At 41.6% G+C, this 144,179-nt stretch overlaps 4 protein-coding genes and 1 long non-coding RNA gene across 15 annotated transcripts; 2 read left to right on the top strand and 3 right to left on the bottom strand.

Annotated features, from left to right (window-relative positions):
• Nucleotides 1–2,578: 2,578 nt before the first annotated feature.
• On the bottom strand, nucleotides 2,579–4,490 carry OR5B21 (olfactory receptor family 5 subfamily B member 21). The gene is made up of 2 exons (XM_008273279.5): nucleotides 3,598–4,490; nucleotides 2,579–2,681 (listed from the first exon to the last, which is right to left on the bottom strand). The coding sequence occupies exons 1-2, from the start codon at nucleotides 4,488–4,490 to the stop codon at nucleotides 2,579–2,581; spliced, it is 996 nt and encodes a 331-aa protein (XP_008271501.2).
• Nucleotides 4,491–29,002: 24,512 nt separating this feature from the next.
• On the bottom strand, nucleotides 29,003–72,745 carry LPXN (leupaxin). Of its 4 annotated transcripts, none has more exons than XM_070069356.2 (9): nucleotides 72,722–72,745; nucleotides 63,342–63,499; nucleotides 56,948–56,994; nucleotides 50,784–50,883; nucleotides 45,638–45,805; nucleotides 44,156–44,329; nucleotides 43,948–44,029; nucleotides 30,130–30,278; nucleotides 29,003–29,804 (listed from the first exon to the last, which is right to left on the bottom strand). In XM_070069356.2, the coding sequence occupies exons 2-9, from the start codon at nucleotides 63,375–63,377 to the stop codon at nucleotides 29,535–29,537; spliced, it is 1,026 nt and encodes a 341-aa protein (XP_069925457.1). In that variant the 5' UTR covers nucleotides 63,378–63,499; nucleotides 72,722–72,745; the 3' UTR covers nucleotides 29,003–29,534.
• ZFP91 (ZFP91 zinc finger protein, atypical E3 ubiquitin ligase) lies at nucleotides 72,744–104,136 on the top strand. Of its 8 annotated transcripts, none has more exons than XM_089308705.1 (11): nucleotides 72,744–73,147; nucleotides 78,931–78,959; nucleotides 93,687–93,899; nucleotides 94,701–94,737; nucleotides 95,313–95,417; nucleotides 95,965–96,099; nucleotides 96,862–96,912; nucleotides 97,639–97,717; nucleotides 98,336–98,450; nucleotides 100,042–100,141; nucleotides 100,439–104,136. In XM_089308705.1, the coding sequence occupies exons 5-11, from the start codon at nucleotides 95,344–95,346 to the stop codon at nucleotides 100,947–100,949; spliced, it is 1,065 nt and encodes a 354-aa protein (XP_089164831.1). In that variant the 5' UTR covers nucleotides 72,744–73,147; nucleotides 78,931–78,959; nucleotides 93,687–93,899; nucleotides 94,701–94,737; nucleotides 95,313–95,343; the 3' UTR covers nucleotides 100,950–104,136. The 8 variants fall into 8 exon arrangements, with proteins under 8 accessions (XP_089164831.1, XP_089164840.1, XP_051710250.2 ...); XM_089308714.1 differs by having other exon boundaries at nucleotides 72,756–73,147; nucleotides 95,316–95,417; XM_051854290.3 differs by lacking the exon at nucleotides 72,744–73,147 and adding an exon at nucleotides 73,321–73,901 and having other exon boundaries at nucleotides 95,316–95,417.
• A 1,567-nt stretch (nucleotides 104,137–105,703) lies between these two features.
• On the top strand, nucleotides 105,704–107,345 carry CNTF (ciliary neurotrophic factor). Its single transcript, NM_001082283.1, is given in 2 exon segments — nucleotides 105,704–105,817; nucleotides 106,860–107,345. Coding segments are annotated over 2 exon segments (600 nt in total).
• A 16,363-nt stretch (nucleotides 107,346–123,708) lies between these two features.
• LOC149128304 (uncharacterized) lies at nucleotides 123,709–127,429 on the bottom strand. Its single transcript, XR_016216881.1, has 2 exons — nucleotides 124,911–127,429; nucleotides 123,709–123,946 (listed from the first exon to the last, which is right to left on the bottom strand). It is a non-coding gene; the product is annotated as an uncharacterized LOC149128304 (long non-coding RNA).
• Between the last annotated feature and the right edge of the window lie 16,750 nt (nucleotides 127,430–144,179).

Below are 144,179 nucleotides of genomic sequence, written 5' to 3'. Positions count from 1 at the left end.
GAAGCACAAAAACCTCTCTCAAGATGAGGAAATGGTCAAAATATGAAGATGTCTTTGATATACCCAGAACCTTATCAAATGTAAGCTGCGAAAAAGTGCCAAGCAAAATTTAATTCTGTGTTTGAGTTTGAGCAAGTTAAATTGTAGAAATGAGGCTTTTTCAATTGTAAAATGAGAGGGTTGATTCAGATGATTGTAAAGGGTTCTTTGAAGGTCAGATACTAGGATTCTGTAACTCCATCTCCAATCATCAAGGATTCCTATTATTTTTATTTTTCACCCCCTCTACATAAAACTAACTAAATTATCTAATGCACACAAGGTGCTTAACTGTGTAGAAAAAATCAATTATAGTCTTTTTTCAAAGGAATATTCTATTCTGATATAAATAACTGCCCTGACTTGTGTGTGTGTATATTTTGTTTTGATGTTACAGATAGGAGGTTTCCCTGTGCAGGCCTTGCTCACCACGTCTCTCTTTCATCAGACCATTCCTGCAGAGAAAGGGTGGATGTTGTTAATAACCAAATGAGCATTCAGCCTCTATTTGACAGGTTTCCCACGTGGAAGTGAAAAGCTCCCCACAGGAATGTGTACCCTGCAAACTGACATCATGTGGCGACAAGACGTCTCCTCCCAAGTGGCTTCTGAGAATGAACACTCATAAAATGGATCCTTGAAATGCGTCTGCTTGAGGACTGGGAGCTTGGAAGTTAAACAAAAGATCAAAACAAAGGCTTGGCTTCAGGTGGTGGAGAGAGAAGAAGGGAGCTAAGGAGCCAAAGCAGAAAGGACAGCCGAGAGCTGATGCAGGAGTCCCAGCAGAATCAAGCACTCGTTCATTATGATGGACATGCTCACACACTCGATTCCACGTTAGCGTCATGGGTTATCCCATACGTGGCCTCAGAGACATTAAATGACCTTCTGGAAGTCACACAACTCATAAGAGGAGTAAGAATAGTCACCCTGGGACCAGCACTGTGACGTAGTAAGCCTCAGCCTGTGGTGCCAGCATCCCATATGGGTGCCAGTTCATGTCCTGGCTGCTCCTATTCCAATTCAGCTCTGTGTGTATGGCCTGGGAACGCAGTGGAGGATGGCCCAAGTGCTTGGGCCCCTATACTCACATGGGCGACCCAGAAGAAGCTCCTGGCTCCTGGCTTCGGATCAGCCCAGCTCCAGCCTTTGAGGCCATTTGGGGAGTGAACCAGCCGATAGAAGACCTTTCTCTCTGCCTCTCCTTCTTTATCTGTAACTCTACCTCTCAAATAAATAAAAAAATAAAATATATTCACACACTTCTGATACTAGAACTAAATATACTCTTTTATACCCATTTGCAATCAAATGTCACACCTTTTTGAGGTGAGTACAACAGAAAATAAAAATTCATAGGCATTAGTCCTTTAACTCTTGGAAGATCCACACTTTCTCCCTAAACTGGTGTATAGAGACATTAACAAAAAAACACCAAGAAACCTGCCACACTACCTACTGAAACAGTTACAATATATCAGCTCTGAACTTGAGTTTTTCAAAGGGACCTAATAATTTAGTGCTGAGAAAGGTCTATCTTGGGACGAGCATTAAAAAGGGGTTGGAGGGGGAGGAAAAAAAGAAAGGGAGAAGAAAGGAAAGAAGAAGTAGAGAAAGAGAGGCAAGAAGAGGAATAAAAGTCAATTCTATCAGGTAGGGGGAAAGGTGAGTTAAAACTGAAAAGCATTCCACTTGGAAAGTAGATTCCCGGGCTAATCTCCAAATCTGGAGACCCTTCAGCCCCGTAACTCCTGTTAAGTCACCAGAAGGGTTCCTTGTGCAATACAGCCCAACAACTGAAGGCGATTTTTCCATGGATGTGGCTGAATAAGACTCCTTGCTAAAAGAGGGAAGCAGGAGGGTGGATGAGTTAGGTGTAGCTCTCCAGGCCTCAGATGCTTCTGGTTTGGGGAGGCGAAGGAGCTGCATGCCAGACAAAGCTTTTCCCACGCTTTGGTCTCCTGTTCTAGAACTCCCTCTTTGCTTCTTTCTCCAGACCTAGGAGAGTACTTCAGACAGCCCATGGAAATGTGTTCTATGAAAAAATTATGCATGAATTTCAAAAAGTTTTGCACAGCATTAAGCTTATATTTTAATTCCATTTTTCCAAAAACTGTTTGAGATACCCTCATGAGATTTACCTTCATCAGGTATAAGCTTCCCTGTGCATTATGATGTCTGATCATCTCAAAAATATTTTGCCTTTCTAAATTACATGATTTAGCCAACTAAGATTTGTGAGTTTCACATTTAAAATAAAATTGATATGGTTACTTTGAGGATTTGCTTGTTATCTTGAAATCATGAGTTAAGTAGCAGTTTAGGTTAATTGTAGCTGTAAACACCATCAAAAAGTTGATATGTGAAAAGCAAAATTAATCACCACTCCTTTCCCACACACACACAATTGCGCATACCATCTAGCACATGAAATGAGACCTTAAAGTGGACTAGCACTGTGCGTCATTGTGCCATTCCCTATTTTAAGAAGTAAATTTCCATGCTGATTTTTTATTCTGGAACATCTAACCACCAAACATCAGAATGCAGTGGGGACCCAGAAGTGAGCTGAATTATTGAAAAAGTAAAAGCAAAACAGGCCCAGAAAGCTATTATGTGCATTCATAATAGATTTACCAAATTTAAGGGTGCTGAGAAATGCATTTATTTAATTTGGAAGACAAAAATCTCTTAATAGCCCTTGGAAATTTGTGGGATTTTTTTCCTCCAAATCTTCTGAAAGCTTTGTTAATTAAATTAGACAGAAGCCAGAAGCACAGAGCAGAATACAGACTCTCTAAAGAAAGGTATGTTAATTCAAGTTCAGGTTTAAGCGCTTCATCTCATACACTTCTATGTACAAGAAAGCTTATTATTTTTTACTAAACATATCCTTACATATTCGTATGAGGAGTGGAGAATACAAAGGTGTCTGCCAAGTGAATGAGAGTAGGAACATGGGTAGGGATGGGAGGATAGGACATTGAAAAGATTTGATCTCAAATCACCCAACTCTTGGTCAAGTCCCCTGTCCTTCAAATTACAACCTTTTCTGAAACATTATTAAAAGTGTTGAAACATTCTTTGTTAGAAATTTTAGCTTTCAAACTCATGAACCAAAGAAATGAAAAAAACATAATACTGTGCATTTCAGTTGATAAATCTTATAAATAAGGATGTGATCCTTTCACCAAATTCAATGGCAAATGGAAATTTCTTACAATTGAAAATAAAAAGACAGAAATTCAACACATTCAGTTGTGTGCTGTGGTCTTCTGCTTTAAACCACATCAAGAAATGAATGCACGAAGAGTTTAAATGTGCTATGCTGTTCGCTAAACGTAAGATCATCTTCCTGAGATATTTCCCAGTGTTGCTCCCTACAACTTCTCCTAGTGGCAGAAATAACCACTGTTGTTGGGGAAGAACTGAAATTTGCAAAACCTCAAAGTCATGAATGCATTTAGATCTGAGAGAAGGTTTATGCCTCAGCTGCCTGCCGACTTCCTACACACACTTAGAGACTGGGGGCAAAGTTTGTTCAGTAATTTCCAGAGAGCGTTTTTCACTTCTTTGTTCCTGAGACTGTAGATCAAAGGGTTTAGCATGGGAATCACCACAGTGTAAAACACAGATGCTATTTTGTCTGTGTCCATAGACTGGCCAGAGCTGGGCTGCAAGTACATGAAGATGATCGTGCCGTAAAAGATGGAGACCGCAGTGAGGTGGGAAGCGCAAGTGGAGAATGCTTTCTTCCGCCCTTCAGCAGAACGCATTTTTTGGATGGCGATGTATATGAAGAAGTAAGAGGTAAGAATGACCAGGAGTGTGAAAAAGACATTGAAGCCCACCACAGAGAAGACAACCAACTTGCTGATGTGTGTGTTGGAGCATGAGAGAGCCAAGAGAGGTGGAATGTCACAGAAAAAATGATTAATCTCATTAGAACCACAAAAGGAAAGTCTGAAGGTGTCTGCTGCATGGATAGAGGCATTGAGGAAGCCACAGACATAGGAGCCAATAGTCAGGAGGGCACACACACTTGCTGTCATGGTGGTGGTGTAGTGAAGAGGCTTACATACTGCTGCATGGCGGTCGTAGGCCATGGAAGCCAAGAGGTAGCACTCTACAGTGGCAAAACCCACAAAGAAGAAGAACTGAGCCGCACAACCATTGTAGGAGATGACCTTGTTCCCTGATTGCAATGCAGCCACCATCTTGGGAGCTACAGCTGAGGAATAACCCAGATCCACAAAAGAGAGGTTACTGAGGAAGAAGTACATTGGAGTGTGGAGATGGGAGTCTGAGTGGATGATCATCATCATCCCCCCATTCCCAACCAGAGTGATGAGGTAGATGAACAAAAATATCAGGAGGAGAGGAACCTGAAGATTGGGGTCATCTGTTAATCCCAAGAGGATGAACTCTGTCACTTCTGTGCTATTCTCCATTGAGGTCAACTGTAGGTTAGCCTGATGATTAAAGAAAATGAGTTAATAAAACTCAAATGAAAGAGGGGATGATGGGATAATAAAAATAGAAACCTTATATATATATATAATATATATATAAAGCATGATACGTAAGACACACATGAGACCTTTCAACTGTATAATAGAATTTAATCTTAAGAGATATGAGCTATTACGCCTATTTTACAGATGAGAAATTTAGTGCTCAGGGAGCTTAATTTTTTTAACTTTTATTTAATAAATATAATATATAATAAATATATATAATAAATATAAATAATATAATAATAAATATAAATATAAATTTCCAAAGTACAGCTTATGGATTACAATGGCTTTTCCCCCCCATACCTTCCCTCCCACCCGCAATACTCCCATCTCCGTTCCCTCTTCCATTCCATCCACTTCAAGATTCATTTTCAATTATCTTTATATACAGAAGATCAACTTAGTATATATTAAGCAAAGATTTCAACAGTTTGCACCCACACAGAAACATAAAGTGTAAAATACTGTTTGAGTACCTGTTACAGCATTAATTCACCTTGAACAACACATTAAGGACAGAGATCCTGTGGAAGGTCTCTCCTCCCTTCAGAGAAAGGTACCTCCTTTGATGGCCCGTTCTTTCTACTGGGATCTCACTCACAGAGATCTTTCATTTAGGGTTTTTTTTTTTGTTTGGTTGGTTGTTTTTTTTTTTTTTTCAGAGTGTCTTGGCTTTTCATGCCTATAATACTCTCATGGGCTCTTCAGCCAGATCTGAATGCCTTAAGGACTGATTCTGAGGCTAGAGTGCTTTTTAGGATATCCGCCATTCTATGAGTCTGCTGTGTATCCCGCTTCCCATGTTGGATTGTTCTCTCTGGGAACTTAGTTTTGAGCAACAGAATCTAATTAGTAGGCATCAAAATCAAAGTTCACCCATTTATATTTCTGAATCTAAAGTACACTTATTCAGAGCTTAAATTCTTCATGTTTACATCATATAAACACCTGTTGTGATGCAGATATTATATTACTGATTCAATTTTTAAAAATCAAAAAGACTTTGAAGTAAAAACTTACATCCATAATTTCTTATCTTTTTCATTCCACACCCAGTAGTACAACCTCACTAGAGACTTCCTGAAATTTTCTACGCACATATAACTAAATAGGATTAATTATAGAAATCAAAATAGTTTACTATTGTTCAATAGGTTTTACTTACATTGAACTTATTTAATTCTTATACCAACACTTTGGGACTGATTCTATTATTTTCCTCATTTTACACAAGAGAAACTGATAAAATGGCAAAACTGCACTTCTTCATTTCCAGCGCTTTACCTTTACATACAATGCTCCACGTTCCTTACACTAGGGGATTCCTAATGGGCTGCATATTTTACACATAGTCTTTTTCTGGCTATAATCAAATCCTAAATTTGAGTAGCATGGAAAGCTATAATTATAATATAATAGTAATGAAATAACAATGGACCAGATTCACATGACCGGTAAGTACAGGAAGTGATATTAAAGCCCTAGTCTATTTGATAATAAATCCAGAGTTCTTGAACATAATGTTTAATGTCTTTAGGAGTTTATCATTTAATAGGAGTTCACCCAAAATGGAGTATTGTATATATAAATATAAACATACATTTAATATAGAAGCATAAATTTTATACATATACTCAAATATATTTAATTCTTATACATGAATGTATATAAGTGTGCCAATAAGAAGTCTTTGTGGTTGATCCTGTTCACAACTAACACCTCCCTTTTCTATACTTTCAAAGCTCTTGGATCTTGCTTGCTTATCACAAAGTTGGTTGGGCAACCATCCAGCTCCTAATCTAGCTCTAAGCCCCTTGGGGCACTGACTGTTTGTACCTCCTCTGGCCTGCCCTGACCCCTTGTGCATATGAATAAATATTTGGTTGATTGAATAGAACACTAATAGCTACATATTTAAATATTTTTCCATGCTATTTAGTTCTACCACAAACAGCCTATTGTTCTCTTGTCTAGCTGCAGTCCAAACTTCCTGCTATAATATTAGCTTAGACGTGTGGTATGAAAAATATTTGGAGGTAACAATGAGCTTGGAGATAGCCAGGTCTGAAGAAAGGCTTGTGTCCTAATTTTAGAGCCCATTCTCCCCCTACCCCACTTGGTGTTTTTCCTCAGCCTGAGGTGTTCACAGTCTTTCCCAGTCCCTGGTAGCAGAGAAGGCTCAGAAGAAGGAAGAGAGGAAATTGTGATAAGAGGAGGGAATGGGAAAACAAGGCCAAAAACTCTTCAGTTCTGCTTGACCTTAGCTTACCTTGGAGAGCCATAGTGTTGACCCAATTGGCGAGAATTCCTTTTTTATAACACAAAAAGGAGACAGCTGGGCTTGCCCTATTTGGCTGGCCATTACTCACACAGGTGGTGTGACTGGTTTTGCAAAAACTGGCTCAGTCCATTTGAGACACGCTGTTGGACAGGAGCATGATAATACTCCAATCCACAGTTTCCAGTTTTTCACCTTAATAAGAAAAGCTCCAGTGAGTACTCTTCCAGATGTCTGCTCATGCCTCTTTTTCCCTTAGAGTGAATTCCTAGAAGCTTCTATTTCTCAGCCTTTTTCTACTTGCTCATTGATTTCCATCCAGTAATCAACTCATTAGCTTTCTGATCAGCAGCACTCCGCATTACATTTATCCAGACATTTGTGGTTTTTTTCCTTTTGACTTTTGACATGTCAAAACTGAGTAGATGCAGTATCTCGTAAACTGTGATAGGCAGTGTCCTTATCTTACATATTAGGAAGCTGATGTATGCAATGCCCTTCGAGATTGGACAACTGCTTAACTGTAAAATCTGTGCAGGCCTCCAAGGCAGATCCCCCAGCTTCCACACAAATGAGGTTGGGGGCTGGACAGCCTTTGTTGCAAGGAAGCTCCCCTATGTCTTGTAAGATATCCAGCAGTTTCCCTTGCCTCTACCCACTAGATTCAGAAACCCAACTTTCCATCAATTTGTGACAACCAAAAATGTATCCAGATTTTGTCAAATGTCTCAAATGTTGCCCAAGGGTAACATTCCTCCAGGCTGAAAACCACTACTATGGAGTTCATAAAAGAAAAGGAAAACCATGGGTCTAGAGTTTATAAAACTTTTTTTCATGCACATCTTCATTTAATAATTGTATGATTTGACAGGTAGATTATATAGCAATATATATATGATAAAAAACTAAGGTTTGGTGAGATGAAGTGACTGGTTCAAGGTCCAGCACACTTATCAAAACTCCTACATTGCAGGGAGTTCAGGAAGGGATAACAGCTTGCAAGGACCATGGTCCATTGACTAAGAAAATTTTAACTCTCCCATTGCGTCAACCAATCTCATTTTCCTAACATGGGGGGATAAAGAGGAAAAAAAACTGGAGAAATTCCAAGAATTAAATGCATCTGACTTAGGACAGATTGAGAATTCTTTACCGAAACATCTTCTCAAATGCTCATTTGATCTTGTTTTGTTAATTCTGGCCACCCAAGCATATTCCGTCAAACTCTAGGTCCCATTTCTAGAAGCTATTACATGTTCCCCACATGGAACTGCCCAAACTGTTATCTTCATCCATCAGCAGGTAATACTCAAGGTATTTGTATATTTTCCCTGATCTGTGGTAAATAATAGAGTACCAAAAATGTAATGTATAGGAGTGAAATTGACATTTTGAGATTTGATGATTGTTTACAGACCTTGTCTCTACTGTTGAGGAACAGAAGTTTTGTTTTCTTATATTGTTGAACCCTTTACTTAGTGTAGGGTTAATCTTATCAGTATAAAGTAAACTGAAAATAGATTATTGTAAAAATTAAGACAGGAAATAGGAGAGGACGAAAGTGGGAAGTAACATTATGTTCCTAAATCTGTATATATGAAATACATGAAATTTGTAAACCTTAAATTTAAAAAGAAGAAAAATACTCAAGGTACTTTCCATGTTCTCCTGATGAGCAGCCTTTTTCTCATACAATGCAGTCAGAGTTAATAAATGGATTGATTCAGAGCAACAAGAATTCTGGAACCAGTGCAAAGAGATAAGCTTTGCTGGCTGGTGCCACAGCTCACTTGGCTAATCCTCCGCCTGCGGCGCCGGCACCCTGGGTTCTAGCCCCAGTTGGGGCGCCGGATTCTGTCCCGGTTGCTCCTCTTCCAGGCCAGCTCTCTACTGTGGCCTGGGAAGGCAGTGGAGGATGGCCCAAGTGCTTGGGCCCTGCACCTGCAAGGGAGACCAGGAGAAGCACCTGGCTCCTGGCTTCAGATTGGCACAGCGTGCTGGCTGTAGCGGCCATTTGGAGGGTGAACCAAGGGAAGGAAGACCTTTCTCTCTGTCTTTCTCTCTCTCTCTCACTGTCCAACTCTGCCTGTCAAAAGAGAGAGAGAGAGAGAGAGAGAGAGAGAGAGAGAGAGAGAGAGAGAGAGATAGGCTTTGCTTACATCGCACAATCCCTAAAGGATTGTGAAGCCTAGATCTAAATCTTACCACACTGCTGTGTCTACCCCCACCCAAGTCCTGCAAAACTAAGCTTTTGTACATGGGTCTTAAACAAATATCAGTAGGAGCCTTGAAAGGGAAATTTTTTTTTAATATTTAAGGAAAGTAATATGTATTGAAAACAGAAAAAAGCATTAAAATCTAGGGACTGTTATTGTTATCAAGGGAGAAGAAAGAGCCTAAGCTATCAAGATGGCCTGGAAATGAAGAGTTTCATAACATTTGCTTCTAAAGGGGTTTCAAGAGTCAGCCCAGCCATCCCAGCCCATTTGAAGAGCTGCAAAGAAGACTTTCAATAGAATGACAGTTGGACTGTATTCTATGAAGGAAGATACAAGGTCTATTTTGTCTGTCACTATTTTGTGCATCATTACCCACTGCCTAGGTTAGTGGCAGACACATAATAGACTCAAACATTTGTTAAGTGAATGAGTGAGTTAAAATCCCAGAAGTTGATTTAGAATAACAGCTTTAATGCAGCCTTGCTTTGGGACTGCATACAAACCAATTCCTCTCTGAAAAACAGGACAAAGTAATAGAAAATACAGGAAAAGCCAGGCTCTATGTAGTCTGGGGTCGATGCTCAATACAAACTGATTTATCTATTTCTTTAGATTGTGAGATAATTGCATCACTTTGTTTCCCAGTTTGTATTAACACAGTTGGTAGCAATATTCCATCCAGCAATGATTGTGTTAATATCTCCTTAAGTAAAGATGAGTTAACATTATCAATGGGAATCATTTTTGGTCTCTATTCTCATGAGATATGGCAGAGGAGTTTGGGAAAAATGGAATTAACAGCCTTTTCGTAAACCCACTGCTGGGCTCCCTTCTCCTAGACAAACAGTACTTCTACCTACAGTGTGAAGAATGCAGCTTTAAAACAAGGATTGGGGCCAGTGCTGTGGCGTAGCGGGTAAAGTTGCCACCTGCAGTACCAGCATCCTATATGAGTGCCGGTTCAAGTCCCGGCTGCTCCACTTCTTATCCAGCTCTGCTATGGCCTGGGAATTCAATAGGAGACCCAAGTGGGAGACCCAGAAGGAACGCCTGGCTCCTGGCTTCAGATTGGCCCAGCTCCAGCCACTGCAGCCATTTGGGGCGTGAACAAGTGGATGGAAGACCTCTTTCTCTCTCTCTCTCTCTCTCTCTCTCTCTGCCTCTTTGTAACTCTCTGCCTTTCACATAAATAAATAAATCTTTTTAAAATAAATAAATAAAACAAGGATCAAGAGAAACATACCTATGTCCTTGGGAATTGGGAGATCTCAATTCAAAAATATCTTCCACTACCAGACTTTGAAGTCTGTAAAGAAAAGAAAAGCTGTTTGGTCTCTGAGGACACTAAATTTCAAATAATAAAAGGCTATGTGAGAGATGTGTGAAGACAGTTCAGCTGCTGTTGCAGTTTGCATGAGACCCTACGTGAATCATATCAAACTGTGTGAGAGTCTGAGATTAGCCAGAGGCTGGTGCCCATGTTTGTTAGGGTCCTCTAGAGGGAGGTTCCCTAAGGTCTCAACTGCAATCCAGGTTCAGCAACACGCAAACAAGCAATCAAAAGTCTTCCCTGAGGGAACTGAAACATTACTGTGATGTGAAGGAACCTGAAAGATCCCTGACTGGCCAAAGGAGAGCCCTGGTTCTTCTAGTCACAGGCTAGGATTATTGATGAGCAAATTTCGCAAAATACGTTTTCCTTCAAAGGTGCCTGGGGGGTCTAGCCACTCCACACTCAACCCGTGGAAGACGGCCTGTCCTGTGAGTTGGCCCTTTCTCTCTAAGACTAAATGGGGAGAAATTTTAAACATGCCAGATTATGGACCACAGACTTTATCCGAACCCATTTTGCCTAAACCTGTCTCTGACTGCAGAACTCCAAGTTCCAAAGACCTCTGAATCAGAACACTTCCTGGAATGTTTTTCCCAGTGAAGTTGTTTGTAAATGAGTTTTAACATGGAACTTAGAAGAAGTAAAGCATTCTGTTTCATCCTCCACTGAGTTAATATATGTTGAATGAGCTTGATGTTTCTTGCCTTTGTGATCTGTGTGTGTTGTTTCTGTTAATGTCCCCACAACTCTTATGAGAAATTCTCTTTCCAATTTTACAGATGTGAAAACTTCAATATATAATGGGTATACCTAGACCTTTTCTAATATTATTCTCCAATAAACGAAACAGGGGTCTGTGGAAAACACCTAATTTTAGGACTGGAAATGGGAATATATCAGACAAGTTTGGAGCATTTGGTGGTTCTAGAAAGTAAACAAATGCTCAAATCTGTCTGATCTAAAGTCTATGTGCTTGTTCTTGTGCTCCTCTTGGGAACCAAGGTAGGAAAGCCAAAATGCTCTCCAAACCGAGGAGACGCTGTTTCTGCAGGGTTCGTGCCAATGTGTGTTCCAGCACAGTCGGTTGCAAAAGTGAAGCTTATTTAAAACTATTTTTTTTCCTCTCGTGAAAATGCTGTCGTGGAAAATTCCCTGTTAGAATAAATTTAAATTTTTTGATGAAGAAGAAATAAGAAGTAGCCATGCTAGTGAAAACCAGTGATATGAGCCCAAAGATATTTTTGAACTAGTCTTGGAATTTTTAGCATCCAATCACCTGACTTGTATGTCCTACTCCAAACACTTGGCTTTCCTCCTTGCTGTTTTATTTGATAACTACAGGAAGTGTGGGGAGCAAACCGGACTAGACTGAGTTACTGGAATTAAGACTTATTCTATGCATCTGCTCTCCCACTGTGGGGAGCAAACCGGACTAGACTGAGTTACTGGAATTAAGACTTATTCTATGCATCTGCTCTCCCACAATATGGCGCTGGGAGAGAAGTAAACAGCTTCCGCACAGCTGCCTCCAGTTCAACCAATAAACTGTAGGACTTGCTACTGATTGGAGGAGAGCAGCGTACTCGGCGTGTGGGCAGCCGAGTTGGGATTGGCGGAGGAGGACTATAAAGGAGGAGAGAGACGGCATTCACCAGGAACATCTATGGGGAACATCTAAGGGAACCCGTGCAGCCCCCGAGAAAGCCGGCCGGCGGTGTGCCGCTCCCCTGCGGAAGTGGGGAATGTGGCCAGGGGGAACTGCCCTTCCACGGAGGTGGAAGGGATAGTAGCCAACCCGGGAAGAACCAGCAGCAAACCCGGGGAGGGCCGAGCAGACGAAAGAACAACGCAGGGTCCTGTGTCGTTCCTCCACGAAGAGGGGGAGCGACAGGAAGCAAAGAAACGAGAGAGAGAGAGAGAGGGAGAGAGAGAGAGAGAGAGAGGAGAAAATTGAAGAGACGAAGAAAAGGACAAAGAGCAGAAGGGAAGAGAATTAGAAGGAGACGAAGATGAGGAGAAAAGAGGAAATTTCACCTATAGAGTCAATGTAGCCCAAACATCTGGCCTATAAAATAGTTCAGTATTCTCTCCCATAAGGACTTGATATCCTAAAAATTTAAACAGCCTAAACTGAAGACTATTAATATCACAAGTGGTCCTGGATTCTGGCCAGGGTGAGGCCTAGGATCTGCCACTTACTGAATGGAAAATAGAAAACTCAGGTAATTATTAATCTCTGAATCTCATCATCCTCATGACACTGAATATCTCCTCTTCTTTTCTCTCCCAACACTCTTAATTGCAGGAAAAACACTGACTGCGCTGGCTCCTTCACAATATAGCTTCCTCACAAGCTTGATTTGACTCTTCACTTCCAAATAGACATAAAAGATGGGAAAGGAGTCAATTTTTACATCTGGAGTAGTTGAAGGCCAGAGCCCAGGCTGTGCCCATCTATCTATCTTTGAGTTAATTCTGCCACCTTGAGGCCACTTGAAGTTTTTTAGTCAATGTGATATTCCCAGCCATAAGACTGGAAAATTGAGGATTTGTCTTCCTTGTGGCATTGACTAGCAATGCCATTTCTCACAGGACAGAAATGCTGAGAAAGTATAGGAAAAATCAGGAAGTTACCAGTCTATCTAAAAATTTAATTTCGTGGCCAAATTTTGTGTTGGGACTCTTGTGGCATTAGATACCAGCTAGGTGGTAAGGAACACAAGGCTCCACAGCCCAGAGGTGACAATTACAGTCCTAGAGCCTGATGCATGGGTTCAAATTCCAGCTCTCCCACCCAGTGCCTGGAAGATTCATACAAGACACTAAACTTCTCCAGTACTCTATTTCTTATTATGAGTCACTGAGAGAATTCATAAAGTTAATAGATGTATTTAAAATACTAAACCTGGTGCAATTGTTTTGTTAAAGGCTAAACTGACACCCAAAGAGGTGATGTAATCTTCCCAACAACACACAGCTGATTAGTGGCACAACAGAAACCCGTAGTTCTAAGACCCCTCACTGAGTTCTATCCATCGATTTCTCCGGAATTTCCAGAGTATCTGTTGCCTGAGCCCCACTCAGCTGTCTGCACTCTTGTCGTCGGCACCTTCATCTCCCACACAAAAGTCAAGGCCGTCTAATGTTAGCTTCACTTAAACCTCTCCATCCAAATCCTCTTCTGGATTCCTATCTCAGAACGTCCCCCTCTTCTTTTTGAAAGGTACTCCCCCTCCTCCCTTGGCAACACAGATCCCATCTCTTAACAGCAGTCAGTTCCTGTACATGCCACCCTAATTTAAGCTCTCCTATCTCATTTGTCCAAAACCGTGCTTCAGTGACCCATCCCTTCCCCTGAAAAAGTCTCAAGATTATTTTTCCAGCCCTAAAACACCCTTTTGCCATACCAGTATCCTCCATTCTCATCTCGAAAATGATAGCAGAGGTCCATACCATCTCCCATTCTCTCCTCAAATCATTGAGTCATGGCTTCACCTATTTCCACTCCATATTGTTGAAACAATATTCTTAAGGGGCACTCCACATCTGTGAAGGTCCAGTTTCACAGATGGACACATGAATGTGGTTAGTCACAACTCCGTGTTAGAAACACCCCACACTTGGTGTTTAAGACCCTGTGGTTGTCATCTTCAAATTCTAAAACATTCCCTTTTTGGAATTATATTTTTGCAGTCACCATTGTTGCCTGGAGCTGCCCGTGCCGGCCATGGTCAACTCCACAATGTCCCTTGACATCACTGTCAGTAGCCAGGCTTTGGACTGTGTCTCCTCTGAGCTATTTGCAGAAAAAGCCCTGAATACAGAGGAAGGCTTTCCTGCTCTGACACAGAAGAGAAAGGACTTGGTTTTAAGGGTTTCTGCTTTCACAGAACTATTCCAGGATTTATAAGCCAGAGTGGTGGCTTCACAGACCATAATGGCACTGGCAACAAGAATATTTACAAAGATAAATTTGATGAAAAGAACTTCATCCTGAAGCACACAGGTTCTAGTAACTTGTCCATGGCAAATGCTGGAAACAACACAATGAGTTCCCAGTTTTCCATCTGTATTGAATAGTTGGATGGCAAGCATGTGGTCTTTGGCAAAGCGAGAAAGGGCAGGAGTATTGTAGAAGCTCTGGAGCACTTGAGTCTGAGAATGACAAGACTAGGAAGAAGATCACCACTGCTAACTGTGAACAACTCTGATACGTCTAGCTTGTGGTCTATCTTAACCACAAGACCATTTTTCCTGCCATTCAAGAGAGCATTTTTCCATCCCCTCTGCGTTTGATACCCCATAATCTTCGTTTTCTCAATTGAGCTCTTTGGGTTCCATGTTTTCTTTATTCCCCTCCAAGTCTAGCTGGGTTGCAGAGTTTAAGTTATTCTTAGGAAATAAAAACTAAATACTCCCCCAAAATAAGTAGACTCTAAGGAGACAATGTATTATTCACAGAAAGCTTTGAGCCTCAGCTCACGCATGTTCATACATACTGTTCCTCCTAGTCTTTCCTCAATTCACCACATTCAAAGTCATTGACAAATGCTTGTCATCTAGAATATAATGTCCAACCTCTCTAGCCTGACATTCAAAGCAGTCTAATCCCAAAAGTCTTTCCAGTGTTTATTTCACTTTATAATCCCTATGTATCTTAGTCTCTATTCACACAGATCCAAAGTACCTAAACCAAAATGTTTGGCACACAGCAGACTCTCAGTACACGAGCTCTTTTCCACCTACCACACCGTGAATGTGTTTCCCTTTTGCCTTACTTCATGCTGCTTCCTCAGATTGCAGGTTAGGTCTTTCATTTGTAGGTTCAAATTAGAGCCACCTCCATGGTGATGATATGAAAACATATATATGTCCGATTTACAATGTTTTTCCAAATCGTCTGTTATTACTTAGTTTTGTTCATGTCTTCTTTTGCCTCCCCACCCAGCTTCTCCCATCCTCTTGCTCATATGCATTACATTCCCTGATCTCTGCTTCCAGGGAAGTCATCATCCTGTATAGACAAACTTGGTTTAGGGACCCATCCTAGGCTGCAAATCCTTTGAGGACAGATATAATGCCTTACTCATCTTGGGCTTTCTCCTGGAACCTAGCACAAGCCTTGGACCTGATAAATTATACAAATTTCAACTGCTTCTCTATTTAACAGATTAGGCACAGAAATGTCCATTGAAAAACTCACATCAGGGAATTGATCTGTCCTTGACTCACCAAGCTCACTTTCTAATCACCAGCCACAGAAATAAAATAGCACTATTGGGGCCAGCATCATGGCGTACTGGGTTGAGATGCCGGCATCCCATGTGGGCACTGTTCGGTTCCCAGTTGCTCCATTTACAATCCAGCTCCCTGCTAATGGCCTGGGAAGAGCATCAAAGAATGGCCCAAGTGTTTGGGCCCTTGCCACTCATGTGGGAGACCTGGAGGAAGCTCCTGGCTCTGACCTGGCCAAGCACCAGCTGTTGTGGCCATCTAGGGAGTAGGCCAGCAGATGGAGGATCTCTCTCTCTCTCTCTCTCTCTCTCTCCCCCTTGTCTCTCTCTCCCCCCTTCTCTCTGTGTAACTCAGACTTTCAAATGAATAAGTTAAAAAAATAAAATTACTCTCCATACTTCTGATTAGGAACAAAAATGAAGAATCATTGGTTTGTCAACTGGTAAACTTTGCGGCTATTTATTGGTGAAAAACAACAAGGGACCATTTAAATTGGTGCCTTGTAACATAGCTCTGCCCCCACTTTTGAAAAGTGGACCGTATCCACTCACTATACTCACAGCATGTTAGAATTTATACATGCATAGAAAATGGACTATCCTTGTTCCTAAGCAAAACAGTTTCATCACTGCTCCTGCCTCCATCAGACCTGCCCCCTTTAGAATCTGTTTGAGTTCCTTCATCTTAAATCTCTTCCATCTGCAATATCTCCATTTCTGTGAATTCTGTCCTCTCTGATCACTTCCCAAAACACTACTCAATCTGATCATCCTTGGAGCTACCCTCCTAATTCACTTTTCATTTCCACAAACCATTCCCAAAGAGAGGTTCATGTCATTGGAGTGAAGGAGCAAATGACTTACAAAGATCTCAATGATATTGATGAGGTAACAGAACTCATAAATAGTGTAATGTAAGTGGTGGATCAGGGACAGAAACCCACCCCTGAGGTCAAGACTCACATTGGAAAGCCTCCCCTGCCTTTCTTTTTGTTAAAAAAAAAGATTTAGATTTATTTTATTTATTTGAAAGACACAGTTATAGAGAGAGGTAGAGACAAAGAGAGAAGTCATCCATCTGCTGGTTCACTCCCCAAATGACCGCAATGGCCAAAGCTGGGCCGATCCAAAACCAGGAGCCAGGAGTTTCTTCCGGGTCTCCCATGTGGGTGCAGGGGTCCAAGGACTTGGGCCATCTTCTACTGCTTTCCTAGGCCTTAGCAGAGAGCTGGATTGAAAGTGGAGCAGTCAAGATTCGAACTGGTGCCCATATGGGATGCTGGAGCTTCAGGCTGGGGCTTTAACCCACTGTGCCACAGTGCCAGCCCTCCCCCGCCTTTCAACAGCAACTCAAATGTATCAATTCCAAATGGGCCACATGCAAAAAGAAAAAAATTCCCTTTGGTAGAGTTGGGATTGGCTTACAGAGTGCCACCACCTTGCTGTGGAGTTCTATCCTTGTTGCTGAATTTAAGTAATATTTAAGTAAATTTTAAGTAATTTAAGTGACTATTTAGATTTTCTTAGGATTTTCCCCTGGATTGTGACTAGATAAATGACAGGCAATGAAAATCTTGCCATTTGAACATTTCTGAACTCCTTCCCCAAGGCTATGCTTCTTTGACCTGCGTTACATCTTTTCTATCTGTGGGATGCAGCTAACCATGGATTTCCTGTACTGTGAAAATCATTCACTCCTGAGCATTACTTTGCCAATATAGTGCTGCAAAGGAAGATTATGAGTTCAAACTCAAACACTTCTCTTAATCTCTCAGCATTTTCAATTCCACCCACTTTCATCCTGAGCCCTAAAAAAGATTTCTAAAATCATAAAAAAAAAAAAATAAGACCTTGCTAAGGTTTTACAGTTTCCATAGAAATGCTGGAGATGGATGCTGTGTTGACTTCTTCATGTATCTCTTGGACTATTTTGCAAATGCCTTTTACATATGATACTTGGTTTGCAAAGCTCTCTCTCTTTTATTATCTCAGCTAATCCTCTTGGCAAACCCATGTGGTAAGTATTATTACTCATGCTTACCATATTATGAAACTGAAGTTTGAAGAAGATAAACGGCTTAACCAAGGTTCACACAGTTTGTAAGAATTAGAATCAACATTTAAACTTGATTTTGTCTGAAGCCAAGGCTGCTATTCTTGACATAGACCCCAAGTAGCACAGCCTGCAGCAGATCACTTAACTGCCCTAGCACCCAAGCTTATCCCTTGAAAATTCACCTCATGGAGCATACTCCCTAGAGGAGCTTTATAATATTGATTCAGATACTAAGATATAGCCTCCCAGGCAAGGAATTAGCAAACTGGTCCTGACTCTAGTTTTATCACCAAATTGAGTGACTTTGTTCTATTCACATGATTAGTTACTTTTCTCTCTCTCACAAATGGAAATAATAACCCTTGCCCATTCTCTCCCTTCATCAATCACTTCTGCCATCATTACCCCTATATAAAATACATTAAGCATCCTAAAATTGGAATATTATAAAGTTTTGCAAGTGAATGGCTTACCACACTTTCAAAGTACTGTGGTTACTAGTAACTGGAAGACCTTTGCAATGATTTTATTCTTTGAGGGTCACACCTCCATAGTTTCCTTCTACAGATGCTATCAGTTTCCTATCCATATCTGTTGGCACTCACTGTTAGGTGAACATTGATGCTTTCTATTGGACATGCCTATGACTTAGAAGAGGGGATTTTTTAGCCATAGAAACACATTCAGCTTGCATACAGAAGTAGGGCTGCAGAGTGGGGGTGTTGATGCTCTTTGTGCTCTTCAACAAATCCCAGAAGTCTTCAACAGTGTTGAGCCCTAAACTCCCATAGCTGTTATCTGTCCATTTAATTAGCTTCCTTACCTTTGCTATTCTACCTCCTCACTCTCCTACCTATATATCCAGAGATCATCTTCTAAATAGACTATTGTACAAGTCCTAGCCTCAGGGTCCATTTCTAGGATAATCCAAACTAAGAGACATTCCAGGATAATCCACAGCTGCCACGCTGGTTATGCAGAGGGAGTGAGTGACAGGCCTGACCCTCCTCCCCACTTTTCTTTTCCTCACAGAGTATGTGCTATATGTCTATTATGGATGGAAATTTGGCTCCCCAAACTGATGCAAATGTTTAAACCTCAGAGTCTTATGTTAATATGCAATGGATTAAGAGTGGAGAATTGATCTAATTATGGCATACACGAGATGACCTGAAAACCTCCCTTTCAGACCAAACAAGGGAAAAGAAAGCTTTAAAGTTAGGACATAGCTTCCTAATGGGCATTGTCTACCTCAGAGAAACCACTACCAGTACATACCTGTGACTATAGACTTCTAGTTTAGGCCCCCAAAGATTAGAGATGGGACTGAGCACTCCTTGACTTGCATCCTCGAGTCTGCTTTAACAAAAACCAGGAGGAAAAGAAAGCTAGGCATCAGAAGCAGCGTAAAGACAGGTGGCAGACCTATTAAAGGCTGCTCTGTACAGTGATCTGCCCTCAAGGAGACCAACAGGCCAGTCCACTGCAATGGCTTTCAATGTGGTAAGCCTGGGCTTCAGCAGAAGTCAGCTTATGAAGAGCCCTGGCAGCTCCGCCAGCCAAGAGTTGGATCCCTGGAAATGGAACTGCCCTGGAGTCAAAGGACACCCAGGTCAGAGCCACAGATCTTGCTGGCTCTAAGCTGAAAAGCCCTTCACTCAGTCCAGCTTCCAAAGTGACCACTGCAACTGAGGAAATGGCCAAGTAGGGTCAGTAACATTGCAGGCAGAACTGTAAATTTCCAGTTAGAGATTCCATCCCCCCCTTTGCCTGGCCAGCTGTCCTCCCAGACCAGCTAGGTAATGGAAGTCCACAAGGTTCTTCCCAAGGAGGTTCACACCTCCCTTAGGATGTATCCCATGTGAATAGATAGGTCTGGGCCTCATAACTGACAAGGTCTTAAACCCCACCATATTATTATCAAGCCCCTCTGTCAGTTTCTATTTGCCTCTCAATCAGAAAACTTAGTTGTGGCTTAGATAGCACCTTTCTTAGGTCCTCTAATAATGACTCCATCCTTTGTTCCACACCCTGTCTAGCCCACTTGGGGCCTCATTCCTTTGTAATCACAGCTTCTACTCTTACATCAATGGCCCTACTCCCAACCTGTGTGTATTAATGGTCCTTTTCCCCACTTAATGTTGTATGATTGTTCAGAATTTCTCTACAGACAAACCCCTCTACCTGCAAAAGTTGAGTGGCCTTTCTCCCGGTCTTGGCTGGGATTAGCTTTAAACCACGTCCATCAAACTGTCCCCACAAGGGTCCAGAGACCCCCTCATTTCCTCTCCTCTATGAAATGCTCTCATTACTTGGTTAATGCCACTCTTAGGGTCATTGGTTGCTATTCTCACCCTGTCTTTTAAACTACCATGTTTACTTAAGTGTTTACAGGAGTTGATAATGGAATGAACTAAGGCTTTCAGCAACCAGGCATTCAACCAAATGCTGCTACAGGGGTATACTCGGCTCCCCACCCAGGAGACAGCAGCTTGAGACATCGCCCCATGCCAGCGAAGAATACCTCGTCATCCCATGTCAGCAGGAATAGCTCTAAAAACAGATCAGCATCCCTCTACCCCTCCTGGACTTTTGGAACTAATGTAATCCCATACAACTCCTGCTCTATAAAAAACAAAAGGGGGGAATGTTAGTAAAATGGTGCAGTCTTATCTATGACACAATCTACACCCTGACACCATCCCAGAATCTAGCCCCCACCACCATTGCTGGAAGCCAGGTGGCCACATGGCCCAACCACCGGCAAAAGCCCCACCCCCATCCTAATGGGATTCGCTGCTGCTACTTCCATGTCTGCTCCCCCCCCCCACCAAGTTTTAAAAGGATCATTCCTGAACACGTGGCTCTTTCTCTTTCTCTGAACTCTTTCTCTGTCTCCATCTCTCTCTCTCTTATGCTCTTCTTCTTCCTCTTTTCCTTCTTCACCCCTTCCCTCCAGTCTGTTGGGTTTCCCCCACTAAACTCTTAAAAAAAAAAAAAAAAAAAAAAAGAGGTGGCCTGGTGGGAAGTTGTTGGGAGCTTGAGCTCAAAAGGAAAGGTAGTATTCCTGATAAGGTTGGTTATAGAAGCCAAACTTGCTTCCCTGCATCTATCTTGGGTCCTCTGCACCTGTTCAACCACTGCCAACCTCCTCCAGATACTAGACTAACGGGGCTTCCTGACCTTGCTCTATGAACCTCTGACTGTAAGCCACAACAAACCTTTTCCTTCTCAGCAATCTCTTCTCAGGGTTTTAATTAAAGTAACAGAAAGCTGACTAATACTGTCACTCTTGGTTTTCCCATGTCGCCTGCTTTGCTGAAAGCTCTAGAACTTCACCTTGCCCAACTCATAAGCTCCCTTATGTATCCTGTAACTTTCTCCCCACTGGCTTTTCACTCGATCTTAGCCAAAAGGCTGAGAAGCGATGCCAACTTTTCCTCTCTTCCAAAATTTTCGGATTATCTTCGGAAAGACTTCCTCTAAGCTCCTCATTTCTATTTTTGATCTCCCAATATTTCTTTACTCATGTGTGAAAATAAAAGAGCATTTCCAGAGAGGGAAAATCATATTTTCCAAGGGCTGTTGAACATAATGAAAATCATCACCCTCAACCTCCAAAGCACAGAAAACTGATCTCTGAGATAGATTTTCCTCAGAATCATGATAAATGTCTTCTTTCTCTTTCTCAGTCTCTTGTAAACCTATTTTCTTTAACAAGCAACTTTCAAGGATATTATGAACCAAATATGTGCCTCTCCAAACTATATTGAAGCCCTAACCCCCAGTGTGGCTGTATTTGGTATAAGGAAGAAAATACATTTAAATGAAGTCATAAGGGTGGGGCCATGAACTGATAAAATTAAGGTCATTAGAGGAAGAGACACCAGACAGGACTTTTTTCCTTCCCCCTTCTCCCTCCCAGGTGAGGAAAGAGAAGGAGAGGACACATAAAGAAGGAAGCTGTATGCACGTTAAGAAGAGAGCCCTCTCCAGAAACTGACCTTGCTGGAGCTTGATCTGGGACTTCTGATCTCCAGGTCGGGGAGAAAATAAATTTCCATTATTCAAGACACCCAGTCCATAGTATTTTGTTGTGGCAGCCAAGCAAATTAAGGCAGGATAAATGCAAATCTATTTTGCATAGAATATTCTAAATTTTCTTTCTTTTTTCATTTGCAACCAAGATATCAATATTTTTACAGTTATTTTTCACTACAAACACATGGCATTGCAAACATATTGAATATTTAATACTTTTCAATGCGTGAGAACTATTCAAAGCAATATGAATAGCATAATTTCCATTCATTTTTGAATCTTAGAGGATATAGGCACTCTAATACCCCTTTTATTTTCCTGTAGATTACTACACACACACACACACACACACACACTACTCATTTCACTGGTGAATTGGACAGGAACAAGAAATTAGTATTTTAAATATATGAGCTATCCACAGGATACCTTCATCTTAAAATACAAACTATTCCACTGCTCTCTAATATAAAAATCATAGGTGAATGATGAAATTTATTTTTTCTATTAGTTTTTCATGATGACATGCAATGTATATTCTGTGCCAACAATGATTTTATTCATTTGTGCACTTACTCTTTGACTTAGAAAGATGACATACCACACTATAGTGCCTAGGTTATACACAGCTCCAGTTTCTGACTCCAGCTTCCTGACAACATGGATCCTTGAAGGCAGCAATCATGGCTCAAGTAAGCAGGTTCCTGCCACCCATGTGGGAGACCTGGATTGAGCTCCCAGCCCCCAGCTTCAGCCTCCCTGCCACTGTGAACATCTGGGGAGTGAAACAGCTGATAAGAGTAGTGTCTCTCTTTCTCTTCCCCTCCCACTCCCCACTATTTTGCTTCTCAAATTTGTTTCTATTTATTTGACAGAGACGGAGATATAAAAAAGAAACAGAAAAATAGACAGAGATCTTCCATCTACTGGTTCATTCTTTGGCAGGCCTGCAGCAATTAGGGCTGAACCTGTATGTAACTCAATCCAGATCTCTACTGTGGTGGCAGAGACCCAAGAACTTGAATCAACACTCACTTCATCCCAGGGTGCACATTAGCAGGAAGCTGGAAGTGGTAATGGAGCCAGGACTCAAACTCAGACTCCCCAATATGGGATATGGGTTTCACAAACAATATTTTAACCACTGCACCAAGCGTCCACCTATACATTTTGTGTTCTATCAATTAATCTGTGACAGATTCCCAACTCATATAAGTTTAAACAAAAAGGAGAATTTATTTGCTCTTGTAATTCTCCATTTTAGGATTAACATGCTGATTTGGTAGAATTAAGCAGCTCAAAAATAGAAAAGATAGCCTTTTCCATTACTCAGTTCTACTTAATGTGTTGGCTTCTTTCTCAGGAAGACTGGCCCTGAGTGATGACAAAGATATATCTCAGCAGGCATGGGTTTATATTGTTTTCACAACTGGAATTCCAACAAATGAGAATGTTTCTTTCCAGTAAATCCAGAGAGGTCCTAGGGAGCAATGTCATTGACTTTGCCAGGATCACAAATCTACCCTTGACCTGATCACCTTAGTTCAGAAGAATGAATATGTTATTGGTCAGACCTAAGACATCATCAGCCCTTCCTAAACACACAGACCAAGAATGGTAGATAAAGTTCCTGGTGGAGAAAGTAGACTGGGGCAGAGGTAGCAAATGGAAATGGGGGAGCTGAGAAATAAATGCCCCCTATATTTCACCAATTGTATTCACTTTAAAAAAAAAGATTTATTTATTTATTTGAAAGTCTAAGTTACACAGAGAGAGAAGGAGAGGCAGAGAGCGAGATCTTCCATCCACTGGTTCACTCCTCAATTGCCCACAACAGCCGGAGCTGCGCCAATCTGAAGCCAGGAGCCAGGAGATTCTTCCGGCTCTCCTGCACAGATGCAGGGGCCCAAGGACTTGGACCATCCTCTACTGCTTTCCCAGGCCATAGCAGAAAGCTGGTTGGAAGTGGAGCAGCTGGGACTGGAACTGGCGCCCACATGGGATGCTGGCACTGCAGACGGCGGCTTTATTTGCTACGCTACAGCACCAGCCCCATCCAGTCACTTGATTAACGTGGCATATTACAGTACAAAGGTATTGAAATCCAAAGTAAAACAGCACACCAAGTTAAAATTTAAAGGAAGTAAAGTCATCTTTGATTTCTTGGTCTGTTCATTCCCATCTATAGAGGTATGTCCATCAGTACCTGTGACTTGAGATATATCTCACTGGAATTGGAGTAGTAAAAAATGGTATCCCCAAATACATAATACGTGAAAATGTAGTGATTTCCAAAATTGAAGAGAAGATGGACTGCTCTTACAAAGATGCCAAGAAGTCTATGCAACTGTCCATAGTCAATGGTCTGTGAACTTAAATTCAGAAAATATCACCCACAAAAAAATTAATTTAGGCACTGTGCATTCATCATTATCCAGAGGGGGAGGAGCCTCCTGTAAATACAGTCTCCTTTCTTTCACAGTAGATTTGAGGCCCTGTTGATTTCCAGCAAAATTATAAGTTGGCCCTAAGAGCAACCCAAGCACCAGCTCTCATCTGAGATTTGTTTCTTTTTTAATCCCATGGACCCCAGTAAACTCAATTTATCATTTGAGCTCTGGGATTCCAGCTCTTAGTGCAGCCCAGATGCCAAGTTCTACCTAGTAACAAGTTTTATATATCAACTGAAATATAAAACTAAAAAAGCATATATATATTTATAAAACTGAAAAAGCAACTTCTTCCCCCAGCCAAGATACCGTGAAGGTTATTATAAGACGAGGTCTCTTACTGAGGACCTGTTATGCTTAAGACACTTGCATCTAAGAGAATTCACCTTATTTCTTACAGTGGAGAACTCCTTTCTCACACTCCCAAACTAAAGCTGCTTTTGATGCTTGATGCTAAGCTCTTAGGGAAGACCAGTCCCTCTGCCACACCTCACCATGACACCATCATTCCTGGCTCTTCTCTATTTTGAATTCTCTGACATTCTCAGACATATTCCTCTGACGCAAGTAGGCAATACCTACTTGTTTACTCTCTGAATTACTTTGAAACTCAAACTATATAACATTCTCACTTTGGAACACATGAATTTGAAATTCCCTCTTATCAACACCCACATTTTTTGGTGCTCACTCTTCCACAGACCTCTGGGGTTGTTACCAGAGGAAAATGAAGTCTTGCCTCTAAATCTGTGAATGCTGTAGTTTAAAAATCACCGATGACCATGTGACTTCACGATTTGGGCTGCCTACAGCTGGAGAAGAGGCACTCTTTCTCCCCCTACTGGTCATGAAAACAGGCGCATTTGGCTGGCAGCCCTCTCAATCACCATAAAATGAGTACATGATAGAACTTGCATGGAAAAACAATTTTGTGTTTATCAAACTATCATGTAGGATGACTCTGTATTTCTCCTAAAAAATAATTATCAAGACTAGTTGAGTGATTTCTTTTTAAGAATAAAGTTGCCAATCTATGGCATATTCCTTCATACAGAGTTATGCTCATTGGCAGAACCACTCTATGCTTTGAGATGTGTTTTATTTTTAAAAAACCTAGAAGTTGCACAGAACCAAAAGGAAACAGATGAGCGGTCACTTTGAGTAACTGAATTTCTGGAATTTTACAGAAAAGGGTAACTTTTACTTGTGAGTGGTTTCCTTGCTGCTAAAACACTGGTCCAAAGGGCAGCATATCTCTCTCTCTCTCTCCCTCCCTCCCTCTTTTTCTCCATCTCCCATCCCTCCTTGGCAGTATCTCTCTCTCTACTTAAAAATGTCTTATTTACTTATTTGAAATAGAGATAGAATGAGAGAAAGAGAAAGATATCAATCTTCTATCTACTGATTCATCCCCTAAATGGCCACAAAAGCCTGGGCTGAGCCAAGCTGAAGCCAAGTGCCAAGAACTCCATCATCTGGATCTCTCCCACATGAATGGCAGGGACTCAAGTATTTGATACATCACCTGCTGCTTCCCAGTCTCCTTAGTAAGGAGCTGGATCAGAAGTGGAGAAATTGGGACTTGAACCAGCCCTCTGATATGAGATATGGGCATCCCAAGCAGTGGTGTGACTCATTCTGTTGCAACGCACTCCAGTGTCTTTCTTAATTTTTAAAAAAATGTTCAATCTCTAGAATAGAAAATAAAATTTAAATAAAATCACTAACTTTTAGTGCATACATTCAGGGGGTAAAATGTGATAATACTGTGTTTTTTCCATTTAGTTAAACATTACTTTTTTCTTATTAACACATAATAATGGCACCCAGAACTTATTCCTTCAATCTAATTGTATTTTGGTATCCATTATCCAACCTCTCTTATTCCCCCACCTTCTCAGTCTCCAGTCTCTGCATTAAGGTCAACGTTTTATTTATTTATTTTATTTTTCTTTCTAAGATTTATTTATTTGAAAGGCACAGTTACAGAAAGAGGGAGAGACAGAGAGACAATCTTTGACCTGCTGGCTCATTTCCCAAATGGCTGCAAAGACTAGGGCCAAAACCAAGAGCTTGGAACTCTATCCAGGTCTCCCATGGAGACGCAGATGTCCAAAGTCTTGGGCCATCCTCTGCTGGTTTCCCAGGCTTGTTAGAAGGGAGCTAGATCAGAACTGGCACATGCAGGACTCAAATCAGATATAGGATGCTGGCATCACATGCCTAACCCACTGCTTCACAACACTGGCTGCTACTTTTATTTTTAAGAATTATGTTATTTATTTGAAATGTAGAGTGACAGAAAGAAAGACAGGGAGAGAGACTGAGAGAAAAACAGATCTTCCATCTGCTGGTTCACTCCCCAAATGGTTGCAACTTCTGGCCTAAGCTAGAAGTCTAGAACTCCATCTGGGCCTCCACATGGGTTGCAAGGGCCCCAGCACTTGACCCCTCTTTTACTGCTTTTTGAGGAGTGTTAGCAGAGAGCTGGACTGTTCCTAAAGTGGTGAATTGGTGCTTATATGGGATGCCAGCATCACAGGTGGCAGCATAACTCACCACATCACAACAGCAGCTCCCAGCTCAGCTATATGGTTACTTCCACACGTGACACAGTATGAGAGTGTCAATGTATTTGTCTTTTTGTATCTGAGTTATTTCACTTAACATAATACCCTCCAGTTTCATTCATTGTCAGTTTATGATCCCTTTTATGGCCTAATAGTATTTCATTTTGTAATATTCCACATATTCTTTATCCATTCACCTCTTAATGGTTGATATGGATCTTAGCTATTGTGAATGATGCAGCAATAAACAGGAGGGCACTGGTATCTCTTTGATATGTTGATATCACTTCCTTGGTATATATATCCAGAAGTGGGATAGCTGGATCATACAGTTGTATTTCTAGTTTTTCACAGGACTTCCATACTGTCCTCCATAATGGCTGGACTAATTTACATTCCCACCAACTGTGCATCAGAATTTCTTTTTCTCCACATCCTTGCCAGCATTTGTTATTTTCTGTCTTTTTAGTACTAGCAATTCTAAGAGGGGAGACAAGCTATCTTATGGTGTTTTTGACTTATATTTCCCTGATGGCTGATGATATTGAGCATTTTTAAATAAATTTATTGTCCTTTTGAATTTCTTCTTTTGAAATTTCTTGTCCAGTTTTATCTCTTGTCCATTTTTGAGTCTCTTGTTTGCAGTTTGCTGGGGTTTTTTTTTTTTTTTTGGGGGGGGGGAGGGGTTTCTTTTAACTTTTGAATATGAATTTTTTGTCAGATGAATAGCTTGAAAAACATTTTTTTCCATTCTGTAAGTTTTCTCACTACCTCTTTTTGAATAAATAAAACCACTAACGTTCAGATCTTAATGAACTTGCTTTTCTCTGATATTCTTAAATATTTAGATTCTACTTAAATCTCAAAATAGCTAATACTTAAAAATAATTTTAAAAAAAGTTTTAGCATCTGCACATTTCTTTTTATAAACACCAAGTTTACTTTGTCAAATTGCCAAGGCAACTATGAACACTGTCATATTAACACCTGCACATGACATCACAGAGTGAAGACCCTGTAAAAAGGATGTTTAGAAGTTGAATGTGTATTTTGCTTAGTCTGGTAGTCTCAGCTAGCCAAACAGGATAGAAGGCCAGATGGCTCTATTTCTGTGTGGCCTTCCACATTTCTTATACACATTTGGAGTTCCTATTTTACAGATTTAACTGTTACTACTTCCTTTTAACTTTCTAAGACCCTTTAACACCCCTCCCAAAAAAGAATATAGATATCATAAAGCTAGGCAAGAATCATTTAATCTATTGCTGTTCTCTAAATACTATTACCATGCTGATCTAAATGAAGATGACCAATTTGATGCTACTTCAAAATGTTCATAGAATTAAAAGATAAGTTTATGTTGGTGAAAAAATATTTTGAAAGCTGTGCATAAAAGGAGTCTTGAAATGTTCATGGAGAATGCATCCTATGAAAAAAATTTGGTATGATTTCACAATATTTTTGCACCAAAATAAACTTATCTTCTAATCCTATTTTTCTATGACTTTTTGAACTCTATTCATATTTTTAAAAACATCTCAAACCAAGGAGTTTTTGTCAGGAACTTATTACAGAATAAAGATTCTAAAACACTGGTTTTTTGTTGTTGTTGTTGTTGTAACAAGTAATCACACAGCTATTTTAAGACTGTGGTAAGAAACATACAAGTACAGATTTTACTAATATCTTCTCGGGGAAGGATGACTGCGAAGCTTTTATTAACAAACTGATAGGACATGAGAAAGGCAAATTTCTTAAGAATCTGGAAGCTTTCCTCTAAATTTACTTATAATATTTTGGTAGGAAAAAAATAATTAAGAGGAAATTGTTCTTTGGGTCTTGGCTTTGCCAGCATCCCTTATGGTAATGGGTTTGATTCCTGGCTGCTCCACTTCTGATCTAGCTCCTTGCTCATGGCCTGAGAAAGCAGAGGAAGATGAACCCTACACCCATGTGGGAGACCCTGGTTCCTGGCTTTGGATCAGCCCAGCTCTGGCCACTGCGGCCATTTGGGGAGTGAACTAGTGGATGGAAGATTCTCTTCGTCTCTGTCTTTTTGTTTGTAACTCTGCCTCTCAAATAAATAATCTTAAAAAGAAGTTAATGAATAGGAGTCCTTCCTTTTAATTACTTCTGATATTTTAAAATGCTTATTGTATGGAAGGAAACAAGAAGTAGGATACAAATTTAATTCACAAAGTTTACAGTATATAACATGTGAAGCAGCAAGTTTATCTACCAAACAAGTATGACAATGAGTCATTAAAATCACAAGACATTTTATTTATCAAGGATGTAATTAAAATTAAAAGTCACTTCCTCTTGAAAAAGAGAAATGCACTGAAGGAAGAAGGGGAGAGTTTAAGAGTGGTTTCATGATTCCTGACAGCAAGGATAAAATCATAGCAGTGAACATGGAACAGTGAACCACAGGGGAAAATGGGGGAAGCTGGAAAGAGGCAGTTACGTGGAGGGATATCATCAAGGTGAAAAGGGAGAAACCTAAGAAAACCAGTAGTGAAAGAAATCGCACAAGTGAAAACATGTCTTATGGGGAACTGATAGCAGGGTCTAAATCCAATCACTTGATTAAAAAAAAAAAAAAAAAAAGACTAGAAGCCTAAAACTTAAGATTAGAAGCCTGTTCCTGTAACAACTACCAGTTCCCTTAGCTGCTCACCACCTTTACTCTCTCTATAAAATTATCAAGCCACAGGTCAGTAACAATTTATCCATTCCTTCCTCTTGCTTTAAATTTTAAAGGGGATCAGAAGAGGCTGTGGATCAACTGAGACTACAGTGAGAAGAGCTTGTTGAAGCAAGGCTGGCAATAGGTCTTGTCATTCTGCTCCCTGAAGACGCCCTTTGACAACTGTGTCAGGCAGAAAGCACACACAAAGTGCTCAGGATGGAACTTGTGCCCCATGGCGCTGATGCAGCGGCCCGTGATGGGCTGCCCACACCCATGGCAGAGGGTTCCTCGGCGCTGATGGTAGTGGAGCTCACAGAACGGACGGCCTTCCAGTTCAAAGAAGGAACCGGTAGAAAAACTGCTGAAGCAGTCCTGTGGGGATGGGGTGGTGGAAAGAAATAACACAGATGTTAGGAAGTAAATCATCGGCAGAGTCAAATTTTCAGACTTGACATTACTGCCAGCTGCATGCATTTCATGTGTGTCCTTGACAAATGGAGGCTAGATTGCCCTCTTACAAAACAGACCAGCAAATGCCCACATGGATGCTGTCTCTTGTTTCTCCATTAGGAAGCCCACATCAGTTCCTCATCCAGCGCTCTGAACCCTTTTACTAGTTGCAGTTCTTCGTTTCAGAGAGGAGAACCCTCGCCTTTCCCTAAACCAAAGGATAAGTGAGTATACAGACTATACAGACCCCACACACAAAGCACTCCGGGTGCCAGACAGTGTTCATGGCTGAAAGGTAGTTTTCCAACACCGGGCGGTTGCAGCCACCACACTTGGGTGAGAACATGGCTAAGAAATCCTTTCGGCAATATGGCTTCTTGTCCTTCTCATGAAAGCCTGGAGAGACAAAATCAAGGATGCACTTTTACGGTCTGAGCCCTAAAGCTATGGTAGAGGATGGAGAGGCACCAATGACCTACACTCTCCTAAACTCAGTGACTTCACACTCACAATTGGGTAAATTAGATTCCTATCTCAACAAATTGTTGTAAAAAAGAAATGAGGCAATGCAGGTATAGTGCTTTAGCACTGCGCCTGGTTCACAGTAAGCATTTAGTAAGTTAACAACTATTCTTCTTCAATGTGTTTGTACTAAGTATTCCCTTGGCCGTGGACATTCCTGCTCCAGGTCTTTTTTTTTTTTTAACTTTTATTTAGTAGATGTAAATTTCCAAAGTACAGTTTATGGATTATAATGGCTTCCCCCCCCATAACTTCCCTCCCACCTGCAACCCTCCCATTTCCCGCTCCCTGTCCCAATCCATTCACATCAAGATTCATTTTCAATTATCTTTATATACAGAAGATCAATTTAGTACATATTAAGTAAATATTTCATCAGTTTGCCCCCACACAGCACACAAAGTGCCAAATACTGTGTGAGCACTAGTCATATCATTAATTCAAATTGAACTACACATTAAGGACAGAGATCCTACATGGGGAGTAAGTGCACAGTCACTCCTGTTGTTGACTTAACAAATTGACACTCTTGTTTAAGGCGTCAGCAATCTTCCCAGGCTCCAGTCATGAGTTGCCAAGGCCATGGAAGCCCCCTAAGCTCACCATCTTTGATCTTATTTCGACAAGGCCATAGTCAAAGTGGAAGTTCTCTCCTCCCTTCAGAGAAAGGTACCTCCTTCTCTGATGGCTCGTTCTTTCTACTGGGATCTCACTCACAGAGATCTTTCATTTAGGTCCTCTTCCCCCCCCCCCCCCGAGTGTCTTGGCTTTCCATGCCTACAATACTCTCATGGGCTCTTCAGCCAGATCCGAATGCCTTAAGGGCTGATTCCAAGGCCAGAGTGCTGTTTAGAACAACTGCCATTCTATGAGTCTGCTGTGTATCCTGCTTCCCATGTTGGATCGTTCTCTCCTTTTTAATTCTATCAGTTAGTATTATCAGACACTAGTCTTGTTTATGTGATCCCTTTGACTCGTAGACCTATCGTTAAGGTCTATTGTGACCTGAAATTGATAACTTGGACTAGTGAGGTGGCATTGGTACATGCCACCTTGATGGGATTGAACTGGAATCCCCTGGCACATTTCTAACTCCACTACTGGGGGCAAGTCAGCTTGAGCATGTCCCAAATTATATATCCCCTCCCTCTCTTATTCCCACTCTTATATTTAACAGAAATCACTTTTCAGTTAACTTTAAACACCTAAGAATAATTGTGTGTTAATTACATAGCTCAACCAATGGTATTAAGTAGAACAAAAACAATACTAAAAAGGATAAAGTATTAAATTGTACATCAATGGTCAGGACAAGCCTCTTCCTGTGATTCAGGAATCAGCTCAAATATCATCCTATCCGAAAGACACCTCTTCAGTCCCTTTTTATATTTCTTTTTTTTCATTGTCTCTGTAGTGATTAACATCTGAAATCATCATTATGGTTTGTCTATCTTCACTGGAAGATTAGCAAGAGAAACTACCTACTGTTGACCTTGTCACCATTATATCCCCAGTATTTAAAACAGCATCTTAAAAAAAGAGCTGATTATTTAATAAAGTATTATTAAATAATATTTTACAAATAGATGCAAGATCTAATTGTCATAATAAAAGCCATGCAACTACTTGAATTATAAATGGATAGATTCTTCTTTAATATGGAAATGGAAAAACCACAGTAAATATGGCTCAAGTTTCAAAAGCAGACTAAAGATTAGTAAGTCTAGATGCATAAAAATACGTGAACGGCTTATTAATGTTGAAAAAACACTGAAAGCAAAGTTAAAGACAGAACAATCTGAAGAAAATATTTGTTAATTATACCCTAGAGAAACACAGCTAATACAAAGAACGCCTATTATATGTATTGCTTCAACCATCTTTGTATAAAATTCAAGTGAAAAAATTAAAATGGAAAAAAATCCTTGAAAATTGAATTAAGTTGAAATAAATGAATTGTATAAGAAATTAACAACATCGCTAAAGAAACAATTCATTTAATTGACTTTAAAACATAGTATTTTGGGGCTGGCGCTGTGACATGGCAGGTAAAGCCACTGCCTGCATTGCTGGCATCCCATATGGGCACTGGTTCTAGTCTTGGCTGCTCCACTTCCAATCCAGCTCTCTGCCATGGCCTGGGAAAGCAATAGAAGATGGCCCAAATCCCTGGGCTCCTGTACCCATGTGAGAAGACCTGGAGGAAGCTTCTGGCTCCTGGCTTCAAATCAGCACAGCTCTTGCTATTGCAGCCAATTGGGGAGTGAACCAGCAGATAGAAGACCTCTCTCTCTCTCTCTTCCTCTCCTCTCTCCGTGTAACTCTAAGTTCCAAATAAATAAATAAATCTTTATAAATAAAAAAAAACACAGTATTTTGACTATTTATATTCCTAAAGGATTCTAAAGGCAATAAATACTAATAAATTATTCTATTTTAATTTTAAACTATTTTCATGAATACTAGAAATCTGAAGAGTAGATTTTTGATGTTCTTACCACACACACACACACACACACACACTAAAGGTAACCATACCAGAGGGTGGTTATGTTTCTTTGACCATAGTAACTATTTCACTAGGATGAATATATCAAAACATTATTTATCCTTAAGATAATACAATAAGGGGCAGGCATTTGGTGGTCTAGTGATTAAGATGTCACTTAGGATGCCCACATCCATATCAGAGTGCTTAAGTTGGATTTGCAGCTCTAGCTCTCTATTCCAGCTTCTTGCTATTGTGTACTCTAAAAGGAAGCAGGTGATGGCTCAAGTACTTGGGTCCCTGCTACCCATGTAGGAGACCTGGTCTGGTTCTTGGTTCCTGGCCCTGGCCCAGGCCCTCAGATATTGCAAGCATTTAGGGAGTGCATTAGCAAGTGGGAATTCTTTTTCTCTCTCTCTGTCTCTCTGCCTCTAAAAAAAATAAAATTTTAAAAGCATATACATAGAAAATAAAGGTTATTTCCAACATTCATATGCTTTTTTGAAATTATTATAGGTAGACTGTAAAATAAAGTAAATATAAATCATAGTAATGCCTTTGGAAAGCAAGATTTCTAGTGTAAAAACAGACACAAGTATAAAAAAAATCAGACAAATTTTTAAAAACTATAATAAAACTTACATAAAATGAGAAAGACCAGTATAAACATATGATTTACTCTTCTCTTTTAAAAAGAAAAAAAAATGGATTCTAAGCCCTGCCCACTGAAAGCTGGAAGTAATGACATTCCAGAAATAACTAATACTCCTCTTACCCACATTGTGCCTTCTAAATATTCTCACTGAAACAGTGTTTTGGAAAAATTGATGAATCCAAATGTGATGCACAGTTGATGAGATTGACACATCTTGGTGTACCAATAAAAAAAAAAAAAAGAAATCACGGATAATTGAAGTCACATCAAAAGGATATAGTAACCTACTTGAAGGGTCGACCTCAGACTTCAGATAAAGCAACCAGAGCATTAAAAATAAACCTACTGCAGTGATCAAAAAAATGTCAGCTAAATATAGTTTCAGGAGTTCATAAGGATTTTCCAAAAATAAAAACCCAGCCTTCACTGGGCATTATTAACAAATCCATTCATTACATTATAAGGAAAGAGGCCATTTACTCCACATTTCTTTTTTTTTTTTTTTTTTAAGATTTATTTATTTGTTTGAAAGGCAGTTAAAGAAAGCCAAAGGCTGAGAGAGATAGAAACATCTTCCATCCACTGGTTCACTCCCTAGATGGCCACAACAGCTGGAGCTGCACCGATTTGAAGCTAGGAGCCAGGAACTTCTTCCAGGTCTCCCACATGGGTGCAGAGGCCCAAAGACTTGGGCCATCTTCTACTGCTTTCCCAGGCCATAGCAAAGAGCCGGATTGAAAGCAGAGCAGCTGGGACTTGAACCAGCACCTACATAGGATGCCAGCACTTCAGGCAGCGGCTTTATCTGCTACACCACAGCGCTGGCCCCTACCCCACCTTTCTTATACGAAATGTATTTCAAGATAACCGAATAGCTGATGATAAAAAGTTAGTTTTCTAGAATCACAGCTAATAAATATAGAAGTAATATAAAACACAACACTTTCTTACCTAGAACTTTGGGCTTACGCAATGATCATTGGCAGGGTACTTAAGAATGGAGAGATCAGGCTGGCACTGGTTGATCTTAGCATCAATAAAAATTTTTGATGTGATTCAATAAGTATGAAATGGCACCCACCACCTATAACCTACTCTTGTCCCTACATGCCCCAAACTGAACCTAAACCTAATCAAGAATCTAAGTCTAAACTAACAATTTACAGAAAACATAGGAAAAGTGGCATAGGAGTGAATAAAGCAAATAAGTTGAATTGTAACATGAGGAACCAGCTAATCAAATCAGGAATATAGCTAATCCTCCACCTGCAGCGCCAGCACCCCGGGTTCCAGTCCCGGTCAGGGTGCCAGATTCTGTCCCAGTTGCTCCTCCTCCAGTCCAGCTCTCTGCTGTGGCCTGGGAAGGCAGTGGAGGATGGCCCAAGTGCTTGGGCCCTGCACACGCATGGGAGATCAGGAGGAAGCACCTGGCTCCTGGCTTCGGATCGGCGCAGCATGCCGACCATAGCGGCCATTTGGGGGGTGAACCAACAGAAGGAAGACCTTTCTCTCTGATTGTCTAACTCTGCCTGTCAAAAAAAAAAAAAAATAGAATATGGGATTTTTTTTTAGAAACGGCTTTTAGTTTCCTAACAAATCAATGGTATACAAAGGTGGTGAAGACAAGACTGCTAACAGAATTTTTAAAATTTGAGACACAAAGCAGCCAAATGCAATGCATAGATTTTGCTTAGAACCTGGTTCAAGAAACCAAGTAAAAATTGCATTTTTTTAGAAATTTGAATATGAGTTTTAAGTAATGTGTTCATTTTCTATGCATGAATGTGATTTTTAAAGTCCTTGTCAGTTAAAGATAATGTATGTTCAAATATTTAATCACAAGATGAAATGATTTCTATGATTTGCCTTTAAACATCCCAGTAAGAAAAAAGGTAGATGGATGAATATGTGGGTGTTAAAAGAAAAAGTCAGTTTGGCAAAACACTAACACTTACTGAATAGAGCTAAGGAAGTGCTATTGCATTTTAAATTCTCTGTAATTAAAAAGTTTTTAAAAAGTAGTTTATTGAAGTATAAGCACTTTTTCTTCAACATATGAAATTTTTATCATTAGACACATATTAGAAAATTTCTGGCTTGGGTCTTACTGAGCTCACATCCAGATAATGGATTTGCACTGAGGCTGAGAAAATCATAGGGGTTATTTTCTAAACCTTTTAAAATAAGTCCATTTTACAAATTCTCAAACAGCTCAAGAAGAAATATTTTAATAGTGCTATATTGATATGATTAATAAGTCATGAAAACAATGAAGCTCTAATTTTTCCTAATTAGTAGTATAATTTAAAATTATAGTTTATATAATTTATAATTTTTTAAGTAATTAAAAAACTGTTAAATAAATCCAATGCTGGAAAATACAGAGTGATTCACGTACTTATATATGCCTAAAACAAAGACAAAGACAACTGTTATTTTACCTTTAGAAATTTGATGATATATATCAGGAATTTTAAAAAGATTCAGACATTTAAATGAGAATTAATCCATACAAATAATTCAAAAAAGAAAACATTATTTTTAAAGATATTCATTGTAGTACTGCTAAAATACCAGAAAGATTTTAAATATGCTACTGTGAACACATTTAGTTGTTTCCAATATTTGGAACCATAAATAATGCTTCACTGAACATCTTCAGGTATATAACATTTTATCTTTTATGATTTGTTTACATAAAACCTTATGGAATAATTGAACTGTTAAAATTATTATAAAACTATGAAACAGCATAAAAATGCTTTAAAAACAATTTTAGGCACTTTATAACATATGTATGGAGAAATGTGAAAAATATAGTACATTTACTGTAAAATACTGCTTTTGGTTAACAGAAATATGTTCTAAGTGAAGTTTCCTGCAGGGACTTTTTATTGTCTTTACATTAAAAAAGAAAAACGTAATAAGCTGATGTGTCTTCAAATAACACACTTGAGTGGTATTTCTATGCTTCCTTAGTTACTCAGACAGCTTAGTCCTCCACATAACTCAGGGGTCTGCTTAAGAGAAGAACTGACTTCACTATCCTATCGCAAACAACATCTCATCACTCTCTCTCTTAACACAGAGTTAAGTCAGTGGTTAGTTGGCTAATTTGATTAATGTATGTTCCTCCCACTAGTATATATTTACTATGAGGGCAGGAACTTCCTTTTTTTCTGTTATAGTGATATCCCTGGTACCTGATCCATACACAGTAGTTGTTCCATGAATGTGGACAATGTTATGATATTACAGTTGAGACCCTAAGCTCCAGAAGTATGTTGTACCTCAGGGTCTCACTTTAGCACTGACTAGAATATGCATAAGCAAGTGAAATGTACTTATCTGCGCAGAGTATTCCTTAGTAATTACCTAGAATTTAGGCTGCCTAAAATGTACAATATTGTCTGCAATCCCATTTATGGGGCACCTGCCTTGTACAGGTTACACTGAGTGCTCTACCCACAGTCCAAAATTGAAGTGAGATTCTTCACAGCGATCCCCTAAAATGGGTTTTAACCCCGTTTTACAAGTGAGAAAACGAGAGCTCAGAGAAGTTACACATTACTAACTTGAAAGTAAAGGAGCTGAGACTCAAATTTATGCCTAATTTCAAAGTCTAACTTAAATGCCACATCTCTACCTTAGGTGCATCCTGACCTGGACCACTCTGTGGGCACTGATGGTATCAGCTGAGCTGAAATACCATAGTCCAATTGTTTCATAAATAGGAGAGCTCTGTCTGTGCTCCACTGAAACAGCACATAAAGCGTAAACAGTGGACGGTGAAGCGGCCTATCCCAGGAACATTATCTCTGAAATCGACTTTGACAGTGGCATCCAGATGACGAACATGCAGGAGTAGCCAAGGGTTGGGATCCAAATCACGCAGCTGCAGTTTTCACAAGACCTCTTGTCACTCTTTGACATATCTTTGTTCAACTATGCTTTCATTGCAAAGTAGACAATTTAGCACAATTCTGAGGCCTATGTATCTAAAATTAAAACTATACATTTTCTTGCTTCCCAATGTTCTTTCTCTACACATTCCAGGCACAGAGGAGCTCACTATACTTCTACTGACTTTATCAAAGGATCTCTAGAGTCTGCTCAAGGCAAACTGAGTGCAGGAAGCTCTGCCGTTTAAGAAAACAAACACTCACATCTATATTTCTTGCTTTTGTGCGGCACAGTATTTCTCAAACCTTAACATACATCACTCACCTGAGAACCAGTTAAAATGCAGATTATTGGGTCCCCCCTCCCAGAATTTTTGATTCAGTGGGTCAGGGACTAGACCTAGGATTTTGCACATTGTAACAAGTCCCCATGTGATGCTGATGCTCCGTGAAGCAAATGACATCAAACTGAGCTACGTATAAACAGGTATTACTTGAGAAAACTGTAAGACACACTAGCTAACCGAGGATTGACCCTCATCTAAGCATTTGCAGGGCAGCTAGTCTCAAGAGTGGGACAGGAAGGAACTAACAGCCTCTGTTTCAACTTGGGTGAGTCTCAGGAGAGGAATCAAAGGCAATCAGCCAAACCTACTGTGATACCTGTGCATTTAGTGGTCTAATAAATGGAGAAACTTTCAGCACATACTTTTGCTGAGGCTCTCTCTGGGGCCAATTATCTCTGGAGGATGAATGAGAAACTGTGACAATTAAAAGTGTCACACAGAAAAGGAGGGTGTTTAGACTCTGGTGAGGCTGTCAGTCACAGGGGAAATTAGGGAGCACTTGCATGGCCTGGATAATGAACAATTAAAAAGGAGACAGGGAGGCAGGAGGACCTTGTCCCTGGAGGAGGATGACAAGACCCAATGTGCTTAGAGCTTTGAGCCTTAAAGAAGAATTATCTGAACTGAAGAAAAAAATGCAGATGAATTTAATTTCCCAGGAGGCTTGCTGGTTAAGCTGTCATTATAGAAACTCTGTGTGTGACTATGTGACTTAGGGTAAGGCAGGATGCCACCTAATTAATAGCCTGACAATATGGTATAAGATTCATTTAGCAAAATCCAGGTATAAAAATGGAAATATAACCTAAGAGGAACTTCCGATTAATATATGGCCCCCTTTTTTCCCAAAAGTCTCCATTTATAAATATTTTAAGTGTAGTTTCATGTTTCTATAAAGACATAAATGACCCTATTGGTCATGTATGCTTATGAGAGACCCAACTCAAGAACAACGAGAACTAAGTACTTTCATGGTACTTTCATGCCATCCTATGGATTGGGTACTTTTCATTTTCATCTAACATTTCTCTACGTGAAATGTGTATGTATCCCATGGTTCTCCTGTCAGGCAACTTCCACATCATCATCATCATCCAGGGGTAGTGTTCACTTGCTGACTGTTGTTTTTTTTTTTAAGATTTTTTATTTATTTGAGAGGTAGAGTTACAGACAATGAGAGGGAGAGACAGAGAGAAAGGTCTTCCATCTGCTGGTTCACTCCCCAAATGGCCACAGCGATCAGAGCTGCACTGATCTGAATCCAGGAGCCAGGAGCTTCTTCCAGGTCTCCTACATGAGTGCAGGGGCCCAAGGACTTGGGCCATCCTCTACTCTTTTCCCAGGCCACAGCAGAGAGCTGGATGGGAAGAGGAGCAGCTGGGACTAGAACCAGCGCCCATATGGGATGCTGACACCACAAGCGGAGGATTAACCTACTGTGCCACAGCGCCCATCCCTTGCTGATTGTTCTACTGAACTCACTCTCAGCCTTCTATGGCTACCAGTACAATATAAATTTACTGTGACATATTTTAATATGATTTAAATTAAGTCTCAATGAAAAATGCTGTTTAACTAAAGTTCAATCTCGAAGTAAAATAACAAACAACTTGTGGAAAGCGTTGAACAAGCTCCAGTGAACAAGCAAATTACTGCAAAGTACTTTGCCAATGACCATGTCAGTGCTTCTGTATTGGGTCTACTGTGAAATAAAGTGTAGCATGTTGGCATCAAGTAAAGAAATACAGCAGCAGAAGACAAGTGGAGTCTTGATCAAAGGACAGTTGTGATGTTGTAGAGAAAACAGAGAATCTGCAGACATGAGACCTGAGTATAAATCCCTGCTCTTTGACGTTATAGTTGTACAACTTTAAGAAAACTATTTTATCTCCTAGAAGTTCACTGTTTTCGTCTATAACCGGTAAAATATAGAATAAAGTTGCTGGGGCCGGTGCTGTGGTGTAGTGGGCTAAGCCTCTGCCTGCAGCACCAGCATCCCATATGGGGGCTGGTTTGCGTTCCAGCTGTTCCTCTTCCAATCCATCTCTCTGCGATGGCCTGGGAAAGCAGTAGAAGATGGCCCAAGTCCTTGGGCCCCTGGAACCACATGGGAGACCCAGAAGAAGCTCCTGGCTCCTGGCTTTGGATCAGCGTAGCTCTAGTGGTTGCAACCATCTGGGGAGTGAACCAGCGGATAGAAAGCCTCTCTCTCTCTGCCTTTGCCTCTCTGTAACTCTTTCAAATAAATAAATAAATCTTTAAAAAATCAATAAAATTGCTCTCATAGGTTGTAGTGGGGATCAAATGAATAATAGCTATCAATGTACATAATACCATACGTAATACTTAGGAGAATCTCTCTACAAAGGCCTGAACACATAGAATTATCCCACACTCCCCGCCTGTGACAACACTAAGACAACAGTTAAGAAAGAAAATTATAAAGATTCATAAGGAAATAGAGAAAAGGAAGGGGCAGGCACTGTGGCGTAGCAGGTAAAGCCGCTGCCTGCAGCACTGGCATCCCATATGGGCACCTGTTCGACTCCTAGCTACTCTACTTCCAACCCAGCTCTCTGCTATGGTCTAGGAAAGCAATAGAAGATGGCCCAAGCCCTTGGGCCCCTACACCTGCATGGGAGACCTAGAGGAAGCTCCTGGCTTTGGATCAGCTCAACTCTGGCCATTGTGGCCATTTGGAAAGTGAACCAGTGGATGGAAGACCTCTCTCTCTGGCTCTGCCTCTCTCTAGTTCTGCCTTTCAAACAAATAAATAAATCACTAACCAAAAAAATTTAAAAAGAAAAGAGAAAAAGAAAAAGCAAAATGGAAAAGAGATGTAACCAGATGAAGCAACAACAAGTTTTTCAAAACTTTAAAGGTGGCAACTAGGTCGACATAAGTAAGAAAATTGAAACCCATATCTCTACAGGTGGAAGATACCAACAAACATCAAGCCACCCTGAGCTCTCTAACATCAGAGGGGCTTAGAGACTGAACATGGAAGATACTCCTCAGGACTAGAAGTGGGATTGGTTCAAAGTCTGAAACACCATTAGAAATCAGATGTCCCACTAAACCATAGATGTAGTGATTATTTCTGAAAATATCGAGCCAGAGAATCTCAGGGATCAGCACTTGTGGGGATCATGAAGAATGAAGTCAAGTTCTCTGTTGAAAAGTGGGAATTAAGTAAAAACTGAAATGCTGAACAATGAAAATCTCATTCCTCAATCCTTCCCCCACCCCTACCCTGATCCTTTTTTTTTTTTTTTCAACTCTGAATGTTGGCAGAGAGAACACGAGATACAGCTGAAAATTAACTGCGATCCCATTGACTGTGAGGGAAGAGTACACACATTTCCTATGATCCTTAACTAAAAATTCAAGTGAAAAAGATGATCTGGAACATTTCAATCATTTCTAAGTGATCACCAGAAGGGGCTGAGGAAAATCCCATGAAGACAAGCTTATCTGAAGAACATATCCTCAAAGGAATAACAGGATGAGGAAAGAAAGCCAGCCAGGACACAAAGAGAAATCAAGAGTTTGCTACTGGATTTATACATAATCCACAAAAGCATCCAAGACTGTTTAACAACAGTCAGGCCTAGAGGTTACAAAACCAATTTAACAGAAGTACTACACACATTAGAACTTCCCTGCCCTCCATTCTCTTCTCCTTCTACCCTGACAGGACACTTCAGCCCTGAAGGAATTCACGTCAAGATAAGCAACAGGACTGAGGATGGTAAAATGCCAAAGGCAGGTTAAGAGAGGTGAAAGGTCATACGCCTTTGCTGGTCTCCTGCAACTTGAAGGCCCCACCAGGGAGAGGCAGTTGCTGTCACTTTTAAACAGTTGAAAGTTTTATCTATTAATAGATTGAATCACCCAAGAACTAAGTTTTTGCATTTTGTGTCTTAAATTTTATGTTTAGAAGTATTTATTAAGAGTAATCAGAAAATACCTGAGATTGTTGAAGTTTTTATCTAGGAAAAAGGAGAAAACTTTCCTTACTGGACTGAGTGGTTGGTTTATGCCATGCATATTTTACCCCATAAAATATGTAAGTAGTACACAAATTAATCAAAATTTTAAATAATAAAATGATTTAAAACATATAAAATAACAGGAAAAAGCAATATAAGGAAGTTTTCTAATCCCATGCATGAGTCATATTTGTTCAAAAGAAACATGAAATCAGGGGGAAAATTAAGACAATTCAGAAAATAAAAGGAAAAAAGCTTATAAAAGGGGAAAAACAGGTCACATAGAAAAGATCAAGGAAAAGAATAAAATGTTAATAAATATTCTCAACCATGGAATCTGGAAGAGAGTGAAGCAATGTCTTCAGAATTATGAGCAAAAAATAGTTTACATCCAGAATTCTACAGCTAGGCAACTTAGGGGCAAAAACAGATGAAAAGGAATTTTAGATATTCATTGTTTTCAAAAACATTACCTACTATTCATTGTTTCTTATAAAGCTGCTAGAGGACATGATACACAAAAATAAGGTGGAAACATGTGGAAACCACATGTTATCCAGGAAACAGAAGATCCAAAGAGGAAAGTAGTAAAATGAATTCTCAGGGATACCAGGGTAGAATGACTGATACTTAGCAGAAAGAAACCATTTTAGGTTGGAACAAGAGGCTAGAAATCTCCTAGAGGTAGGTACTACAGTGGAAAAAAATGGAACTGACTTCCAGAGGTGGTTGAAAATTGTGAGAAGGATTTCAAATTTCTATCAGATAAATTAGTGATAAGTAGAAGAAAAACTAACCTAATGAGAAAGAGATTCAAATGTTAACTCTAGAAAAAAAAAGAGTTATACAAAAAAAAAGACACCATGATAATAACATTAATCATAAGTATGCTTCCATGTCAGTCACTAGGCTAAATATAATACTGATGTTATCTCATAATAACCATGTAAGATAGGCACTTTTATTAGACTTTTATTGTTACTGATGAGAAAAGTGAGATATAGAGAAGCTGAATGCCTTGACCAAGATCATATACATCATAAATAACATAGCCCAGATTTGAACCAAGAAGTCTGACTCCAAAATCCATGCTCCACTGTAATCAGTTTGCTACATGGCTTAACAACATTTGTGTGACTGTCAGCATATACACACTGAACACTGTTTTATAATTATGGAATAAGACTTAGTCACTCCAGGAGCAGGCATTCAGTCTAGCACTTAAGACACTTGCACCCCATAGTTGGAGTGCTTGGGTTTAATTCCTGTCTCTAACTCTGATCTTCAGTTCCCTGCTAACGAAGATCCTAGGAGGCAACAGAGACAGCACAAGAAATTGGGTTCCTGGAGACAGCGTTGTGACATAGCATGTAAAGCCACCTCCTGCAACACTAGCATCCCATATAGGCACTAGTTTGTGTCTGGCTGCCCACTTCCAATCCAGCTTCCTGCTAATGGCCTGAGAAAAATAGCAAAAAATGATCCAAGTAGGCCCCAGCTACCCACACGAGAGACCTAGAAGAAACTCCTGGCTTAGGCCTGGTCCAGCCCAGCTGTTGTAGGCATCTGGGGAATGAAACAGATAGATGGAATCTCTCTCTCTCTCTCTTTCTCTCTCTCTCTCTCCCCCATCCCTCTATAACTCTGACTTTTAAGCAAATAAATAAATCTTTAAAAAAAAAATTCCCCAAGAATAAGTCTGGTATGAGTGGAGCAGCAATAACATTTCTTGATCTCAATTTTCCTGGAAGAAAATGAATATATAGTGGTTAAAATGGGAGAAAATATTAGTATATAGTATTATAAGTTGTTATTTAAAACATACAAGCAAATAACAAAAAAATACTACTAAAAGAACTTGGAGAGGAAAACTGGATTTGGGGATAAGGAAGGGAAAAGCAGCGTACTATTCTTTTTAAATATTGACCTTGAAGTAATACTTGAGCTTTAAACTTTGTATTTCTTTGATTACAGTATCAATTTAAACACAAATTATAAAAGTTGGAAAAAGGTAGGGAGGGGTGCTATCCAGGACTGAAGAGAACACTTAGAAGGCAGGAAGCAGGACTCTCACATCAGTCAGGCAGCAGGCCACAAAGAAAAGCACTGCGGAGCACATCATTACCCCGTGGGGTTTGGGATGAAGCCTGGGGCCATACCTTCTGTACCAAACACCTCTCCACAGTGAGAGCAGAAGAAGTGCTCCGGGTGCCAGGTCTGGTTCATTGCTGTCAGCACTTTCTGGAAAAGGAACACGGAGGGAGATATGAGAGTGCTGCAGAGTTGTAAAACATGACCCTGGCTATAAATGAGTGGTGAAAAGCTACAGGAAGGCTTGAGATGTAGGTGGGGGGAATTTATACTTACATCCAGGATGGGAGCTGCACAGTAGGCACAGCGTGGTGAGAAAAGGTGGTGGTAGTCCTTGGGGCAGTAGGCCAAGCCGCTCCGCTCGAAGAAGGGACTGGAGCCAATCTCTTCCTTGCAGTGAGTGCAGATGAAGTGCTCCGGATGCCAGGACTGCCCCAGAGCATGGATCACCTGGGGGATGGCAAACAGCCTGACCTGGGAGCGCAGCTGAGTGCTCTAGGTTTACAGGCCACAAGACTATAGAGGGCATTGTGTTCCATGTAAACCCCACTGTGGTCCACTGTCTGAGCTCTGTGGATAGTAAGACTAGCTATTTTCCTAATGATAACTCTGATGGAAACTTGGAAATGTCCCATACCACTTTACTGCCCCAGAGGGTGATAGAAACACAAGACACAGTGATGACAGGCTAAAGAGAATGGAAAGGATGTGGGGAGCAACTGGGAGCAACTTGGACTAGACTAAGTTACTCGAATTAAGACTTATTCTATGCATCTGCTCTCCCACAATATGGCGCTGAGAAGGGAGAAACAGCTTCTACACAGCTGCCTCCAGTTCAACCAATAAACTGTAGGACCTGCTCCTGATTGGAGGAGAGCAGCGTACTTGGCGTGTGGGCAGCTGAGTTGGGATTGGTGGAAGAGGACTATAAAGGAGGAGAGAGACAACGTGCACCGGGAACATCTATCTGAAGGAACACCTGTGCAGCCCCCGAGAGAGCCGGCCGGTGGTGTGCCACTCCCCCGCGGAAGTGGGGAAAGTGGCAGGGGGAACCGCCCTTCCACGGAGGTGGGAGGGACGGTAGCCAACCCGGGAAGAACCAGCAGCAAACCCGGGGAGGGCCGAGCAGACAAAAGAACAGCGCAGGGTCCTGTGTCGTTCCTCCACGAAGACGGGGAGCGACAAAGGACCCTAGGATGAGGAAAAGTCCAAGTGACAGTTTTGATTCCCTTGTCCGAACACCTCACCTCACTCTCCTATTAGGGTCAGGTCTCAATGCCCTTTCTCTTGGCTATGGAAAGGATGAGGCAGAGTGGGAGTCTGAGGCTGAACTCAGCTGGAATTTGTCATCTATCAATTTACACTGGGTATGTGTGAATAGAGGAAGCAAGCAATGAGAAAGGTCACACGGTAAAGGCAGTGCAGAAAAACGGTTCAGGGGTTCAGTCTCTCCTGGTTTCAACTCTTACACCATGTCTTCCTAAACCTTGAACATGTCAGCAAACATCTCCAGTCCCTCAGTTTTCTTATTTATATAGAAGAAACAAAAATAGTCATTTTCTTAGGCTAATGTGATGATTAAATGAGGGAACTCATGTAAAGCACTTAGCTCATTGCCCACAGCACTGTAAGCGGTCACTATTAACAATCATTAAAATGCCTTAGAGAAATAAGGAGAAAGAGCAATCTTGGGGGAAGGCGGAAGACACAAACACACAGGCACAGAGGCTGTAGGGCCAACATCTTGGCCCCTCCCACCTTCCCAACAATGGGTTTCTGGCAGGAAGCACAGTGGCCCTTGGGCACTGTCGGGATCCCAAGGTTCTGCAACTCCTGCTCCAAGCCCCCAAGCATTGAGTCCAGGGACGCCTTGTGGTCCAGATTCTCCGATACGGGTTTCTTGCCAGCATCTGCTTTCACTGACACCTGGTACAAGGAAAGAACCATGAAGAGAATCAGCCTCCACACACTTTCATTCTCACGTGCATTTTCTACACAACTTTCTGGGCTCCCTCTACTGACTGATCTTTTTTTTTTTTTTTAACTTTTATTTAATGAATACAAATTTCCAAAGTACAGCTTATGGATTACAATGGCTCCCCCCCCATAACTTCCCTCCCACCCGCAACCCTCCCCTTTCCCTCTCCCTCCCCCCTTCCATTCACATCAAGATTCATTTTCAATTCTCTTTATATACAGAAGATCAGTTTAGCATACATTAAGTAAAGATTCCAACAGTTTGCACCCACATAGAAACACAAAGTGAAAAATACTGTTTCAGTACTAGTTATAGCATTAAATCACAATGTACAGCACATTAAGGACAGAGATCCTACATGAGGAGTAAGTGCACTGTGACTCCTGTTGTTGACTTAACAGACACTCTTGTTTATGGCGTCACTAATCACCCTAGGCTCTTGTCATGAGTTGCCAAGGCTATGGAAGCCCCCTGAGTTCACTGACTCTGATCATATTTAGACAAGGCCATGGTCAAAGTGGAAGTTCTCTCCTCCCTTCAGAGAAAGGTACCTCCTTCTTTGATGACCCATTCTTTCCACTGGGATCTCACTCAGAGATCTTTCATTTAGGGTTTTTTTTTTTTTTTTTTTTTTTTTTTGCCAGAGTGTTTTGGCTTTCCATGCCTGCCTGTAATACTCTCATGGGTTTTTCAGCCAGATCCCTGTGCCTTAAGGGCTGATTCTGAGGCCAGAGTGCTGTTAGGACATCTGCCATTCTATGGGTCTGCTGTGTATCCCGCTTCCCATGTTTCTACCAACTGATCTTTGATCCATTCCCTAACCTTCCTCTGGCGCAGCAGAGGAATCCAACAATTTAACCCCAGTGAAAACACTTTCAGCTCCCTTGTTCTAAGCTCCTTGAGCCAAATGAAATGTGACTCACCTTTGCTATGTCTGTCTTTTCTGACAACAGAAAATTGAGTGTATGAGGATGATACCCCTTCTAACTCTTAGGATGACCCCAGGTCAACAGTTAGTCACATCTTCCTGTTATTTGTTTATTTTTCAATATCGGTTAAACATCTAGTGTGGGTTAGTCACTGTTCTAGGTGCTTGAATAAAGCAAGGTACTATTCAGATCAAGTATCTGCCTCAGTGGAATTTGCATTCTATGAGTGAAAGACAACAGACAAATAAACATGAGAGATAAGGTATAAGTTACACAGAGAGATGGAAGTGACAAAGGGCAAAATGGTAAGGAAGAATTGATTCAGATGTGGGGATCCAAGAAGATCCTGCTAAGGAAGTGATATTTGAAATACTGGAGTGATTACGAAGGAATCCAAAAATATGGACATTTGTAGGCACAGCATTTCAGAGGGAGAGAAGGCCCTGGGAAAGAAACAGTTTGATACATTAAAAGTCAAAAGGGTCTGCAGGGTTAGAGCAGAGACTAAGCATGACAGGAAATGATGGAGAAAAGAGAGAGGCCAAAATAACATAGGGTCTTCATGGTAAAAGCTTGGGTTTTACTCCAAGGTGATGGGATCCATTAAAGGATTTTAAGCATGAGAGTAAAGGAATCTGGTTTATAATGTCCCATAGTAGTAGAGTAAAGAATCAAGTGTTGAGAAGCAAGAATGGATGCAGAGTGACTTCTGCATAATGATTTAGTCCTGTGTTACAGAAGAAAGTAGTAGGAAATAGATAAGACTTGCTGAGGGATTGGCTTTGTTCAAGCAAAATTTTAAAATAATTATTAGAAACCATTCACAGAGAGATCATCAAATTACAGAAATATTTCTACCTCATCCTTTATCACCTTGTATCCCAATTCTGCTCTCTGTGTGCTACCATTTAACTAATATTTTGTGGATCAGAAAACTACAATGCTTCTCCAGCACCCCCATATCAAATTTGTACTTCTCAGACAGACACTCAAAATCTCTCATCCATAGCCCTCACTTCACCTTTCCAATTTCATCTTTTATAATGCAATAGAAGTCATCCCTTGCTTAAGGTCAGCCAAGCTCCCTACATCTCCTGAATATGACTTGTTACTATCTGCCTTCAGGCCTTTACTTATTCTGTTTTCACTGCTTAGAATAATTGCACCGATCAAAATGTTTGTGTCCCTTCAAGAAACTTGAATCATCTGAAAAATCTCCTTCCTCCTCTAGTATATATAGTTAATGTTCAAGAGGTTAGTGTTCAAAAGGTCAGTGTCTGAAGGATCTGAAAGGGTGACTGATATTAAGTGTGAAAAATAACTGCAAAAAATATGACAATGTTCTACAAGAAGACTTCTCTTTTTTTTTGACAGGCAGAGTTAGACAGTGAGAGAGACAGAGACAGAGAGAAAGGTCTTCCTTTTTCCGTTGGTTCACCCCCCCAGTAGCCGCTACAGCCAGCGTGCTGCGCCGATCCAAAGCCAGGAGCCAGGTGCTTCCTCAAGGTCTCCCATGCGGGTGCAGGGCCCAAGGACCTGGGCCATCCTCCACTGCCCTCCTGGGCCACAGCAGAGAGCTGGACTGGAAGAGGAGCGACTGGGACAGAATCCGGTGCCCCAACCGGGACTAGAACCCAGAGTGCCAGCGCTGCAAGCAGAGGATTAGCCTAGTGAGCCGCGGCGCCGGCCCCTACAAGACTTTTAAAAGTTGATGGAAAATGCATGTTATAAGAAAAATATGAATGTATTTCATGCTCAAGCTGACTTGCCCCAAATGGTAGAGTTAGAAACATACCAGGGGATTCCAATTCAATCCCATCAAGGTGGCATGTACCAATGCCATCTCACCAGTCCAAGTGATCAATTTCAGTTCACAATTGATCATAATGAAAGGACTAAGAGTCAAAGGGAGCACATAGACAAGTCTAGTACCTGCTAACGCTAACCGATAGAATAAATAAAGGGGAGAGTGATCCAACATGGGAAGTGAGATACTCAGCAGACTCATAGAATGGCAGATGTCCTAAATAGCACTCTGGCCTCTGAATCAGCCCTAAAGGCATTCGGATCTGGCTGAAAAGCCCATGAGAGTATTTCAGGCATGGAAAGCCAAGACACTCTGGCAAAAGATCTCTGTGAGTGAGATCCCAGTGGAAAGAACAGGTCTTCAAAGAAGGAGGTACCTTTCTCTGAAGGGAGGAGAGAACCTCCACTTTGACTATGACCTTGTCTAAACAAGATAAGAGTCGGAGAACTCAGAGGGCTTCCATAGCCTTGGAAACTCATGACTGGAGCATAGGGAGATTACTGATGCCACAGACAGGAGTGTCAATTGGTAAAGTCAACAACAGGAGTCACTGTGCACTTACTCCTCATGTAGGATCTCTGTCCTTAATGTGCTGTGCATTGAGATTTAATGCTACAACGAGTACTCAAACAATATATTTCACTTTGTGTTTCTATGGGGGTGCAAACTGTTGAAATCTTTACTTAATGCATACTAAACTGATCTTCTGTAAAAAAAAAAAAAAAAAAAAAAAAAAAAGAAATTATCAATTCCCAACTTGACTCTCACTGGGATTAAACATGACAATAGGTCTGATCTGATTTCATCATCATTTAAAAAAAATCATCTATTATTTTTCACTTTATGTTTCTGTGTGGGAGCAAACTGTTGAAATCCTTACTTAATGTATACTAAGCTGATCTTCTGTATATTAAGATAATCGAAAATGAATCTTGATGTGAATGGAAGGGGAGAGGGAGTGGGAAAGGGGAGGGTTGTGGGTGAGAGGGACGGTATAGGGGGGAAGCCATTGTAATCCATAAGCCGTACTTTGGAAATTTATATTCATTAAATAAAAGTTTAAAAAAAATTACTTACTGCAAAAAAAAAAGAAAAAAGAAAAATATGAATGTATTTCACAAGCTTTTTACCAAAATGGATTTTTTTTTAAAAAGTTTTATTTATTTATTTTTATTTATTTAAAAAACAGAGCAGCAGCAGAGAAACATAGAGACATATCTTCCATTTACTGGTTTACTCCCCAAATGCCCACAACAGCTGGACCTGGGCCAATGAGAAACCAGATCTGTTTGGGTCTCCCAAATGGCTATCAGGGACCCAAGTACTTGAGTCATCATCTGTTGCCTCCCAGAGTATTCATTAGCACAAACTGGATTGGAAGTAGAGTTGAAACTCAAACCCAGGCACTCCAATATGGGATGTGGCATACCAGGCAGCCTCTTAATTGCCTTTTCCAAACTTATTTTTTAATTCCAATTTTTCATGAACTTAACTTTTTAAAAAATACTTATTTATTTATTTGAAAGGCAAAGCTACAGGGAAGCAGAGGCAGAGAGAGAGAGAAGTCTTCCATCTCCCTGGTTCACTCCCCAGATGGCCACAATGGCCAGAGCTGGACTGATCCAAATCCAGGAGCTAGGAATTTCTGAGTCTCCCGTGCAGGCGCAGGGGCCCAAGGACTTGGGCCATCTTCTACTGCATTCCTAGGCCATAGCAGAGAGCTGGATGGGAAGTGGATCAGAAGTGGAGCTGGACTGGCACTGCAGGTGGCAGTCTACACATTACACCACAGTGCTGGCCCCAATGAACTTTAAAAAATTAACATATTTGAAAAAGAAGGGGAGAGAAAAGAGATATATGGAGAGAAAGAACTCCATCATTTGGGGAAGGCATGGGGTTGGACTAGTGCTGAGACTGGAAACTGGGAACTCAATCCAGATCTCTCATTTGAGCCATCTTTTATCATATAAATGTTACAGAGGTACATGCCTCATTTTACCACTCAGTTTCCTTACAACAATGAGTACAAACAACATAAACCTGAGTTTTTCCACTAAATTAAATTTAATTTGGAAAATGAAATGCCAATTTAAGAGAATTCCTAAGAAAAGAGAATTGAAAGCTGATTTCTACAATGAGAAACTGGGGCCCCTGCATGCCCTGGAAGTTTTATCATCAGTCTGTACCCACCTTGGCCTGCATTTCACTAAGGTGGGCCATGAGCTCATCCAACTGGGCAGCTGCTGAGGTTTTAGCAGGTGGTGGAGATTTCTTTGGCTCTTGGACCTCACTACAGAGGAAAAAAAAAAAAAAGAATCATCCTAAGACATCAAAACCCAAGTAAATGTTAAGCCATGCATAAAATACCAGAAGACAGAATTTTAACTATTAACTCTTTAGATGTGAGTCTAGAACCAGAGACATAGTCTTTTTTTTTTTTTTTTTTTGTATTTATTTGGCAGGTAGAGTTATAGACAGTGAGAGAGAGAAAGACAGAGAGAAAGGTCTTCCTTCTGTTGGTTCACTCCCCAAACGGCTGCTACGGCCAGGGCTGCGCCGATCTGAAGCCAGGAGCCAGGTGCTTCCTCCTGGTCTCTCATGTGGGTGCAGGGCCCAAGCACTTGGGCCATCCTCCTCTGCCCTCTGGGGCCACAGCAGAGAGCTGGAGTGGAAGAGGAGCAACCAAGACTAGAACTTGGTGCCCATATGGGATGCCAGCACCGCAGGCAGAGGATTAACCAAGTGAGCCACAGTGCCGGCCCCATGAGACAGAGTCTTTTAAAAATAGCTAGTAGAATATCTGAATGAGGTTTATCAGTCTTTTGTCCATTTCTCCTTGTTCATCTTAAAAAAAAAAAAATCCAGTCTTCAAAACTGAAGGAAAATGCTGGACATGTAGTTTGACAGCCACGCTCCTCCAACTGTAGCCTCTGAAAACAGCTTTAAAATCACATCTCTGAATTTAAAAAAAAATTTTTTTGACAGGCAGAGTGGACAGTGAGAGAGAGAGAGAGAAAGGTCTTCCTTCCGTTGGTTCACCCCTCAAGTGGCCGCTATGGCCAGCACGCTGCGGGCTGGTGCACTGTGCTGATCCGAAGCCAGGAGCCAGGTGCTTCTCCTGGTCTCCCATGTGGGTGCAGCGCCCAAGGACTTGGGCCATCCTTCACTGCACTCCTGGGGCAGTGCAGAGAGCTGGACTGGAAGAGGAGCGACTGGGACAGAATCCGGTGCCCCGACTGGGGCTAGAACCCGGTGTGCTGGCGCCACAGGCGGAGGATTAGCCTATTGAGCCGCAGCACTGGCCTGAATTTTTAAATTTTAATAGCATTTTAAAAGTTAATGTAGGGCCGACACTGTGGTATAGTTGATAAGGCCACCGCCTGCAGTGTCGGCATCCCATATGGGTGTTGGTTCGAGTCCTGGCTGCTCTACTTCTGATCCAGCTCTCTGCTATGGCCTGGGAAAGCAGTAGATGGCCCAGTTTCTTGGGCTCCTGCATCTGTGTGGGAGACCTAGAAGAAGCTCTTGGCTCCTGGCTTCAGATCAGCACAGCTCTGGCTGTTGCGCCCATCTGGGGAGTGAACCAGAGGATGGAAGACTCTCTCTCTGCCTCTACCTCTCTGTAACTCTGCCTTTCAAATAAATAAATAAATAAATAAATAAATAAATCTTTTTTTAAAAAAAGTTAATGCATCAGGTATTATAACTCTTTGTCAGTTACTTCAGACAGCATATAAAGAATAAATGAGGACATAAAGTAGGCATCGATAAACTAAGGTCTGTGGATCGAATCGGGCCATGTCCACTCATCTACCTACTGGCTACCATTGCTCACCTATAGACTTCAGTAAATGCTATACATAAATGTTATGGTAAACAAAGCCTAAAGTATTTATTATCCGGACTTTTCCAGAAATAAAGGGTGCAAATTCTTGGTCTAGATAGTTCAGATAGACCTCAAATAGCTAAAGCAATCTTATACAACAAAAACAAAGCCGGAAGCATTACAATACCAAATTTCAAGAAATACTACAGGACAGCTATAATCAAAACAGCCTGGTACTGGTACAAAAACAGAGAGATAGACCAATGGAACAGAATAGAAATGCCAGAAATCAATCCAAACATCTACAACCAACTTATATTCGACAAAGGAGCTAAAACCAACCCCTGGAACAGGGACAGTCTTTTCAACAAATGGTGCTTGGAAAACTGGATGTCCACATATAGAAGTAGGAAGCAAGACCCCTACCTTACACCTTACACAAAAATCCACTCAACATGGATTAAAGATCTAAATCTATGCCACAACACCATCAAATTAATTGAGAACAATGGGGAAACCCTTTAAGACATAGGCACAGGCAAGACTTCTTGGAAAAGACCCCACAGGCACAGGTAGTCAAAGCCAAAATGAACAATTGGGATTACCCCAAATGGAGACGCTTCTGTACAGCAAAAGAAACAGTCAGGAAAGTGAAGAAGCAACCGGTAGAATGGGAGAAATTATTTGCAAACTACACAACCAATAAAGGATTAATAACCAGAATCTACAAAGAGATCAAGAAACTCCACAGTAACAAAACAACCCAGTTAAGAAATGGGCAAAGGACTTAAACAGGCATTTTCAAAAGAGGAAATCCAAATGGCCAACAGACACATGAAAAAATGTTCAGGATCTCTAGCCGTCAGGGAAATGCAAATCAAAACCACAATGAGGTTTCACCTCACCCCAGTTACAGTGGCCCTCATACAGAAATCAACAAACAACAAATGCTGGAGAGGATGTGGGGAAAAGGGCACCCTAACCCACAGTTGGTGGAAATGTAAACTGGTAAAGCCACTGTGGAAAACAGTATGGAGATACCTCAAAAATCTGAATATAGACCTACCATATGACCCAGTCATCCCACTCCTGGGAATTTACCCAAGGGAAATGAATCAGTAAACAAAAGAGCTATCTGCACCTCCATGTTTACCACAGCTCAATTCACAATAGCTAAGACATAGAATAAACTTAAATATCCATCAACTGAAGACTGGATAAAGAAACTGTGGGATATGTACATTATGGAATACTACACAGCAGTAAAAAACAATGAAATTTGGTCATTTGCAACAAAATGGAGCAAGCTGGAAAACCTCATACTTAGTGAAATAACCCAGTCCCAAAGAGACAAGCACCATATGTTCTCCCTGATTTGGGAGAATTAATAGTGCTCCTAAAATGAAAGCAATAGAAGCGAAATTGACACTTTTAGAATCAGTGACTTGAATAGTCCTTGACCTAACTGTTGAGGGACAGTTTATCATAGTTACTTTTTATTTTGTATAACCTTTTTGTTTTGTTTTGTTTTTTTCTTTTTTCTTTTTCTTTTCTCTCCTTCATACTATATGCTGAACTCTTTATGTAACATAGAGTTAATCATATGTATTTTAAGTTATTTGGAAAAAGATCCCAGTTAAGGATAAGAGAGGGAATAAGAGAGGGAGGAGGTAGTCTATAACTGTAAAGCAGTATAGTTCTGCCAACAGTCCAACAGACTGACTTCTAAGGGTACAGCCTAAAAACTTGGCATGGGACTCCAAACCCATAAAAATCAATGTTATAAATGCCATCTGAACTATTAAAATGATCATGTTAAATGTTAAGGTCAACATATAGATAACTTTAAGTATAAAATTGATCATATAAATAATATCAAGTGCCTGGTAATAATAATAGAATTAAAAAGGAAGGAAAGTCCAATATGGGAAGCAGTCCACACAGCAGACTCCTAGAATGACATTTGCTGTAAATAACACTCTGACCTCAGAATCAACCCTTAAGGCTTCTTGGTGTGGCTGAAAGGCCTGTGAGAGCATTTCAGGCATGGAAAGGCAAGACTCTGTGGCAAAAAATATCCTACTGTGAGACCTCAGTGGAAAGAAGGGTCATCAAAGAAGGATATACTCTTCTCTGAAGGGATGAGAGAACATCCACTTCACTTATAGCTGTGTCCAAATACCGATGGAGTGAGTCTATGGTCACAAAAGGCTTCTCTAGCCTTAGCAGCCCATGGCAAGAGCCTTGGATGATCACTGACATCACAGATAAAAGTGTTAATTGTTAAAGGAACAACAGAAGTCACTGTGTACTTACTCCCCATTTAGGACCTCCGTCCCTAATGAGTTGCAAATTTTGTTCCCAGACTGTACTCTATATGCTGTATGTGTGCGTGGGTGCAAACTGTTGAAATCTATGCTTAACATGGAGTTGGTCCTCTGTATATAAAATCAACTAAAAATGAACCATAATGAAGAAGGAGTTGGGAGAGAGAGAGGGATAAGGGATGGAAGTTGGGGCTAGGGGAGGGTGAGTATGGGGGAAAGAACCATTATGTTCCTAAAGTTGTATCTATGAAAAAATGCATTCATTACATAAAAGCTTTAAAAAAGTTCAGATAATATATATGATGATGGTTTCATATTCATATAAGCAAATGAGGAATCAGTGAAACTTTGAACTCAACAAATGGAATACAGATCCTGTTCAAGTACCTGCATACTCATTAGTAAAATGATATATGAAAATGCAAAATAAAGTTCAATATATTCTAAAAAGTAAATCATAAAGATGAAATTTTTATATTACAGTGAATTATACAAGCCTCAGTGATTTATATCAGTCTACTACATATCTATTTTTGTTTTTACTTATTTATTAGAGAGAGAGAAAGAGGGGAGGGGGAAGATGCTATTCACTGAGTCACTTCCCAAATGCCCAGGCTGAGACTGGACTGGCTAAGCCAGGAGCTAGGAATTCATTTCAAGCCTCCCACTTGGGTGGCAGGAATCTAACTACTCAAGCTGTCACGGCTGCCTCTTAGGGTTCCCATTATAGAAAAAAAGATGACCAAAGGAAACTTAACGAGTTAGCCAGAGACCCACGTTAAAAAGCAGAAAGCTGGAATTAAAGCAGATGTGTCACTCTGGCAGAAATCAAGGTGTAGCTGTCAACAGAGATACTAAGGGAAGAAGGTGACAGGAGAAAATACCCTGGATTTCCCACTTTGCATCCTCCACAGTGCTTCCCACTGGTCACAGCAAAGAGAGCCAACTGACCTACAGCCTTGTAAAACCCAACCTGCAGAGTCAGCTCCCCGGGAACACGGAGCAAGAAAGGAGGAGGAAGTGAAGAGAAACAAGCCACAGCCTCATAACTACAGGGAAGAAGGTGCCAATAATAGGACTAGGGTGCCAAATATTAATCACAAAGTCAGATTAAACAAGAAAACTGCATTTGGCTGGGCTGACTTTTCATATTATATGTTCTTATATTCACTTGTGCTTCTACTGAAGCCTTGGTTTCCTAGCTCGAAGAAAACTAATACACCTGGCATGGTGTTGTACTTACTTTGTTTTGATTTTCACCAGGCCTGGGAACAGAAAGAACAGGGACCAAGAGGAATGCTCACTGTGCAACTCACTGCAACTGGAATAAACTGGAAATACTTATTCATAAATTGTCTTCGCTTCCACCAAAACAGAAAGTACCCTTGAGTGGGAAGTTCTAAAAAGACTTCTGACTTCTGGTAGCACAAGTGCTTCCCCCGCATCTTTTTTTTTTTTTTTTTTTTTGGCCTTCTGTGTGCACTACTGAGTATAATCCTAAAACCTAATAAGGTATGGTGTACCATTCTTAACCAAGCATGACTCTCTACTATCTGTACTTTCAGCCCCTTCATTTACTTCCCAGAAACTTGTGCCGTGTTTTTAAAAACTGCAAGCTATCGCTAAAGAGGAACACGGAAAGTGGCCTTTCTATTTTTTCAGACTGCTGACTCTGCTTTGGCCAGGAGAAGTGATTTAGTAGTGAATCTGTTTCAACACATAATTTTCATGAAAAGCAAATATCTCCATTTATACTCATTAGTATATACTAATTGATTAGTATACACTTATTAGTCTGCGATGGAGGCCCAATGTCTAGGCTTAGCCCTGATCCTAGATCTGATATTGCTGTTATTTTACTTCAGTTTTTTTCAGATGTGTTTTCACTTTAGTGGACCACAGCATGGTATGTGGAAGAGCCAGGCCAACACACCAGTAATGATTCTGGCCTATCGCTTTTATCAGGTAGTTAAAGAAATTGCAGGGCCCACCAGCCTAAACAGCCTAACTAGAAGCCAAGCACCTCGAGAAGTTGCAGTTAGCTTAGCAGAATCCCAACTCTGCTCAAAGTCTGTGGATAACTGAGGAGGGGAGGGAGTCAAAGTTCTAATAATAAACACTTGTAGAGCAAATTATTAGCCACAGATTGATAACAATTACTTCATAAGCTTAATTTACAAAAGCAATTAATAAAAAAATACCTGTAGACATTGCGGTCCTGGATATTGGTGGTATACACGAGCTGTACCTAATAAAAGTGACAGAAAAGAGCAAGGAATGAATGTTCGTTTCTAAAACGTGAGTCTTTATCAACACCCAGAGTTAGAGGATATTTTTAGCTTCTAAACCAGACTGACGCTAGAATATCTCTGAGATCTCCCTTCCTAAGGCAGAGGAATTTCCAGCCAGATAGGCTTAATTCTCAACAGAGTGGTTGTCATCTAAGCAAATACTGGCAGCCCTTCTCTGCCTAAAAATCTTTGAAATAGAGAAGTAGATCACTCTCACATAGAAACCAGAAAACAAACAAAATGGGTCAGGGTAAAGCCCCTTTAACTAGTCAGAATGGTGCTTAGGGGTAAACTATAACATGATTATCTCAACATTTAAAAAAAGATAATTGTGGATCTAAAGGGTGGTGGACCAACAATCCATTTATTTATTGAATGAATATTTGTTGTCTGTCATATCCCCAGAGTTGGGAATGTGGCAATCAAAAAGCAAAACAGAACAATCAAATAAAGACTGTCTACCAGGAAGTTTATAATCTGGTGATGAGAAATGGATCATAAACAAATTAATAAGTGCAAAAGATGGAAAGTGGGGGAAGGAGGGCCAAATACTCATACATGAATCAAGGAATGAGTCAATAGAAGAGGACACGTGAGCAAGAACTTACAGGAGGTGAGGAAAGTAAGCAGGTATCAGAAGAAATGTGATCCATGTTGGAAGAACCATTAGGAAAGCACCCTCAAGCATCTGTGGCGCAAGGAAGCCTCAGGGCCTGAGTAGAGTGAACCAGGGAGAAAGAGGCAAAGAGTGAAAGTGGTCAGATCATGTTAGGGTGCCTATATAATTTACTGTCCAAATTGGGACACTTTTGAAAGTGAAAGGCAATTCTAAAAATAATTCCTTTTTCACATTTTAAATGTATTTATTTATCTATTTATTGAGAAAGAGAGCGATTGGGAGAGAGAGGTCTCCCATCTGCTGACTCACTCCCCAAATGCCCACAACACCTGGGGTTAGGCCAGAACTGAAACTAGGAGCTGGGAACTCAGTCCAAGTCTTCCGTATGAGTGGCAGGGACCCAACTACTTGAACCATCACCTAATGCCTCCCAGAGTGTGCATTAGCAGGAAGCTGGAATCGGAAGTGGAGCCAGGAATTGAACCTGCTTACTTATATCAAGAGGCATCTAAACCACTACATCAAATTCCCACTCTTATTATTTTTAAAATATATTTGTTGATCAAAAATTGTTTTATCATATTGTAAACCTATGAGATAATTCTACTCAAAGCTTATTTTCTAAACAAAATTTTCTAAAATATCTTAAATGGCATGTGACTAACATTAAACCAAATTTTAAGGAATGTCATATTGATTATCTGAACACCAAAAATCAAACAAATAAATCATTATTATTGATATATAATACATACCTTCATTGGTTATTAGTCACTTTTAAAATACATTTTACTTTTTATAATATATAATAATTGTACATATTTATGGGTACAGTGTGATAATTAAATATATGTATGCGATGTATATTGTTCAAAGTCAGGTAATTGGCATCTCAAGCTCCTTAGATATTTTTTTTCTTTGCATTGAGAATATTTGAACTCCAGTCTTTTAGTTTGTTATAAAATATATAATAACTTGTGAACTACAGTCACCCTGTGGTACTGTGAAATAGGAGGCTTATTTCTCCCAAATAGCAGTATTTTGGTACCCTTTATCCAACCTCACTCTCTCTTTCTCCCTACCCTTCCCAACCTCTAGTGAACACTATTCTACTCTCTACACGTATTTCAGTGAAATCAACTTTTTTTTAAATTAGCCATTGCTGTCTCCAACATTGTGATGTGGAACATTTTCTGAAAGATGCTTTTCAATATGGTGTCTTAATTTTCATAAAACTACAATCTTCTTCAAAGGTGTATTTTATGATTAAAATATTTGAAATTGATGGCTCTTTGATGCTTCTCTGAAGACTATAACGTTCTTAATTGAAAACATGATCCCTCTTTAGAAACGGATGAACCTCTAAATTCAGAGCAAATTCTGCTCAATTGAGAATATTCTTAATTCTACTTTTATATTACAATACATAAATATTTCAGGTCAATATTTCAAGAACTGCTGTCTTCCTGCTTCCTCCTTTCTTCAATAATATTCTTATAAGATAAAATTTCCACATTGTCCCAATTTATAATTCTTTTCAACATTTTGCCAAATACAAATACTTCAAAATCATAGATTTCCACAATTTCATTCTGTTTAGTGAAGAATATAAATTTGTCCAATTAAAATTAGGAGTTGAAAATCCATCAAAGTCAAGATTTTCCTGAAGCACAATTTTCAAATTAGATAATTAAAACATGCAGCCTCCCATCTTTTGATTTATTCAATGTCTTTCCAGGTTTTTGGGGGGAGAAATCTGAACTGCTTCCTTTTTGCAAGCTTTTCTTTAGAAACTTACACCTTGCTAAAAGCCTTGAAAGCTGAATTTTCATGCTACATTCATTGAGCAACTTGGTTAATATTTCCAACTGATTTTGGACATACTGTAACCTAAATTTGGATGGCCTTACAAAGTGATTTTTCAAAGGCTCTCTGGCATTTGCAAAATTGACAGGCAACACAGAGAGAAAACACACACACCCGTGCTGAATTGTTTCTTTGTGTTTGGTATCTGTTTTGGCCACAAAAGTTTGTGTATTTATAGAATATAACATTTGTAAATTTTGATGACTGCAGTTTCTATATTGATTGGTAGAACACTGTAGCTTGTTTGGATGCAGTCATCAACTTTGTGCACACTGCAGCTAGTTCCAACTACATTTCTGCTTCTCAGGTTTTGAAGTTGGTAAGAATACAGCGTAATGTTACCACAATGCTATGCTCCACCAACATTTGTATGCATCTTCTCACCACAAAAACCAACATTTTATCTTTCATATTAAACTTTTCAACTAAGTTTGCAATGGCATTAGCAATCTCAGGTTTCACTTTGTAACTGGAGAGTGAACAGGCAAACGTTTTATTCTTATTCTTTTGATTAAATGAAAGAAATGGAATCGTTTTGGAATGAATAGATTCTTGATTGAAGCCTCTGATAACACTGATACAAAATGGACATGATTTGATGGTTTGCACAGGGAATCAACTCATTATTCATCACAAGTTCACGTTACTTATAAGCTTCTTGGAATTGAAAATGAGCCACGTGGATTTAGGAAAGCTGTTTGACAATGACGGAAGGTGTGATTCCCAGTGAAGTGCAAACACTCTTCCCACAGCTGCTTGTGCTGAATTGTCTCTTGTGGCACATCCTTTTGTAGCTATGTGTTAACTTTCGAAGTAGACGCCGATGCTTCTTCACCATGTGTGCCTCCTGCTTTACTAAAGGATACTGATATCTCTATTTGTCCCTGTGGTAGATGTTAATTGTTGACAAGTATTTTGAGTTACACATGCGTCATCAACTTTCTTAAGAAAACTAAACAAGCTGTTTGGCTTTTGGTTTGTTTTGAGCTAACTGCTGAAAGGGTTTATTGTAAAATTTTTAAAAAGTGTTACCAAATAAAACAAACAGAGCTTTATACATACAAATAATCTCAAAACTGCTTTAACGAGCACATTCAGATTACATTATGCTCCATGGCGAGAAAGCCTAGCCTCCATTTCCCAAACATAATTTGTAAAACACTAAGGCATAATTTCCCATCTTTCCCACTGACCCTGAGGAGACTCCTTGCATCTCTCAGACCACCGCAGGGACAATGGTAGAGCATTAGTGGTGGGACACCAAGTGGCCCACAGCAGAAAACCTGCAACAATTTTCTTATACCACCTAAGACCAGAGAAGTTAACTGCCGCTGACTTCTTGCACTCAAACATTTAGTTTATACAGCCAACATCCTGCATATTTTCTTTGGAACACTGCTGGTTGGTTAGATTGTCCTTAACCTTTCTATCTAAGGATATGGAAAAGAGGTTAGTTACCTCTCATCATTAGTTACCTTTTGGACTTAGCCGCAATGAAGAAAGCTGGTGTTGTGGTGTAGTGCGTTTAAGCCACTGCCTGCAGCACCAGTGCTCAGGGCGCCAGTCCAAGTCCTGACCACTCCACTTTGCGCCTGGGATAGCAGCAGAGGATGGCCCCTGCATCCATGTGAGAGAACTGGAAGAGTCTCCTGGCTCCAGCCTGGCCCAGCCCTGGCCATTGTGGCCATTTGGGAAGTGAACCAGCTAAGGGGAAGATCTCTCTGTGTGTCTCTCCCTCTGTCTCTGAAACTCTGATTTTCAAATAAGTAAAATAAAAAATAAAACAAAATACCTCTCACCACTGCCTACATGATTTAAGCACTGGAAGAGGCCAGAAGAATCAGATGGAGGTCCGCTAACCAACGCTGGCTTACTCTAACACAAATACTAGCAAGAAAATTTAAAAGAAAACAAAAATCCTGAAATTAATGGAAAAGTCAATAGAATATTGGAAAAACAAACATTAACCCAGGCCTCTTCCAGGTAAACTAAGACATAGGAGAGTGCTTCAAAAAGTTCATGAAAAATGAAAGATAATGCAGGAGTAGATACTTGGCCTAATGGTTAAACACCTGTGTCCCACATCAAAATACCTAGGCTACAGTTCAAGCTCCACTCCTGATTCCAGCTTCCTGCTAATGTGGACCCTAGGAGGCAGCAAGTGATGGCTCAAGTAGTTAGATCTGGCCAACATGAGCACTTGAGGAGTGAAGTAGTGGGTGGGATCTCTCTCTCTCTCTTTCTGATTAAAAAATGCAAATTTTAATGTCCATGAAATTTCTGGTGTTCTCATTATAATCACCCCAAAAGGATCAGTGTAAAGGCAGTGGCTTTTACTTCAAATGAGATGGGAAGTCATCATGGGGTTCTGAATAGAAAAATGGCATGGGGGTGTACATTGTGGCAGAATGGGTTAAGCCACCACTTGGGGGTGTGGATTTGAGTCCTACCTACTCTGCTTCCAATCCAGCTGCCTGCTAATGCAGCCTGTGAGGCAGCAGAGGTGATAGCTCAAGCTGCCATTCACATGGAAGACCTGGATGAAATTCTGGGGTCCTGGCTTTGGGCTGGTACAGCCCTGGGTGTTGAAGGCATCTGGGGAGTGAACCAGTAGAAAGAAGATCTCTCCCCTTCTCCCAACCCCTGTGTTGGTTACTCTGCCTTTCAAGTAGATAAGAATAAATCTTTCAAAAATCCTCAAAAAAAAAAAAAAAGGTATTGTCTGACAAGAGTTTTTAAAGGATCACCCTGCATGGAGGCAAGGACAGAAGAACAGTTAGGAGTATTGGGCTATAACCTAACAGCAACAATGAAGACAATAGCTCCCTAACAGAGAGAGAAATGAGCCATCTGGAGGAAATACAGGGGAGGTATCTACCCATGGGTTCAAGTTTCAGGCCTGTGATACTGGTTATTTCATATGGTGGACAAGAATGAATTACGGGGCCGACGCTGTGGTGTAGTGGGTAAAGCTGCCGCCTGCAGTGCTGGCATCTAATATGGGCGCCAGTTCAAGTCTCATCTGCTCCACTTCTGATCCAGCTCTCTGCTATGGCCTGGGAAAGCAGTAAAAGATGGCCCAAGTCCTTGGGCCCTTGCACTCACATAGGAGACCCAGAAGAAGCTCCTGGTCCCTGGCTTCGGATCAGCCCAGCTCTGGCCATTGCAGCCATTTAGGGAGTAAACCAGCAGATGGAAGATCTTTCTCCCTCTCTCTCTCTCTCTCTCTGCCTCTGCCTCTCTGTTACTTTGCCTTTCAAATAAATAAATAAATATTTTTAAAAATAAATACAATATCTATCTCTGATGTCCAGAAATAATATCAGAATATACCAAGTGATTGATACAATACTTTGTCTGTTAGCATGACATTATGAGAAAAAAAAAATTTATCATAGTCTTAGTCTTCTATGGTGATTTTCTCATTTATCCTCATCTTTCAAAAAAAAAAAAAAACCATCTTGAATGTTCAAGGACACAGAAAGCTTCAAAACTTGTGAGTAGGCCTCATTTCCAAGCCAAGTAAAGGCCCTAGGAGACACCAGATCTAGTCAATCTTGACATCAAGATCCAAACACTTTGTCTTGATCATGGACTTTTAGTCTAGAATAGTAAGAAAACAAATTTCTATCTTCAAACTAACACAACCCAAAATAAAACATACACATATGTACACAAAATCTTTATCATTGAAGGGTTATTTGCTGTCTTTCTTGGTATATGATTCTCCTTTCATATCATTTTATGTGGGATACAATTGGTTTTCAGAAATGCACTCAGAGATCTACATTCAAGGTTCTATAATAAATGAAAAGTTACCGGAAAGGGATTTGTGCTATCCTGGACGGAGAGCATCTTCGAAGTCTCATCCAGGTTACTCTCCTTTCTGGAAGACTGATCCAGTGGAAGAGGAGCAGAGTTGGAATATTCATCACTGTCCTGGAGAGTGGAACGTTCCAGTTCCTCCAACAAGGCATCTTTACCATAACAAACAAGAGAATCAAAATAGTATGAAGTTTCTGGAATCAGTTTCCCCTTAAACATCAACCCCTGCCACACTGCTGCATCACCATTCAATACCTTCTTCTCATGGGTCAAAACTATTTTCAAACACCTTCTTCTACTTATTTCACTGCAAGAATTTGGTGTTTAAAGAAGGAGATGCTTAATGCCTCCACATATTGTCACTTGTTCTTATTTTGTATGTTGCATTTCATAGTCTCACCCTATAACTTGACTTATGGAAATTAGGTCCCCATAAAGTATCTTTTATAAAGATAACAGATACTCTCAAGTCCTAGTCTCCCATGGTCTCCCAGAATCCCTCCTTTAGCTTAGTTTCCTTGTCTGGCTTATATGATTGCAAATCAATCTCTTACTAAAATTGACTCACTGAATGGAGGGAGTGGTACAGCCAACCCCAGGGTCTCTGATCAGAGGACTAATGAGGTCATTTACCTCCACTATTGATAACATTTTGATGTTCAGTTTTGTTGAAAGGTTTCTTTTCCAGGAACCCCAGGTTCCAAGTGGGAAGTAACTACCACCTGACTGGAGCCCAGTTTGCCATCACCAAAATTCCCCAAAGAAATGATATTGCTGACCATCTGAAAGAGGGCAATGAAAAAAAAAAAAAAAAAAAAAAAAAAAAAAAAAAAAAAGAGGGCAATGAGTACTACAGACCAACAAGGGTCCTGGACATGAGCTGACTATACACCTCTCAACCCCAACTTCAACCCAGAAGAACCTTGATTTCTAATTCCTCAGGGGGCTTAGGAATTAAGCAATGGCTCCTTGGCTGTTTGATCTGAGCTTTGCCATAAATCCCTACTTCCTTCTCAACACCTTAGTGTCAGTAACTGGCTTCCTGCATGTTGGGTGAGCAGACCCAGTTTTGGGGATTCTGTAGCAATTTCTTCAACCAGTTTTGGGAGTGTTCCATAACACTATATTGCAGGTGCCAATTTTTATTGCTCATTGGGGAAGATTATTCACAAAGATCCCCAAGTAGAAAAAAATTCTCGATATTTCTATAAGAAAAAATAAGCTATTATATTACTGTTTTACAAAATATTCCAGGAAAGTTCTTTATCCTAATGATTACTCTTTATCCTGGTGCTTTTTTTTTTTTTTTAAATCCCAAGCACATTACCAAAGTGTAAATATTCTGTCTTTTGAGGTATGGAGGAGGAAAGGGCTTGAGAAGAAAACTGAAAACTGAGATACTGCAAAATAAATACAATGTTGCAATCCAAATAGTTGGGACTTGTTTCCCTTGCAGTCGGAAATTCAGTGAACTTTAGAAGCACTTTAGTGTAACGTTTTGTTATAATGAAATTACTAATATTAATAATCAATAAAAATTATCATGTGCCAGCCACGTCTCAAGTTTATACATTTCATTTAATCATTCTAATATCTTGAGGCAAATGATATTATTGTCCCCATTTTGTAGATTAAGAAAGAGACAATAACTTACTTATGCTCACGAGCACAACACCAGTATTTGCACATGGGCTACCTTACAGCACTAACTGAAAGTTCCAGTCCTCATTCTCACAAGAACTCTCTGGATTATCTAGAACATGACATCTTCTCTGAAGCTGTCTCCTCGTCTACATAAGGAAGCAATTAGATCAGAACAGTTTTCAAGCTTGTGGGTCAAGACTCATCTTGGATTGCTAGTGGATTTCTTGCCACAGGTTATAGTTTTTAAAAGTCTGGCAAAAGGGGCTGTCGCCATGGCTCACTTGGTTAATCCTCCACCTGAGGTGCTGGCGTCCCATATGGGTGCCGGGTTCTAGCCTCGGTTGCTCCTCTTCCAGTCTAGCTCTCTGCTGTGGCCCAGGAGGACAGTGGAGGATGGCCCAAGTGCTTGGGTCCCTGCACCCACATGGGAGACCAGGAAGAAGCACCTGACTCCTGGCTTCAGGCCGGTGCAGTGCTGGCCATGGCGGCCATTTGGGGAGTGAATGAAAACCTTTCTCTCTGTCTCTCTCTCTCTCACTGTCTGTAACTCTAACTGTCAAAAAAAAAAAAAAAGTTTGGAAAAAAAACTAGATTATATTACTTATAAGGACCTGCCTAGTTCTAAAGTTCTCAGTGAGGAAAGTGAAATTTACAGATCATTAAAAAACAAAAACATAACACAGTTTCATTTATTTTTGATTCTGGGGGGAATGGATATTTCTTGCTATTATACAATAATATAGGCAGACATACAGAGATGGAGGCAAACGAAAAATGAGTTCCATCTACTAGTTCACAATAGCCAGAGTTAGGGCAGACCTCAGTGAGGAACTGGGAACTCAATATGGGTCTCCCACGTGCATAGAAAAGACCCAACGCCGGCGCCGTGGCTCAATAGGCTAATCCTCCACCTTGCGGCGCCGGCACACCGGGTTCGAGTCCCGGTTGGGGCGCCGGATTCTGTCCCGGTTGCCCCTCTTCCAGGCCAGCTCTCTGCTATGGCCAGGGAGTGCAGTGGAGGATGGCCCAGGTGCTTGGGCCCTGCACCCCATGGGAGACCAGGAAAAGCACCTGGCTCCTGGCTCCTGCCAGGATCAGCGCGGTGCGCCGGCTGCAGCGGCGGCCATTGGAGGGTGAACCAACGGCAAAAAGGAAGACCTTTCTCTCTCTGTCTCTCTCTCTCACTGTCCACTCTGCCTGTCAAAAAAAAAAAAAAAAAAAGACCCAACAACTTGGGACATCATCTGCTTCCTCTCAGTACACTTATTAGGAAGAAGCTGAAATCGGGTGTGGAGCTAGGATTAGAAATCAGGCACTTTGATATGGGATGTAGGTTGTTCCAACTGGTGTGGTAACTTCTATGCCCAAGACCCATTCCTGGATATTTCTGAATGCCATAAGGAAATTCCTAATCATTTTTAAGGATTTATTTTTATTTATTATTTATTTATTTGAAAGGCAGAGTTACAAAGAAAGAGGGAGAGACAGAGATCTTCCATTCACTGGTTCACTCCCAAAAATGGCTACAATAGCCAGGGCTGGGCCAGGCTGAAGTCAGGAGCCAGGAACTTCATCCGGGTGTCCCATGTGGGTACAGGGGCTCAAGTATTTGGGCCATTTTCTGCTGCTTTCCCAGGTGAATTAGCAGAGATCTGGATCAGAAGTGGAGTACTTGGGTTGCAAACCACTGCCCATACAGGATGCCGGTGCTGCAGGCAGCGGGCTTAACCCATTATGCCACAACACCGGCTCCCTAATCATTTGTTACAAATGAAATCATATGCTTTTTTGCAGTCTTACATCTTACAAAAATGTTGACTTTCATGCAACATTTTAGAGATAAGCAAAGTGAACTAAACTCTTCAGGTCAAACTATCTCTCAACAACAAATTGTAGTGGGAAAGAAAGCAATGGAGAGGAAACCTATAAATTCAAAGAAGTTAAGCATAACTAATTTCAATCTATGAACCTTATTTGGATGATTAAATGAACTTTAAAAATGAAATAGTCAACATTGTAATTAATCATATTAATTACTATTAATTCATTTTATCTGTGATGATATTTGATAATATTAAGTAATTTCTATTCATTTTTAGGTGTTATAATGGTATTTCATGATACTGAGAAATTACTATTATGGCTGTTGTGGAAATGATACTGGTATTATGGTTATTTGTATAAGTATATATTTATCTTAGAGATTAATGCTAAATTATTTATGATGAAATGATGCAACATACAAAATTTTTAAAAAATAATTTAAGAGTAGAAGAAATGGATGGTATATACATAAGTCAAATTTGCTTAAACTGCTTGATGGGTATAACTTATTTCACTGAACTACTTTCTCCACTTTTTTATATTTTAAAATTCTTGACTTGGAAGAAGCTCCTGTCTCCTGGCTCTGGGCTTCAGATTGGCACAGCTCCAGCTTTTGTGGCCATTTGGGGAGTGAACCAGCAAATGGAAGACCTCTCTCTCTCTGTTTCCCTCTCCCTCTCAGTAGTTCTGCCTTTGACATAAATAAATAAATCTTTAAAATAAAAACATAAGTAAAAAAGAGAAAGAAAAGTGAAGTAGAAAATAAACATTTTTGTCTTGGGATTTTATTACTCAGACTCAATTACAAATTTCAGAATTCAAAAATTTTACTCAGTATCTATTAAGATAGTGCCCCAGGGCTCACGCTGTGGCAGTAGCAGGTAAAGCCGCCACCTGCAGCACCGGCATCCTATATGGGCACAGGTTCGAGACCTGGCTGCTCCATTTCCAGTCCCGCTCTCTGCTATGGCCTGGGAAAGCAGTAGAGGATGGCCCCAAGTCCTTGGGCCCCTGCACCCATGTGGGAGACCCAGAAGAAGCTCCTGGATCCTGGCTTTGGATTGACCCAGCTCCAGCTGTTGCGGCCATCTGGGGAATAAACAAGCAGATGGAAGACTACCCCCCACCCCACCTCACCTCTGCCTCTCTGTAACTCTGCCTTTCGAAATAAATAATTATTTAAAATAAATAAAAGTAGAGCCTCTTTTCTATTTTCTAAGCTTACCTCCAATCAGAAATCAAAGATCCTCCTGGATTAATAAAAATTCATATACAATAGAGATTATAGGAACAAGGAGAGCACACCACTGAGGGTAGGGAGCTACCCTTAAAAGCACCAGCTAATCAAACTTATTCAAGCTGGCCTTCTGGGTCATGAGTTAGCAGGCATTCTTCTTCCTGCTTCCTGTGCATGTATGTATCACCAACACCCGGAGATTAGGCCTTTGGCCAATTTATGTAATTTGAGGATGACTAATTTCAGTATGACAAATGCAGGATTATGTGGGGGGGGGGGTGCTGGGAGATAGGGAAGTACTAATCTGAAAACTTTATCTATATAATCTTTTACTTGTGGAAATCAAATAATACCACACATAAACTAGAGAAAAGTAAAGTAGGGTTTTTTGAGGTGGGACATGGTCTCCACAAGTTGTGATTTGGAGCCAGTGCCTGCTCCTGGTTCCTTTTTCGCCTATCATCCCTGTGGACTGGGTAGATAGATACAAGCTACCAACCTTCCAGGCAGTACTGTACAGAGGAAATGTTTTGTCTGAGCCATTGTGTCTGTTACTGTTTCCCTGCAGACTGGAAGAAAACCCACCTCAAATCTTGACGGTTACTGATGGGCTGATGATAGTTGGAAGAAACTGCTAAGGTGAAGCTACCAACAGCGTGCTGAGTTGCAGCTAATAGTAGTACAACTAACACAAATGTTAGCTTCCAGGATGCTTTAATGCTTTCTACATTGTTGGGCAGTACTTTTTTTTTTTTTTTTTTACCATCCAAACTGCTCAGAAAATACCAACCAACACAATTTTTAAAATCTGAGTTATCACATTAGTTAGAACGCTTGCAATGACACTTCTAAAATAGAAGAGATGGCATTCAGCCTACTGGTTAAGCCTCCACGTGGGATGCCAGCATCTGTATCAGAGATCTTAAGTTTAAGTCCCAGCTCAGTTCCCCCAATTTCGGTTTTCTGCTAATATGCACTGGGGGAGCCAGCAGGTGATGGCTCAAGTAGTTGGGTTCCTGCCACCCACATAGGAAACTTGGATTGAGCTTGGGAGATAAACCAGAGATTGGGAGCTCTGTCTGTCTGTCTGCCTGTGTCTCTCAAATAAAAAGTAAAATAAAATAGAACTCCTAGAATAATGGATTTTGGTGCTCCTTACAGTAATATTGAACAAGCTTTGTTTTTCTTAGTTTACTCATCTGAGTGAAGTGGGTGATACTTACTTCAGAGGGTTGCTGCAGACACTAGAAATAGTTAACAAATGTGAAAATGTCAGTTTTGGCCTAAGTCACTGAATAAATATCGGTTCCCTTTTTGAACTGTCTACATGAAATTAGGTATCCTTAAAATTATATTTAAAAATCTGCACATACAGAAATTCAAATTCTCCCAACACTCACACAGCATAAGAATTTGGATTCTAAATCAAGTCCTAAACTAGTCTACCCTAGTATCAATGTATTGGTAGGTAGACTTTGCGTCCAAAACAGTTCAATACTTATTAAACACCTCCTTTTTTCTCTTAAGTAACATCTCTTCTCTCCAGTTACTTGCCCTTCTTCCTGTTTCTTCAGCTCTTAAATCAATTTAACTCCAATTTAAAAAAAAAAATACAATTGCAAGCTGTGGTTTTTGTTGTTTGCACTTTTGATACATCTCAGCCATGCACAAGCACAGGAGACCATGCAATCAGCAGAGCTGAGAAATTGGGTAAAGGTTATTTTTGGTTAGGATGCCAGAAACAAAAGTTGGCAGAGTCTATGGAATGAGTCCCAACAATGAGAGACATAATTCTCCAAAGGTTTGAAATAAGGTTTCTCTCTAGGTAACATGACTGATGGCTCTGCTGGTGGTTTTAATTGCCTTGAAGTGCAAAGAAGCATTATATTGTCATGCCACAGTAATCTGCCCTTTTAGAATTTCTCTGAATAAAAAGCTTAGCAACAAAACTCATTGGAGTTACGCCACTATATCTTTTTGATTTAATACTAAATCACAAAAAACTGAAGCCACACTGATCTTTCTCCAACCTCTGCAGATCCCTTTCTCGAATGTCTATTCCATGTCTCCGCCTTGTGACACATTTGCCAATCCCTGACTCCTTTTTTTCACCCAGATCCCGGTTGTCGTTGCCCAGCTGTGTGGCCAACCTAGTATCTCCAGGAGCCCTCAAAGAAGAATATGCCCATAATAAAATGATAATTTTGAAGTGATTCAGTCCAAAGGTATTTGTCTGGAGTATACTTTGTGGTTACCACAGAATTCTCTGCCTATTGTGCCACTACAAAGAGTAAACCCAAAATGTTCCCAATCATAGTTCCTCAGTTCCCTCTTGGTTGAGCAGAGGACAAAAGTGAAAATAAAATCTTCCAACATCTCCCTCAACCAACTAGAAGTATACCCCCGCACATATAGAGATGGTAGCTGCTGCTTCATTCCCTCTGTTTCTCCCAAGAAGCTCCTCACTCACCCAATTCCTCCATGGCCCCACACCCAGGATGCTCCGGTCTCACCAGTTGTGAAGAAGAACTGCTTTTGGCATGTGCTGAACAGAAGACCGCAAAGGAACTGAACAAGACAACGTAATGCAGCCTTTATAACCCTTTTTGGTTACTGTATTTGCTTAGCACTTCCTCTCTTTTGATTTGGTGCATTTCTTCTTCTTCTACTTTTTAAGTAGGTCACAGTTTTTAAAAGGAGACTGACTTTGCAAGGCAGGTTGTTAAGATTTAAGTTCTGGCAGTGCATTGGCTATGGTGATAAAGATCCAAAATTAATTTTTCAAAACTTGAGCACCTACTATATGCTGGGATTCATCTTGAATTCATGGGAATAGCCCATTCACACATGTGGTTTTCTTCCAAAGGTACATGTCCCATTGTGCCTGGGCTTCTGCTTTATTTTTTTCCTTCTGTGAACCTAGGGGACCATTGAGGCAAATCCCTTTTAAAATTTCCATAGCAGTTAACTAGCTCCCAGCTACTTTTGCAGTCTGTATTTACTTAGTTATTCAGAAATTATGCTTACCTGTTTTCCTAGACAGACAGACTGAAAATCCATTAAAAGCAAGGCATAAATGGGTTCATGTTTGGATCTCAGGGGCTGACTGAGCGGATTCAAATGCAAACATCTACAAGGGGCATGAAGAAGGAAACTGGAAAGTTTTAAGATACCGCACGTGCTTAAACTGCAAATATCTCAGCTGGGCCTAGTTACACAGCTGTGTAGCAGTGTCGGAAAAATACAAGAAATTAACTCTTCACCATTTTTACTCCTGTGACTTCATCTACCTTAAATGAAATAAAACATTACAAAAAGCCTACTTTGAGAAGGTAGTATGTAAACAGCTTTAATTGTAGCTCTGTTAAATATATTTTATCCCATTTCCCCAGTGGTGAAATAGGTTTGTGGAATCGTACTAAAATAACAGAATGTATCATTCTTCTACAACACTGGGGTCTTTTAAAAAAAAAACCAATAATCCATTTATCACTGTATGACTTAAAAAATTCTCTGTATTACTTTAAGCAGCCATTGGATGTCAGTGCTGTTCTAAAAGTCTGCTCACCGAGAAAGCGGTCGGGAAACACTGCCAGGGACGCTGGGCTAGACAATTTTTACAACTGGAAATGACCTTACGGAAATGAAAAAATGTCCCCAAATACTCAATACCAACATAATTTTTTAGCCTAACGTGGTAACTGAGTCAACACATGGGAAGGAAAACGTCCTTCGGCACTCGTCTACGGTTTAACTGAATGATTCATGTGGAACTTAGAACGGGAACCCCGGATTTTGTTTCCGTCCTCTTTCCTGTGGGGCTTCTACCCTCGGAACCCGGGAGGCTTTCGTTTTCAAGGGTGAAGCGCTCAGCTCGCCCCTCGCCGGCTGCACCACCCACTGACTTGCACGCGGAAACCCCCTTCGGACGCGCAGAGGACGACTTAGTTCCACACGCCAGGGGCCCAGAGAGCCGCTTCTGACACAGGGACGCGGACGAACCGCAGACCCAGAGGCTCCGGGGCGGCGAGCCGGGGCCCTCAGCCACTCGGCGGAGGTCGCGGAGTCACGCGAACAGCCCACGCCAGCTCCGCGATGCCCCAACACCGCAGCTCTACAAGTCAGCCCACGCCCCGAGATACTAGGTGCCCGATGAGTCCTGGTCATCGTGATATCGAAGACCCGACGGAGCCAGACTCAGTTCCCGGGTCAGACACACGAGGCCCGGACGAGCGTTGCAAACAGGAACGCCGGACTGCCCCTGAGGAGGCATCATCTGGCTACCTCGAAGGAAGCCAAGTCTACTGGGTGGCCATCCCCAAAAAACCAGAGGCCAAGTTACAAAAAAAAAAAAAAAAAAAAAAGTACTCAGAAGTAACACAGAACCCTCCCGCAGGCAATCCTGCTCGGCAATTGGCTGAACTTTCGAGCCGGGATGTACGCAGGCGTCCTGGCCTAACCCGGAAACACTACCTCCCTCAAAAAGTAAACTACGGTAGCAGAGTAAACTACTTTTCCCGTCGCCAGTCAAAACCTCCCGGCATCCTCTCCGCCTCCGGCTTCCTAATTTTTTTTTTTTCTGCACGTATTAGGATAAACAGGACTTCATTTCCCACAATGCACTTGGCTGAAGTTATCGTGCGCATGCGTCGAGGCGGGCCCTCCTTACCCCCCTCGACCCCGCCTCCATTCTGCCGACGCCATTTTTTCGGAGACTTTCATCCGGCAGCCGACGGGGCTTTTTTTCTTAAAGGAGAAGCGACAACTCAAAAAATTTCCCCCTTCTCCCCGCAAGACCTGGCGGCGCTGGGGACAGAAAAGCCAGAGACAGGAAAGTGGGGACGGGGTGGAGACGGAAGGACACCCAGGCTACTTCTGCGGCCTAAGGAAGGGCAGAAAGAGCCCTTGTGGCGTTCGCGGCTCCTTAGGGAGGCAGGTGCGCGCGCAGCCAGCCCGCGCGAGGCGGGGAAAGGTGCGTTTTTTCCCTTCCACCTTCTTCGCGACACCTGCCCCTCCTCCTGCCCCTAGCTCGCGTTGAACTCCGGAGAGGGGGAAAGGTCACTTTGGGATTGTCGCGAGACGCAGCCGTTTAACGGTGAGAACGGGTGCGCGGGGAAGGAAACCTCGCGCGCTCCCTCAGAGCCGTTTCCTGATTGGGTGAAGGGAGAGGTGAGGGAGGGAACCTGGTGCGTCGCTGCGCGTGAGACCGCCAGGGGCGGGGCGAGGAGGCCGTCCCTCCTCTCCTATTGGTCTGCAGAGGTTGTGTGGCGGGCGCGCGCGCGCCGCCAGCGGTAGCGGGCCGTGAGTGGCAGGGGGTGGGGGGGCGCCCTCGGAGCCGGGCGGAGGGGAGGGGGGAAAAGAAGAGCGCAGGGTGAGAGTGAGCCGGACGCTCCGGGAGGCGAGGGGGGCGGGGGGAGCAGCGTCGCGGCCGCCGCCGCCTCCGCCTCCGCCGCCTGGGTCGAGGGGGTGGGGGACGGACGAGCCCTGATGCCGGGGGAGACGGAAGAGCCGAGACCCCCGGAGCAGCAGGACCAGGAAGGGGGAGAGGCGGCGGCGGCCAAGGCGGCTCCGGAGGAGCCCCAACCTCGGCCCCCTGAGGCGGCGGCGGCGGCGACGCCTGCGGGCGCTACGAGCAGCCGCGTGCTGAGGGGCGGTCGGGACCGGGGCCGGGCCGCGGCGGCCGCCGCCGCAGCCGCCGCCGCGGCCGCTGTGTCCCGCCGGAGGAAGGCCGAGTATCCCCGCCGGCGAAGGAGCAGCCCCAGCGCCAGGCCTCTGGACGTCCCAGGGCAGCAGTCCCAGGCCGCGAAGCCCCCGTCTCCAGTTCAGGGCAAGAAGAGTCCGCGACTCCTGTGAGTAACGCAGTCTTTCAGGCGGTGGGAGAGACCCCCTCTGTCCGCACGCAAACCCTCTCGGCTCCCGTAGCGCCTTCTCCACGTGACATCCTGCCTGCGCTGCCCCCTGCCGGCTCCGCACGCCAGGTGTCCCCCGGTTCTCCCGGGCGGCGGCCCGCACCTGCCCGCCGCGCCCCCGGTCGGGCCGCCTCCCCGCCCCCGGGGTCGCGCGGGGCGCCCCTGCCCCGCTCCCCTCTCCCGCCTCTCCCCGCCGCCCGCGGGCCCCTTGCTCCCCTGGCACCCGCACCGCCTTTGTCAGCCTATCCCTTTCCCTTCGGCGGCTCTCCAGTATGACATCACATCCCCATTAGGAAATCCACAGCACGGACCTCGCCTGCGAAAACAAATCGGTCCCGTGGCTGGAGAGCGAGTCGTCCTGCAGTGTCTGTCGCAGCGCTCGCCCTTCTGAGTCTTCACCTGGGTGCTCGCTGTTTGTAGAAATGGTCACATTTAGGGTCAGACGTGGCCGTGCCAATTTCAGGTGTAGGCGCTTCCATAGAACAAAAATTGGGTTCTTCAGCTTCTAACATTTTTTAAAATTTTGCATATACTTAGTGTAGGGGCTTTAATCTTCAAAATTGGACGCCTCTGAAGGGAATTCCGCTCTTACCAAGAGGTGATAGAATAACTTGAACCACCATGAACAAGTGGTCAGGAACATACATATGTTTAAAACGCAAGCTCTTGTTAAGAATACTGAAGCCCTCAAGTTTGTAAGTTCCTGAAGTCAATCCTGTTAGCTATTAAATTGATTACAGAAAACATCATTTATGTTACTTGCCTTTGAAATTAAAAAGTTAGTAAAAGCAGGGAATCTGGAAGGTGGAGAGGGAAAAGTCAATTTTAAGTGTTCCCGTTACACCGGTAGAAATAGTGGCAAGGTTTGGTTACCCTAGACCTAGTATTTTTAAACCTAGAAATAGATACGTTCCAAAATTAAGTCTATGACTTGGCAGCCTTGGCTTAGGAAGCTCTCAGAAAGAGGAATAAAATTTAAAGATGTCTTAACTACTACAGTAAGTAGTGCATTAAGTATGCATTCAAATTTTTGAAGGTCATTTAACAGAATTTACCCAATTCGTTGTAAATTCGTTTTGTGGACAACAGAAATCTGTATGTACAGATCAGCTGCAGTTAGAATCTTAATTGCTGTAGGTGCATTTTATGTTGAAAAAACTTGGTTTATTCTTTTATAAATTTGAAAATATTAACCTTATTTGGATATAAATTTCATGGATAAATTCTTTAGCCTGTCAGTTTCCTTATCTGTATGGGATTATATATGTGGAATAACTGCCATGACACTGAGTTTGTGAGAATTCGAGCATGTGAACTACCGACCACGACGTGTGACACTTTAGTAAAATACTAAGTGGAAGACACTGTATTGAACGATGTGGGCATAGTAGAAGTGTGAGTGGCCAGGGGTGGTGGTTTTCACGTTATTTCTGAAACACACTTTTTTTTTGTATTATACATAATGGGGTTAATAAAATATTTTTAAAATAGTCTTTCATTTTCACATACTACTTGAAAGAGGAATACAGCTGTATCTGTTAAGATACCTAGAGTGGTGGTTTTAACTGCTGTCATGATTTATTTGTTCCCCTAACTCTTGGCAAAGAGTACTAATGAGTCATTTTACTTCCACAATGTAACTATTAAGACAATTGAACTTGAATGAAGATGACTTAATTAAATCCTTAGAGTGTTTTCCTCCTCAAAATTCCCTGTGGGTAAGAAACAATAGTCTATAAATTCTTCATGTCCCCACTTCTCTCATCCAGTATCATAACAGATAGTGAAGTTGGTGTTCTCTTAACCACCTTTAGCAAGATAATTATCTCTTGACGGTGCACTTAAAGCTAATTTTAATTGGATTGCTAATTTTTGTCATAGTGTTTTTGTTGAATGTTTTCAATTTTCTGTCTGGCCTGGAAATCAAAGAATCCCAAAACATTTCAGCCTGGCAGTGATCTTTGAGCAGGAGCTGAGCCTGGTACTAGAATCTGAGCTAGGTAGTGGAAATATAAGAGTCTTCAAGGACCTTGCACTGCAAGGGAAGATGCATTAATTGATGGAGATTTTTCAAACAGGTGCATCACTTACCAATTTTCAGTGATATAATACATTTTAAAGCTCGTTTTTCCAAAAAAGAAAAAGCAAATAAAACTCCTTCCTACATAATCCTTTCAGACAAGAGATTTTATCAGTTTATTGAGACCCTGAACTAGATTCATCTGTGTTTTCCAAATATCTTGAGAATTTTAAAAGGGAAGCAAGGAATTTAATCTCTGCATTAACTGCTTACGCTATTCAGGTCATTTTTCTGTATCTTTGTTTCCCCCCATAAAATCCTAATAATCGGCTGTTGAACCTAGATTTGTTTCTCTTGGTGTAAAGGTAGCATAATGTACAATAAGTTAAGCCAATAAATACACAGATTTGGAGTTTTTGAGGTCTCTGTTGCTACTAGAAGGCAAAATAATACAGTGGAAAAACACTGGACTTGAATTGGAAAGTTTTGGGTCCCGGCTTTGTATTGCTAAGTGACCTTGGGCGAGTCATTTAACCTCTATAGGCCTACTTCATCTGTAATTGATACTTTTATAAATTCATGAAATGAGCTTTGTGGTTGGATGATGATAAAGTTTCTTAAAGTTAATAAGCTCAAAACACCTTCATATTTGCATTGTATTTGGTATTTAATAGGAAGAGTAAAGGAAATATCTGAATGGAAGGAAGTAAAAAAATTTTCAGTAAATGTGCTCAAGAGAAAGGCATCAAGTTAAATGCCAGGATCATAATTCAAAGCCTAGACAACTAATACTAAAGAAAGGTTATCCAAGCTCGAACGAGAATGTATAGACTTCAAAATATTTTGCCCCCAAATAAATATCTTTTAGTTCCATTTTCCATGAACTTTTTGAAATACCCTAGTACATCTGAAGAATTAGGCTAATCATGTGTTGAATTTTAGTCAATAAATTATACAGCTAAGATTCTCAAGTAATTTTATTCTTTTAAATGCAGTGTTTATATACTTGTGTTTTATTTTTATATAGATATATTGCACAACAAATATTTGGTAACACTAGTAAAATAGTTTCTGGATAGTTTTTTTTTGTAATTGAAAGTGTCTGTGTTCTCTGCTAATATGCAAACCGTGAAATTCTCAAATTAAGACTAGATTAAAGGCCGGCGCCGCGGCTCAATAGGCTAATCCTCCGCCTTGCGGCGCTGGCACACCGGGTTCTAGTCCCGGTCGGGGCGCCGGGTTCTGTCCCGGTTGCCCCTCTTCCTGGCCAGCTCTCTGCTGTGTGCAGTGGAGGTTGGCCCAAGTGCTTGGGCCCTGCACCCCATGGGAGACCAGGAGAAGCACCTGGCTCCTTGCTTCGGATCAGCGCATCGCGCCGGCCGCAGCAGCCATTGGAGGGTGAACCAACGGCAAAGGAATACCTTTCTCTCTCTCTCTCTCCCTCTCCCTCTCCACTCTGTAAATAAATAAATAAAAAAAAAGAATTAAAAAAGACTAGATTAAAATTAAAAAACTTTTATTTCTTTTTATTATAGTATATCTTCTGTTTATCCTGTGCATTTTAGATTTAAAGCTTCTGATTTAGCTGTTTAGTAACTGTGTTAGCTAAAATTTGGTATTTTTAGGGGCTTTCCTTCAGGTTCCAATTAGTTACAGATGAAGGAAAGCATTTCTGGTATATGGAATTGCATTTTGGATGTGTTTTCTTTCTAAAAGTAAAATGATAATAAACCTTTAGGTGGCTTTTTTTTTTTCCTGTTTTCATTTTGAGAGTCATGCGGAGTGAGAATGAAGCGGTAATATTCTGAATTTTAAAAACTTACAGCCCTTTGGAGGAAGCTTCAATGTCCCTAGTGATCAGAATCCAAGAACAATCAGTATAGATTGTGATAGAAGCATTGAACCATTTCAGAAAGTTCTTGGAAAGTCTGTTGTTCGTTTTCATTTAAGTTCTTTAGGGTGATTAGCAACTAAGTTGGGTATTGGTAATATAATTTAAAAGTGTATCAACTTTTAAAAAAATGTGGAACAGAAAATGATAGCTATTCTTTCTAATAAGGACAGATTTTGTATTATGGCTTCTAAATTTGCTTATATCTTTTATAACAAAAGGGTCTTTGATTGTATTAGGCTTACTCATCTTCTCTCCCTACCCCCAAAAATGATAAAGATCTAAGGTATGTTAACTTTTACCCATCAGTGATGTATGAGAGAAATTTTCTCAAATTAAAAACATGGGGAGTACTTTATCTTTTAAATCTTTTAAATCTCTTGAGTTTATCTGTTGCCTTTTTAGATCTAGAGTTTGATACGAGTTTAGCAATTTTGGGGTCTTTTTAAAAGCTTCACTAAACTTTTATGAAAATTGCCAATATACAACCTTAGATTTTAAAACTGTATACTAAAACCTCAGTGTCTTATTATCTAGATTTAACAGTTCATGAGATTTTGCCACACTTGCTGTGTCTGTCCCTCTCTTCCATCCCCTTTTTTTGGGCAGAAGTCTTCTAGAACAGAGAAGTCATTTCATTGCTAGTTACTGCATTTATGTAAAACAAGGACATTCATTTTCTTCTGTTACCACATATGTAATAAAATTGCAATATTTTCTTTGGATTAGTGTCAGTTTGCAGTTAAAATCTGTTTTGGTTGATGTTCTGGCTCTGTGTTGTCAGTTACAACAGGTACATGTGGCTGTTTAAATTTATATTAATAAAAATTAAAAATTCAATTCCTCAAGTACACTTGGTATTGCAAGTGCTGAGTAGCCACATGGGAAAGTGAAGCTGCAGAATTTCCATCACTGGTCAAAGTTGGACTTGACTGTTAGCGCTGCTAAAGATGCGTTCTGCCTTACTCTAGAGATGAATTAAAAAGATATAAATGTTTATGTTTTAAGAAAATATACAAGATTATTCACTTAATGTTTGATTCTTATTTCTATTTCAGATGTGTAGAAAAAGTAACAACTGATAAAGGTAAGACTTGGTCATTCTTACCTCTCCTGTGAAGATTATGGTGATTTCATAATCATAGAACATAGAAAAATTTCAAGCCTGATCCTTCAGATTAGTTCCATTTAAAAGTGACTCTTATTAAGTAAAAAATTATTGGAGTTGATAGAATTGTTAAGCTGACAGCAGATTTGGATACTAGAATATCTTGACAATATTTAAAAATGCAGTAATGGGGAATCAGTTTGAAGAATGCGGGAAGAGTGTTCTAAGATTTCAGCCTGGTGAATAATTAAATGAAATCTTAAGGTCATTTCTCTGGGGTTTTAGCAAACCAAATATGAGTATGTAGTGACTGTAGTTTTCTGCTTATCTGTATAGTAATGTGGGGAAGGTAATACTCACTTTTTTGTTTTTAAACACTTTTTAAAGGCTCTAGTCTAGTTTTACAGATGGGATTATTAAAATTACCTCCATCACGTTGGACACTTTTTCACTACAGCTTTTTTTCCTCTTTGTTGGCTGCCTTTTTTTTAATGCTAAATTCAGACACACTGCATTCTCATAGCTGAAACAAGTATATTTTTCAGATATTTCATTTGTTGTATATAATCTTGATCCAGTCCTAGCTTGGCGAGTTTCCAACTCGTAGAGTCTGCTTTTAAAAGCTGAGAGTTGACTGATTAATTTTTAAGATCCACTTATGACCTGTTATTTTTGCTAAGTATTTATATTTATCTTCATAAAAAAACAAGTTTAAAACTCAGATTTTAATGCAATTTGAAAGGACTAGGAACACATACCTTGTGTTGATGGCTATGGTGTAAGTTAATTGGGTGTCAACACTCAGTTCACTTGTTTCTTTGAAGTTTGAAATTGAGGTTAATATCTCATAATATACCAGGTAGAAGTATTCTATACTAGACAAATTTTTTGTGTGGAAAACTGCGTCATTATTTTGTCAAGCCTTTTTTTTTTTTTCTTCTTTTTTTTTGCTGTTCACTTGGAAGACAGGTTAAGAATAGAAGGTTGTGAGGTGGGCATTTGGCACAGCAGTTAAGTTACTGCTTGGGAAACCTGCATCCTATATTGGAGTGCCTGGCTACTCTGCCTCACATCCAGCTTCCCACTAATGTCCACCCTGGAAGGCACCAGATGATGACTCAAGTAGATGGGTGCTTGTCACACGCATGGGAGATACGAATTGAATTAACTTCAGCATGGCAATTAACTTCAGCATGGCCCATCCTTGGTTGTGTAGGCATTTGGGGGAGTGAACCAGCAGATGGGAGATGTCTATTTTCTCTGTCTCAAGCTCTTTGTTGGTCTGTATTTCAAATAAATAAATCTTAACATTCCTTATTCAGAGAGATCATTTTGTAGAGTTTTTTGTTTTGGGGAAAATGTAGACAGGTGACTATCAAATATTAGAGCTATTTTGATTGAAATGAAGCATGATTTTCTGTGGAGAGATTAAAGTTGCATTGTAGGTAATTCAGTCTCCAAATCAATCCCACTTTTCTTTCCTGGCTCAGGAAAGGAGTTGTATTAGGATTCATGGAGATATCTATCTATCTCTCTATCTATCTATCTATCTTATCATGATAGCCTCCAAACTGGCTACTGTAGTTTATGTAGTCGTTACCTACCTGAAAGATTTCTTCATTTTCCCACAAGATTACAGGTGATCTTTTAAGCAGCTATTAAAAGACATCCTTATACTAGAGTATACATGTTGTAAATAGGCAAGCCCAGTTATTTGACCATCACTGAGCTCATGACACAAAATGTAACTATCATCTTAGAAACTCCCTTGTGTATCTTTCAATTCAGCCACCCCCAAATATAACCATTTTTCTGACTTTGAATGGCAAAGATTTGTTGCCAGTTTTGATTTTTACATAAATGGAAGAAAACAGTATATACTTTCTTTCATCAGGCTTCATTTGCTCACCATTATGTGACATTCCTCTGTTGTGTTGATGAATTGTATTCCTTTATGGTATTGCACACAGTTGATCCATTTTTCTATTGATGAGCATTTGGGTAGTTTTCAGTTATGGACCATTATGAGTACTGATTTTTTTAATTACCCCGTGGTTGGTAGGTAGATTGCATTACCCCAGAGAATGGTGCCATGCTGAAGCTTGATAGTTGATTTCTATTACTGTCAGGTTCGGTACTGAGTGGCTGTAGCCAGGTTGGCATTGGTGAGGCTCACTCTGGGTTTAGTTTTCAGCAATCTCAATTCTGCAGCTACAAGAGATCAGTATTTCAGGCAGATACAGAAACTTTTAAGTCATTTATGTGGTATTTAAACTGGAAATCTGAATCTCTGAAAAATCCTTTTCTTTACTTGTATTTTTTTTTTTTTAAGATTTATTTATTTTATTTGAAAGGCAGAGTTACACAGAGGCAGAGCGAGAGAGAGCAGTCTTCATCTGCTGGTTCACTTCCCAGATGGCCACAATGGCCAAAGCTGTGCCAGTCTGAAGCCAGGAGCAAGGAGCTTTTTCCGGGTCTCCCATGCAGGGGCACAAGGACTTGGGACATCTACTGCTTTCCCAGGCCATAGCAGAGAGCTGGATCAGAAGTGGAGTAGCTGGGGCTTGAACTAGCACCCATATGGGATGCTGGCACTGCAGACAGCAGCTTTAACCGTTACATCACAGCCGGCCCCACTTAATTGTATTTTGTAACTAGGAGCAACCAGTCACTCTTAATTCTCATTAGTTTAACCAGTATATTATAAGGAACAAAATGTACAATTACCAGAACCTTGCCACTTAAATGTTTCATTAAGAGTATCCATTAGTAAGATTTTGCTTATTTTTGTTATTGCATCATAGCATGCACTATTAGTGATCTCTTTACTATTGGATATACCTACTAATGTCTTTAATCACGTTAGAGAGATAATTGTAGAAATTGAGAACCAGCACAGAAAATGTGTCCTTATGATTTCTTTCTCTGTAACCATTGTCAATATCAGAGACTCACAGAAAAAGCAGAGATGGTTACCAGAGGCTGGGAAGGGATGGGGAAAAGAGAAATATTGATCAAAGTTCACTTAAACTAGAGGAATAAGTTTTAGTCCTCTCTCACACTGCTTGGTGACTACTGCTAATGATACTGTATTACATCTTTCAGAATTATAAAGTAGATTTTTAACATTGTTGCCACAAAAAGTGAAGTGCTATCTGTTAGTTTTAGTTAGCTTGATTGAATCTTTCTGCAGTGTACACAGTAAATCAGTGCATCACAGTGTGGGATGATGGGCCTGTGGAACAGTGGGTTAAGCCTCTGTTGGGGATTCCTGTATCCTGTATTGGAGCACCTAGTTCCAATTTCTGCTCCTTCATCCAGCTTCCTGCTAATGTGTTTCGGGAGGTAGTCAGTGAAGGCCCCAGTACTTGGGTTCCTGCCATCCACATGGGAGACTTGGATGAAATTACGTCCTCCTGGATTTGGCTTGGTCTAATGGACCAGATGGAAGACGTCTCTTTCTGTCTGTCTCTGCCTTTTAAGTAAATAAATTTTAAAAATAAATTACATTGAACCTTATTTAGAAGGAAACTCTTTGAGCTTCTCTATAACCTACCTGATAGCTATTGTCTCCATCAACCAGTAGAGGCCAAAGACAAAAGAGTACCAACAAGGATCCACCTACGTGGGATCCCTGAGATAACCTTGTTCTTTCATGGATTTGACTAGGCATGACTTCACTATGAGAACTACATTGTGAAAGTGTTTAAGAGTTTTTGTATTTCTAGATTCTGAGGGGTAGACAGCATGCCTGGAAGCTACACACAATGGAGGTCATTGAGCCCAGGCTCAATGAGAAAAGAGCAAGGCAAACAACAGTAGGTATGAGGAATGAGGTATGGATCACTTTGAGGAGAATGGTCCTTTTTAATTGATGAGAAAGTGGGAGCCCACTCTCCTAGACAGAAGAGAATTCTTTAATTGAAAAATTTTAAAAATATATATAAGTTTTAGGGGCAGGTTTTGACCCAGCAGTTAAGACACATGTGTCCCACATCAGAGTTGCTAGGTTCAGTTACCAGCTCCAGCTCCCAGTTTCAGTTTCCAAGCAGTGAAGACCCTGGGAGGCAGCAGTGATTGCTTGAGTAGCTGGGTCCCTGCCATCCCACGGTAGATCTGAGTTGAATTCTCAAATCTTGACCAGAGTCAAGCCCAGCCCAGCCCTGGGCATATTGCTAACATTTGGGGAGTATACCAGCAGGTGGCAGGTCCCTCTGTCTGCCCACCCCCTTTCTCTTTCACTGTGTCTTGAATAACAGAAGTATTAAAATACATTTTAAAAATCCACAGAACACACCAACAGATTGGAAATTCAAGTAATAACATTCATTTGTGAATCAGAAATCCACAGGGTTGAAAACTTGGGGTTTTTGTTGCAGTCCTGAGGTTGGTTGGATTTCTTCTTGAAGACTCAGTCTTCAGTTTTATGGCTATTGATCTAGACTAGTGTTTGACCAAACAATTGGGCACCTTAGCTTAGCCATATTGATGCAAAAAATTAGCTATTAAAGTCCTTAATTTTTGACAGAATTTTTCTTGTTTTGTTAATAGCTTTGCCACTTTTATTTGCTCTTTTAATTTTATCTTTTTCCAAAAAAATGTTTTATTTATTTGAAAGGCACCGTTACAGGGCCAGTGAATGAGAGATCTTTCATCCCGGGGTCACTCTTCAAATGGCCTCAGTGGCCAGGGCTGGGCCAGGAGTTTCTTTCAGGACTCCCATGTTGTGCAGGGCCCCAAGGACTTGGGCCACCTGCCGCTACTTTCCCAGGTGCATTAGCGGGGAGCTGGATCCGAAGTAGAGCAGCCAAGTCTAACTGTCGCCCATATGGGATTCTGGCATTGCAGGTAGTGGCTTAACCCATTATGCCACAATGCCAGTCCCTAATTTTATATTGTATTGCATTATCGCATTTTCTTATCCTTTTCTGTTTTCTGGTACTCTTACTCAAAGATTTTCTCAGTTTAAACCACTCCCTTCAAGGTTTTAACTTTTGCTGTATTTTTTTTATCTGTAAGGGTGTTTTTTGAGCATGGCCTTGCTTTGTGCTGTGATTTGAGTGTCCTCTTTTAAAAATTTCTATGTAACCTCTGCTCTCTGTTTTAGAGGTATCTTGTAACTCCAACTCTTGACCCTTTCTGGAATGGTTAAAAATGTATATATACATGCTTGCTTCCTTTTTGCTTCTAAAACAATCTGGTTTAAACATAGACTTGTATCTTCAAGGTCATTTATCACTATGTGGTTTTAGTCTTCTAAAATTTTGATGAAATTACATGGTTGCTGTTGTCTCTTTTTGTGTTCCTTTGGCTTTGAGTGTTAGTTATTTTTCTATCACTTTAGTGATATAGGAGAGAAGCAAGCAGATAGATCTCTCTTTTCCTTTCAAATAATATGAAAATAGTTAAATGTTTGTAAAGATTTTTTTTTTTAATTTTTGACAGGCAGAGTGGACAGAGAGAGAGATGCAGAGAGAAAGGTCTTCCTTTTTGCCATTGGTTCACCCTCCAATGGCCGCTGCGGCCGGCGCATCGCGCCAGGAGCCAGGTGTTCTCCTGGTCTCCCATGCGGGTGCAGGGCCCAAGGAGCTGGGCCATCCTCCACTGCACTCCCGGGCCACAGCAGAGAGCTGGCCTGGAAGAGGGGCAACTGGGACAGAATCTGGCGCCCCGACCGGGACTAGAACCCAGTGTGCCGGCGCCGCAAGGTGGAGGATTAGGCTATTGCATCGCGACGCCGACCTAAAGATTCGTTTTTATTTGAAAGAGTTACACAGAGAGAGGAGAGGCAGTGACAGAGAGGTCTTCCATCCACTTATTCACTTCCCAGCTGGCCGCAACGGCCGGAGCTACTCCAATCCAAAGCCAGGAGCCAAAAATTTCTTCCAGGTCTCCCACGTGTGTGCTTGGACCCAAGCACTTGGGCCATTCTCTACTGCTTTCCCAGGCCATAGCAGAGAGCTGGATCGGAAGTGGAGCAGCCGGGACTTGAACTGGCACCCATATTGGGATGCCAGCATTGCAGGCAGTGGCTTTACCCATTACGCCACAGCACTGGCACCAGTTAAAATTTTAATTTAAAAAAATAAAGAGGCCAGTGCCATGGCATAGCAGGTTAAAGCCCTGGCCTGTGGTGCCAGCGTCCCATATGGGTGCTGGTTAGAGTCCTGGCAGTTCCACTTCCAGTCCAGCTCCCTATTAATGTGCTTGGGAAGGCAGCGGAGGATGGCCCAAGTCCTTGGGCCCCTGCACCCACATGGGAGACCCAGAGGAAGATCCTGTCTCCTGGCTTCAGATCAACTCAACTCTGGCCATTGTAGCCACTTGGGGAGTGAACCAGTGGATGGAAGGCCTCTCTCTCTCCCTCTCTGCCTCTCTCCCTCCCTCTCTCTCTCGCTCTCTCTACTTCTTTCTCTGTAACTGTCTGTCAAATAAATAAAATAAATCTTTGAAAATAACTTATTTATTTATAAAACTCTGTCATGGTGCCTAGGAAGTACCTCCTTGTTAACAGCCACCATTCCTTAATATACTGAATAGCACAAAAAAATTGTTCATTTTGGGGTGGACATTGTGGTACCTGTGAGACCACATCCCATACTGGAGTACTCGTTCAAGTCCCAGCTTCTCAGTTTCTGATCTGGCTTCCTCCTCATGCACCTGGAAAGGTAGTGATGATGGCCCAAATAGTTGGGAACCTGCCACCATGTGAGAGACCTGGATGGAATTCTGGGCTCCTGGCTTCAGTGTGGCTCTGCCCTGGCGGTCATGGGCATTTGGGGAATGAGTCAGTGGATGCCATACCTTTCTTGTCTCTCCATCCTGCCTTTCAAATAATAAATAAGTGCATCTTTTTTAAAAAAATTTATGTATTTTTGTGAGGTACCATGGGTTGTTTCTGTGCATGTACACACTGCATTATACCCAATCTGAGTATAAACATCTCCTCAAGCATTTCACATCTTCTCCAGCATTTCACATTTCTTTATGGTGAAAACATCCAAAAATCTTTTCTTCCAATTTATTATTATTATTTTACAGAAATACACTGTGCAATACAAAACCAGAATTTCTTTTTCCTATCTTAACTGTAGTGTAGCGCCCATTAATCAACTTTTCCTTATCGTTTTCTGTGCACAACAGGTACTAACCAGTGTTTTTATACATATGCGTGTGTGTGTGTATTTTAAGATTTATTTATTTGAAAGAGAGAGAGATGCTCAGTCTGTTGGTTTACTTCTCAAATGACTATAATGGTTGGGGCTGGGCCAGGCCAAATCCAGGAGCCAGGAACTCTATCCAGGGCTCCCATGTGGGTGTTAGGAGTCAAAGTATTTAGGCCATCTTCCGCTGCTTTCCTTATTAACAGGGAGCTGAACTGGAAACAGCAGCTGGGACTCAAACCAGCACTATGGTGGGAGGTGCCAATGTCAAGAGCAGTAACTTAATCAGCTGTGCCACAGAGCTAGCCGCCAACCTTCTTAACTTTGAGAACAACTTTATATTTCACTTATGAGTGGGATCATGCAATACTTATCTTCCTCTGCTTCTTTTTTTTTTTTTTTTTTAATATTATTTTTTTTTTTTTTTGACAGGCAGAGTGGACAGTTAGAGAGACAGAGAGAAAGGTCTTCCTTTTACCGTTGGTTCACCCTCCAATGGCCACCGCGGCCAGCGCACTGTGCCGATCTGAAGCCGGGAGCCAAGTGCTTTTCCTGGTCTCCCATACAGGTGCAGGGCCCAAGCACTTGGGCCATCCTCCACTGCACTCCCTGGCCACAGCAGAGAGCTGGCCTGGAAGAGGGGCAACCGGGACAGAATCCGGCGCCCCGACCGGGACTAGAACCCAGTGTGCCGGCGCCGCAAGGTGGAGGATTAGCCTATTGAACCACGGCGCCGGCCTTCCTCTGCTTCTTTCTTTTTTTAAGATTTATTTATTTGGAAGAGTTACAGAGAGAGGTAGAGACACAGAGGTGTCTTTCATCCACTGGTTCACTCCCCAAATGGCCGCAACGGCTGGAGCTGAACTGTTCCAAAGCTAGGTGCCAGGAGCTTCTTCTGGGTCTCCCGTGTGGGTGCAGGGGTCCAGGCACTTGGGCCATCCTTTGCTGCATTCCCAGGTCCGTTAGCAGGGAGCTGGATTGGAAGTGGAGCAGACAGGACTACTGGCACCCATATGGGATGCCAGCGCTGTAGGCCAGGGTTTTAACCCATTGTGCCACAGTGTCTGTCCCTTCCTGTGGTTCTTTCACAAAACATAATCTCCCGTATAATCAGTATTGGTACATATGACAAGATTTCATCCTTTTTATGGCTGAACATTAATTATTCTCTTATGTATATGCACAGCATTGTCTTTGTCCATTCATCAGTGAATGAGACTTACGTTATTTTCATAGCTGTTTTAAGTTTTACTGCAACAAACATGGGAGTGCAGATGTCTGTTTGACAGGCTGATTTCATTTCCCTTGGCTGTTTCCTCAGAAGTGGAAACTGTCATATGTTCAAATGTGTAATGTGCAGAAATTTTTCTCCCATTCTGTGGGTTGTCTCTTCACTCTAGACAAGTCAACTGATTTCTTAAATAAAGTTTGAAAAATATTTTTCTGGTTTTAAATCACATACAAAAAAAATCCTCTGGTTCTGTTTTGAAACCTAAAGAAATACCACATGCACTTTCAGATGGAAATTTCTTTCTATGGGTATTTTAAGACAATATGAACAGTGTCCTCATGGCACATACACCCAAGGCTGGGTGGACCAGCCCTCTCCTATTCCTACTTTATATGGTTAGGTGTGGCATTGTAAAAAGAATATATACTTCAAACTTACATATACCTGGGTTCAGTTCCCAGCTCCATACTTAATATGTGAGCTTGAGAAAGCTGGTTACTTCCTTTCCTCATCCATAAAGATAATAATAATTAATTGACAAGATTACAAGAACTAAGAATGGAAGAAAATGTTTTGTTGCCTGTTATTTAGTAAGTATTTAAAGTTCATTAGTTTTCTAGAAGAAACTCAAATATTTAAATAGAGGTGAAAAGACTTTGTTTCTTCCAAACCTATCAAGCAACCATGCCATATTTCATGCAATAGTCAAATTATTAATTATTAACTTTGTTTAATTTCTCTATGCTTCAGTTAGAAAAATGGGGCAACCTGAAGGTCAAAGGATCAATTCATGTGTTAGGGTGGCTCTTCTAACTTGAAGTATTTTATCATGACTAAGTAACTGTCATCTTTCTTAATTTGATAAGTTAGCTTATTTAGACAGATTTCTCTGTGCCTTTGGATTGAGGTGACTCACTTGTACATTGCATCTTTTCCTACCTAGAAGAAAAATTTTGTGTGACATCTGTATCTTACTGTCTCAATTAATAGAATAAAACCCCTTTACTTGATGATCCCTTTTAGGAATGTAGTTTTGGGGCAGGTGTTGTGGCATAACAGGATAAGTCACCACCTGCAGTTGTTCAGGCACCCATAGTCCTGGCTGCTCCACAGGCAATCCAGCTCCTTGCTAATGCACCTGGGAAAGCAGTGGAGGATGGCCCAAGTACAAAGGCCTCTGTACCCATGTGGAAGACTAGAAGCAGCACCTGGCCTGACCTGGCTCAGCCCTGGCCCTTGCAGCCATTTGGGGAGTGAACCAGCAGGTGGAAAGTCTCTTTCCCTGCCTTGGTTACTCTGCGTTTCAAGTAAATAAAACTTCAAAAAAAAAACCAAAGAATGTATTTTATTTACTGTGTGTCTGTATATTGCTCAGTCAGTGGCTTGCCTGTTGTTTCTTCACCTCAACTACAGGGAATTTTTTTTCTGTTATGTATCAAGGGGTTTCCTCTCGGTTAACTGCTGTTAGAAAAAAACAACTAGAAACTGTCTTCAAACTGCTACACAGAAGAAACTGGGATTTTTTTTTTTTTTTTCTAATCTGGTCAAGATTGTTTTTGCTGATGTGTGAGTTATCCTTCTGTTGACAAACTTAACTGTGTGTGTGTGTATACATATGTTGAAGTGAAACTTAGCTATCAAAAGCAACATTTTCAGCCTACAATTCAAGCCTATGGCCACAAGGTTGTGTAGCTATCTGTGTCTAGTTAGCATTTTCATCACCCCCAAAGAGGACCATTGTACCCATTTAAAGCAGTAGTTCCTCATTCTCCCTAACCTGCCATCTGTCTCTGTGCTTTTAACCTTTTCTGGATATTTCATTCAAATAGAATCATAGAATTTCTAACCTTTGTATCTGGCATCTGTTGTATAGTGTAATTTTTTTAATCTATTATAGCATGTATTTGTACTTGATGCCTTTTTATGACTGGGTAAAAATCTCATTATAGATTATTTGTTGCTCATATATTTAAAACAGTAGATTTGTATGTTGATTTGTATTCTTCCACCTCGCTGAATTTGTGTTAGCTTTAGTTTTGTACAGAAGCACACACACATTCCTTAAAATTATCTGTATGAGGTCATTTCATCTGCAAATACAGATAGTTTTACTTCTTCCTTACCAGTGAAGGTGCCTTTTTCTACTTGCCTCATTGCTTTGGCCAGACTTCGAGTACAGTACTGAATAGAAGTGAAAAAAGAGGACATCCTTATCTAATTCTTAACCTTGGAGCTAGAACTTGTAGTCTCTGTAAGTTTGATGTTAGATCTTCATAGTTGCCCTTTATCAGCTTGAGGAAGTTAATTCCTAGTTACTAGTTTGTTAATGTGTTCTTATTGTGAAAGTTTAATTTTGTCACTTTCTAGGACAGATGAGATTATTATGTAGGGTTTTGTTCTGTTATTGTGATTTATGTTAAATTCTTTTGTGTGTTGAATCACCTTCATTATCTTGGGATGTGTTCCCTTTGATCCTCATAAAATGCTGCTTACATTGGATTTGGAAGGGATAAGTGGCTTATACGTTTTCTTTGGTGCCTTTGTCAGGCTTAGGAATGGGTTGGGAAATGTTTTGTATTCCAGTTTTTGAAGCGTTTGAGAAGGACTGGAGTTAATTCTTTAAGTGATTGGTAGAATTCATTAGTGTAACCATCTGCTCCTTGGGCTTTTCCATTTGGTACTGTTTTTGTTGCTGATTCGATGGCTTTGCTTGCTGAAAGTGTGTTCAGATTTTGTTTTTCTTGAGTTAGTTCCCATACTTCATATGTGTCGAGGAGGTCGTTATTTTATCTAGGTTATCTATTTCATGTTAATTTTTATTTCAGTGGTAATATTCCCACTTTTCATTTTCAGTTTTAATAATTTGGATCTTCTGTTGACTGTTGATTTTTCTCCGTACGTGCTGCTCTGATCACTGTTTCTTTGTTGTGCTAACTTTGGGCTTTGCTGTTTTCCTAATTTCTTAAGGTGTGATATTAGGTTATTGATTAAGCATGTAAAATTTTTTCTGATTCATTGTAAGCATTTTTATGTTAGTTTCCATCTGCGCACTACTATAATAACAGCTTCTAAGTTTTGTTATGTCTTCATTTTTATTATCTTTAAGTATTGTAATTTTCCTGGTGATTTCTTCTTTGAACCATTGGTTATTTAAAAATATGTTGTTTAATTTCCACATATTTGTGTATCATCTAGTTTTCTTTCTGATACTGATTTCTAGTTTCATTCTACTGTGATAAGAGAAATGTACTTATAATCTCAGTCCAACATATGGTCTATCCTGGAGAATCTTCTGTGTCCTTCTGAAAATGTATATTCTGTTATAGTGTGGAGCATTCTATATCTGTTAGGTCTCACTTTAAAAATTTTGCTCAAATTCTGTATTTCCTATTCCGTATTTATTATTAAAAGTAGAGTATTGGGCAAGTATTATGTAGCAGACGAAGCTGCTGCCTGATACTGGCATCCCATTTGGGCACTGGCTGTTCTATTTCCTATCTAGCTCCTCACTAGATGCCTGGGAAAGCGAGGAAACATGGCCAACTGCTTGAGTCCTTGCTACCTACTTGGGAGATCCAGTTGTAGTTCCAGGCTCCTGGCTTCTGCCTAGCCCAGCCACAGCTGTTGTGGCCATTTGGGGAGTGAACCAGTGGATGGAAGATCGATTATCATTCTCTCCCTCCCTCCCCCGTCTGTGTATCTTTGCCATTGAAATAAATGAGTAAAGTTTTATTTTTCTTTTTGTTAAAGGTAATCTGAGGAGGCCTTAGAAGGAAATGATGAAATATTATTAGAAAGTAGGAAAAGGTGATCTTTGTTGCAGAGATTTGGAAGTATGTTCTGACATTGGGTACAAAGGAGAATTTGTATCCTATTTGAAGTTGGACATTTAGCTGAGGTTTCCAAGCAAAATATAGAGGGTATAGTCTGATTTCTCCTTGTCTATACTAAAATGTGCAATGAAAGAAATTTGAGGGAAGAATTGTTTTTTCAAAAAGAAACCAGCCCTGGGTAATTTAGATTTTATTTTATCTAGATAGTATTTTCTGGTAACAAGACCAGGGGTGTGACTATATAACTATTACCTAAAGAGATTAGGTTGTATGTAATTTACAGATCCACTCAGCCATCTCAGCACTTCCCAGAATAGCAATGTGGTAATCCAGAAGTCATCTGTGGAGAATCTTCTTCTTTGATATTTTGCACCCCATGAGTTACACTGGAGACTGACAAGGTTTCTGGGAATTTTGTACCAGCAGAAACTGCCAGACTGGACTGAAAGGGACAGAAACAGGAAGAAATAAAAGAATGAGAATAAAGCTAAAAAATGGAGAGGCCTGGCCTGGTAATAGGGAACTTCTTGAGGCCAGGCTCTGGTTACAAAGTATTCATCAGTATAACTTATTCATAGGTCTTAAAATGTAACACAGGGGTCTTTGTTTCCTGCAATGCCAGCATCCCAAATGGGTGCCAGTTCTAGTTCTGGCTTCTTTACTTCTGATCCAGCTTCCTGCTGTTATGTCTGAGAAGGCATTAGAGGATGGCCCAAGTGCTTTGGACCCTACCCATTTGGGGGACCCAGAAGAAGCTCCTGGCTTCAGCCTGGCCCAGCCTTGGCTGTTGGAGCCGTTTGGGGAGTGAACCAGCATGTGGAAGATCTCTCTCTGTTTATCCTCTTCTAAGTCTGTAACTCTTCCTTTCAAATAAATTAAATAAATGTTAAGAACATTTAACAGAATTTGCTTTGCTAATATCATCATCTGTATATTTGAGTGCTTGTTTTCCTACAGGTTTGCCAATATGGTGTGTTGAACTTTGGCATCTTTGCCATTGTAATAGGTGAAAAAATGGTGTCACACTGCTGTTTTCATTTGAATTTCTCATTATGAATATATTCAGCTTTTTTTGCTTTTTGTTCTTATGTTTAAAAGCCATGTTTTAATATCAGTTTGGCTGTTAAATTTTGGTTATAGTTGATTTTGCCATGTAGAAAATTACTTTTATGGGGACTGGTGCTGTGGTGTAGTGGGTCAGGCTGTGGCCTGCAGTGCTGGCATCCCATATAGGTGCCAGTTGGAGTACTGGCTGCTCCACTTCCGGTCCAGCTCTCTGCTGTGGCCTGGGAAAGGAGTACAAGGTGGCCCAAGTCCTTGGGCCCCTACACCTGTATAGGAGACCTGGAAGAAGCTCCTGGCTCCTAGCTTCGGATTGGCCAACTGTCCAACTGTCGTGGCCGTTTTGAGAATGAACCAGTGGATGGAAAACCTCTCTCTGTAACTCTGCCTTTCAAGTAAATCTTTAAAAAGAAAAAAAAGAAAATTACTTTTTTGTAAGAATCTGATGTTGTCAAAATGGACTCACTTCTTCTTCAAGATTTATTTATTTGAAAGAGCTACACAGAGGTCCTCCATCCCGATTGTTCACTCTCCAGTTGGCTGCAAAGGCCAGAGCTGCGCTGATCCGGAGCCAGGAGCTTCTTACAGGTCTCCCATGCGGGTGCAGGGGCCCAAGGACTTGGGCCTTCTTCTGCCTTCCCAGGCTATAGCAGAGAGCTGGATCGGAAGTGGAGCAGCTGGGTCTTGAACCGGCACCCATATGGGATGTCAGCGCTTCAGGACAGGGTGTTAACCTGCTGCGTCACAGCGCCAGCCCCATTCACTTCTAACATATTGCCTTTACATAAGACAAATAAGCTATTCTAAGTATGAAAGACAAGTTCTGATTTTAAATTTTTATTATTTAATGCTCACAGGAGAAGGGCCCACCTCATTTTATTCAGCCTTAGAATTTGAAGAAATGTAGGATAATACAGATAATAACAACAGACTGTGTGTATGTATCTGTGCACAGTGTTTCATATGACAGCTGAAACAGAACTGCCCTGGAATTCGGTTTTACCTAGCGATTACTCTGTAGATGATCAAATTCATGGTATAGTGATTCTTCACAGCAGTGTTCAGTTGTTAAAACAGCTGTGCCTGCATCTCTTTTTCATATCTCTGTAGATCTGACCATCTTTCTGAAACTACTTCTTTTAACTTAGATCAAAATGTTAGAATTGTGTGAATCAAAAATAGATGTATTTGGCTTACTTAGCATTGCATTTGCAATGAGAAGTACTAAGAATAATGTCATAAATTTTATTTAATTTTTTCGCTTCTTATTTCTGTTACATCCGTAAAAACATGGATCTTTTTTTATTTAATAAAGACATTTACCTTCTGTTCAATGGCTGTTTTTATAATTAGTAGATATACATGGCTCATTGTCAGTTAACTGTAAACTTAAAAAGAATGATATGTTTTCATCTAGATCCCAAGGAAGAGAAAGAGGAAGAAGACGATTCTGCCCTCTCTCAGGAAGTTTCCGTTGCTGCAACCAGACCTGGCCGGGGCTGGCGCAGTAGTAGCAGGACATCTGCCTCTCGCCATCGTGACACAGAAAATACTCGAAGCTCTAGGTCCAAGACTGGTTCATTGCAGCTCATCTGCAAGTCAGAACCAAATACAGATCAGCTTGATTATGGTACAGTGCAAGTAGAGTATGGTTACTCAGTAGTCAGTTGGTATTTTATCTTAAATATATGTTGGGAGTGTGCGTTTGATGTAGCTGCTAGGACATTGCCCTGTACCCACACCCTGTATTGGAGTTTCTGGGTTTAAGTCCTGGCTCTGCTGCCATTCCAGTTTTCTGCTAATGTATACCCTTTGAAGCAGCAGGTGGTTGTATCCCTTCCGCCCACATGAGTTCTTGGTTCTTGGCTTCAACTTGGCCTAGCCCTGGCTATTGAAGGCATTTGGGGAAATGACCCTGAGATGAAATATATCTCTCTCTCACTTTCTCTCTCTTTCCTTGTCTTTCTGCCTTTCAAATAAATAGATTTTTTAAAAAATGTAATGTTGAGGGGCCAGTGCTGTGGCATAGAAGGTTAAGCCATTGCCTGCAGTACCGGCATCCCATATGGGTGCCAAGCAGTCCCAGCTGCTCTGCTTCAGTCCAGCTCCTTGCGAATTGGGAAAGCCTGGGAAAGCAGTGAAAGATGGCCCAAGTACTTGGGCCCCTGTACTCGGAAGTCCTGGAAGAAGCTCCTGGTTCCTGGCTTCAGCCTGGTCTACAGCCCTGGCCGTTGCTGCCATCTGGGGAGTGAACCAGCAGATGGAAGATCTTTCTTTCTCTTTCTCTGTACTTATGAGTTTCAAGTGAATAAAATAAATCTTTAAAAAAATAAATAAATGTAATGTTGAGCAGCTCAACTTTTAGGGACAAGTATGATGTCCAAAATATCCTACGTATACCTAAACTTTGGTTTTGGCTTTGTTTTTCCAGAAGTTGCAGAAGAACATCAATCTCCAGGTGGCATTAGGTAAAAAATATTTCATATTTAAACCTTCAGGAACAGTAGAGCACTAACAAAGTCAGTGATTCGGAAGTTACTTTCTAAAATGCATTTTGAGCCATAAGAAAAGCTTCACTTTTGATACTAAATTTAGGTTCCACATTGATGATTAACCATGTAATCTTAACATAGTTTATAAACTGTCTTGAGTTCCTGTTCTTTCTTATTTTGTACTAGGCACTAATGTGAAATGTAGGTGTTTTGATGAGGATTTAAAAATTTTATCATTATCTTCCAAGGTAAATCTTGGTTATGTTCTGTTATATCTTTTCTGATACAGCACATTGCCAGCCATAGTCGATTGTTTTTTAGTTCTTAGTGCCATTGGGTAGTGATCTTCCTATCTTTGTTTTATAAAGTGGTAGGGTATCTAGGATTTATATTATTTTGCTCCATTTATTCTTCAGATAAAGTAGTTAGATAAGGAGGAAAATTTTAGACAACTTCATGTGAATTCTTGACTACCTCTACATAAATTACCAAAAATAGTCCACTCAGTTGTGATTCTTCAACCAGAATTTCTCGTTTCTGTTTTCTTCTAGTAGTGATGAGGAAGAGGAGGAGGAAGAAGAGATGTTAATCAGTGAAGAGGAAATACCATTTAAAGATGACCCAAGAGATGAGACGTACAAACCCCACCTAGAAAGGCATGTGTCCGATTTTACTAGATACCTCAGTGAAAAATAAGTAGGAAAGTACTGTTATATGCTTTTATTTTGTCCTGTTACCAAACTAATAGTTATAGAATTAATTTTAAGTAATTAATTTTGTATTTGTTTTACAGATAATTATTTTATTAGTTTCTAGTACAGTCCTCTCTTCCATTTGTAAAACTTTATATTAATCATACACGATAACTGTAATGTCTACATATGTTATCTTAATATGTTCTTGAAAATTTTTGGATTCTTAAATTCTTCTTTTTATCTAATTTCTCTTCACTACTAACATGAGATCTGACTTTCAAGAATCTTTAGCCTGAGACGAGGAAGGGTCTTCCTCTACGTGTCTGATACATGCATCATGACTGTGCATATGAGGAATAGTTTGATGGGAAATCTTACATTTCATGAGCTGAGATTCATAATTTTATAATAAAACAATGTTAACACTAAACTTTAACCTGTTTGTCATAGTCTTTTTTGAAAACATCCCTTGTATGATGCCAGTGTTAAAATGAATTTGTGTTTTCAGGGAAACCCCAAAACCACGAAGAAAATCAGGGAAGGTGAAAGAAGAGAAAGAGAAGAAGGAGATTAAAGTAGAAGTGGAGGTAGAGGTGAAAGAAGAAGAGAATGAAATTAGGGAAGATGAAGAACCTCCTAGGAAGTGAGTAGGCAATTAATTATAAAAATGGAAGTTAGTGGTTTTGAAGCCATTAATGGAATAAAGGATTGGAATGAGAAGGGATATTGACATAAGCATACTTCAAAATTTGTATCTTTTTAACTTGGAAAATTTTAGCATAAAGCATCTGACGCTTTCATTCAAGCAACTGCTGATGTTGAAGAAGTTTTAACTTTAATTCAAAGCAGTCCAAATGAGCAAGGAACACAATAGCTATAAAGATGCAGAAAGAGTGGAGACAACAAGAAAAAATATGGCAAATGTAGATCCTCAAAAGAAGGACAAAGCAAATGATGTAATAACCATAATTGGATAAAAAGATTTTTTGCCTAACCATTTCTCATTGCAGAAAATTTTAAGTGTATAGGCTTTTTGGCTTTAGGAGAGAGTAGTTTAGATGAGAGAGTCTTACTCTGTTTTTACCTTGACTAAATTCAGATGATAGACTTCATTTTAGTAACTCTTGAAGTAATAACATTTGAGATGTATCCAAATCCTCTATAACAATGCATAGTTTATGGAAGATGTATATTTAATTTGTGATGTGGAACGATTTGACAGACATTACTTCAGAAAAAATCTTGCTTGATTTGCCAGATACTAGTTCCTTTGACTTAATATATTCTGGGTTATCCTTTGCATCTGCCACCTACTCTTTGACCTCAAGTATAAGTCTTCTGCCATCTTTCATTCTGTAACTTTCAGTCTAGAATATATGCACAATTACACTGTCTTTAATTATAGGAGAGGAAGAAGACGAAAAGATGACAAAAGTCCACGTTTACCCAAAAGGAGGTAAGGAATATATACCCCTGTTTTATACTTTATTTTTGTGTTAGCCACTTTACATATTAAGAAGAATAATAATCCTGTAGAATTGAATATATATGAATATGTGTATGTAAACACTTCATACAAGTTTTTGATGTACAGATAAATTTATTTTCATTGCTGGATCCTAAGAATTCTAAGAATTTTTATACTTTTATCTTCTTGGAGTTAATGGTTAATTTTTTGCTATTTTGAAGCTCTGTGAAACATACTGCAATTCCTGGCTACTTCCAACAATTCTATGCACACCATATACTAGTAAAGAGATTTTAAAGATATATTTATTTGTTTGAAAGACAGAGTGATACAGAAAGGGAGCAAGAGAAAGGTCAATCTTTTCATCCACCATTGGTTTACTCCCTAAATGGCTGTAATGTGGCTAAGGCTGGGTGGATCAAAACCTAGGAGCCGGAAACCCCATCCTAGCCTCCTATGTGGGAGACAAGGACCCAAGTACTGGGGCTATCATCCAGTGTGTTTTCCTCGGCACATTAGCTGGGTAGGAAGTGGAGTAGCCAGGACTCAGACTGGCTCTCCAGTAAACTCACTGCACCATTATCCTGTGCCACTAGTAAGGAGATTTTAATTATTCATACTGTGAAATAACTTTCTTATAATACAATTCAAGTTAAAGGCCACTGTAGACAATGCCACTTTCCTGTTAACTGTTCACTTAAATTTTGTTACTAGGAAAAAACCTCCAATCCAGTATGTCCGTTGTGAGATGGAAGGATGTGGAACTGTTCTTGCTCACCCCCGTTATTTGCAGGTCAGTGAAGTTGTTTCTGTAAGATGGTCTTTAAGTCTTTAAGTGACTAAGACTTTGAGCCTTTCCTTTAAGTCTTGGAATATTATAGTATTTCCCAATGCGTTGTAAATACTTTTAGGAGGTGATTGTAACAAACATCAAGACATAGAGTAGCAGGTTTTATTTTAACGTATATTTTAAAAAAATAAAGTCAGCAGTTCAAACTGATGATTTCTTAAATACTGTTTCTGAATAAAAGATTTTTAATTTGGGCTTTTTGTTTTTCTCAAATGAATACTTTTTAAATGAATAGAGATACAGTTTATATTTGGACCTGACAGAATACATGAAAAAGAAATACTGTCTAGAAGTCAGTATTTGATCTTCAGTATCACATAACTGGAGCTTGAAGTATTTAAGTACATCTCCTAGGATCACACTGCTAGTGAATGACAAACCCAGTTGGAACCCATTTCTGTATATTTGTATAACCTGTGATCTTAACCATTTGATTATACTACCTTCCTATCTATATACAAAGTAGCTAGTTGGTTTTCATTCAGCACTTTGGACTTAGCAAAGAAAAAGATCTTTTGGGTACCTTTAATTTGTATCACTTTTCACATTTTATTATTGTAGCACCATATTAAATACCAGCATTTGCTGAAGAAGAAATACGTATGTCCCCATCCCTCCTGTGGACGACTTTTCAGGCTCCAGAAGCAACTTCTGCGACATGCCAAACATCACACAGGTAATTATTTAAATAAAATATTTATCAACTAGGAGAGGCTGCTGTGTGCTTCATGTGTTATTATTATTTATTAATTTGTTTATTTGAGGTACAGAGAGTGAGGCAGTGCTCTCATTCACTTATTCAGTCCCAAAATTTCCGCAGTGGCCAGGGTTGTATAGTGCCAAAGCTGAGTGGCAGAAACTCAGTTCAGATCTCTCCATGTGTGTGGCAGGAACCTAAATATTTGAATCATCACTGCTGTCCAGTAATTTTTAAAAATTTTTTTTATTATTTTTATTTGAAAGGCAGACAGAAATCTTCCATCTGTTGTCTTGTTCCCCAGATACCCACAATAGGTAGAACTGGGACAGGCTGAAGCCAGAAGCCCAGAACTCAATCTAGGTCTCCATGTGGGTAACAGGGACGCACATATTTGAGCCATTAGCTGCCGCCTCTCACAGTATGCATTATCAGGACGCTGGAATCAGAAAGAGAGTCAGAATTCAAAACCAGACACTCTGCTGTGGGATGTAGGCGTCTTAAGGGCTGAGCCAAAAACACCTGTGCCAGTGTCTAGTAATTTTCAATGAAAACATTCAGAACTGTTGTCATTATATAGTAAATTTATGCTGAGTACTTATTTGACTGTGGGCTTGCAAAGTGATAAAGAATTATATAAGCACAGGCTTCTTTGTTCCATAGATTCTATACCTAACTACCAAATTAATCAGAAATCCTATAGAATAGGAGGTATGTGTGTGTGTTGGGAATGGGGGAGGTGAATGTGACCAGATAGATGGAAATGGTTGAATGGTGCAGAAGCTAAAAGGTAGGAGAGTGAAGAAAAATGCAGATACTTTTTGCATATATTTGATTATAGGAAGCTGAAATTGTTTTGTCTTGGGACCACTTTTTAAATCTGAAATAGAATATAATTATTTCTGACATGGATCATTTTATTCAAAGAGATGCTGGTTTTTGGTTTGGTTTGGTTTGGTTTGAGTGCCAGATTCATTATTATATAAGCATTCAGTTTTCACATATGAAACCCATTTTAAAGAATAAGACCCCTGGCCAGAGCTCTGTGATGCAGTGGGTTAAACCGTGGTGCTGGCATCTCATTTGGTTGCTGGTTCAAGTCCCACCTGTTCCACTTCAATCCAGTTCCCTACTTAGGTGCCTAGGAAAGCAAAGGAAAGTGACCCAACTCCTTGGACCTCTGCACCCACATGAGAGGCCCAGAAGAAGTTTCTGGGCTCGTCCTGGACTAGCTCCTGTCATTGCAGCCATTTGGGGAGTGAGCCTTCTGGTGGAAGATTCTCTTGCTTGCTCTCTCTCTTAATTCTGCCTTTCAATAAATGAATAAGTCTTAAAAAAAAAAAAAAAAAAAAAAAAAAAAACTGAAAACTGTGGAAAATGTAATTGTTTACTTGCCAAACAATTTACCCAGCATCTGGATTAGTGGTAAGATTGAAATTGGAATTTCATTTCTCATATTTCTGTTTTTTATTCTGTATTTTTACACATTGAAACCAGCATTGCTTATACTCTAAAATGACCTCCCTAATGTCTCTAAACAACACACTAACCACATTATTTTTCTTCTTAGATCAAAGAGATTACATTTGTGAATATTGTGCTCGGGCCTTCAAGAGCTCCCACAACCTGGCAGTACACCGGATGATTCACACTGGCGAGAAGCCATTACAGTGAGTTATATACTGATAAACCCCTGGGTGAGAGGTGCATATACCCCACATTAAGATTTTCCCCTTTGCAAATGTTTCACCTGCTACAGCTGTTTATTTTCAATGGATTAAAGTGACCTTTTTCTTCATTTTACTGTGTTTTGTAAGCAGAGTATTTAGTAAAGTTTTCTAGTCCTTCATAAGTATATGTCATTGATTATCATGTATTTGTGTGAGCTCCAAAGTCTCACCTGACCCCTAAATAAGAGCTGTCTTTATTTCTGTTTGATCAGCCATTTCCTCTTCCACTCTCCTTAGATGTGAGATCTGTGGATTTACTTGTCGACAAAAGGCATCCCTTAATTGGCACATGAAGAAACATGATGCAGACTCCTTCTACCAGTTTTCTTGCAATATCTGTGGCAAAAAATTTGAGAAGAAGGACAGCGTGGTGGCACACAAAGCAAAAAGCCACCCTGAGGTGCTGATTGCAGAAGCTCTGGCTGCCAATGCAGGCGCCCTCATCACCAGCACAGATATCTTGGGCACTAACCCAGAGTCCCTGACACAACCTGCAGATGGTCAGGGTCTTCCTCTTCTTCCTGAGCCTTTGGGAAACTCAACCTCTGGAGAGTGCCTGCTACTAGAAGCTGAAGGGATGTCAAAATCGTATTGCAGTGGGACAGAACGGGTGAGCCTGATGGCTGATGGGAAGATCTTTGTGGGAAGTGGCAGCAGTGGGGGCACTGAAGGGCTGGTCATGAACTCGGATATACTCGGTGCTACCACAGAGGTTCTGATTGAAGATTCAGACTCTACTGGACCTTAGTGGGAAAGAAGACTTTGGGCACTGGAACAGCTCAGACTTTGTATTTAAAAGATAAAAAGGACAAAAAAATTTTAAAGCATTTAAAATCTAGTAAAATAACTGAAGGGCCTGCTTTTTCCATTGTGGATCACAGCACACATAGACCCCATCCCCTGTCCCTCCCTCTGTTGCCCCCTTACAAAAATTGATGTTGCCTTTACCAAGAAGGTAGACAAAAATGAAGCAGCAGCAACTCTTAAAGTGAGGGGTATCCTCATACTCAGTTCCGGCCAGTGGCAGACGTCCTGCTCATGGGCATATTCCCTTTTCCAACCTATAACTCTGATGTGCTCTGGATCAGCTTTTGACTCTTATTAGTGTATTACTATCTTCTAAATCCCTTCTCCTCTATTGCTGCCCTATGGTTCTGGCTTCTACCCACTGCAGCACACTTATCCTCAAATATTAATTCTAATCTCTGGAGGCTGGCAGCTTGACTTGGCACTTTAGGACCCCTTAGTAGGGTGAGCTGTTAAAACAGCACACATCTCACCCTTTCTTCCTCCATTCCCCACTGGGTTTTGGAAAGGAAGGATACATGGGGACCATCTCCCTTCTCTTTGATCCCAGCACCTCAGTCCCCCTCTGGAACCTCCATATAGCTCTTAATGGTGCTCACTTGCTTGGAAGCAGGCTCCCAAGAGGGAGGGGGCTGCCCTCTACACAGTCCCTTTGACTAAGACAGGGCTCTGTATCAGTGAGACAGTGAGAAAAGTCCCAGGCTAATGGCAGAAATTTGCACTTTGAACATGTGTGTTTTTGTGTTGTGGAACCTGAGATTCCTTATTTATTAACGGAAAGTCTGATTTTTTGGGGGTGGGGAGGGTCTTTGTTGCTATATTTTGTGGGGCTGGGAGAGATTAGATTATTTTGACATGGGATCCTTTCCACAGGAGGTACTCTGAAGGCAAGGCATAGGGTGGAAGAAGCACAGCCAGCCTCTAAAATCATAGCTCTCCAGTGGCCTTTAAAGAAAGCTGGTCCTCAGCACTAACAAAATCACTACAATAGCCTACTGTTTTTTTGTCAGCCTTCTTAGGGGAAGGATAATAGGTTTATGGTAACTAATGTGCTCTTTGACATTTGTAGAGCATTGAGATTTAGGAATTTTGAGGGGATGTCAGAGGGTTCAGGGTCTGAATTACAGATAAAAGATTTCTCTTATAAATTCTTTTTTTGTTCCCATTGTTTCTTTACATATACCTTCCTATTGGCTCAACTCTGGCCCCTTGGCTTCCTTTTTGTTTTTTGCTTTGCTTTATCATTGGTTCATTCCAGCTCTTTATTAGTTAAGAATACTGCCATTAGTGAAGGAACAAAGTCTATGAGTCCCTGAAGCTTTAAGTCAAAGAGAACGGCTGTTTCCCTTTTAGTAACGCTTCAGAAGAGGAGAAACTTCAATGGACAAGCTAATCTTTATAATAAAGGCTTTGACTTTCACTTGAAATTCTGGGAATTACCACTTCCCTTGATGTAGGAATTTTCATGGGGGTGTAGAAGTTCATAACTCCCGGAAGACTAGAAACCTATTTGGGCTCATTTTTTGAGAATGAGAGGATGATTCCTATCCTCCTATGTACCTCAGAAGTTGGAATTGAAGACTTGCCCTATTCATTGTTTATTGTCACAAGTGTATGATGGCTGTTGGAAAGAATGAAGGTTTGCTGAGAACAAAATAAGGAACATCTTGTTTTTCACAAACACTAAAAATACAAAATTTATCAGTTTTCTCTTTGATTTATTTTTTCCCGGAAAGAAGGATAATAAAATGTCATCTCTGAAAGAGACTTACTGTACAACCCACTGTGTCAGTGGTTGGGATGCCAGGGAACAGGGAGTGAGACACCTACAGTGAACAGTCTTAAATGCACTATTGTTTCTTAGAACGACCCTTCAATGTGGGGGTAGAAAATGAAATAAGGGTAGAAGGGATGTAGAATATGCTCTCCTGCCCACAGTAAGAATTCAGAGTTGACTTTGATTTAAAAATATTTTAAGATTGGATGGATCTATAGCAAAGTTGTTCCACTTGCAAATAAGTTCATTTTGTACTAGCTAGCATCTATGTTCCACACTTGGCGTTGTCTTTGTTACATGTAAACTTTGTCTCCATAAGTTTTCATTTGCAGTGGTTAGTCATCAGATAGCCACCTACACAAAAGCAAACTACAGTTTTTTTAGAGATGGGGGAAAATACATTGTTCTCCTTTCCTATACTACAAAAAGCAACTAAATAGTCCTAATAATTAGGAGTTTCCTATTCTCTGCTCTTTTTTCTTCTTCTTCAGAACTATCATTGCCTACAGTAAATTATTGTAGCATTTTGCAGTAGATTTTAAAATGTTTCTCATGAACTTTTTATTTTCCTTTTGAGAAAGGGGTGCTAGCGTAGGTAAAGAGTTTGTGTAAGTAAACTAAGCCTTCTTCCCATTTCCCTTCTGTTCTCCATGGTGTTTCATTGTCCTTCCAGAAACATCTACTCTTAAAATTTACATTTCATACTCTTTTATTAGTCAAATTCTGTTACCTTTTAAGTAACTCTTAACCGCTGCATATTATCCATCTTGAATTGGCAATTCTAAAGTCTGATAATTGAGTTTAGGTACAGCTAGAGCCATGGTTCCCTTTAGTGATTGCCCAGGGTTATTTTGCATAATTAGACTCCTTAATGTGATTCGGAGAGTTAAGACAAACATTGGTTGGGAGTACTGGGAATGAAAAAAATTACTAAAGTATAGAAAAGCATCCACATAGAGCACTTGAACCTCCTTGTTGTATGGAGGAAAAAATAGATAGACTACCAGCCTAACTAAGGTGATTACAGGCTCCTTGTTTGAAGTCCCGTATTTTCCTCTTTCTGTCTTTTCCCACTTTCCAATGTACTCAAGAAAATTTAGAAAATTGTAATGGATCAACTTAAAGTTTTATTTCCGAAAAGCCTTTTTTGCCTGTTGTAATGTGCAGGACCCTTCTCCTTTGATGGGAGAGACAGGTAGTTACCTGAATCTAGGTTGAAAAGGTTATGTAAAAAGAAATTATAATAAAAGGGATACTTTGCTTTTCAAATCCTTGTTTTTCTCTTAATCTAGTTAAGGCATATTCAAAATAAGTATGTAAAGTAGAAAAATAAAAGTCTTCATGGAAGCAACTTGTCTTCCCTGGTTGTACTGAGTTACAGTTATCCAAGGGGTGAAACTATGGATACTGCTAAGTGAAGAAACCAAATGCCATTAGAGCAGGTTTTATGTGGGGTATTCTGTTTTTCACTCTTGTTGAGAATCATATGGATTAATTCTTGATTTGTAAGGCTAAAATGCCATGATTCTGTGATTGTTTAGCAAACTGGGAAACTGATGATTCAGTTGTGTTCTAGAAAGCAGCCATCATATTGATCTAGTGGAGTGAAGATTAAAGATGCTTTAATATTAGTTTCACTCTGATAATAAGAGAACCTTGATAGTGTATAGTATCAGTGCTTCTTCACAAAACCCAGTGCTCATAATCAAATAACTGTCTTTAAGAAAAAGAAAAAACTAATCCCTATACCATATTCCCAGGCCTCATTTCTTTCCTTGTTATATACCTCATCTTTAATTTACTTATGTAAATTTGCTCCTGAGGTGGCATGTGTTTCAAAGCTGATTGATTAATTTGAGGATGAAACGTGCAGCTCTTACCCAGTTAGCATCATGCTCTGAGGTATAATACAATAGAATGATTTCACTCCTTTTCTCTGGTTTTCTTAAGAAGCATGAACTGGGTAGGGAGGAAAAAGAAAAGCATGTTGTCACTTGAGCGAGAATACCTTAGAAATGTTACCACGTTCAGGTTGGGTGTTTCCTGTCCTTTGGGGAACAGGCCTAAACAGTGCTTTTCTCATCCTGTAGCTACCAGGAAAGCACCACGATTGAGATCAGAGATGCTGCCTTGGTTGATTTTTAATCAAGTATAAAAAAAATTTACAAAAGATGGGGGTTTTAAAATGCTGTGTCATATAACCTTTGTTTCTTCAACAAGACGTGAATTCCCAAAAGAAATGAGAAGCATGGGAAAAACAACTGTGGAGTCAAAGACCTCTATTTAAATATGAGCTAAGTTACTGTTTTTTGTGCACATTAATTAACTTCTTTAAGCTTCAGTTTTGTATATAAAGTGAGAAAAGTAGTATTTACCCTAGAATTATTTTAAGAATCAGATAGAAATGCTTCTGACCCAGGATGCTATTATTAGTAACTTAGTATTATTGACCACTTGTCAGGCCGAAAAAAGAAAAAAAAAAGAAACCAATAAACAAGAAGTACATGAAAATGCAAGAGGGGGATAATAAAGTAAACTGATCATGTGTGTATATAAAATAGATTAGGCAGGGGTGTCATGAGGATTAGTGTGATAGTGACCTTGTTGCTAAGTGCAAAAGCAAAACAATGACATAGAAACAAGTGTGCCAAGAACTGAGTGGAGGAGAGGGATGGAGGCAGACGCTGCAGGAAAAAAGCTGATTAAAAAGGGCTCTTTGATTCCACAGGCACAAAAATCCACAGCCAGGAATTTGCTGCCACCTCTGAGTCAGGCAGGGGGTGGGGGTGGGGGTGCAGGATCCCATTAGAAGAGAATGCCCAGTGGATTTAGTCTGTGAGAGTCACATTTCTTATCTGGACCAGTGTAGACATAAGCAAACTCAGCTGACTTGTTTCCTGGGACAGTTGAGTTAGGGGATGGCTTTCATGGAGCATTCAGCACTGACCCCTCACCGCCGGGAGCTCTGTAGCCGTACCATCTGGCTAGCGAGGAAGATTCGTTCAGACCTGACCGCTCTTACGGAATCTTACGTAAGTTATCCATTTTGCAATTGTCTTTTCCCTGCATCTCTTTTGATCCAGCTGTTACCATCATGTTCTAGTCACAGTACCAATTACAGAAGCCCTGAACATATAGTCACTCATATATCAAGAATGTATTATTTGGCATCCCCTTTCCCCTGAGAAAACTCATGTGACATAATTTTCCTCCTCTAGGATGTGTAGGACATGTTCCTTGAGTGAGAAATTACATACATAGAGTTTTGCTAAGTTTGGCTGTATACCTTAGAGACCGTTCTTAATTTGATCGCCTATTTTCTGAATTCTAGCAGAATAGTCATAGACCCTCTAAGTTTGGGTTTTTCATGCATATTGTTCTGAAGTTTTGACCTGTGTACATGGAAGAGGTTTATAGCATTGGGAGGAAGAGCAGTGTAAACTTGAGAAATTTGTAAATATAACCGATTTTTCTTTTGATGTATTAGCTCCTGCAGATTTTAATATTGGGCATCAGAAATGTCCTGGTGTCTAAAATGGTCAACTTAAGCTATGAAGAGGATCCCCTAGAAGAATCATTAGGGACTTTTTAAGTAAGGAATTACTAACTGTAGAGGTTTTTAACACCAGTTGCTATTGAATTTTCTAAAGGATTGAACTCACCCTGGAGAGTAGGCAGTGAGGAGGGGAGGTTAGAGAAACTGTGATAGCTACTGTAGAAATTCTGGGAATGATCAGTGTCTTCATACTGAGACCAGTATGATTAAAATCCAGTTTCAAGAGAGTTTGAAGTGGGGAGGAAAAATTCTATGTCAGTGGTTTCAACTTTTAAAAGTTGAACATTCTCCCAAGAAAAATGCCCAGATACTTCATTTCAGGTAATGTAGAATCTTCCTAAAATCCAATCATGAATCCCAAAAGAAGAGTTTCTGTTCCAGATATTTTTGGTTTTTTCTTTTTCTTTTCTTTTACAATTTGCATGCTTCATGAAGGAGGTTTATAAGATTTTAGGATCGTTTTAAGTCAGGACATTGGGGTGATGTACAGATGTGAAGTTTTCCTATATGTCATCCAGGTGAAGCATCAGGGCCTGAATAAGAACATCAACTTGGACTCTGTGGATGGAGTACCAATGGCAAGCACTGATCAGTGGAGTGAGCTGACTGAGGCAGAGCGACTCCGAGAGAACCTCCAAGCTTATCGGACCTTCCATATTATGTTGGCCAGGCTTTTAGAAGACCAGCAGGTGCATTTTACCCCAGCTGAAGGTGACTTCCATCAAGCTATACATACCCTTCTACTCCAAGTTGCTGCCTTCGCTTACCAGATAGAGGAGTTAATGGTGCTGTTGGAATGTAATATCCCTCCCAAAGATGCTGATGGGACACCTGTCATTGGAGGTGATGGTCTCTTTGAGAAGAAGCTGTGGGGCCTGAAGGTGCTACAAGAGCTTTCACACTGGACAGTGAGATCCATTCATGACCTTCGTGTCATTTCTTGTCATCAAACTGGAATCCCAGCACATGGGAGCCATTATATTGCTAACGACAAGGAAATGTAGCAGTTAGCCCTCTCTATTCCTGGTTTTCATTTCTAATGGAATATACATAGTTCTTTGGGGCTTCACTTTCCCACCTTAAGGTTTTTGAAAACTTTGAAAGCCATAGACATTTCCATCAAGTAGAATTAGAGATACAGACAAATGGGCAGACAAGTCTGGGATGGTGGGTACTTGTGGAATGAGGGGGTGTAAGAGTGGGAGCGGGGACAACATCCTTTGTGCTCTAATGTTTCCACCTACTAAGTAACCTTTTAAGAATTTAACAGCCTTATCAACAGAAGAGAGATTTTAATTCTAGGTCTGGGTGACTCTTCTGAAAGGACTAAGCCAGTGATTGAGAAATCATAGACTCTAGTTAATTCAGACTCTTAGATAATCAAAGTAACAATAACTAACATTTACTGAGTATCCACTAAATTGAAACAGTATGCCAGCAGCTTTATGTATATTATGTATAACAAGACAACCTTGTGAGGAAGGTGGTGATGTTCCTATTTATTTGACAGATGAGAAAAAGTTGGAACAGTTATAAATCCGAAGATTCCCATGGGGGAAATATTAGGCCCAGTAAACTTAGGGACCTTCGAAGCTGGGGATGTATGGTATTATGGCCTGTTTTAGAGTCCACTAATAATCTTGAATATTGAAATAGGCACAACTTACACTTGTTTGCCTTATGTGGTACAGGGATACAGGCACTGTGACCCAAGTGTTCATGCAAGATGAGTGAAATACTACTCAGGTTAAAAAGTCACAGAACTCTGTCACTACAGGTTTTCTGGACTCAGTCATAAGAGGGTGATGTGATAGGGTCCACTCTGTTCCCACTGGGAATTCCAGAGTGAAACATAACGATAAAACCTCATTCTTGTGCAAGAAAAGGACAGTGCTGTGTGTGAAATGTTGGCATCAGTGGAAATGGTCATTTGCAGCAAAATGTGTTCCTAGTGTGGTAATGTACTCAAGTATCGTTAATTTAGCACCAGTGAAGTAAAACTTAAAATACCAGATTGAGAGCCCAAGTCAGTTCTGTTTAATTAACCAAGAGGTCTGTATTAAATGAGCCTTGAGTCAAGACTAGCTCCCAAAGGATGCGTGAGTTGGGATTGAATGACTTTGGGCTTATGTTCCCATATGTTCAAAACTACATGAAGCCAATGTTACAGGAGGACTCAGGGGTCAGCTTTGTGACAGGTCAAAGGAAAGAAAGCCCTACATTTCTAGTATGTATTTGTGGCAATACAGTTGTATATAAATAAACTACCGATCAATACTTGCTTGTAATTACATTGCCCAGATTCACCTCAAAGGAAAGAGATCAGGAAGTGTCAGAAATAATTTCCTAGAGGAGGTAGGAGCTGAGTATTAAGAGTTAGCTGCATGCAAAATAGAATTCACGAGGAGAGAAACAGAGAAAAGTAGTCTGCTCAGAACAAAGGCTGTAGGAACTATCTGTGCCCTGCTGCCACCATGGTTGTGTTGAACTTGGCATTTGTGAATTTTTCACAAAGTATAGTTCCCACTGAATGCGTAGAAGCTTATTCTCCATTCAAGCTTTTCCTTATTCAGATAGTTTCTTCTGCTCAAGAGCAGCATTTTCAATTAATAAAGTATCTTGATTATTATTATGAAGCTCTTGGATTTATCTGAATAATGCCTTTGCTTAATTGAGAAAGATTGTGGCTAAAATTTCTTGATGAAAAATAACTGATTATGAACTTGTTGGGTCTGAAATGAGTGACCCCTCTCAAGGCTTTTGTGTCCAGCAGATATGGCAGGACAGACATCTACAGAAATTTAAAGCATCAGCAGAGCCTGGTTTAAGCTCTGCTGCACTGAAGAGAAGGAATATTTTTGTATGAGAAGCAGACTTGAGGTAGCAGAGGTACAGAAAAGGCACCAGTACTAACTGTTGAGTGGGAGGAGAGAGGATGTGTCAGTCTTGGTTAGGTTGCAGAAGAACAAGTCTAGTGCATACACCACTGTGCTGTATCAGCTTCTCCTTCAAGAAACTTGACATAAACCCCAGAAGAAATGTGGGGAGACTGCTTAGGAAAAGATGATGTAAGGAGAAAATGAACATTTAGCCATATAACAAAAACATAAATAGATATGAGATGTAAGTGTGCAGACATTGAAACATACTTACCTGAAAGGAGAAATCAGATTGAAAAAGAGACTGACAATGGGCCAGTGTTCTAGAAGTGTGTCCTGTAGTAGAGAACATGATGACAACACAGTGGAAGTGCATATTTTTTAAGGAGCCACAACTAAAAAGAGATGTTCTTTAGATTTTATTCCCTTGGCTCTTAGATCCGTATATAGTTAGGATCTCTGAGAAGTCATAGCTCTGTTGTGTTGTAGTTATATTAATAAGGTGCTTACATTTAGTTCCTAGCCCCTGACTCTAAAAAGGAACCCTTCTATCTCATTTACTCCAGTAAAGATTTATTTTTCTTGAGTTGGTGAATTGTATAGATGAGATTTGATAAATTTGTTTCACATTAGCTTGAAAATTAAGCACAAATTTGAAGGCCAAGCATGGAATAAAATTAGTTTTTAGATACTCAGGTTCAAGGGAAGTGGGAGTTTTTATAAAAATGGAAAGTGTAAAGTCATAGCTCTGGCATTGCTGTTATTTCAAGCTGCTGTGGATTAAAGCCCAAGGGATGACTCATTGTTGTGACCACTGGTCAAGTGGAGAGACAGCATGAGTGAATATTTCAGAGTGACATCTGAAAAGTTGTTTGAAATGATTTTTGTTTGTGTATCTTCAACTCCTCATGAAGTACCTGAGCATCATCTTCGTTTAGTAAGGGGTCAGATAGAGATGCAGTAAGCAGAGAGATCTCCACCATGATGAGAAAAGGTTCTTTGGGTGAAGAGGAATGCAGGGTGGAGAGTAGAATTTGAATTTCACTGTAGTTGATTGCCCTCCGGTGTGTAGGGGTGTGTGTGTGTGTGTGTGTGTGTGTGTGTGTGTGTGTGAGAGAGAGAGAGAGAGAGAGATGCTAATGCAGTGTTTAGGCCAGGGCATTCTTTGAAAAGAATCTTGCTGGCCTCCTGCCTCATTCTTCCCTGCACTTTAGGCATCAGCTTTAAGATTGAGCCCTGCAGATGTTGGTGCATTCAAAAAGTGAAAGATGATAAAAGCTTCATCATTGTGCAGCACAAAAGCCTCTGTGGAGATCTGAGGACTACAGACAAAGACAAAGTAAAAAGATAATTCAAATGTGTACAGGGTGTAAAAAATCCATGTGCCTGTGATTTTTAACATAAAATGTTGTTACTTTGATCTAGTTTTGGCACATAGCAAATAAAAGATATACGAATAGCTAACAATAAAGTTCTTTTCTCAGCAAGACCATTGAGTTGGTTCTTTTATTTCTGTATCTTTGGATGAACAAGAGGAATTTCAAGTGATTTCAACATTGGAGGAAATGTAATCCTCCCAGCCAGGGCCAGGCTTCATCAAACATGCTGGCTAAATCTCCATGATGCCAGGCTGCTGGGCAAAACTCCCAAAGCCAGGCAGCCTTGAAAAGGTAGAATGACCTTACACCACTAGGCCAGTGCTGCTTTGCCCTCGGAATATGTAGCCCTGTCAGGTTGCCTGAAAATGAAGATTTCCTTTTACACGGTTTGATTTTAAGTACTTGACCCCACAATGACCCTTCTGACTGAAAGAGAAGAACCCTGCCTAGCCCATCCATTTCTAGTGAGTTTGGAGGAAGAAACCGAGCTCTGGAAAGTGATAGGAAAATATAAGGGGGGGGGGGGGGATTGTGTGCTTCTATTTACATGTTCAAAGTAGTATGAAAGGGAATACAATATTTACTTATTCACCATGTCTGGCAACTCTACACTATGTGACTAACCCTATGAATGTCTTTTTCACAAATAAAGGAAATAAGAATGAGCATTAACATTAATTTGCCCAAGTTCCCTCCTGTAGCATAGGATAGAGCTAGAGGAATCATCTGTTCCGCGGGTTGAAATGCAGGCTGTTCACTGCACTGAAAAGATGGCTTTTATAGTAGGTGGGGCTAGTTAGGTCCTAAAGAAACCTCACAAGCTCTAGAGGAAACCGAGGAATCCTGCAAACCAGAACACCACCCAGGATGTGTTAAAGCCTGCATTTAGATACAGAATCATCCAACCATATACATGCACTCTCCATCCAGGAACGAATGCAAGCTTCCTTTAGTCAATCTCCATTAAACACATAGCATGCGGCAGCCAAAGAGGCTCAGCCTTCTGCATCAGTGTCCCAACTAAAATGCAAGAAAGAACTACAGCTTAAGTGCATGGGTTCCCCCACTGCACCTCCCTGCTCTGAGAGACCAACCTAATTGGAAAAAATATCTGGTGTCTGTTTTTGCTCTTCCTTCTAGTAATCCTCCGGAAGATCTAGGGACAGCTTCATGACAAACCTCCCTATCTCCCACTTCTATAATTGGATGAATGGTCCTCCTCTCCTGAAATAATGGGAAAAGTTGGACACTGACAGTGGCTCGCTCAACTGTTACTCCACCTAGGATAAGTATCATGTAAACCATGCACTGAACTGGGAGAAAGTTTCTTAAAATACATATTTTTGTTGACTTTAATTTTATTTGAAAGGGAGTAAAGAAGTATTTCATCTGCTGATTCACTCCCTAAACGCTTGCAATAGCTGGGACTGGGCCAGGCTACAGCCAGGAACCCAGAACTCCATTCAGGTCTCCCATGTGGGTAGCAGGGACTACTTGAGCCCTCACCTTCTGCCTCCCAGTGTGTACATTAGCAAGTAGATACATCAGAAGTAGAATAGCTGAGATGTGAATCAGGCACCCTGATAAGGAATGCAGGTGTCCTAAGCAGCAACGTAACTGCTGTAACAAATGCCTGCCCCAGAGAAGCTTTTTAAAATACCATTCCAAGATAGTTGTCTTCAGATGGAATCAACATTTAAGCCATACCACTAGGTAAAGGGTTTAGACTGGTTTCTCTTACTTAACAATCCTTGGCTCCTATCCCCAGAGTTTGGGATGACAAGAAGGTTGAAGATTATACAAATAACGAGGCTATTGAAAAAAAAGAATACCAGTGTTTCCAATCAGGTTCTAGGCTGAAAAGTTCAACCTTTCAAAAGTTAACTGCAGCACTCCAGCCAAATCCAGTAGCGGTGCATATTGATGTTGGATACAGAAATAATACAATAATAATAACCTTTCAGCAATGTTTGCTATGTGCCAGACATTGGTCTAATTGCTTTACTGGCGTTAACTCATTTTACTCCTCAGAATCCTGAGATAAGCACAGATTCTTAATTTACATATGAAGAATCAGGCACAGAGCTATGCTGGTTTCCCACCCTTGAAACTCTCATGGTCTCTTGGGAAAGAAAACAGCTATACAACCAACTGTGACAGAAGTCAGGAAGGTAACAATGCTGTAGAAGCACAGAGGGAAGCAGGATTGCAGAGAGCTCAAGAGAGGTCTTTGAAAGGTAGGGCTTGAAGGAGGACTAGGATTTTGCCCTAAGAAAAACAAGCATGGGCAAGAATTTTTTTTTTTTTTTTTTTTCCACAGGCAGAGTGGACAGTGAGAGAGAGAGAGAGAAAAAGGTCTTTCTTTGCCGTTGGTTCACCCTCCAATGGCCGCCGCAACCAGTGCGCTGCGGCCAGCGCACCGCGCTGATCCGAAGGCAGGAGTCAGGTGCTTCTCCTGGTCTCCCATGGGGTGCAGGGCCCAAGCACTTGGGCCATCCTCCACTGCACTCCCTGGCCACAGCAGAGAGCTGGCCTGGAAGAGGGGCAACCGGGACAGAATCCGGCACCCCAACCGGGACTAGAACCCGGTGTGCCGGCGCCACAAGGCGGAGGATTAGCCTGTTGAGCAAGAATTTTTTTTTAACTATTTATTTGGAAGTCAGAGAGGAAGAAACAGATTCCAAATGCTTGTTCATTTCCCAGATGGCTGCAACAGGATTGGGTCAGACCAAAGCCAGGAGCTTCATTTTGGTCTCCAGTGTGGGTGACAGGGGCCTAGACACTTGGGCCATCTTCTGTTGCTTTTCCCAGGCAATTAGCAGTGAGCTGGATCAGAAGTGGAGCAGCCGGGACAGGGACTGGCACCCACATGGGATGCCGGCATGCCTGGCACCAGCTTTACTGCTACACAACAATGCTGGCCCCACAAGAACATGTTAGAAGTAGCGGCAGTTGTCGGGGCCTGGCTGTGAAAGGTATGTGAAGCTCAGGGTTCCCTGAGAGCTACAGTAGAATCCAGAGGAACCAAGTGACGACAACTTGGAGAAGAATCCTTGGAAGGTTTGTGAAGATCAGGAGAAGGCTAGCATTAACCTTTGGTTTCAGAAAAATAACTGGAGATGACAGCAGCTGGAGGCAGAAGGATCCGTTAAGAAGATGCTGTAATGCTCAAGGAGAGGGATGTTTTAGTCATTCATAGAAATGCTAGAGGCACCAGGATTCAGAGATAAACACCCACCGGGGTCCCTGGCTCTTGAGATTTGCATTCTGGTAAGGGAAGGCAAGCAACACACAATAATATAATTTAGAGAGTGTTAAGAATCATGTAGGAAATCAGCAAGGAGATACAGAATTACTGAGAGTCATGGGTGTGAATGCAAAGAATGGGAAGCCCAGAGGCACATCCATCTTAGGCCTCATGAGCCCTACCTGAACCATGAACTGCTCATGAACTGCCCAGCAATGCCCCAGCCAGTGGAGACCCAGGAGAAAGGGAAGCAAAGCAGGGTTGGGAGAGTTCATATCCTATAGGGTTCTGGTAAGTAACGCCTCTGCAATGGCCAGTGAGGCTGCAACATAGGCATAACCCGGTTTGGAGCCATATTATGTGGTTTATGACTTACATTATTACTCCTCACCATTTTCAATAAAACTTTGCCATTTTACTCTTTAATTCTTTTTTTTTTTTTTTTTTTTTTTTTTTTTTTTTTTTTTTTTGACAGGCAGAGTGGACAGTGAGAGAGAGAGACAGAGAGAAAGGTCTTCCTTTGCCGTTGGTTCACCCTCCAATGGCCGCCGCGGCCGGCGCGCTGCGGCCGGCGCACCGAGCTGATCCGATGGCAGGAGCCAGGAGCCAGGTGCTTTTCCTGGTCTCCCATGGGGTGCAGGGCCCAAGCACCTGGGCCATCCTCCACTGCACTCCCTGGCCACAGCAGAGGGCTGGCTTGGAAGAGGGACAACCGGGACAGAATCCGGCGCCCCGACCGGGACTAGAACCCGGTGTGCCGGCGCCGCTAGGCGGATGATTAGCCTAGTGAGCCGCAGCACCGGCCTACTCTTTAATTCTTAAAAGATTACATTTTCCCTGAGATCTGAATGATGCAAAGGAGTCAACCAAAGACTAGACCTCAGTAGGGTAAAGATTCTGTTCAATCCAAAGCCCTGAGGCTGGAAGGAACTTACTGTCTCAAGTAACTGAAAGCCAATGTCACTGAGCAGGGGAGCAACGCAGGTGTCCTTCAGCCAAATCCTGCAGAAATACCTGCTGTTAAATGGTTGGGTGTATTATTTGTTGCAGAGAGGAAGAACACGCTATTGGGAACTATGGGGTGTCTCAGGAAAAGTGCTAACTTCAGGGTCTGATTGGAGATATAGGGGATGTGAAAGGATGTAGACATTTGTTCTAGTTTGGTTGTCAGTAAGTGGGGACAAGTCGGTATTTTATGGGTGGTACAGTGACTTTGCTTTAACCTGTGCTTAGACAAAATTATGAAGTAAGCTTTTTTTTTCCTTTTATCATGTTCTCAGTGTAATTTCTGAAGTTGTCATTTTATGAACTTGTTTAGGCTCACTGGGCTGTGAGCCTCAGACCAGCTTATAGTAACGTTGCAGTTCCAGCTGTGAACATTGGGTCAATTCTGGATGCCAGAGCCTACGCTTGGTTTCTTTCTCACTGCTAACAAGATTATGCATGGAAAGGGATCTAGATTTTATTCCAATTGCTGGACAGACAACAGGTGTACGACTGATAGAAAATCAGTCTATGGTTAGTGTTGCCATTTGCAACAAACAATTGGTAGATTTAAAAAAAAAAAGTGAGGATTGTAGAATCACCCTTACTTTCTGACAGCATCTAATTCAGAGCAAAACTATGCCTCGTTAAATCCTTTGTGAAAATTAACTAACCCAAGTCTAAGTCCGATAACCAGTTCTTTCTAATGCTTCCTTATTGAGGTACTGCGGGGTCCCCCATGATGCCTCCCTCCTTGCAATGTACCAATAAACTCAGGTGTTGTCCTGGTGGTCTTTGGCTACAGGGCATCAGCACTGCAAAGACATATTTCTAAAAATTTAAGTAGTAACATAACAGAGGCTACAGACAGGTGAGTTTATAGAGACAAGAATGTGGCAACAGAAACTCTAGATGAAGAGAATCTGAATTAAGGCAGTAATGTGGGTGTGGAGGAAAGAAGACAGCTCTGAAAGACATGACAGGGGATTTGGCCTGGGAGGGGTTTTGGGAAGAAGGATGATGACTTTCAGGAAGAGAGGAACCAGAGAGCACACGCTCTCCACAGCTATGAGGACAGTGAATCAACCAGGCAGGGAACAAGAGCAGAGCAGGAGACTGAAAGTCTGGTCTTTAACTACTGTATTCTGAACTGAACATGGAAGCCAGGAAGCATGGGGGAAGGAGTGGAGAATGAGTGACTGTGACTCAGGCTGGAGCTCATTTCTGAAAGGCCTTGACAATCAGGCTAACGAATCGAGATCTCATTCTGTAGATTTAGATCAGTGACCTTCTTAAAGTCAACACTAATAAGACCAAGATAAGAAGGAAGGAAAGGGGAGATAATCCTTGTCCAAATCTAAATCCAGAGCCCACTCTGATTCTGGGCGTCCCCAGAGCAATAACAGACCTAAAGCGTGCGTGTCAGGAAAGTGCTCACTCTCCATCTCCCAACTTGGGCAAAGTTGGATTTCATTTTATTGTGATTTTTTTTCCTCTATCTGCACTTCCAGTCCTTCTCCATATGATTAACTCAGGTCAAACCCCACGTCCTCTTCCTTGTGAAAATGTCTGATCCATAGCTCTATACCACTGCTCTCTCCCTTTCATGAATGTGCCTTATATATCGTCTACTGCTTCTACTACTGATAATTACCGATTCCTACCTTATTGCTACTGCCAATAAGAATAATATTGAGCCCTGACACTGAACGAAGTGTTTTGCTCCTAACAGCTCTTTGCAGTTACATAATTTAGCTCTGCTAAAAATTGCAGAGCTGATAATTGGCAGAGCAGGGATTTAAATTGAGGTATATGGATATGCAAGCCATATTTATTCTTTGCATAACTATAATACTCCTTAAAACATTGTGTATTTGTGTGTATGCCTCTCTCCTGCTGGAGTATAGGCTCTTGGAGGCGTATCTTCCCTGGCATATGGTAGGTCCTTACCAAATGTTACCTGGATAAGTGGAGGAAAGGAATGCGGTTGCTGTGTCATGGAATAAACATAATGATGTTTGTATGGCACACTGGGGTAAGCTGAGTGAACTGAGTGAATCTGGATTCCAGGAAGAAGCTACTCCAGGTCAGAGGGAAATGGACCATGGTAGGTAGAGTGTGTCTGGCAGCCTCAGTACATACTTGGGTTACCGTGGTTTTGAAGAGACTAATACATCTTGGATACCTGTCAGGTAGTTTGTGCTTTATATCAGGGAGGGAATTAATATTTTAGGCTTGTGAGCCCATAAGATCTCTATTACAAGCATTTAACTCTGCCATTGTAACATGGAAGCAGTTAGAGGCAATGCATAAATGAATGAGTGTGGCTGTGTTCCAATAAAACTGTTTACAAGAGGCACCTGGCCTGTAGACCATGTTTGTTGACCCCAGTTTTATATGAATATATGTTTCAGAGACTATATCCTTCTTCTCTCAGCACTGGTTTTAATTTTGATGAAATTCAGTGTGTATCAATTTGTTAGTTTATGGATTGTGCTTTTGGTGTCATATATAAAAATCTCTGTCTAACCCAAAGTCACAAAGATTATTTGTCCTTTCTTTCCTCCTTCATTTATCTTTGACACTTAGTAAAGGATTATTCTTTGTGGAGAATGAATGAATCTTTTTTAACAATGAGTGAATGAATGAATGATTTAAATTAAAAAAGGAGAGTTCTTTCTTCCTTTTGATTCCACCCAACCTAGTTTTCCCAAACCATGAATCTCAACAGAAATTCCTAGAATTTAGATCAGCTTTCTGAGCTCCCAAGCTGCCTGCTTGGTTTACCTGTATTTTAGTAATTCGTGATCTTTCAACGGTACAGCATATTCTATTTACAACATACACACTGCACTGCGCCGATCCGAAGCCAGGAGCCAGGTGCTTCCTCCTGGTCTCCCATGCAGGGGCAGGGCCCAAGCACTTGGGCCATCCTCCACTGCCTTCCCCAGGCCACAGCAGAGAGCTGGACTGGAAGAAGAGCAACCAGGACAGAATCTGGTGCCCCAACCAGGACTAGAACCTGGGGTGCCGGCGCCGCAGATGGAGGATTAGCCAAGTGAGCCGCGGCGCCGGCCACACACTGAGCTTTTACCTACACCCTCAATCTGCCTTAAAAAAAAAAAAAATTACTGCAACAAAATTTTTAAATTAAGTTCAAATTTATTTTTCATGCTCAATTTTTTGGCAACCAGACAATCTCTGGTTTAGTTCAGCCTTTCTCCTTGGGGTAAAGAGAATAATGCTTAGCAAGGATGGCATTTGGACCAAGGCTAACTCTATGGATAGCGAGATTGGGCTAGAGAGAAGGAGTGGGCTTAGGGGGTGGGGCTCACTGGTTTACGAAGTCCACCCTGGTGAGTCTCCTCCCACCAAAGTGCAACTTGGTATTCATTTCTCTTTATTTTTTTAAAAAAACATACATTATTTAATGCAACTACATATCTTACAAGATCTTGAAAATGAGTTCATTAAAAGGGAATATAATGGGGCCAGTGCTGTGGTGTAGTAGGCTAATAACCACCTGTGGTGCTGGCATCCCATATGGGTGCCAGTTCGTGTCCTGGCTGCTCCTCTTCGGATCCAGCTCTCTGCTGTGGCCTGGGAAAGCAGTAGAAGATGGCCCAAGTCCTTGGGCCCCTGCACCTGTGTGGGAGACACGGAGGAAGCTCCTGGTTTGTGGCTTCAGATGGGCTCAGCTCTGGCTGTTGTGGCCATTTGGGGAGTGAATCAGAGGATAGAAGACCTTTCTCTGTCTCTTGTCAGTAACTACCTCTCAAATCAATAAATCTTTAAAAAAAAAAAAAAGATTATAAAAGTAGAAAACTAAAGTCGATTTAGCAAAAAAAAAAAAAAAAAAATGGTGGAGAGGACCAAAAATTGATACTAAGCTCTCTGGGAGCTGAAATAGAGGAAGACCACTGTTTTTGTTTTTAATTGTGACATCCCTAAGAACATTTTATAAGCACCAGAGCTGCTGCAGTACTCTGTTTTATTTGACTTACATTGTCACTTAGATAGCAGCAACCAGCTGTCCAAGAGGAGCTTATTCTGGGAAAGACATTGCGTAATGCCCAAGGAACAACTCCCTGATAGTACTCCAGCCGTCTCCATTCTGTCATCAGCGGGGATGGAATTACTGTAGCTTCTCCACCCTGTTACTCAGAGTTCTAGAAGGAATCTGGGGACCTGATGGCCACAAAATGCTATGATAGTCCCCTTTCTCATCCTTTTTATTTGTCTTTTCATTTATTTAATATAGGAGTGGACATTTGGTACAGCAATTAAGACGCTGCTTCAGACACCTACATTCCAGATCAGAGTGCTTGGGATCAAGTTCTGGCTCCACTTCTGATTCCAACTTCCTGCTAATGTGCACAAGGGGAAGTGATGACTCAAGTGGTTGGATCCCGGGCTCCCAGTTAAAATACTTGCCTAGAATATTTTGAAACAGTGAAAACTGAGTCTTATTTATCTTTGTATTTACCATAACACTTACACTGGGGAAACAGGGCTTAAAACTGCTTTATTAATAAAATAATAATATCTTTAAGAATCCCAAAGGGGTAGGCAGAGTAAAAGAACTTGATAGCTTGGTCCTGTCTCCTGGATCCTCACAAGGCCCCTTCTGATTTCCTTTTTTTTTTTTTTTTTTTTTTTTTGACAGGCAGAGTGGACAGTGAGAGAGAGAGAGAGACAGAGAGAAAGCTCTTCCTTTTGCCGTTGGTTCACCCTCCAATGGCTGCCGCGGCCAGCGCACTGCAGCCGGCACACCGTACCTTCTCCTGGTCTCCCATGGGGTGCAGGGCCCAAGGACTTTGGCCATCCTCCACTGCACTCCCGGGCCACAGCAGAGAGCTGGCCTGGAAGAGGGGCAACCGGGACAGAATCTGGCGCCCCGGCCGGGACTAGAACCCGGTGTGCCGGCGCCACTAGGTGGAGGATTAGCCCATTGAGCCATGGCGCCGACCTCTGATTTCCTTTCATTCATTCAGCAAACATTTAGAGCATTGCTGATGCTGAGCTCTGGCAATGGCTACAAAAAGCACAACACCAAAAGAGCTTATGGTCACGCTGGATAAAGAACTCATGCAAAATGACATATTCATATTAACAAGCTGCCAAGGGAATTAAGAGAAATAAGAGAGGAGTTATTTCTCAGAGATGGAAGGTTTGCATGGAAAGAGGGAGTGGGCAGACAGAAGCATACTCTCTGGGGAAGTGACATTTGAAATGGGTCTTGATTGATGACCCATATTTCATCAGTAAAAGGCATACACAGACATTGATATGTTCTGTTGAGGGACCTGTGTGTGGAACACAGTGGGCATGCAGGGAGAGGGGAACTAGGAGCCAGCCATCACTGGGTCAGGCCCCAGTGGCAGATAGTGGCGTGTAAAGGTAAAACTGGTGGATATTCCAGTTTACAGCCATTGTGCCATGAAATGATTAGTAGTACCTCCTTTAAGTCTCAATTGCTGTCCAGATTTGGATTATAAACTATATGGCCACCCTACTGACAGAATGGTGCATTCTTTCCTCTCCCTTCTTTTGTATCCCAGGCCAAAGCCTTCTATTCTACCCTGGGCTCCACCTCATCTCTCTCAGTGTGGGGGCAAAGACTGTAGAACATGGAGTGGGGAGCTCTTCCAGGCACTGAACTGAGACCATCAGAAAAGGGCATTCAGTTGCTGTTGAAAGGATCCTCCTAGACCAGCAGAACTGAACAAATTTGAACAGATGCCTGGCTGAGGCCAGCATGAGTCTGGTGCACCCCTTCCAGCATTGGACCAAGCTGTGTTCCTTTCTGGGAAAACCCTCTTCTCTTTTTGACATCTAATCTTTCTTCAAGACCAGCTGAAATCCCATCCCCTCCCAAGAAACCTTACCAAACCTCTCACAGAAATTGTGTCTCTCATTTAGTTTCCCATAGAGTCTTGTCTGAAGCTGTGTCACGTTTCCACAAGCAGTAATTGGTATTTTGTGTGCATGTACCCCACTCATCTGTGAGCCCTGATCAGACATCTTTGTGCATTTGGTGGCACCACTATCAGGTGACAGCTCAAGGTGACAGACCAGGCACAGTAGCAGGGGATTTCCTTGTATCTTGTCTAATCACTGCAATAATTCTCATGACACCAGCTTTATGATTACCCATAGTTTATGGATGATAAATTCTTTATTAATTCCATGACAGGTGAGACAATTTGCCCCTGGTCACAGAGCTAGCAACTAGCTGTGCTGGGACTTGAACTCAGGTCTGTCTGATTTGACTCAGGAGTCTTACTCTCAAAGCAGTGGCAAATGATCATAGATTTGAATTTTCATTTAGAAAGGTTACGGACTTTTCCAAGATGCTTTGCATGTAATAGCTCATATAATCTTCCCAATTGACCTATAAATTTGAAAAGCTGGCCTATTTTATCAAGGACTAAACTGAGGCACTAGGAAAAATTGCAAGAGACCAGTGTTTGACCCAGAACAGGCTCATAGTTTCCTTACTACGTTAAGCTGCCGTGCCCTGTAAAAGCCACTTAACTTCTTTGATCTTCAGTTTCCTCTCTGCTAAAATAGGGATATTCTTAGTGCCTAATTAACATCATTTTCAAAGAATGGTGTGAAATTGGTTCCAGTATTGTGGCACAGTGGGTTAAATTGCCACCTGTGACACTGGTATCCCATATGAGCATCAACCCAAGTCCTGGCTATTGTACTTCCAATCCAGCTCCCTGCTAATGTGCCTGAGAAAAGCTAAAGAAGATGCCCAAGTGCTTTGGCCACTGCCATGCATATGAGAGACCTGGATGGAGTTCCTGGCTCCTGGATTCTAGCTGTCCCAGCCCTGGACATGGTGGCTATTTAGGGAGTGAACCAGCAGATGGGAGCTCACTCTCCCTCTCTCTCTCACTGCCTCTCCCTCTCTCTCTGTAACACTGCCTTTCAAATAAATAAATAAGTAAGTAAGTAAATCTTTTGGAAAAAACTAATTAAATGAAATGATCTTTGCAAAGGCATATTCCAAATATTTAATACATACTACACGTTGCTATACTAAATAGTTGAGTCAGACAAATTTCAATTTATCATGTGACTTTGAGCAAGTTTATTAACCTGCTCTGGGCCACAGTTTTTTCCTCCATAAAACAGGATTTATGGTACCTTAGAGTTGGTGGAGATTAAATGAAAAACTTTTAATAAGTTGTTATATACATGGGGGAAATGTCTGTAAGTGGCAGTGACCTGCATCAGGAGGAGACTCAGGACAGTCATCAATCCATTGGTCCCTAACCAACAGTTTGCTAATGTGCTATCAGACCAGTGGAAGAAATGATCCTTGCTCTCCCCAAATTATTTGGATTTCAATTCTCTTCCTCTCAGGATTCACAGTTTGCATCGATATTATGTCATCAGTATCCTAAGAGAGCATCTCTGATACTTTCCAATTTGTAGCTAGGGTGGTTGAAACTCTAAGAAGTGGAGGAATGCTTAAGGGTCATCCAAAGGTTCAGGCAAGTGTCAGCCCTATGAGGCCATTTTTTTGGTGGGCCAGCAATGAGAAGATATGGGAAATATTACGTAATCACCAGCACCTACAATCTCTCCTCGTGCCTCCAGAAGTGGGTCTAAAAATGTGCACTTCCTGGGGCTCATTTGAATGAGGCCCTGTGGTTCTGAGGTTAGGGTTTGATGGGACACCCTCAGTTTGTTCTTCTGCCTGGAGGCCCACACTCTGGGATTAAAACTGTGAGAGACCAGTGCTTCAAGAGCATTACAATACTGAACCACCTCCCCAACAGATTCCTGACTAGGGTGAGAAAAGGCAACTTACTCTGACTTTATTTTGTTAAATAAGAGCTGCAAGGGAAATATCTTCTGCATGAGACAGAGGGGTGGGGAATTATAACCAAGCTTCCTAAAGCTAAATATCCTGGAACATCCACTGAAAACAGTTGGCTTTCAAATGTCTGTGACCAAAGTAAATATATTTGACAGTGTTACTCAGTATAATAATATATATATATATTTTGGACAGGCAGAGTGGACAGTGAGAGAGAGAGACAGAGAGAAAGGTCTTCCTTTTGCCGTTGGTTCACCCTCCAATGGCCGCCACGGCTGGCGCGCTGCGGCCGGCGCACCGCACTGATCCGAAGGCAGGAGCCAGGCGCTTCTCCTGATCTCCCATGGGGTGCAGGGCCCAAGCACTTGGGCCATCCTCCACTGCACTCCCTGGCCACAGCAGAGAGCTGGCTTGGAAGAGGGGCAACCTGGAATAATACATATATATTAACCATACCAAACTGCTATTTTTTTGGTGAGTCAGTAGTGATTGGATATGAACAATATTATATGACAAACAATACAGAACTGAAACAATTTTACAACTCTTAGGTTTACTTCATGCAAAACAATATATTTTCTGGATTGTTTTTTAAAAATGCTTGTCACAACCCACTTCACTTGATGATCCACAAATAGGTTAGGGCCTCTGTGAAAAATATCTCAAACTTAACACAGGAGAGAACTTTTGGGTCTTTGGATGTAAGGCCATAATTCTGGGGGAAGCAGATTGATAACATGAATTATATAATAACTACAAAATATTCCAACTTCAAAGCTGTATCATATGTCCTAGGGTCAGTGCCAATTCTATCTTCTTTGTTTAACCCTCCTCCCCCCATCAAGACCACCAGGAATGCACCCGCTATTAGAACAAAGTTGTCATGTGTTTTCCTTTGCAACGAGGATGGCAGGGCAATGTGGAACACACTCTATGGGATTCTCAGCGAGGGGGTGCTAGGCAAGGGGATTGTTTAGGACTTAAGCTTGTGTTAGGTGATTTGGAAGCATGTTGAAAGAGGAATAGAACTGAAGCCAATTCTTTGGTTGGCTATTTACTTTTTTTTTTTTATTCGACAGGTAGAGTTCTAGACAGAGAGAGAGACAGAGAGAAAGGTCTTCCTTCCGTTGGTTCACTCCCCAAATGGTCGCGTCGGCCAGCGCTGTACCGATCCAAAGCCAGGAGCCAGGTGCTTCTTCTTGGTCTCCCATGTGGGTGCAGGGGCCCAAGCACCTGGGCCATCCTTCACTGCCCTCCCGGGCCACAGCAGAGAGCTGGCCTGGAAGAGGAGCAACCGGGACTGGAACCTGGAGCCCATATGGGATTAACCAAGTGAGCCACGGCGCTAGCTGGCTATTTACTTTTATCTAAGTGGTAGAAGGGACAGAATGGGCAAATGCTTTAATTAGTACAGTAATGCTGCCACAGTCATGTTTGGTTATTTTTCAGGTTTGGATATTGTCACTATACTCTCAGACCAAGCTGGGCTCAGTGGTCATTTCCATGGCCCCATAGCCCTCCTGATTCCCTGTCAAGGTGCAGTCTCCTATAGTTACTCTTCTTGCAGCATCTAAATCCATAGCTTAATACCAGAGCAACAGCCCTCATAGCTACCAAGGTACCAACGGCCATGCCCTCAATGGCCACATTGAGCCCTGAGCTAGCCTGGCTCAAGAGCTTGGCCAGCAGGGAGGGGTTATTAATGTCACCCTGCTGCCAGTGCTCAGAGCCTTGCAGCCTCACCCAGACCCTCTGAGCACTAGAACCCGCCAGAACTAAGAGCCTGGGCAAGCTGCTGCTATTGAGCAAGGGTAACTGAGGAAGAAATGGGGGCACCCAGACAGCTGCCAGCTGCTGGTCCATGAGCAGCCCAGCCCCAAGGCAGTAGAGAATCTGAGGCAAGCTTGGTGGAGGCTGCACCCAGCTGGGTATTTCATGGGTTGGTCTGTGTGGCTGTCTTGGTAGAACAGCCCCTTCAGGAGCCCAGGGATCTGGCCCATCAGAAGGCCAGCTACAGAATTGCCCACCAGGCACCTGAAGAGTCCCCCAAAGGGGACCGCGTGGACTGCACCCAGCTCCAAGTTGCTGCTGACACACATCTTGAGGTTGCCAAAGAGCGCCAGTGGGTAGAAGTAGCTGGGGCAGGCCTGAGCCTTGGTGAGTGGTTTGGGTTACTGGGGCCACGGAGGTCTCCGAAGAGGAAGCCCGGAGTGGTAGGCAGGGAGGGCTGTGCAGGCACGCACCAGGAAGTATCCAGGCTCACCACGCTGCCCTGCGCATGAGTGGACCACACAGTCCTGCAGCACTGGAAGAAACGCCAGCTCTTAGGGCACTGGGGCTGGCGCTCAGGACAGGGTTCGCTCCAGGTTTTCAATGCATTGTGCACGGCGCTGGCCCTGTAGGTGGCTGAGCAAGAGGTTTTGCTGGTGAGCAGGTTAGCCGTGTAGTAGGTCTGGCAGAGTGCTCGGCATCCTACCTGAACACAGGCTTACACTCCTGGAAGATGCCCTTGAAGCTGAAGTTGGTGTGGCTGCTGTCGCCGCAGGAGCCATCATCCATGTTGGCCTGGAAGTTGAGGATGGGCAGGCATGGCCTCAGGCAGCCTGAGTGCATGTTGACTGCATGATAGCGTGGATGGCGTGGTACACAGTGGCAGCCACGTGTCGCATGGCGGGCACAGAGAGCTCAGGCAGGGCCTGGGGCTGCAGCAGCTCCGGCAGGGACAGCTAGGACCTTCCCATGGCCACCAGCAGGTTGCTGACGGCTTCCTGCCATTTCTGCAGGGTGGTGCCTGGGTAGAAGGGCCCACGGCTGTGGTTGTGTGTCTTGGAGACTGTGGTGTCCTGGCACAGCTGGCTGTGGGCCTGCCAGGAAGCTGCTGCCCTGGCACTGACTATCAGAAAGAACACGGCAGAAGCGTCTGCTGTGATGTCACGCTTCTCCAGGGCCTGTCTACCAGCTCCCTCCTCACCTGGGCCTCGTGCACCAAGGTGGCCCCACACCTCCTCGTCGGTGAGAACACGTGTGCCAACCCTGAGCACAAGCACTTCTGCCAGGCACTCAGCCTCCTGGATCTGGGTGTCCTCTAGGTGCCGCTGAGTGTCAGCAGATACTGGCAGAAGGCTGGCCTCAGGCAGGGTTCTCTGAGGCCCTCGCAGAGCAGAAGCTGTGGCGGACCTGAACCGTGGCCATGACTGTCTGCTACTCCAGGTCATACACCTTGATGATCTGGTCATCGGTGGGAACTTACCGTTGAGGCTGGGGAGGAAAGAGAGCTCTGCCTTGATCGAGATCACCCAGGTGTCAGTGTAGTTGAGCCAGTGGTCTTGCGATGCCCTCCCTTCGCGCCACCATGCGCACGTGGTCTGGGGTGAGGTGCTCTCCGTCTTCTGTGGTGAACCACTGTGAGTAGTCGCGCTGCAGCCCCAGCCCCAGCTCCGCGTTGCACAGTTGTCCTGCACAGGACAACTGTACAGGACATGTTCATTGGGGGGCTGCTTGCAGTGATCCCAGATTACCCATCCGGAGGCGTGCGGCCAGGAGCAGGACCAGCAGTGGCGCAGGGCACAGGGCTGTGGCTGGCTTTGGCCTCTGGCCCCTCAGCATCTCCATGGCTGGGGGTTGCCGAGGGTAGGTAGGAAACAGGCCCAGGCACAGGTAGTGCTCAACCCGCCGCAGGCCCTCTTCAATGAGCAGTCCCCTCTCTGGCTCCTTGCCTTGAAGTCTTCAGATGAAAGGACAGAAAGGACACCCCTTATCAGAAACACCCAGGGGGAGTGAAACTGGGACAGATTCCAGGCTTTGGGCTGGGCCAGGGAGGGAGAACCAGGCTGGTGAAACTCAGGCTGCCTGAGGCCTCTCCAAACTCAGCTCTGTGAAGAAAGCCAAAGTCCCACCTTTACTGAGCCACTAATATTTCAGTAGCATTTGATCCGGGCCACAGGCTGGGTCCTGCTGTCGCAATTTGCAAATTTAAGGCTCAGAATGGACAAGGAATGGGCCCGGGGGAGCCAAGAGTGTACTTACCTCCCAGATCTGGACAGTCTAATGCCTTCTCCTCTCCTGACCCCCAGCCTGCGGTGCATGGTGGCCAGGAGCTCACACCCACTCTGGCTGACGCCTCAGTAGGCATTCAGCAGATGGGCTGTACTGGGGGCAGCCTCAGGGCATTCCTAAGGGGTGAGAGGTGGCTATGATGCTCCAGAGCCCAGATGCATGGTTACGACAGAGCTGCTCCAGGAGGGCTTTACACAACACACCCTGCAAATGGTCTGGGGCCCTAAGAATTTTGCTGGTCCGGTCCTCTAGGGGCTCCCCCACCCCCTCCCTGGGACTGATAGTGGTCTAAACAAGCCCCTGTAATAGGTGCTAGATGATTCTATTTGAATGTTTCAGTATTCTCCCTTTATACTTCAGGCAACCGACTCCCAGAGAAGTCAGGTAAAGTGTCCAGGCTCCAGCATGTGAATCCAGTTCCACTGGATGCCAAAGGCATAGTTGTCATTCACTGATCTGTGCCTGCATTCCCTCCTTTCTACTCAGTATCAGGATCCGGGTTTTTGTCGTTGTTGTTGTTGTTAATCCTCCTAGAGCATTCCTAGTTAAAGGCTCCTAGAAGGGGTGTGTGAGTTGCCTCTGGTCAGACTGGCTGTGGCAGGTGAGCTTGGAGCAGAAGTCTCCTCCCAGTACAGGGAGAAGCCACGCCCATCCGGAGTTGTGCGTGCCGCCTTGGACTTCTCAAAATCTGACTTGGAGCCTGGGTTCCGACATGTCATCCGCTGAGCACTCCAACATGCAGGGCTTTCGTCCCTTATCTGCGGCAGGGTGAGAACAATGCAAACCTCCCCAGGCTGGAGCTACTGGATGTAAAGTGGGCAGCAGAATGCCTGGCACAAAACAGGGTGTTCTTTCAGAGAAGTGGGCTAAGTGACTTGTCCAAGGCCGGAATTCAGGTTTGCCTGAATGTACGCCTTAGTGCTCTTCCAATCCCATGATTCCTTCCAAACTTTAGTTTTACATTCTTTGATTTAAAAGTGTGATTGTTTTATCAGAAGGTAATCTGGTATGGGTTACTTACTGGAGAGAAGGCTGTTCTCTGGGAAAACAATAAAGCTTTTATTCCCCTCAGTGTTCCTCCCTATGACAGGGACAAGTAATCATGCTGCTTCCCCACATCCTGCTCAGGCGCCTGGCCTTGTGACCTAGGAACAGGCACCTCCTGACATTATAAATATAAAGGAGCTTGGAAATTCAACATTGTTGGTTATGGCTTTTTCCTGGGACCTGAGACAGTTTGTGGACATCTCATAGCTATGGATACAAGAGAAAATAAACATGCTTTGGCTGAATGGTGGTTAAACATTTGCTGACGTGGGTCAGATGCCAGCAGGAGGAGGGCAAAGAAAACTGTGAAGGAAGTTTTGTTGTTGCCAGCCCTGGGCAGCATTTGCTGAGGCCAGGAGATTAGCAGGGGTCAACTGGTGCCCAGCACTTGCATCCCCTCATTGTTCAAGGTGGGGTGAGGAACCAGGCAGGACAGACTTCAGAGCCAGACACTAAGACCCCGAGTGACCTCAGATAAGGAATGTGACTTCCTGTAAGACAGGAACAAATAGGACTTTTAAGCCATTAACTTAAAAAAATTCCAACAAGTGCTTGTTATGGAAAATTAGAAGAGTAAAGAGGTTTTATAAAATGAAAGACTTTCTTCACTCAGTGTGCTTCCCAGAGATAATGAGTGTGAACAGGTGGCCATATGTCCTTGGGGACATGTTTCTAGGAATGCAATCATGTACCCAGCACATGCATAGATACTGTTTTCTTTTCCAAAAGTGGTGCCAGGCCACATACATTTTACCCATAGATTTATTGACTTCCAGAAAAGAGGGAGAGAGAGAGAGAAAGAGAGAGAGAGAGAGAAATGTACAAGGTCACACAAATATCCATTGGTACCAAGGCTCTTCTTGAGTCCTCATGTCTTAACTGCAGTCAAGGCTCACTGCATCCTGTACTGACTCACTCTCTTGGGCCTTGCACTTTTTAAATCTTTTTTTTTTTTTTTTTGATAGGCAGAGTGGACAGTGAGAGAGAGAGACAGAGAGAAAGGTCTTCCTTTTGCCGTTGGTTCATCCTCCAATGGCCGCCGCGGCCAGCGCACTGTGGCCAGTGCACTGCGCTGATCCGAAGCCAGGAGCCAGGTACTTATCCTGGTCTCCCATGGGGTGCAGGACCCAAGGACTTGGGCCATCCTCCACTGTACTCCCTGGCCACAGCAGAGAGCTGGCCTGGAAGAGGGGCAACCGGGACAGAATCCGGCGCCCGGAGCGGGACTAGAACCCAGTGTGCCGGCGCCACAAGGTAGAGGATTAGCCTAGTGAGCCGCGGCGCCGGCCTTGGCCCTGCACTTTTTAATTGAGCACAAATCATCTCAGCACTCAAGAAGGAGAAATGGCCAAATCATTTAACACCCCACAAGACCCAGCCAATCAGAAACAATAAAAGTTGCTAATAGCCTTCCTGAGGTTACTGACTCAGTGTTGGCCCCACATACGGGGAGCTCTTTCCATACCTTCCCTGTCTTCTAATGCGTGGTTGACAAGGAATACACGAATGAACAAAAGAATGAATGAGGATGCAAAGTGGTCTTAAATAATAACACAAAGGATGAAAGAAACTTTTCAATAGATGCACAATAGTAGTAACTGCAACATTATTTGTCTACATTTTTAAAAATCAAAACTGAAAGGGGAAGCAGCAAACGTGGGAAAGAAAAGAAGTAGAATGGAGAATTCCCTGGGGTTCAGCAGGACGTGGTTTGGGATACTCTCTACTCTTAGTGGCTCTGTGAACTTGGACACATGATTTAATCTCCTTGACCTTTTTTTTTTTTTCCTATAAAAAGTTGTGAATGTGAGAAAGAAAACAGGAACAAAGATTAATTTGACCAGGATTAGAACAGTTCAGGATCTGCTAGGCTCAAGGGTTGGAGGGACTTTCAATCTGGTTGGCTTATGGTTCAATACCCAGGATAGCCTAGGGATCTTGATTCCCACTGAAGGTCCTGAGGCCTTTCTCGCTGTCAATTCAACCTGAGGAGGATTCTGAGTTCCATCTCTAAATAACTCTTGTTCCTTCAGTGTGTGCCCTCAAGCCTGATACACATGGAAAGACCACCTGACCAGGAACATGTGGGCTTAAAAAGCTACCAGGTTCCTCCCTTCTCCTTCCAAATGCACTTGGGAATCCCTGCTTCCTGTGTCTCTGCCTTTCTTGTGATACTTTGCCTTAAGGATATCCCATGGGTCTATTCTACTTGGTGTTAGACATACATAATCTCTGTACTTTAGCTTTGAGAAGTTAAAAATGAAGAAAGCTGTGAAGGAAAGAGACACAGAGAAAGGCCTTGACCAAAGCCTTGCTGAATTAACCCGTGTGCTTGGAACTCACAATTCCTTCCACCGTTGTATCTTCTCTGGATGACTGTAACCTCCTAACAAGTGTCTTCACCTTTTGAAGGAACACCTGGGATCCTAGAAATTCCCTAGACCAAAACCTGTAGTGGGTCAATTCTTAACAGCATCGATTAAGCCTATTAAAAGTAGTTTTAAGTAGGTGAGCATGTGACAAAGTGGTTAAGTCACTGCTTGGGACACACATATCCTAAATCAGAGAGCCTGGTTCAAGTCCTGGGTACTCTGCGTCCTATCCATCTTCCTGCTATGCCTTCATGGGAGGCAGCAGGTGATGGCTCAAGTGCATGGGTCCCTGCTACCCATGTGGGAGACCTGGGTTGAGTAGTTCTGACTGTTGACTTTGGCCTGAACCAGCTTTGTCTATTGTGGGCAGACATTTGAGAAATGAACTAACAGGTTCTTAGTTTCTGTTCTCTGTTGCTGTGTCTTTCCAAACACACACACACACACACACACACACACACACAAACTTGTCCTTATGTTTCATTGAATCAGAACTTCAGAAACCATGTTCTGAGAACAAAACTACCCACACCCCACAGAATTCACAGGCTACACTAACATGACATTACTGTTCCATTGTCCTCATCAGCATAATTTCACTATTCCAGGAGACTCTTGTCCAGACATATGACTTGATTATTCACCATAGAAATTTTCCAAAATATCCATCAATGCTTCATTAAAAACATCAACACACAGTTTTGGCCTAGGGTTATGTGAATCCTTTGCCTTACCTTGTGTTTTTCACCAACCTTAGACTGTTGTGTTGTAGTCTTTCTCAATCCAAATCAAAATCTTCCTGCTGTCCACTGAGAAAACGGCCTTAAGCCAAACTGACAGTTCTCAAGAAGTTCTAACACTGACCTTCGAGGCACTGCTATATCATTGCTGAGGTGACCTTCTCCATGTTTCAACAGTGTGTACTGGCAATATTTGCAGAAATGGCATTTAGAGGACTTTCTGTGGCATGGTCAGATTTGAGAACTCTTGGACAGAATTAGGTTGAAATTGCTGAGTGTAACATCCAAGGTCCCTAGACCTTGAGCTTGACTGTTGCCTTACTTTCAAAACCCAGTTTTTACTCTCTTTCACAGAGTTTTTTTTACTCTCTTTCACAAAGCCTACACTAGCCCATGCTCTTGAATTTTTATCATCTTTATATTTTTATTCATGTATTACATTCTGCTCATCCTTCTTTTTCTTACATGTGTTGTAACTGGTCTGGTCTTCAAAGACAGTCACCAGGATTCATCCCCCTGGGAAGCTCTGTCCTACAGTGATTTTTTTACTGGTTCTGTGACTCTGATAAATTCAATATGGCAGACACGAAATTATCTCCACACCTAGGAAGGCCTGGACACTTGAACTTTTTGGAAACTGAGCCATCAATGGCTCTCCTGGAAAGGCCACAAGGAAAGCAAGAGACCATCAGATTATTAGGAAAGAGGAGTTCAGTTCTCCCAGTGTTATGACTTATTTCAGCCCTCATGCTGTCTTCACGTAGGCACTAGATATGTACATGAGCCGATTTAGGCTTTGGGGCAAAACTAAACTCCTGGTCAACGTACCATGGAACGGAAGTGGTGTCCAGCTGAGTTTGATCAAACCCCAGAATAGTGAGGGATAATGAGTTGTTGCTTTAGACCACCAAGTTTTGTAGTGATTTTTATGCACCCACTTTCAAGACCTAACCTATGCCAAAAACTTCTCTCGGAAGATTGCTGCACTACCCACTACTTTTCCATTCCACAGCTAGACATGAGAATCGCATAGTTCACTACTGAAGTCACACCTACAACTCTGACCTTCCTGAAGGGACTCTTGCATCCTTTTCTGGCCTCCCCTTGAAGATATCCCATGAATTTAATTTATTTTATGGGCAATGAGTCTTTTTAGATGAGACTAGCAATTTAGGAAAAGCTATTGTTCATTAAAGGTCAGAAGAAACTTTGAAATACAATTAACCTCCCCCCATAGGTAAAATATGTTATAAATAAAGATGAAACTGCTATCCATGGATAGGATCCTAACTTTTATTTTAACTAAGAAGTGTTTTATTTTTCTTGCAGTAGCATTGTTAATTGGACAAAATCATATTTTGTTTTTGCCATTAAACATTATCACACACTCCTTATTCTGAAAGACAAATGTTCATTAAAAACAAAGCAAAAACAACAGTTCACAACCTTAATTTAATTACCTTGAGGATTTGTCATTTAAAGGAGACTTAAAAGAAAAAAGTGGGGAAGGCTTTTCTTTTCTTTTTTTTTTTTAATATTTATTTATTTATTTAAAAGTCAGAGTTACACAGAAGGAGAAAAGGCAGAGAGAGAGAGAGAGAGAGAGGTCTTCTATCCACTGGTTCACTTCTCAGTTGGCTGCAACAGCTGGAGCTGCGCCAATCCGAAGCCAGGAGCCAGGAGCTTCTTCCGGGTCTCCCATGCAGGTGTAGGGGCTCAAGGACTTGGGCCATCTTCTACTGCTTTCCTAGGCCTTAGCAGAGAGCTGGATTGAAAGTGGAGCAGTTGAGACTCGAACCAGTGCCCATATGGGATGCCAGCACTGTAGGTGGTGGTTGTATCTGCTAAGCCACAGCACCGGCCCCAGGAAGGTCTTGTCTTAGAAACATCTTTGCAAGTGTCACATTTTCTCTTTGGAAGGGAAGGATTTCAAAACAAAGTTGAAATAGCCCAAACAGAAATGTTCTTAAAAAGGGGCTTTACAGAATTGTCAACAACATTAAGACATTGACTAACTGGTTTCATTACAGCATGTCCCCCACCCCCACCCCTCAGTGTCCCTAGGACTCTAGAACAGGCTTTGTGTTCAGATAGAAATGAGTCCAAAATCCCAAGGAAATAAACAACTGTGTGAAACCCCAAAGGGCATCTTCCCTGCCCTCCCCCAGTGTCTTCTGAGACCTTCCATCCTAGGTTCTCATCAGTGAAAAACAGCCAAGGATGTGAGGAAGAGAGACCCCACACCACCATGAACACCTTATATATATAGAAAGAGAGTTCACTTATATAATTTCATTATATATGCTGACCTTCTACAAATTGTGGCTTTGGAAAACCCAACCCATGCAGAGGGAGAAAAAATTGACATCTTTTTAGGTGACTTCTTGTTCTTAGTATTTAAAGCCCTTTCTGGGATCCTAATTTTGATATCTAAAATTATTCATGTGATGATTTAACCTAGTGTAGACTGGATAACTATTAAGAAAATATGGTTAAGAATCAGGTTGGGCATTTTTCATCCAAAAATCTGAAATCTGAAATGCTTCCAAATCTGAAACTTTTTTAGCACTGACAGGATACTGTAAGTGGAAAATTCCACACCTAATCTATGTGACAAGTTGCAGTCAAAACTCAGGTTCACTATAAATATTGTATGAAATTACCTTCAGGCTATGTAGATAAGATGTGTAGGAAGCATCAAGGAAGTTTACCTATAGACTTGGGTCCTATCCCCAAGTTATCTCATTATACCTACAAATAATCCTCCCCCCTCAAAAAAAAAAATCCTAAACATTTTTGGTACCAAGAATTCTGGATAAGGGAAACTCAAACTGTATAACTACACGACCAAGACTAAGGGTAAAAGGTGTCAGGAAAACCTTTCCAATCTTTTAGGTTTATGGTGCAAGCTTTGACCAAGTATTTACATGTGACCACACTTTCTGCGGGTTTTGTAAGTGTGAGCCTTTGGCATTGTGCTTAAGACACACCTTGGAACACATGTGTCTTGTATGGGAGTGCTTGGGTTTGAGACCTGGTCTGCTCAAGCTTCCTGTTAATGCACATCCTGGGGAGTAGCAGGTGATGGAGGTCAACTGCTTGTGGTCCTAATACCCATGTGGGAGACCTAGATTGAGTTCCCCTACCCTGTCTATGAAAGCCATGGCTGTTGATGGCATTTTGGCAATGAATCAGTGACAGAAGATACATCTCTGCCTTTCCAGTTAATTAATGACTTAAAAAAAAAATCAAATAGTGCCGGCGCCGTGGCTCACTAAGCTAATCCTCCGCCTTGCGGCGCCGGCACACCGGGTTCTAGTCCCGGACGGGGTGCCGGATTCTGCCCCAGTTGCTCCTCTTCCAGGCCAGCTCTCTGCTGTGGCCTGGGAGTGCAGTGGAGGATGGCCCAAGTCCTTGGGCCCTGCACCCCATGGGAGACCAGGATAAGTACCTGGCTCCTGGGTTCGGATCAGCGCGGTGCGCTGGCCACAGCGCGCTGGCCACTGCGGCCATTGGAGGGTGAACCAACGGCAAAGGAAGACCTTTCTCTCTGTCTCTCTCTCTCACTGTCCACTCTGCCTGTCAAAAAAAAAAAATCAAATAGTGACCATACAACAAAAGCCCCTGCCCCCAAGGTGAGCTGTTTATTCTATTCTGAAGGCAAGGAACACCTCCCATGGCCAGCTTTACTGATCAGCAGAGGGCAGAACAGACGTGAGAATTGAAGCTCCTTGAGGAATTTTGAAGTAGAATGCAAGGACCTCAACTTTGAGGTTATTTTTATGAGATGCAATGCTTAGTTTGCCTTTAGTGTAATGTACACATGGAGCAGGTGTCCGCTTTCTTGATCACAGCACCTCCTGTGTGGCATGTTTCATGTACTTGTATTTGTAAGTGGAGGCATCAGAATGTCCCTTCATCTCCTCCCTGTGCCATACAACCTGGTGTTCCATATATGGGGTTGATTAGAGGATGGAGAAGGAGCAGGAAACCCAATGTGCTCATTCCCGGGCAAAGTTCCTGTGAAGGGTATGATGGCTCTCTGTTCCAGGACCATGACTTTGCTCCTGCCCACCCTTTAACTCAGTGTTTCCATGTCTGGGAATCATTCCATAGCAATGATTCACAAGAACACATTCAAAACATTTAGAGTGGCGTGGATTGTGGTGGATTGTTCATGTCTCCCTGCAAGAGAGAAAGCACTCTGAGGAGCCCAGTCAGTGGACAGCTTCTAGCTGCTGACCACCTGGTACCCGCCCCAGCATTTCAGCCAAGTCTGTGCCCTTCCCAGGCTGCTTCTAGGGGACAAGAGGGGGAAGCCCCCCCCCCCCCCCAAAAGATGTATTTATTTACTCGAAAGGCAGAGTTACAGAGAGATAAAGATCTTCCATCCACTGGTTCACTCCACAAATGGCTCCCACAACCAGGACTAGGCCAGGCTGAAGCCAGGAGCCAGGAGCTTCTTCTGGGTCTCCCACATGGGTGGCAGTAGCCTGGGGCTTGTGCCATCTTCTACTGCTTTTCCAGGTGCATTAAGGGAGCTGGATTGGAAATGGAGCAGCCAGAACTTGAACCAGCACCCTTATTGGATGAAGGCACTGCAGGTGGCGGCTTAACTTGCTGTACCACAGTTCCATCCCCAGGAAGCCTCTCTTAAAATGAACTTCCACCTAAAGCTCAAATGTGCATAAGATTTAGATAAAGGATAAATATAAAAGAATGCCATAGTAGAAAGCTTATTATTCATAAGCCAGCCCGAAAGAATTCACTCCTGCACTTTGGTGATTAAGGGTTGTGCTCCTACTGGTCTCATCTTGTTCCCACAAATGGCCCCAAAATATGCCCTCACCTTGAACTTGCAAGTGTTGCTTCTTGCTTCCAGTTGGTGATCACTGGAAAGCCTGTAAATCCTTTGGAATCTTGGAATAGATCTGATGTTAGTGTCATGATCAAGGTCATCTATCATCTCTTGGGTGGACTGGGAAAGGAAAAGAGTGAACTTTGAAACACTGACGAATCTTCTAATAGAAAAATTGCCTATCCCTACTTTGACACAAATATCACAGAAGAATTGACTTCATTCCCAATAGGGACAGTCACTCATAATGTTCTTGTGGGCAGATGATGACTGTTAAAAGTAGGCCACCTGTCCACCAGCACCTATGGCTTGAATGAGTTCCTCTAATTCACATGGAAGATCATTAACAAACCTGTGACGGCCCAAAGAATAAGAATGGCCAGAACACTAAGAGAGGGCAGCAGATAATTCCATGATTGTGGACAAGTCTCAAAATAAATTCATGCACTCTCAGGGCTGCCAGTGTTGAAGTCTATATAACATATTCAACAAATGGGTCTGATGGAATAACTTGAGTTACAGGGAACTCACTACCTGAAGACATCCCAATATGTCCTGGGTCTGCTTTGAGAAGCACAAAAGGTTTAATTTTTGATTTTTAAAATTTATTTGTTTTCACTTATTTGAAATGCAGAGAGACACAGGGAAAGAGATACAGAGACAGAAAGACAGGCACAGAGGGATCTTCTACCCACTGGTTCTTTTGCCAAATGCCCACAACAGCTGGGGCTGGGTTGGGCCAAAGTCAGGAGTCTGGGACTCAGTCCAGATCTCCTATGTGGGTGGCAGGTATCCAAGTACTTCAGCCATTACTTGCTGCCCTCTATAGTGTGCATAATCGGGAAGTTGGAAGTGGCACCAGGATGTGAACCCAGGCACTTTGCTATGAAATGCGGGTGTCCAGATGGTCTTAAGCACCACGTCAAATGCTTGCCCTGAAAGGCTTGTTTTCTGCTTGCTGGAAATCACCCTCCCTGAAGCTCTCATGTATCCATATCAGTTTTTAGCCAGGGTAAAAAAATTTCTCTTTTATTTTCACCTGACAGAGCTTCAAGTGGTTGAGGAACATTGAACTATTTAAGTAATGATAATTTATTAATATCACAGTAATTATTATCATTTAATCCTATCAATGAGTTGTATGATTAAATGTCCCTCTTATGTCAACTACCACACTAGATATCTAAGAAACAGATAGAGTATCCTCAAGTCAAAAATCTGAAATCTGCAAGCCTCCAAAATCTGAAAATTTTGAGTGTTGACATGATATGGCAAGTGGAAAATTCCACACTTGACCTCGTGGGACAGGCTTTGACCCAAATGCAAGCACACTAAAAATGTTTCATGAAATTACATTCAGGGTATGAAACATAAACGGATTTTATGCTTAGACTTGGGTCTGATCCCCACGATATTTTATTATGTGTGTGCAAATATTCCTAAATCCAAGAAATTCTGAAGTCTGACACATTTCTAGTCCCAAGTAATTCAGCTAAGTGATACTCAACTTGTGTTACCTAACTTAATCTGTGTAACTACCTGTTGAGACAAACCTTATTTTTATCACCTTGGAGTTTCCAAAAACTGAAGCTTAGAGACAAGTATCTTGCTAGTATGTAATGAAGTTGGGCTTCCATCAAGGTTGTGCCACTTCAGACCTTGTCTTGGCTCTGCTCTGTCATGTTTGACATTTCTAGAATGGCTAGAGGTGGAGAAGAGAGGTATGGAGGAGAAATGTTGCTGAGAGGAAAGAACTATTCTCAGGCTTTGTTTGTTGGAGAGGACATGGTATTTAAAATATATTGCTTTATGTTTTTAGCTGAGCTTGACATCTTTCAGGTCCAGGTTGGAGAGGCCAGTGGATTTAGAGGGTGAGATTGAGGTAGTGGTGACATTGCCATGCAGAACTTGGGCTCCTAACCATTCTACGGGAAGCACAATGGTTACAAATGCTTCCTTGGGGTCAGACTGCAGGGTTTGAATCCTGCCTTTGCTATTCACTTATTCAACTTAACTACCTTTAGCGTTGGTTTCTGATCAATAAATGAGAACACAATAGTACTTCCCGTTATAACAATAAATAAATACATTTAAAATGACTCTTGGCACATAGTAAGTACACCATAAACCCCAGCTATTATTATTGTTGCCTCTCCGAGTGAGAGGCAGAGTCAGATAGGAATGGGAACCTTAGTTCATTGCTTATTTTTTATTTTTAATTTTTCGATAAATAGGTTTATTAGACAAGATATTATTCTTCTATGTTATGATATTTAAAAAATCTTTAATTGTCACGAAAGATACATAATATAAACTTATCTTAACCAATTTTACATTTATAGTTCTGTATTTTTAAGTATATTCACATTGCTGTTCAAATAATCTTCAGAATGCTTTTAAGAATGTTTTTTTTTTTTTTAAGATTTATTTATTTGAAAGAGTGACAGAGAGAGGGAAAGACCCAGAGAGAGAAAGAGATCTTCCACCTGCTGATTCACTTCCTAAATGGCTGCAACAGCCACGTCAGGGCCAGGCTGAAGTCAGGAGCCAGAAACTCCCTCCAGTTCACCCACATGGGCGGCAGGAGCCAAAGTACTTGGACCATCTTCTGCTGCTTTTCCTGGTACATTAGCAGGGAGCTGGATTGGAAGCAGAACATCCAAGACTCAAACCAGTATTCTAATATGGGGCGCCAGTGTCATGAGAGGCAGTTTAACCCTGTGCACCATAATGCTGGCCCCCCCAAAATATTTATGTGTTTTTATCTACTTGAAAAGCAGAGAGGGAAAGGAGGTGGGGATGGAAAGAGAGAGAGAGAACGAATCTTCCAACAGCTGGTTTACCCCCCCAAACACTCACAACAGTCAGGACTGGGCCAGGCCAAAGCCGGGAGCCTGGAACTCTACTGGGTCTCCTGCATGGGTGGCACTTGAGTCTTCGTCCCCTGTCTCCCAGGATGCATTAACAGGAAGCTGGATTGGAAGCCGAGTCACTGGAACTTGAACCAGTACTCTGATATAGGATGTGGGTGTGGTAGTGATTTGTTTAACATGTTGTACCATGACACACACACCCCCCACCCGGCCCTCTTGGAATGCTTTTCATCTTGCAAAACTGAAACTCTGAACTCAATAGACAGCAACTCCCCCTGCCTTGCCCCCTCTTCCCACCAGCCCCTGGAAACCACAACTGTACTCTCTGTGTTTATGAATTCAACCACTTTAGACATCTCAGGCAGTATTTGTCTTTTTGTGATTGTCCTATTTAATTTAGCATAATATCCTCAAGGTTCATGCATGTGGGAGCATGTGCCAGAATTTCTTTCTATTTGAAAGCTAAATAATATTCTATTGTGTCTACATTCCACTTTTTGTTTAGCCATTCATCCGTTGATGGATACTGGCTCTGTCTACCTTTTAGCTATAATAATGCTGCAATGAATATGGATGTACACATAGCTTCTTTGAGGCCCTATTTTCATTCCTTAGGGTATATACCCGAGATGTAATGAGTGGATCATATGCTAGTTGTGTTTTGATTTTTTTGAGGCAACTCCATACTGTTGTCCATAGTAACTACATCCCCACGAATAATACACAAGAGTTTTGTTTTCTCCACACTCTCACCAACACTAATTATTTTCTGTTATTTTTTTAATAGCAGCCATCCTAATGTTTGTGATATGGCATCCTATTGTGGTTTTGACTTGCATTTTTCTAATGATTAGTAATGTTAAGCTTATTTGCTTGTGCTTATTGGTCATTTATGTATCTTATTCAGAGAAATGCTATTCAAGTCCTTTGCCCATTTTAAATCATTTACCAATTTTTAAAGTTTTGGCTTTTTGTTGTTCAGTAGTAGGGGTTATTAATGTGTTCTCAATTTTAGCCCATGATCAGATATATGATTTGCAAATATTTTCTCCCCTTTATAGGTTGCCTTTTCACTCTGTGGATTGTGTCTATTGATGTTTGGAACTTATACATTTTGTTGTAGTCCAATTTACCTATTTTTTGTCATCTTTGCCTTTGATGTAATATCCAAGAAATCATTGCCAAATGCAGCATCATAGATCGAATCTAATGCTTCTATCCACAAACACGAGGGTGGGTTTGATCAGTCAAAGAAAACAGCAGCGTAAACTTGAGAAGCCTTTGGAAGGTTGCCAAGGACTTCTTTCATACCCATTGAATTATTTAAGCTTCAAAGAAACAGTCAGTTCATGAACAATGAAAAAGAGACTTAAGGCACCTGAGCAAGTTGATTAAAAATACATAGAGGGAAAGTAGTGGGAAAAGTTATTGTTCAGGATCATTAATGAAGGTGGGCATGAGCTCAAAGGTTTTTCATGTTGTGTAGACATTTAGGGTGTCTCTTAAAACTGAAAGTCAGTAATTGAGCTAAAGGGATACAAAAATGTAGTTCCTTTCTGAACACACAAGTTCACAGAAGTTTCAGATTATGACCCAGGCAGACTCAAAAGTGGTTTTTTTTTCTTAAATATTTTATTTATTTGAGAGGTAGAGTTATAGACAGAGAGAAGGAGACAACGTTTTTCCATTCACTGGTTCACTCCCCAGATGGCTGCCACAGCAGGGGCTAAGCTGATTCGAAGCCAGCAGCCAGGAGCTTCTTCCAGATCTCCCACACAGATGCAGGGACCCAAGAACTTGGGCCATCTTCCACTGCTTTCCCAGACCATGGCAGAGAGCTGGATCAGAAGAGGAGTAGCAGGGACATGAACCAGTGCACATACGGGATTCTGGCGCTGCAGGTCGAGGTTTAGCCCACTACGTCACTGTGCTGGCCCTCAAAAAGATCTTTAACTTCTGGCCTTCTCTATGGCTAGTAGACCCCGAAAGCTGGGGACAGGAACACAACTGAACCTTTAACTTAGAGTAGACCCAGAAAGAACAAGGAACACTTTGAGTATCTGGTGTTGCAAGAACTAGAAAGAGGCAGATGCATTAATGGCCACAGGCTGTGAAGTATCTACACTGCTCCCAAATATTTACCTCTTGTGGTTGCAAAGATCTGTAAAGGGCAGACGTGGATTTTATTTCCTGACATCAGGTATGCGATCTTGTTAGGTTTTTTGGTAGGGGTGTAAACACACATAAAGAAAAGAGATTTTCATCTCAGAAAGTTAGCTTAAAAAAAAAAAGCGCCTTTGTATGAGTTTAAACAAAAAGTGGGTCATATAAGTATTTTGACAAATATACCAATAATAGAAGTTTGATAGGATACCCATAAGGAGTCTTTTCACCTTGGGCAAAGTGGAAAACTGTCTTGGGCCTTCAGCTTCCGTTGCATCCCTTTGGAGGGCTAGGGTGAAGAAAGGAGCATAGTTTATAGTCAAAACATAACATAGGTTATAACACAGGAGTCAGTTTATTTCTTTGTGCCGTTATTTGTCTTTCTTCTCAGGTCTCAGGGGCCTGGTTCAGAACCTGAAGACTTGAAAAACTGCAAATACATACACTTTCCCACTCTTCAGAACAACTGCGTAGAATGCAAGAGAACAGAGCCACATTCCGGAACATCCACCCCTTCCCCTGAGCTGGGGCAGAAAACCAGGCTGGGATAAAGAGAAGAGCCACCTGCCTTGCTGAGGTACATGCTCCAGAATAACCCTCCAGGCATGTCTCCGGAGAAGTTAATCTCATGCCGTTCCCCATGAGGTTCATGTATGTAGCTAACTCTACCCTAGGGTGCCCTGTCCTGGTCGGTGAAATTGTGAGTTGTCATTTTTTTTGCTTAGAATCCGGCCACTGGACAGCAAGAGTTGTCAGCAAAAGCATTGCAACTGGCTTTTTCCTGACTGAGCAAATACATGGTCTACTGACCACGTGATCAAAGTGAGGCGGGGAGGGCGGGCTTATGATCCTCTGTGGTCTAATAGGTTTCCTGGAATAAGGGCTCTTTGATGACTCTTCTTTTTTTATGACTTATTTATTTATTGTTAATAAGTTGTTTTTTCATGCTTATATTTTTATTTTTTTAAGATTTATTTATTTGAAAGTCAGAGTTACACAGAGAGAGGAGAGGTACAGAGAGAGAGAGAGAGAGAGAGAGAGAGAGATCTTTCATCCAATGGTTCACTCCCCAATTGGCTGCAACAGCTGGAGCTGTGCCAATCTGAAGCCAGGAGCCAGGAGCTTCTTCCTGGTCTCCCATGTGGGTGCAGGGGCCCAAGGACTGGGGCAATCTTCTATTGCTTTCCCAGGCCATAGCAGAGAGCTGGATCTGAAGAGGAGCAGCCGGGACTAGAACCGGCGCCCATTTGGGATACCAGCGCTTCAGGACAGGGTGTTAGCTCACTGAGCCACAGCGCCGGCCCCTATTTATTTATTTGAAAGTCAGAGTTACAGGGGTAGAGAGAGAGAGAGAGAGAGAGAGATCCTCCATCTGCTGGGTTACTCCCCAGACAGCACCAATTGGTTGGGGCTGCGCCAGTTCAAAGCCAGGAGCCAGGAGCTTCCTCCAGGTCTCCCATGTGGGCAGCAGTGGCCCAAACACCAGGGCCATCTTCTGCTGCTTTTCCCAGGCCACTAGTAGAGAGCTGGACCAGAAGTAGAGCAACTGGAACATAAACCAGCGCACATATGGGATTCCAGCATTGCAGGTGGCAGCTTTACCCATTACATCACAACACTGGCACCAATGATCCATTTTGAAAAAAAAGAGTTATGCTATTTTTTGAAAGGCAGAGTTACAGAGAGAGTGAGAGACCGAAGGAGAGAAGTTTTTCAACTGCTATTTCACTCCCTAAGTGGCCGCAATGGCCAGGGCTGAGTCAGGTTGAAGCCAGGAGCTGGGAGCTCGCACCTAGGTCTCCCACGTGGGTACAGGGGCTCAAATACTTGGGCCACCTGCTGCTTTTCCCCGGCCATTAGCGGGGAGCTGGACCAGGAAGTGGAGCAACTGGGACTGAAGCGGTGCCCATATGCGATGCTGGCATCACAGGAGGTGGCTTTACCTGCTACCTCACGAGGCCAGCCCCGGATGACCCATTTTAAATACATTTGGTGTGGACACCAACACTCGGAAGACAGTGGGTTTTAAGGAAGATCCTCTTTCTCTCTCTCAACATTTTTGTAATATGAACCTTTTCTACCCTTCATACAACCTTACATTCATAGTGATTAATAATGAAAGGGGCTAAACAACTCTCAGAATACACAAGTTTTGCCAGCAATGGTAGGCTTAAAACTAGAAATGGTTGTAAAATGGACGCACTAAGTAGATGCCCTTTAAAGCTGAAGTTATACACATCCAAACACAGGAGGAGAAACACATTTTTCATGACAAGAAGGTTTAAAACAAAATCATTGATAGTAAGAATATCTGGAAAAAATGTGAAATCAGTTAAGTAAAAACAATATCTATTCATGATAATAATTATAATTAGGCAGACCCTTTGAGCAGTTGTATGTGAGACACCAAGTACTTTACAGCAATGTGTGAAACATGGAACGAGGGGCTGGGGCTAAGCTTCCGCCTGCAATGGCAGCATCCCATATGAGCTCTGGTTGGAGTCTTGGCTGCTCCACTTCTGATCCAGCTCCCTGCTAATGTGCCTGGGAAAGCAGAAAAAGATGGCCCAAGTCCTTGGGCCCCTGTACACACGTGGGAGACCAGATGGAGCTCCAGGCTTTTGGCTTCAGCCTGGCCTAGCCTTGGCCATTGTGGCTATTTGGGGAGTGGGCCAGCAGATGGAAGATCTCTCTCCCACCCTCCTCTCCCTTTTCTGTATTTTTGCCTTTAAAATAAGCAAATAAATAAATCCTAAAATAAAAAGAAACACGAAGGAGTAAGAGCAATGATTATTCCCACTAAATGGATAATTCAATAGAGGCCTGACAAATAAAGTAACCTTTTCAAGGGCAGCTAGTGAACGGCAGAGATGCAATTCAAGCCTGGAAGTCTGACTTCAAAGACCACACTCAAAGCTGGATAAAGAGATGAACAGTAGGAGAGGGGATGGGCATTTGGCCTTACAGCTGGGATGACAGGATGCTTGTGTCTCACATCAGAGTACCTGGGTTCAATCCCTGGCTCTGGCTCCTGACTCCAACTTCCTGCTAATGCAGACCCTTGGAGGTAGTGGAGATGGCTCAAGGAATTGAATCCAGCTCTGGCCATTGCTAGCATTTGAGGGTGGGAATGCTCTCCGTCTTGCACTCTTTGTCTCTCTCTCTCTCTCTCTCTCTCTCTCTTTTTTCCAAAAAATAAAACGAACAATTGTAAAAGCAAATTAAGAGAGAGATTGTGTCAGGGGTTCTCAAATCTGAGGATTTGCTAAAAGGACTCCTAGAACTCAGAAAAACTGTTTTGTTCCTGGTTATGGATTATTACAGGGAAAGGGTACAGATACACAAGGTAGAGCCCCAGCGACACAACCATCAGTTTCCACTTTTCCCCTGCCAGTGGCATCAC

The sequence above is a fragment of the Oryctolagus cuniculus genome, chromosome 1, assembly GCF_051225735.1.
Source record: "Oryctolagus cuniculus isolate XC-2025 breed Fujian yellow rabbit chromosome 1, ASM5122573v1, whole genome shotgun sequence".
In the NCBI taxonomy this organism is placed as follows: Eukaryota; Metazoa; Chordata; class Mammalia; order Lagomorpha; family Leporidae; genus Oryctolagus; species Oryctolagus cuniculus.
This window is presented reverse-complemented; position numbering and strand designations above follow the sequence as displayed.

Excerpts from the sequence above, each read along its gene's own strand:
- OR5B21 (XM_008273279.5), bottom strand. The coding sequence starts at position 4,490 with ATGGAGAATAGCACAGAAGTGACAGAGTTCATCCTCTTGGGATTAACA. Across the intron at positions 2,682-3,597 it reads AACAAAGAAGTGAAAAACGC|ATTTGGTAAATCTATTATGA; the intron begins TCTCTGGAAATT and ends CAGCACCCTTAA.
- LPXN (XM_070068763.2), bottom strand. The coding sequence starts at position 57,690 with ATGGATCACATTTCTTCTGATACCTGCTTACTTTCCTCACCTCCT. Across the intron at positions 45,806-50,783 it reads TTAGTGAAATGCAGGCCAAG|GTGTCAGTGAAAGCAGATGC; the intron begins GTGGGTACAGAC and ends TCCTTGTACCAG. Across the intron at positions 30,279-43,947 it reads AGAGGTGTTTGGTACAGAAG|GCTTTCATGAGAAGGACAAG; the intron begins GTATGGCCCCAG and ends TTGTCTCTCCAG.
- ZFP91 (XM_051854281.3), top strand. The coding sequence starts at position 73,540 with ATGCCGGGGGAGACGGAAGAGCCGAGACCCCCGGAGCAGCAGGACCAG. Across the intron at positions 95,418-95,964 it reads TACAAACCCCACCTAGAAAG|GGAAACCCCAAAACCACGAA; the intron begins GCATGTGTCCGA and ends TTGTGTTTTCAG. Across the intron at positions 97,718-98,335 it reads CTCACCCCCGTTATTTGCAG|CACCATATTAAATACCAGCA; the intron begins GTCAGTGAAGTT and ends TTATTATTGTAG.